This window comes from Tetrao urogallus (genome assembly GCF_951394365.1).
Source record: "Tetrao urogallus genome assembly, chromosome: Z".
In the NCBI taxonomy this organism is placed as follows: domain Eukaryota; kingdom Metazoa; phylum Chordata; class Aves; order Galliformes; family Phasianidae; genus Tetrao; species Tetrao urogallus.
Window position 1 is genome coordinate 58,371,372 of NC_136816.1, and position 144,179 is coordinate 58,515,550.

The 144,179-nt window shown below is 40.1% G+C and overlaps 4 protein-coding genes across 5 annotated transcripts; 3 read left to right on the top strand and 1 right to left on the bottom strand.

Annotated features, from left to right (window-relative positions):
• Positions 1 to 342: 342 nt before the first annotated feature.
• Positions 343 to 55,042, top strand: PLPP1 (phospholipid phosphatase 1; the record flags this gene model as incomplete). Of its 2 annotated transcripts, none has more annotated exons than XM_079548037.1 (6): positions 343 to 400; positions 13,933 to 14,087; positions 26,709 to 26,989; positions 41,407 to 41,464; positions 53,602 to 53,778; positions 54,800 to 55,042. In XM_079548037.1, 6 exons carry the CDS (start codon positions 343 to 345, stop codon positions 54,923 to 54,925), a joined length of 855 nt encoding a protein of 284 aa, XP_079404163.1. In that variant the 3' UTR covers positions 54,926 to 55,042. The 2 variants fall into 2 exon arrangements, with proteins under 2 accessions (XP_079404163.1, XP_079404164.1); XM_079548038.1 differs by lacking the exon at positions 13,933 to 14,087 and adding an exon at positions 23,141 to 23,292.
• Positions 55,043 to 55,286: 244 nt separating this feature from the next.
• On the bottom strand, positions 55,287 to 97,202 carry MTREX (Mtr4 exosome RNA helicase; the record flags this gene model as incomplete). Its single annotated transcript, XM_079548606.1, has 27 exons — positions 55,287 to 55,339; positions 55,677 to 55,781; positions 58,669 to 58,831; positions 59,238 to 59,294; positions 60,316 to 60,421; positions 61,705 to 61,868; positions 62,889 to 63,077; positions 63,409 to 63,519; positions 64,849 to 64,977; positions 68,785 to 68,853; positions 69,155 to 69,327; positions 71,163 to 71,313; positions 81,889 to 82,014; positions 83,195 to 83,296; positions 84,173 to 84,283; positions 84,927 to 85,006; positions 86,098 to 86,229; positions 86,391 to 86,493; positions 88,196 to 88,294; positions 90,472 to 90,596; positions 91,196 to 91,286; positions 91,534 to 91,708; positions 92,354 to 92,466; positions 93,352 to 93,414; positions 94,029 to 94,095; positions 96,822 to 96,953; positions 97,102 to 97,202. 27 exons carry the CDS (start codon positions 97,200 to 97,202, stop codon positions 55,287 to 55,289), a joined length of 3,090 nt encoding a protein of 1,029 aa, XP_079404732.1.
• A 150-nt stretch (positions 97,203 to 97,352) lies between these two features.
• On the top strand, positions 97,353 to 120,421 carry DHX29 (DExH-box helicase 29; the record flags this gene model as incomplete). Its single annotated transcript, XM_079548527.1, has 27 exons — positions 97,353 to 97,545; positions 99,205 to 99,284; positions 99,944 to 100,057; positions 100,584 to 100,713; positions 101,107 to 101,249; positions 101,655 to 101,780; positions 102,259 to 102,385; positions 102,659 to 102,820; positions 103,223 to 103,388; positions 104,281 to 104,404; positions 104,798 to 105,394; positions 106,115 to 106,258; positions 107,692 to 107,868; positions 108,637 to 108,777; positions 109,891 to 110,035; positions 110,544 to 110,664; positions 111,377 to 111,461; positions 112,439 to 112,527; positions 113,450 to 113,578; positions 114,405 to 114,480; positions 115,205 to 115,429; positions 116,223 to 116,359; positions 116,723 to 116,816; positions 117,498 to 117,800; positions 118,359 to 118,490; positions 119,503 to 119,599; positions 120,366 to 120,421. 27 exons carry the CDS (start codon positions 97,353 to 97,355, stop codon positions 120,419 to 120,421), a joined length of 4,113 nt encoding a protein of 1,370 aa, XP_079404653.1.
• A 10,024-nt stretch (positions 120,422 to 130,445) lies between these two features.
• Positions 130,446 to 131,515, top strand: CCNO (cyclin O; the record flags this gene model as incomplete). Its single annotated transcript, XM_079548720.1, has 3 exons — positions 130,446 to 130,694; positions 130,767 to 130,952; positions 131,030 to 131,515. The coding sequence occupies 3 exons, from the start codon at positions 130,446 to 130,448 to the stop codon at positions 131,513 to 131,515; spliced, it is 921 nt and encodes a 306-aa protein (XP_079404846.1).
• Positions 131,516 to 144,179: the final 12,664 nt, after the last annotated feature.

Consider the following 144,179-nt stretch of genomic DNA (forward strand, 5'->3'; position numbering starts at 1 on the left):
TCCGCGGGGCGGAGCGGGCGCCATCGGCGGGCAGGGCCGGCACCTCGGCTGCGTCCGCCGTGCGGGGTGTGCCGGCCGCGGGTGGGGGCCGGGCGGTGCTCCTCCGCTCCCGCCTCCCCTTCCTCCGACCTCCTCCCACCCCCCCCACCCCCCCCCGCCGCCTCCCTTAAAGCGCGGTGGGCGCCGCAGTGGAGGCAGTAGCGCAGTGCGGGCGCAGGGCGGCGGGGGGGCGGGCGCCATCGGCTCGGGCGCGGCTGAGCTTCCCTGCCCGCCTCCGCTCCGCTCCCGCCCCTCGGGCTCCGGCTGTCACCGCGTGAGGAGGAGCCGCCGCGCGCCGCCAGCATGTTTGACAGGACGCGGCTGCCCTTCGTGGCGCTGGACGTGGTCTGCGTGGTGCTGGGTAGGTCGGCGGGCGCGGGGCCCCGGGCTTGGCGTCGGGCGGGTGTGAGGGCTCTCCGTGCCCCGCGGCGCTGCCTCCCGCACGGTCCCGCGCCGGCCGCACGCACGGCGCTCCCTCCCGCGCGTCCCCGCGCCTCTCCCTCAGCCTCTGTCCGCTCCGCTCCTTCCTCCTCCTCACTTCACTGCCACCGGAACTGCGCAGGAATCTGGTCGCTGGCTGTCTCCAGCCGTCCCCGGCTCTCGTCCCGGCGGGGTCGTGTCCCAGTGGAAGCGGCAGGCTGCTAGCGCTCAGGGCTGGGTGATAGCTCAGGGGCGCTGGCAGCTCCTTCTTTTTGTTCTCCGCTCTTCGTTCCCGCACCTCGCAGGCTGGCTGGCCAGCCGGCTGCGGCGGAGCTCCCTGCGGGAAGGGAGGTGAGGAGCCTCGGGGCTGCCCGGAACGACGAGCCAGGGACAGCGCAGGGAAAACTCCTCGGACTGTTGTCTGAAGTCCACATCAGGTGCTGTGCAGCGAGGATTCGCGTTGCTTCAAGGCCTGAGTTGCGTGCTTACTCAGAGGGACGGGAGCTCTTGCTGCAGGTTGAGGTCTGAACTGCGTTGGTCCGAGCTGTCTGTGCTCACGTCGCTGAGCAGCCGGCGTGGGGCGGGGCGGGGGGCTTTGGTGCGGGGCTGTGCTCACTGTTGGACCGCAGCGCTGCCGCAGCTTCCCCGAGCTGGCCCAGAGAACGGCATCCTACTTGCTTGTCTCTGTCCGTCTGTCTCTCCTTTCCTCTTACAACCACAGCTATGACCTGTCAGTTGTACTCTTCTCTGTAATCACACGGTGCGAGCAGTGGCGTTAATTATTGATCAGCGTAGGGGGTTTGCAGTGCTGTGACTCCTGGACATTTGGGTGTTGGGAACCAGGGAAGCATCTTTGTGTCTGATAGACTGCTCTTCTTGGTGACTTGGAAGAAGCCTTCATAAGGTGGTGGTGTTTCTTTTTTTTTTCTTTTTTTTTTTTTTTTTTCTTTTTTTCTTCTTTTTTTTTTTCTTAAATTTCACTTCGTAATCAAAAGAGTTCTGCTCTTCAGTGATAAAGCTGGGCTTGCTCCTGTCGTGTTCAGCAGGGAGTGTTCAGACAGGTCTGGCTCACTAAGTGTCTTGCTCGGAGATATCTCTAGCATCAGTATAAAACATAATGAGCCGTGTTCTTGCTTGTTTAGGCTGGTGATAGGCATTAGATACAGGTTATTAATCTTCCTATTTGAAGGAACTAAATGGCATTCAATGATAAAAAAATAAAATGGTTGACAGGAGAAGTTTTTTCCTCCCTGCTTCCTTGGTAGTGGAGGTGTGCTTCAGTGTGAAGCACCTTGACATTTTCGACTTAAACATGTTGCATTAACAGGTTTCAGTTAAATTCCATTTGGAGCAAAGTAATAGAAATGAAGGGATTGGTTAAATACTAGATAAAGGACTGAGTTCTTCTCTCTTCCTCTTCTCTTTGGCTCCCGCATAACTCTGGGAGGGTCCTTAGAACATGGGGTTTAAGCCTGTGCATCTGGAAGGGGGATCTGTTTTAATTTTTCAGTATAAGAAAACTGGTTCCTTTTCATCCTACTTTGCCCTTCCCCCTACTCACCCATTTTGATATCTGATCAAATGGCCGAAGTAACTGCCTGGATAAAGTGTCTTTCGGCTAACCTGATACACAGTATCTCCACCAAAGAGACCGTAAAGCCTCCAAGAGGAAACTTCTTCAACTGTGTAGTAAACCAGCTTTAATTAAGGACAGAGCCTTGTCTGTGTGTAATAGCCTGTTCTGCTTTGCAGAGGGCTACCAGTGCTGTGCTTGTGACCCTGAGGTAACTTACCAATGAGCAGCTTGGCTTGCTTCTTCTCTTCTTGTCCCTCTGCCACCTCTGCTTGCTTTCTGTCAGTGAAGATGGGTAAGAAAAACAATAACTCTGTTGTCTTAGCAGTGCAGGACAGAAAAAACAAGGATATCACTTCAAGTAATGGTGACCTGACTCGTGAGGTCACTGTGAATGCAGATGACTGCATGTGACTTGTTCTTCCAACTGTTCCTTGCACAAGTTCAACTTTCCCAACATTTTAGAACACAAATGTTCCAGAAAGGAAGAGATTTAAAAAAACAAACAAAACAAACTACAAAACAAAAAGGAATTGCTAAGTTCAGGTCATAAAACAAGATCAGGTTAGAGTCTCCTGGTTAATGTAGTGTCAAGCCATTGGACTTAGGTTGTTTCAGGCAACCAAACTGAAACGGAGTTCAGCTCTTAACTGGTCTTAAAGAAAGCATCCTCCCTGCCCACCTTTCCGTCTGGTAAGGGAAAAGGAATTCTGGGAAGAGATCTTAAGCTATTCTTCTTATCAGAATACTCATTTTCCCCTGATAAGCATCAAACAATTACCTTAAAAAAAAAAAAAAAAAAAAAAAAAAAAAAAAAACCAACCACCATAGGCTGCAGACTTCTGCAGTGCTTGCTTTTAGAAGAAGAGCAGTGAGGAGGCTGTGCTGCAGTGCTGGCTGTGTGTGCGCTGCATGGCTGCACAGAGGTCTGCAGTAGTGCTGGGGGAAGTTCCCTTGCTCTGTGTGGTCCAGTAGACATCAGTCAGTAGCTACTCTGTTCTCTGGAAAGCACAATGGCCAGGGCAACAGAGCTTCTTTCTCCTGCATAATAAGGTTTACTGCATATCCATCCTTATTTTATTGATGGAATGACATTTCATATGGCACTGCACAGATGTGTCTAGGACTCATATTCAGTTTAAACAGTAAAGCTGTTTTACACTGATACTAAGAGTTGGGCTTTTTCTTATTTATTATATGTTCACAAGGATAAATAATAGCTTACAGGAATTAATTCTGCTTTTGGCTGATGTCTTCAACAAGGCTATTATTTGATTTTTATTAGGCTCCTTCTTAAGGTAGCTAGAAAACACCTTAAGAACAAAGTTGGGAATCATCCCAGAATGAGTGAGAGAGTATTTAATATGTTTACTTTTAGATCAAACACATTAGGTGTAAGTCAGGCTAGTATTGGAAAAAATGTAATTAACTTATAATTAATTTCTGCAGAGGTGACTAGGAAGTAAGAAAAACATTCTCTGCGAAGTTAGACTCTAGGACAATTCAGTTCAGGTCTGTTTGGTGCAATTCTTGTTCATTCTTGTTCAACTTCACTGCAAGGATCAGGTTCAACAGAACTGTTTCCCATCCTCTTCCTTGATTTTTGTCAGTGATCCTATAGCTTTTGTTAGCAAGCTGTGTACTTGTCAGTTGTGTTTGCTGCTGTAATGTAAGAATATGTAAACCTGAAATTAGGAAACATTAAAAGAAAAAGAAAAAAAAATATATATATATATATATATATATATTTTATATATATTTTATATATATATATATTATAGATAGATCTTTACTCTTCTGATCCTTCTGCAATAGGCTGAAAATAGTGCTGAGCTACTTAAGTACTTGGTGGTTTCAAGATGCCAGTGAAAGCTTACCTGCTGCCTAATTGTTCTTTTGCAGTGGGATTTTTTGCTTCTCAAATACTTAAGCTCCCTGAACTGCAAGAAGCAAATGCAAAAAGAGAAGGGATCTGTAGGCTGCTGGTGGTGGAAAAGATGAGATGGTGGCAGTCTTAATTTGGTGTCCCAAAACCACTTTTTAAGTTCATTTGAGTAAGAGAGGGGAAAGTTCTAAAAAAGAACATATGAACAAAAATAAAATACAAACTGCTTACATGGCTTTCTTTTTCTCTAAACACTGACTATTTAGATTACAGGGATGTGCTGTGATACAGGGCAATATGATAAATATCAAACATGCACATAGAGCAGGCGTGTTTGCTTTCACAGTGTGTGTTGCAGGGAAGATAGATGGCTGGACCATTTTGTGCTCCCTGTACAATGTTCTTGATTTAAGTACTGTTACTCTGTTCTGAGAGCATTTGTTGGTGGAAGCAACCTTGTGCAAGACAGCAAGGTATTGCTGTTCAGTGAAGAAAGACCTGCTTCTATGTGGGTTAGAACTTCCTGATTGATTGCCCTAGTTTCAATAAAACATCCTCCCCTCTTATGACTCACAGATACATGGGTCACCATTCTTATTTTCCACATCATGTATATGCTTAACCTTTTTTTTTTTTTTTTTTTTTTTTTCCTCATCTAGTGCATGAGTTCATAGTTAAGCCATAACAGCTTTGTGTCGAAGAGCACTTATCTTCAAATGATACTGTCCACTGAGTACCACAGGATGGTGTTCAGTAGGACTTTTTAAGTTCCTTGGAAACACATTTGTCACCTAAAACTCAGAAAGCCTTCCATCTTGCACAGGGCTTTCTTGAACATAAGACTGAGTTTTCCAGTGGAGATGATGTTCCTTGGTACTTGATATGGAGATCCTCTCTGTCTTGCTTGGAATTCTATGGAGGAGTTTTCAGTTAGAACATGACTAGTTAATGAATACTTCAAAGCCAGCAGCCAGGTTCTTGCTTTGCCAGGTGTTGCTGTTAAGTGTTATCTTGTCCTCTGGCTAACCTGTTCTCACAAGAGAAGTTCTTGCACTTGCCTAGAGCAGCACCATGTAAATCCTGATTCACCTTCCAGTGACTTCCTGTGAACCAGATCTTGAACTTCGTGCTATACTCTTCATTCTTGGCAGAGCAGAGAAAGATGCTTCTTGGCAAATGCTCAAATCTTGGTGTGTTTTATTTGAAACAGGCAGAAGGGCTCTCACAGCGTGCTAGTATAAAGATGGTGCCCTTTGTTCAAGGGAGCAGTAGAAGAGATATTTCTGTTCCTTTATTCTATAGAAAATGAAATGCTGCACTACAGCTAAACGGTGAAATATCACATCCCTCATTGCGGAAGTGATCCTACCTCATCTTATAGCTGCTCTGGTGCAAGCTTGAGCCTGTGCTGATTGAACACATTGAATTGACTCTAAAGACTTGGATCACACGAACTCATACTAATGAAAAGCACCTTTGTTTGGCATCTGCATAGTCGCAGCCCTGGTCTAAGGGGGCAAAATATCGGTTGATTGTTGATGCTTAGTAGTATGTAGGAGCACAGTCATGCTGACAAGATGCCAAAGATCAGGTAAAGCTGTGATAGCCTACTGTCTGAACCTTCCTGAAGCCATGGAACGGGGTAGCATCGGAGTAACGTGAATCTGGTAGGTTCTAGATGAGAATTCTCACTCAGCAACTTATGCCAGACAACTGAATACTGCTTCCCAAACTAGGTCAGGAGAATTTAAACAGCAAAACAGACTCACTTTGGGTGGTAGAGAAAGGGAAACATTTTGTTCAGCACTTTTTTTTTTTTTTTTTAAATTTAGAAGCTCATTGGTAAAAAATGTATTACTGTAGAAAGGTGGCTGTGAGCACTGTCAGGGGTTTGTTGGTATGGGCTTGGTTACTGCTATGTCTGCACTTGAATGGGGAATTGGCTCTTCCCTATCCTGTATGAACCTCACCCCGCCCTGCAAGAGGAAGCCTGTTCCTCTTGGGGAATAATCACATAAAACAGATCTTGTGAGGTGGCTTTGAGATCTTAGCTAGACCTCCCTGGTATAGAAGAAATGATCTTTGCTACCTGATCCTTTCCTAGGGAAGGAGAAAGCAGGAGCTGTACTGAAGCATATCTTTGACCAGTCTTTTCTCTAAGTGTAGAAGTGACTATATAACAAACTTCAGCATCTTAGTGTCTTCCTTTCTCTTTGAATAACTTGGATTTTTCTCCCTCAATCTTATGTTATGCATTCTTATCCCTTGTAACTTGGTCCTTTTGTTGCTGCTTATGGTAAGCCTGTTACTGATTGTTAGGTAGCTGAGTACTGGGATGTTAAAGAACACATATATATCTATTACTGTAGCTTCCCTACTTTCAGGTATCCAAAAGGCAGTGGATTCAGATTACATTAAGCTGATGGAGCTGTTTTGGCAGATAGTGACGTGAGAGAACTGTTCTCTATTAAATACCCCAAAATGACTTCTCAGTCAGTGTATTCCACATGTATTTACTTGGTGTTTCTTCAGGGAGCTCTGTACCGTTTTCCTGAGTCAGTGAAATCAAAGTCTTTAGTGAGTCTATACTGCAGTGCTGTTATCCTGTTAAAATATTCCAGCCCAGTGTGGTGGCTAGCGCCAGAGCTAATGAGATTCCTGGGGGATGGAAGTACAATTATTTCTGTTTGTATGCTTGCTTCCCATCACTTCCTTAATCTAAGTTTTCCAGCCATCAAGACATGGAAAATGCAACTGCTAATCATTAATGTGTGGAAACTTAGATCACAGATAAAGCAGTGGTGATTTTTCACCAGAGCTGGGAAGCTACTCCTATTCTGTTCTATTACTGTTCTATTATATGAGCACTGGAAGATTTCTCTGCACTGTGGCAGTATTAATTATTCAAGAATCAAGAACAGTATTACATGGATGGTTACAAGTTCTGGTTAAATCAATATTGTGTTGTCCTGAACCAATACAAAGCAAATGCTCTGATAGCCCAAAAGTATATAGAATGCTATTGGTTACTTTCCCTTCTTAATTCTATTTAGTTTAATACAGAGTTTATTTTCATGCTCCATGGGTATCAAGAGAACAATGGAAGAAGAAAAACAACAGGACAACAAAAAGCTCAATGCCTAGAAATATTCGTTATAAGCAGAATGGCATGCAGCACTGTGTATGTGTGAAGTACTTCACGATGACGAAGTATACAATTTTATGGGAGTACCAAGTCCCTTTTGTAGCACTGCCACTGTAGAACTGTAGTTTGTTAGAGCATGTTTAAACATTAGGATTGTAAGCCTCAGCGAGGAAAAGAGCGTTTATATTCCATATTTAATAATTTCCTGTTTTCTCAAGACTGAATGGTATTTTAGATCAGGATGTACGTGAAATCATCTGAAAGCCTCTTACTATTAGCTTCCTCAAAACAAAGATTAAAATGGAAAAATAGTTACAACTTCTGGAGTTTAAAATGCTGGTCTTAAATGACAACTGAAGTTCACATCAACTGCAACTTAAAAAAAAAAATAAATAAAATAAAAAATAAAAAAATTTAAATTCCAACCAGTCTTGCCAACAGCCAAATTTGACATTTCAGTTTCTTGTGCTATACTGTGTTCACTGTTTGTAAGCATATTACTTTAGGTAGATTGTTTGTAGAAGATCTCGATCTTAGGGAATGTGTGTGGTTTTATATCTATGAGCTTTTAAATTTTCTATACAATACAATCAGAGCCTTTAAAAGGGCACATAGTACAGTGATAAATATTTAATTTCAGCTCAGTAGGAATATTTATAGAGGGAGAACTCGTTCTCCCTTGTTCTGGCTGCAGCTCACTTCCTTTGAATACTGCAATGCACAAAGCTACTGATGTTTTCTTTTCCCACTCTTACCTTAATCTTTTTTTTTTTCCCTCCACTTTTAACAATTAATCTGTTGGTCTTTATTCTTTGTCGGGTGTCAGCTATAACAGAAACTGGCCTTTTCCTGCTGGGTGAGCTGCTGATAAATTCCATGTGGTTGTCTTTGGGCTTGCTTAGCTTGGACCTCTTCCTCCTGCCAACCAGAAGCAGAACCCAGGGCACAGCCCTTAGCTTGTGTCCTCCTACAGGATCGTTTAAGCCACTTGGTTTTCCCTGCATTGAATAGAACAGTGTAGAGATGAGGGAGTAATGTACCTTAGCTCTTCTTACTTTCGTACTTGTACTTCACTGAATGCTCACAGAGAAAACAGCTGTGGGTTTTTACACTCCCAACAGGTGCTTCTAAAAATTATTTATTTTTAGTTGATTGTGCTATCTTCTTGGAGAGTGAAATGCAGAATTAAGAGAACACAATTCACTTGTGTAAAAATGAATCACATAGACAAACGTTGTGTAATGCAGAGAAGTGAACTAATGTTAATTGTTGAGTGCAAGGGAAACTATTGATTCTGTTACTAGCTACTCAATGCTAGTTAATGACTGGGCTGGAAAACATGCTGTCCTGCTTTTAGGCTGGCGTAGCTCACAGTAAGGTTTCCTTTGCCTCACTCATGCCTCCACCACCATTGCCATTTTTCAACTAAAGCATAGGGCATGGGGAGGGAGTCACTTAGTGAAAATACTGCTAGCCAGTCCAGGCTGCTCATCTGGCTTTTCTGTGAAGCAACTTGCATATAAGAAAATAAATCAAAATGCAGTCCATCTACATTTGCAAATTTGTTTCTGATACTGTAGCAGAAATTCAAATGTTGTTTGGTCTTTACAGCGTGTTTCTATTGGTTATTTGAGCCTAGCACAGTCTCAAGTGTTAGCAGAATAATTGGTGAGTGGGTGATAAAAATATTTTTCATTCCTTGGGATAGAAGTTTAAATTAAATCTTCTGGGAAGGTTCCTGACACCTCACAAGGAGTCTACTCTCGCTTCTCATCTAGTGAATAGACCTTTTTGGATTTCTTTTGTCCATCCTTCACTTTTAGGAGTCAAAAGTCTATAAACACTTTTTTCTTAATTTTTTTTCCTCCTTTCTGTAGTAGTTTTCTGTATTCCTGCTACACTGTCCTTTAGAACTCTTGAGTGCCTTTCTCTTAACTGTTCACTGAAGAAACTTTTTCAGCACCATTGCTTCTGTGCAGAGGAAAGTTTCTTTTACAGGTATTCCAAAATTCACTCTAGTAGCATGAGGCTGACCTGTCTCAGTTTCCTTAAATCTCTCACGTATCTCCTTGCTCTAGATTGTACACTCCAAAATGAGCAGGAAAGCAAACATGTCTGTCCTGACTGAAAATAAAAGCACAAATACATGTGTAAGAGTAGAAAAAATCTCATTTTTCTTTGCTTGCAATAGTGGTTACCAACTATAGAGGTTCAGTTCAGAATGACTCCATTTACATGGGTGTGGGGTTGTATAATCTCATGTAGAAATACTGTGGTAACTTTTCTTAATGAGTAGCTGATAAATGATTTGTTTTGAAGATAGCATTTACAATGCTCTGTGGAGATTTTTTCCAATACAGCATAAATTCCTGTTTAACACTTCTTTCTCCCAGTTCAGATGTAAATTGGGGATTCCTTTTCAAAAGCCAAAGCATACCTTGTGCCAGAGCATCGCAATCAGCATGTAGAGATCCTATTTTCATATTTCTCTACAGTTGTTCTAAAAATCACGCTGACTTTATTTTAATACAGTTTCTTTTAAGTAGCGCTTTTAAGCTTGGTATAGCATGACAAAAATTTTTAGTTAATATTCAAGCTAGGATATTTTTATTTTCCATAGTTGTTTGAAGGTAACTTCAACTCTTCTGTGTCATGGAGAGCTAGAGTCCACAATTTGCAGAAGCTTTTAAGATGTCACAGATAAAATGAACATTATCTTTATCCCGTGATAAGGAGGCCATTGGGTTGATTAAAGGATGTTTACAAAAAGTATTTAATTACTTTGAACTACTTAAAACTGGGGAGGAGAGTGGATTCCAGCCACAAATGAGATTTCATGAGGCATTTAAGCTGATCTGAGACTATGGTCAACCTATTCTATTTTTCACAGTGTTGGGTATTTGTTTACATTTTCTACCTTATACCAGTTTTAAGTTCAGCACTCAGCTGGATGAGTAAGATCCATGTTAGATGGATTTTCCTTTTTTTCTTTTCCTTTTAATTTTTTTTTTTTTAGTGGGGAGGCAGGTTAATGTCAAAAGCTGTTGACATTATGATAACAGAATAGCAGGTTAGGATAACTTAGGCTACCTTGAAGCTGCTCTTAAAAACATGACCAGAAACTTCTAGAGCTTTGTGAGTGACACTCAATTCTGAACTGGATAATGCAGTATATAATGAGAACAAGAATTTGAGTCTGTCAACTATAAAACTTACAAAATAGTCTTAATCTGAGACACTTCTAAAGTGTCATCTAACCTGTGTCCATATCCTTGATTAGGAAAGGGTTCCTAAATTATGAGTAATTCACAAACACGGTATTTTCCATTTTTGAAGCTTATTTTCTCAAATATTTTCTCAAATATTGATGTTAAATATTTTGGCAGCTGTCAACTGTAGCAGAGACTATCTTATCTATAAATGCTAGGATATTTTTTGTATGTTTAGATAAAGATATCTGAACATGAGTCAGCAATGTGCCCTTGTTGCTGAGAAGGCTAATGTTGTTCTTGGCTGCATTAGGTAAAATACTGCCAGCAGGTCAAGAGAGGAGATCCTTCCCCTTGTACTTGCCATTGGTGGGGACACATTGGAGTCCCTTGTCTCCAATACCTGGACACATCAAAATGAATCCAGTAGAAGTCTGCTGAGGAGATGAAGGGTATGAAGCACCTCTTCTGCAGGGGGATGTCGAGAGAGCTGGGACTGCTCTTCTGGGAGTGGAGGAGGCTGAGACGGATCTCACTAGTGTCCATAAATACCTGAAGGAGGGTTACCAAAAAGGCAGAGCAGGCCCTTTACAGTGGTGCCCAGAGCCTGGACAAGAGGTAGTTGTCACGGACTATATTCCTACCCTGTTTCACGTGTTTTCTTCCTTATGGGCTTTTTCATCTCATTTTGTACCACCGGATGTGGATAAATAAATGCAAGATCCTTGAATGCTATTTATATTACTGTGTACTGTCTGTATGTTCCCATTGGAAGCTAGGCTTCAAGTGACTTGAACCTAGAAGATTGATTTCTATTTTCTTGTGAGTTCAGTGTAGTCCAGTGTAACTATTTTGGGTAGCTTGGCTTTGTACAATGTATACTGCCTTGTTCTTAGTAGGTCTAGCAGTAAACTTAAAGGTGTGTCTGCCCTCCAGCTCCTGCTTGGTCTTTACAAAGTCTGAGAGTCTTGCTATCTTCAGTCTCCATCCTGTGTTCTTTTCTACTCTAGTCCATGTGTTTGAGGCTTTTTAACTATTCTGTCATTGTTGAAGACTCCAAATTTCTAAGGTCCTTTTTTTGTATTCGATTTCTGGGGTTAGCATATGTTGTCAGAACTGGAGCAGTAGTTCCTTGCTGCTGTCAAAACAGCCTGTAATCTGTTGGTCACTGGCAGCTGACTAGATCAACTAGGAGAACTTTTAACGGAAAAGAGAAACCCGAGTTCTGAGCTGAAATATGGGGAGCTTCCAGAAGCAATCCTTTACTGCTGAAAGCCATGTGATAGGGTAGATACTTGGAAATTACTTCTGGCTAGGAAAAGGGGAAGAAGAGGTGCATTGTGAAGAGGGCAAGGTATGGGCATTGGTGTACAAGATTGCCTTTTAGCTTTGTAATCTTGTGTTTGATTGTGGTCATCCTTTCCTCCAGTTTGTAAAAGCTAATGGATCTGAACACATGCACATGCAGTCAGCTTCCATAAAGGCCACAGAGAAGTTTGGCATCTGTAACACTAATACTGGTCTGTTACGAACATTAATGTTATTTTCTATTGTGAAAACTTTGGGACTGTTTCTCTGAAGTGTCTCTCCCTATAAAATGAGCAGTAGTAAAAATACTGCTACTATTTTGGCATTGGTTAAATTTCTACTAAACATTATTTTCCAAAATCTGCTAATCCACTGCTGGAAAACAGCATATCATTTAGATTTCAATAACAATTTTAACAGTAGTGTAAGAAATGAGCATTGGCAGCTAGTGTTGAATGTATAACCTGTTTCTTCATGTTCTTCTACTTTTGAGTGCACGGATGAATTTTGCAGTCACTTTTGTGAAACTGTCCTCATCTGACTCCACTCGCTGTTTTTCCTCCCCATTTCACAACTCCCCAATCTTAATTTAAACCTACTTTTCTTAATTTAAACTCTAGATTATGTACCACATGTGGTTTTAATAATGTAACCAAATCACTTTATTTTAACGAAAATATGCATGGTCCTTTTATGTTGTTGAAAAAGATGTAGAAAGAAACAAAAATGTTAGAAGAAATACTTAAATGTAGAGGCACCAGAAGAATCTGGATAATTTTTATGCAGAAATTCTCACAAACTATTATTTTTCTCATTAAGTTTGTTTATGAGAAGTTTATTTAGTGGGAAAAAAAAAAACCACCTTCTACAGTTCGCTCATAATTTAATGAAAACTTGTCTCTTACTTAAATGAAAACTGAGAACAACCTTGTCAGAAACTTTTCTTCATTGGAGAGAGAAAAATAAAAAAAATAAAGTGCCCTCAAGCTTGTATCTTAGCTGGGTTACAGAGTGAGTAATTCTCTCCTGTTGCAGCTGCACTACAAAAAGCCTCTTTATATTCAAATGAAAAGTTATTTTGCTGGTAGGCTTAAAATGCTGCTTCTCACACTCTTATTTTCTTTTTGCTTGGTTAATGGCTCTCTTCCAATTCCTAAATAAATCTTTATTAATTAAAAAAAAAAAAAAAACCAACAAAAAAAAAAGAAACCAGAACTGTAAACCTTTGTACATTAGTGGCAAGAAACCTGGAATCTGTGAAGTAGGAATCCTGTGATATTTGCAAGTCCTGGAGTGTCTTCCAGCTTCTGACTGGGACACTTGGAGAATATATTTTGGCAGCTGGCAAAATGAAATAACCTATCCTAATGAACCTAAACTCAAGCACCTTGAGAGACAAGCCAAGCAAAACACAGAATCTTTTTGATTTTGTAAGCTTTTGTAAGAAGCAGGTGATGCTGGCTTAAAATAAATAAATAAATAAAAAATTTAAAAAATTGAGTTGAAAATGTCATGGACAGTACTGGGGAGGGAGGAGGGGAACCTTGAAACCATTTGATGTTGTTGTAGCAGTTTTGGTTTTTTTTTGGGGGGGGGGGGGGGGGGAATTAAAAAGTCTTAAGAGCATCAGTTAGCATTTAAAGAAAAGTGAGGATGTGATTATTTCCACACGTGACCTACTTGGTAGTATTTTGGTAACTGTTCCAGAAGATAATGCTCTTGCATATTTCGTACAGTACTGCTGTGTAAATGCAACTTTTAAAACTAAAAAATCTTATTGCCAGTCCTAAATGTCCCTATCTCCTGTTGGTGCCTCTGAAGTTCTCTTATCTTACTTGCATGAAATCTTTAACTACCCTCCTCAAAAGAAAAAAGAAACACAAAAAAAGCCCACAAAAAACACAGACTGTATGTATCTCTGTAAATACTGGCCAGATTATGTAGAACAGGGCTGGTAACTTAGATACAAGTCAATGTCATAGGTTGGTGGTGAAGGAAAGGACATAAAAGGGCGTATAGGAGGCAGCGTACCCTCAATAGCTGGCTGGTCAGGTGAGTGGCAAATACTGTTCTTAAGGATAATCTTGGTTCAGTGTGTGAGTCTAAAAGCTCTACTAAACTTCTACGTCTGGTGGGTGATATCAGAATCTTTCTGAAGTGAGCAAATATATGATAAATTTCTATAAAAAGGATTTGGTAAATATGTATGTTGCATGATCATTTACTGTGACGTGGGAAATTTGAGTTTTGCATGTTTGGTATCTTCTTCCATGCATGTTTAAAAATGTTTTTTGATTTAACCACATGTATTGTTTTTTGTTTTTGTTGTTTTTGTTTCTCCTTCCCCCAACAGCTGGCTTACCTCTTGGTGTTCTAAACTTGGCCAAAATAAAACCGTATCAGAGAGGCTTTTTCTGTAATGATGACAGCATCAAGTATCCGTTCCATGACAGTACCATCACATCCACTGTCCTCTACACAGTGGGGTTCACCCTGCCCATTTTATCTGTAAGTAGCTAATATATAGGAAGCATTGGTGATGGGAGTAAAATGAATACATTCCAAGATTAAAGCACTATGATTTTACTGAGTTGAAGCCAATAGAGAGGTTATAAAAGGAAAGTCCTGTATATATGGGAACTTATTTATAAATGGTCATATGCATGTGAAAGATGCAGTTAGCTACTGCTGTCTGCACAGAAAATCCAGTACTAATCTCTAACTGCTAGTAACTCTAATCTTATTTGCTTCAGGAACAGCAACAACAAAGAAATAGATTTGCTGCATTAGTGAGCCTAGTTCATTATCTTTGGGGAGAAAAACAGTACAGACTTCCGAAGTTCTATGAGACAAATAATCTGTCTTTTGTTCACAGTGAGTTAGTCTGAATGTTTGTGGTGATAAGATTTCCACTTCAGTGGAGTACACAGATCTGTACTTAGTGAGTGTTGCTTTCATATACTTTCACTAAATTTGTCTTAATTTGAACACCGTGGCTTGTGTTTAAAAAATGTGAGGACTCCTTAAACCCTTCAAAATGGGATACAGAAGCTGGAAAATACAGAGGCTTGCAGAAAAGAGGCTTAGTCTTTTGTCCTTTGAAGACCACATGATTTGTACAAAGAATGTTTTTAACACTGCAGTAGATTTCTTAAGAATATTTCAAGCCTGATTTTAGACAAGTTTTAGTACAGTTTTAGAGAACCAAAATCTAACTACTCAGAAGTTCAGGCTAAAGATTATTCTATCTATATTATCTAATCGGGAGAAAATTCAGGCTGCCCAGAGAGGTTGTGGGGTCTACTTCTCTGGAGACATTCAAAACCCACTTGGATGTACTCCTGTGTGACCTGATCTAGGTGTTCCTGCTCTGGCAGGGGGATTGGGCTGGGTGATCTTTTAAGGTCCCTTCCAATCCCTGACATTCTGTGAATCTGTGAAAAGTATATGTTGAACTGATTAAAGAACGGGATAGTCATTTAAAACATGTCTGAAATCTCTGTACCTTATTACTCAAACTTTAAATACCTGTTTATTAAAGTTGCAGAGAAAGTGAAATGGAAAAAAAACATAACAAAATAACAGGATGGCCCAGTTTGGAAGTGACCTCAAGCATCATGAATTTTCAACCCCCCTGCCATAGGCAAGGCCACCAATCTCCCCATTTGAAGCGGTTCTCAGCAACCTCACAGCAGCAGAACAGAATGGAAGTGCTCTGAGGCACCAACAGAATTGTCATCAGTTCCATTCAGTTCCATTTTTTGAGAAAAGCAGTCTGAATCTGTCAATTTGCTATACATTCTTTTTCATAAGCATTCATGTGTGTCTAAATTGATGTGTAGAAGTGAACTAGCAATAGCATTCCCAGGCAGTGTTGAACTTCTGAAGAGGCACTTCAATTACTTTAAATTATGCGTTGAATTGCTTGATTATTTTTCCTTTAAGCTCCGCTGTCATATTTAAAGGATTTATTTCTGTACTAGAAAGTCAGCTTTTCTCCCTTTTTTTTTCTTTTTTTTTCTTCTTCTTTTTCTTCTTATTTTCTCTCTAAAATGGGAGAGGAACTCTTGACCTTATGGCAAACGTACCTAACCATAAACTTCCAGTAATTGGTGAAGACTACTACTGCAATTTCAATTGACAACGTCTCTGAAATTATAAATTTGAATAAGACTTATCAGAACAGAATAATCTCCAATAACATTTTGCTTCTGTTGCACTTGTAGGATTCTCATAGTAAAATTTTATTACATCTGTTCAAAGAGTTGGAACATGTAACTATCATTTCCAAAATACTCCTTATAAATGAACTCCTTATAAAATATCACTTTCATAAAGTAGTGGAAGTTATAGAATAAAAGTTAATTACAGTATTTTCTGAAAAGATCTGACTTTGAAGCTGATGGGACTCTATCGAAGCAAGGGATATCTAAATTGTATTTGTATTTCATTGCTGGAACTTGGAAGGAAAAGAGAATAGGGTTGTAGGATGAATTCTGGAATTGTCTGTAGGCAGTTCTTTGACCTTTTGCAAGAGGTGAAGACTAACCTTCGTGCCCACTGAAAACTTAAGAGCTAAGGCAAACTGTTCAGACCTAAGTTTCTGTTGCTGAATTTTAGGTGGAGTCCAACTGAATGCTTTTTAATTTCAAGCTTGTCATTATCAAGTGGAAGGAGGAAATCTGACCTGGCTGGGAACAGGAGAATCAGACGTTCGGGCTGATTTCTTCTACTGGACAGTCTCATTGGAGGCTTGAGATTTGATTGCAAGGCAGCATAAGTTTTTGGAAGTCAAAGTCTTCAGCAACGACAGAGCTGATTCACAAAAGTGTATTGGAAGTAGCTCTGATTATCTATACCTAGTCAACATCTTATCCTGGCAATAAGACTTTTGTGAACGGATCTGACTTAAAAATAAATTCACACCAGTAATAGTATCTAATGCTAAGCAAGGAAAAGCTGATAAATTGCATTTCTGTGCAATCTTTGTCCTCATACTAAAATTGAACAGGACACGTTTTTTAAGTTGGACTTAACCTCAGCTCTGTCTCCTCACGAAATAGAAAGAACTTGTGGGAAGAAGTTGAGGAAAACAAGAAAAAAAAGATATCTGCATTATGGAAAGCAAATGGTTATTTGGATAGTCTGTCTTTCAGCCTCTGGCTCACCTGATCACACTTGCTGTTCTGCCTTATGCAGAGAATTACTTGTGAAGAGAGCTGGGTTTTTTACCCTTTTCTTCTGCATGAAGTTGAATGACAAAATATTGCAGTTGATCTTCATGAGCCAAGGATTAATGACATAATTCCACTTCTTGCTAGGTGCCCTCTTTAGCTATAATTTTCTTTTTAAGAAATAGAAAGTAGAGTTGTCCCATTACCTGAGGAAGTGGAAGTCTAACTTTGTCTGCAAAGAGCTGTGTGATACCTTTACCAACTCCTGCAGAATGTGAGTGATTGTATGGAGTGATTCTCTGCTGTAAAGCCTTAATCAAGTTGTCACAAAGCACATATTTCCAGGCAGGATTTCTGGTGTTGTACAGATAAACACTATGGATGACAACTTGTTTTTGCTGACAACTTGTAGTGAATCTCTAAAAATATGCAGGGGAAGTGTTTAACTTACACTCTGATTTGAATTTCCGGTGTAAGGAGACAATCTTAGTTTTTTCTATGGAATCTTTTTCACAGGAAGATTAGATCTTTTCTAGTTTGCAGCTGTACTAGTGAAGTTGACATTAGATTATAGGATTGAAGTGGTGGTGGTTTTGCTGTCTTTATTCTTTGTCTCAGCCCGCAGAGACAAATCATTTTAATTTTGTTGCCTTTCTCTGTAGAAAATCCATAGTTATCCAGTGCTTGTGCATAGATGTAGGAACCTGATCAAGACTAGGAACATGAAAAGAATAGACTTCTGCAGAGTATTTACTGGAGAGTAAAAATACAATCAGTCAGAAATTGTAACAGCTTGAGTGGAAGTCTAATCCATTAGATTGGATGACTGCATTGGGCAAGAGAAGTATGTGATGTAACTAAGAAATACTTAGTCTTATCAGCTGAAGTACTTGTATTTTTACTTACTGAATTGTCTGAAAGACTGTTTCAGAATATTCACCTTATAGTGTATACTTGTAACAGCTGTTTGTATTTGTTGTTCTTTAATTCTTGCTTTTTGATGGATTGGTATTATATTATCTGTTGCCAATGCAATTACTTGATTTACAGCCCTCGTGTTCTATTGCACTGTGCAAATTCCAACTTTTTTCATTTTTGAGATAATGAAGAATGTACTTTAGGAGTCCATCTGTCATCATGTAAGATTAGATAAATTTGCAAACTGTTTGAATGCTGTATCAGAAAAAAATTGTTGTTGGCTATCTAATTAGATTTTTCCCAAGGCACTAGCATTTCTCATGTCTGCTCTATTACAATAGTTACAACAGCCATAGGAAATAAAGTTTTTCCCCCATAGATGAGCTCTGGGAGCTTGTCATTCCAACATATGAGTAATTTAACTCTATGTGCATGACTCTGAACTTATTGTTTCACAAATCTCCTTGTGTTCCCATGTCCTTAGAGTAGTTTTTCAGATAAAAGTGGAAGACCTTGCTCTTCCACATCAAAGAATTGTCAACAAGAATTATTAATGAATTATATGCTGCATAACACTAGCTATCATGACTTGGACCTGAGATTACCCTACTGGTAACCTTTTCCCAACCTTATAATTTTTCTTAGCATACCTTTTGTCATCCTCCTTGTAGGCATTTTCCTCACAATGTTACAAGTGACTTGGAAAATAAAGTATACGTATGAGGTGCTTTTTGGTGTTATTGTATGAGAAGTATTTGACAGAGAGAGAGCCTTTAATGAGCCTTAGCAATCTCTACTTTGCACTTAAAAGATAACTCCCTATTATTATTATTTTACTTTCATGTGAAACTTTGAACCCAATTGATTTTTTTTTTTTTTTTTTTTTTTTTTTTAATGTTGCCAGAATTTTCCCTTTGAAATTGTAGCTTGTTTGAGGGGAAAAACTGATATCTGTAGAAAAAGTGTGCTTTTCCTTTCACATAGCTTGACAATGTGCAAGTACGCAAAATGAACAGAGGTGTTTCCTTCCCCCCCCACCCCCCCTTCTCCCCTGCCCCACCTTAGTGATCCACTGTTGAACCTCTTTCTCCTTGAGAAAAAAAATTTTGTGCAATTTAGGTGGATAAATCTCCTGACTAGGAAGTATAACAGCTCTAAAACCTTTAACATTTGGTCTGTGATTTTGTTTAAGAAGATCTTGATGTTAATGACAGCTATACTGTTATGAAGACAGTGTCACTTAATCTTCAGTCATTTCTAGTCCTCTGCAGGCTTCATAATTTAGAAATTGCTGCCATAAAGTGAAAGCTCATTCCTATGCTCTGGAACTGGTATCTGTGAGGGTAAAATAAGTAACATGTCTATCACAGTTGTAGGGCTAACTTTGTGCTTCTTGTACTAAGAGGCATGTCTCTTTCAGTGCTTTTATGTCACTTCCACTGCTTGTTTTGCTTGTATCTGTGAAAGCCAAACTTGTGCTGCAAAAGTACTTAAGATGTGCCTTTGAAAGGATTTCAGTTTACATACTGAGCTTGGTTTTGGGGGATTTCTTGATCTGTTCTTAAAAAATCAAACCTTGGATCTTTTAAAAATCAAACTTTGGATCATTTAAAAACAGAACAAAACCCCAAATATTGAGCTATTTTTCTTCTTGTCAGAAACAGTAGTTGCCCCTCTGATTTGAATTCTTTGCTTTCTTTCCCTTGAAACCAGCTAGCAGCGAAATGAATTGTGTGTATTTAAAAGAAGAAAGTAGATTAAATATGCTGTATGGAGCATATTCTGAGGGAGTAGCTACTGACATTGGATGGTACTTTAACCAAAAAGACCTCAAAACTAGTGTGATCGTGACTAGGAACTATCTTGGACTGAACAAATAGTAAATAACAATTGTGTGACTCTAGGTTTAATTGCATTAGACAAAAAAAATCTGATGAATCTTCTGATTGTATCTGATTGTCACCTCATTAAAAAAACTGTTCTTACAAAAATTAAAACTTAATTACTTCAAGTATTCATCGCTTCCCTAACACTGTTTAACTTTTCAAATTAATTCCAGGTAGATATCTAGAACTTTTAAGACTATCTTTAATGAAATTGTTCTGTCCTACCTAAGTTTTACTGGATGTGACTTTTGGAAATGTTGACTTTTGTGCTAAATAGGAGTGTTTGCAAACACTTACTGCTCTTCAGCTACCGAAGAGCTTCCTCAAAGCTGTCTAAAACAATTAATTCTGTAAATTCATACTTAAAACTGGTTTTTTGAGTAGTCCATTCAGAATTTGCAAGATACAAGTGTACAACAATAGTTGATGCTATGTTTTTTATCTCAGTAATAGTGCTTAGAATCCAGAAAGATCAGTGGAATTTTTTGGTCTAGAAAGAAGTTTGAGTGCTAGAGTGAAGTTCTTTAACCATGCCTTTTATTTTGCTAGATCAAGAGTCTGGTAAACTCAAGCAGTGGAAAATTAAACTGAATGATGTACCAAACTGATGAAAATGTGTCTCACTCAAGTGAGGGAAATGAAATTATGAAAGAGAAGACATTTTAACTTAATTTAGATGGTTCCTATTTGCTTAAAAAGCAAAACAACCACAAACTTTAACTTGTTCACTTAAACTTAACTATTCTGTTTACATTGACTTGATATAGGATAATGCTGCAAGGAATTGCAGACTAATTACTGCATAAACTCAGCATTGCTGAAGAGAGGGCACACGTTTCAGACACCTTTTCTTTGCAAAAAAGAATGCAGTTTCAAAACATAACAAAATAAATATAACCCAAGCTCTCTGGAAGCTTGCTGTCTTTGTGCTGATGAAAAACTGCAACAGTGAGGTTGGGGTAGCAGGAAATGAGGAGTCGCCTTGATGCTATTTTTCATAAAGCATTCTTTTAAGAAGAGTAATACATAGCTGGTGACCTGGTGCCAGTGACAGCACCTGACTAGGAGAGCAGAGACTTTAGGTTTTGATAACCATCCAGACATGGTCCTGGGCGCCCTGGTCTGGGTGTCCTTCCTGGGTAGGAGTTGGACCACATGGACCCAGAAGTCCCTCAGCCATTCTGTGACTTGTGTTTTTAGGCTGAACTCAATTTTGTGAGCAACAGCTTTCCTGCGATTGAATCTAACCTAAAAGAGTAAACCTGTAAAAATCATCAGTATGAAAATAAGCCTTTTTCTTTATATCTTTACATCTTTTTTTTTTAGATCTAAAGAAGTATCAAATCTTCGTATGTGCAGAGCAAAAGCGGAATTTTAATTCTGTCACTCTTTGTCATGTTAACAATCAGCAGGTTCACTCATGTCACACAATGTAGCTAACTACCAAACAGCTGATGATGTACCGGTATGCTGTCATAACACCAGCACAGGGGGAGTGCAGAAATGAGGGCTGTGGTGTCTTCCAAATCCATTTTGTTCTTATTAGGATGAATGGACAGCTTTTTTTTTTTTTTCCCACTGGTAGAAAGGCTGTGTTTGCACAGCACAGCTGAGCTCTCAGGGTTCTCTGCTGGCGGGTATCTGAATGGTTCAGTGTTTTGGATAGGCTTTGGCTTGGCTCAGCTCTTAACCTGTGCTTCTGTCTTTTTTCTGTTCCACTGGTGTGCCTGGATGGCTTCCAGCACTAGGTCAATCATAGTCTCTCTGGTGTGGAACTGGTAATAGCTCCTTTTCACAGTGGCAGGTTTTTTCTTCCCTGGAAGTAACAGGAAGCTCTGCATGCTATTAAATTTTACAATTGTAGCAATACAGACTACATCTGATTGTGATGTGCCCAAGTATCCCAGCTGGGTGCTACCAGGAGCTCTAAACTACTGCACTATGGCTGTGCTGTATCACACTCGTTAGGGATCACTTCAAGGAAGTTCTCATCTTGTGAGTCATTAGCTTGTTGTTTGTTCTTCTGGTTTTAAAGTGGAGCATTTATTTACAACAGTTACTTCAACATAATGTGAAGAGCAAGATCTGAAGCAAATCACTGGTGTAACTGAAGTACTCCTCATCTGTGCCTGGCCCAAGAGTCAGGCTTAGTTTGGAGGACTTTGGTGGAGATTAAAAAGGGAGAAAGGATCCTTTTCAAAATCCTAAATTTTTTTTTTTTTTTTTTTTTTTTTTAAACCTGAGCATTAACTTGGTGTGCCCCTGCTCTTCCTACCACTCAATTCTTTTACTACTTGATTGCTATGTTTTTCTTTTTTAATCCATCCTTTTTTTTTCCCCTGCATCTTTTTTCTTTTTTTAATTCTTTCTATATTTACTTTAGTTTGTAGACACTTGAGGGTGGTTGATGTGTGTATATGGAAAGGAAGAGCTGGATTGTGTCTCCTCAGAACCTCTGTCAGGGGAAATGTGACTTGAACAGCATCCTTCTGGCAGGCAGCAAAGAGGCTGGTTTTTATCCTTGTGATAAGGATGGTAGATTGGTAGATAACGAACACTTTCTCCCTGCAAATGTTCTTTAACTCTAAGCTGGTATGCATTTTGTATGTGATATTAATGAATTTTGAGCAAGTGCCCTTAAACACTTAATGTCACTAAATCAAAAAAAGACAGTTTTGTTCAATGTTCCTGGTAGCCTCCCACTTCTTTTTTATTATACAGTCACTTCTTTCAGAGGTAGTTCATGCCAATACAGGCAGTGCCTGCGGAGTCTGTGTGTGTCAAGTCTGAAGGATCAGACTTAGAAAATGTGACTCTACTTGTCTGTGGGAATTTTTGCTCTATTTTGAGCTTCTTGTGAACTTTGCTTTCAAATGACCAGTTTTAGTTAGTGTTGCAGGTCTCCTGAGCTACAAACAATTTCATCTTCATCTTGTGCTTAGGGTGAGTCAGAAACTTCTTTTGTGGAAGATAGGAATAATATCTCCAAGCCTGAGGCTGTTGGGCATGTGCAGTGACCACATTGTTCCTTGGACCTGTCCAGTGAGTGTGTGAAGTGAGGAGGCTTCTTGTATGCACAAGTAGTCAACCCTTCCCCCCTTCCTAAAAACTCCCTCTGCTTTTGCACTCCCTGAGGAGCACGCATTTTCTGCTTTTATGAAATGAGAGTTTCTGCTCTCCTAATTTCTCAACCTGGCCAGAAAAGAGGTAAAGGGACAATTGTTGCTCACTGCAATGTAAGTGAATAGTGAATAACTGTGGCAGTAGCAGCAAACTGAGTAACTCAGTGGCTGTCACTGAACTGTTTACTCACTCATGGTTTCAGACTGCTTTCGTGCTTGATGTGCTACAAATATGAAGGTGAAAGAAATCCTATCTTCCTTCCTTATGCTTGTATGTATGATTCAGCAGCCTTTCCAGGGAGCTGCAAAAACAAAAAGGCAGTCATCGGGCAAAGTGCATAACTTTCTGACTTGCTGCATGCCTCTTCCTCTTTATGCACTTCTCTTTGCATATTTGGGGGTGTAATAATCACTATAGATTTAATGTTGCTTTTGTAATGTATTTTTTTCCTTTTTGCTAGCTGGCTTGCCTTTTGCAATTCTCAGTTCAAGACGTATCCCCTTCCAGAGAGGAGTTTTCTGTAGTGATGAATCCATCCGCTATCCATACAAAGAGGACACCATTTCTTATAAGTTGTTAGCAGGAATAATTGTTCCTTTCAGTATAATTGTTGTAAGTTAAACTTTTTTTCATTGCATTTGGTTTCAGAGGGGGTGGGAAGGAGGGGGAATCTGTTAATACAGATCTCTAAAACTGTGTTCTGTAGGATTTCCCAGTTTCAAAATAATGCCCTTCAACTAGGTATTAAAGCAGTAGTAATGGTGTTCTAAAAAAGATAACTTGATAAATTTCTGCTTTTTGAAGCCAAACAAATAGAATTGGAGAACTGAAAAAGAACATGGTAGAATTATGACAGTAGTTGTCTTTTTTTTAAAGTTACTTAATTCTGTGGCTTGAGATACAGAAAATTAGTTCCTTATTGATTGAAAATAACACAGATGTGCACCAAATGACTGTCTTGAACATTCCTGTTCTGGGAACTGCTCTTTTCAGAAGACAATTTAGTGTAACATAGTAGTCAGCTTTCCTACCTGCTGCACAATCATTGGAAGTTCTTCTATATGTGGAAGTATAACATAAGTACAAACTTCTTGAATAAACTAATAATAGAAACCCTCAAAATTCTGACTTCAATCAGAACTAACCACAAACATAACCCTAGAAAAAAAGAATGAGTAGCCAGGGAATTTTTTTCCTGAAGTTGCACCTTCACACAGAATCCATTTATGTTTGAGTTAATGCCAGGGTTTACTTTTATTCTGCACCTCATTTGAATCAACTGAGTTCCTAAGGTTGTCTTCCTTTCACATTGAATCAGCAAACTGGTAATATTCCCTGTGCAACTGCTAAGTATCCATTGAAGGGGATGAGGCAGTTTAGAATCTCCCTCTTTGACTGCAACTCCTAGCTTAAATGAACTGATTCGAGCATATTTTAACTCTGCCCCTTGAGATTTAGTTGTACTCTGCCAGGTGAGCCAACGTAATAGCTTCTTATTGAGGAAAAAGTCAGGTTCCACTTACAGCACTGTCTTTTGCCACCTACAGTGTCACGTCTGAATTGTGCAAGCTACTGGAAATCCTTAATCTGGTTGAAAATAGCTTTTAGCTTTCTGCTGGGTTGAGTGAAAGGGCTCCTGGAAGTGTAAGCAAGAAGTATCAGTGCTAATGCCTGAAGTGGCATGAACATGTCATCAATTGAGAGTAAGTCTGGAGCTCAACAGTTAACCATTTCATGCCTTATATCTTGTGTGACTGCCCTCCAGGTGAGGTTTCAGCATCACGGTTCAGATATGTCAGAAAGCTTATAACTCAGCTCATTGTATCTATGTGCTGATTGTCATCAGAGTTGATCACGTTACAATTTGAGCAGAACTGAAACTTTCATGCCAGATAAGGTCTTTAGGTGTTTAACAATTTATCCAAGTATATTCTTGAAATTAAAACAGGAAAAGAAGCAGAATATTGGCTAACTGCTTCTCTGGGTTACAAATCAGAGAATACTATGGCAGTCTGACTCTTGTACAAATACTCAAGACAGGGATTTTTTTCTAGGTTCAAACATGTCAACATGTAGGTTGTGTGCTCCTGGATGGGATCTTTTTTCCGTATCTGTAGAAATGTGAGGACTGGGAACCAGAACTGGCTTGCTGTGGTTTTTTTGTTTTTTTGTTTGTTTGTTTGTTTGTTTGTTTGTTTCTTGTGAGTAGGAGGAAAGCCTATGGTTCAAGAACTTAAAAGAAATACAGCAGAAACTTTTTTTTACTCTTTGTTCAGTTAACTGGCAAGAGATCTGTGCTGGAAGATCTTGCCTTTTATGGTAGGACCACTTCTTTCACTCTGCTCATGCTGGTAGTCAGTACTCCATAAGAGCAGCCATACTTGGTCACAGCTGAGGTCCATCTAGTTTATTTCATTTCAGCAGTGGTTAAAACAGAAGTAAGAAAGAACAGAAAAATACTTTCCTATTGGCCACTTTTAGATGAGGGCCTGTCTGAGTCAGAAAAGGCTTCAATGAACTTAGTAATTTTTAATGAATGTATTTCCTTTGGTTTTTATCCAGTCTCCATGTGAGTCTGTATACATGCTTGTCTAATGAAGCCACCTTCAGAACATCTAGAGATCTTTTAGTGGTGAAATGAAAACAGTCTTGCCAGAAAATCAAGTCAGACACTTAAAAGCACGTATTAGTGTCTTATCCTCAGTGCTTTTACGTAGTCCACTGCAGATGAATACTGTGAGTCCAGTGAAGTAGCTGTAGTGATATCACTTTTTGTCATCTCAACTGAGTCTTTCTTTAAGCTTTTCAGCCTTGTTCTTTTAATAGGATTAATTGTGGCTGTAATACTTTGTTTCAGTTTACTTCATTAAGAGGTATTCTCTAGGATTTGTTTTAAGAACATACTGACTTCTGTGCTTGAAATGTAGATTTTTTTTCAGCTTTTTGTCCTTGTTTTGGTGTTTCTCTGCTTCAGTTAATGTTCCAGCAGGGTGCAGAATGCAAAAAAATTGTTAGTGTTGTACCCTTATTAACATGTCTGCCTGCTTTACATGTGCGGAGCTACTGACAGCCACTTTCCTCAGGTGTCAGTGCCTTTTTGTACAGCTTAATTCACACAGTCTCTGCCTTTCTGATATCATGGATGTGTCACTCTTGTAAGTGATAGATGGAGCTATCACTGAATCCTTAGGATTTTTGAAAGTGACTTTATACACATATATCTAAGCTATTCCTGTAGAAGAGCCTTTCTATATAAAATAGGGCTGGCTGACTCATATCCAGTCACTCTGGATAAAATAGTAATATAAGCAGTGGGACTGAAGATTTATATACCTGTTCTAAGAAAAACATGCTTTCTGCCAAAGGCAGATGTTGGAGGAAAAAATCTCCTATCAATACTTAATAAGTTCATGATGCATATACTTTGAACACACAATATGAGAAATCCTTTGAGCTTTTTCTCCCCTAAAGATAAACTTTACTTAAGGATTAGGAGGTTACTTTGTTTAAATAACTGGCCTTTCACATGTGAAAATCAAATTTAGATGCTTCAGAATGGTTTCTGGCTTCACACACAAACAAACAAAAAAAAAAAAACCCACCAAAAACCAAACCAAAACAGAAAACCATGAAAAACCTGATAAGACAGAAGAATTCTGTTTAGCAGATACTAAAGTAGTGAAAAGTCAGTGTAGGATGGAATATAAAATTGAAGAGAATACTTTTCATCAGCTTTGTGTCAAACAGTATGAATGAATTTTACCCAGTGGAAGCTTTGTTGTAATAAATATTCTGAGAATCAGCTTACCTGTACAACTTGCTTTTATAAAGTGCAACGTGATGCACAGTAGGGCAAAAATGATTTATTTTAAATAATAACGTGTTTTAAAGTTTTAGAAATGATTACTGTCAACTTCTAGGGAGCTTAAATTCTGCAACCCAGTTTTCTTTAATCTGAAATATATCAGCTTGATTATTAACAATAGTATTTTTTAAGTGATTAACTGCTGTCCTTCTTTCTCTTTCAGATTATCTTAGGAGAGACTCTCTCTGTCTTTTATAACCATTTGCACTCAAACTCATTTGTCAGAAATAACTACATAGCCACTATTTACAAAGCCATTGGAACCTTCATTTTTGGAGCAGCTGCTAGCCAGTCATTGACGGACATTGCCAAGTACTCCATAGGCAGACTGCGTCCTCACTTCCTTGCGGTGTGCCAGCCTGACTGGACACAGATCAACTGCAGTCTGGGTTACATTGAGAACTTCCCGTGCCAAGGAGACAAAGCAAAGATCAATGAAGGAAGGTGAGTCTAAGTGATCTTGTAGGCTTGGTTTTGAGACCTCTTTCATGGCTTGGTAATGTCTTGGGTATGATGAGTTCATAGTGTATGAAATCACAGGTTCTGAACTGGACATGCTGACTGGGTAGTAATATAACGTGGGAGACTGAACACAGAAAAAAATCTAAACTTTATTTACTTTTTCTTTTTCTTTTTTTTTTTTTTTAATTGATAGTGAGAAAACCACTTCCAGAGTAAAAATTTATAGTGTACTTAAACTATGCTTGCTGTGCTGTTCTGATCTCTCTTTTCATCTCCCAAGCTGGGTGGAAGCTTAGTGATTTGGATAAGCAATGCATGTTTTGTTGCAAACATCAAATGAATACTACTATTTCAAGTACAACTGGGAGCCTGCTGAATTGCAGGAGGTCTTGAGTAAAGATACACTTGAATTATATTTGTGCACATATTTATGTTATAACATGAAGATATTGCAGTGGAGTTCTGCTTGGTTGCCTACACTGATTAAGGTAGCACTGGATTTTAGTTAGTTCAAGTGAAGTTTTTACACTAGCCTGAACTTGATTATGCTAATTCTTGAATTCTGTATCTTCTTTTACTCTGAAAACGGTTGTCTTCAGCGTTGGGTAGCTTTAGCTTTCGCCCCTTGACAACTTCTGTGGTATACTTGCACTTCTATTAATACTGTTGGTTAAACTAAGCTGAGGATCACAATAAGTATACAAGTGTAAATATCATTCATATCTTGTTGAAAGCTGCATATGGAAGTTGATGTATATTACATTAAAATGTAATTTTTATTTAAATTAGAAATTCTTAAGTTGATGAGTGTGGGTATTAGTAAGTAGTGTTTTCCTACCTGCTGGTAGGAGAACCCTTTCTTCAGGCATTCTCTGGCATTTAAGTTAGTTTTGATACAGAAGCTGGTGTGCAGTACTTCAAATAATTTTAGGCTGAGTGATTTATGTAAAAATATGCTCTGAAACTTTTATGAAAGTATTGTTGTGTTCAATTCCAGCTAGTCGTGTGCAGAGCTTCTAATACTTATTCAGATGGGAGATTACAAAGAGATTACAAAGATGTGGATATATTTTTAAATGTAGTTGTACTGTGGAAAAGAATACCATACTGTATAAGTTCATTATTGGATATACTGCTTGTTTTTAGTGTTTTAGAAAAGTAGTCTATACAAGGATGAGTGTTCATGTCTCTGAATTAAGGGGTGGAGGGAAAAACAAGTTGATCTCCTGTTAGTGGTGTGAGTAATTAACATGTCAGTTCTCATAAACAGCACAAATGCATGTCTTGATATGATTGCCTTACAGATACTTTCTTTAGTATTATTAAAGATAGTAACTTGCCAAATGGCTGTTTTATCTCTCACTTGAACAAAGCAGGGCCTGGTAGAACAGGAGTAGGTGTGCTGGGTTATTAAAATGATCAGCAATTTACCCGAATTCCTGAAAGAGGAGTAGGCATAGAGGATTCAGGAAGGACACATGACTTCTCCATTCTTTGTTAGTCGTAAGGCACACTTCCCTAACTAGTCTGTGGCAGATTGTTCATGAATTTTGTTAGTGTTCGTGCACTGGAAGGAGTTAATAGAAACCATAGATACTTCCCAGCAGGAGCTGTAAATAAATATTCTGCTGTTTCTCACTTAAGTGTACTTTACTATATTTGCTGGTTTCACTTGTCCAAAATGAGCTTGTAAGCTTGAATGTCTAGTGTAGTTATGTAGGTCACAGAATCGTAGGGGTTGGAAGGGACCTTCAGACATCGAGTCCAACCCCCCTGCCAAAGCAGGTTCCCTCACAGGTCGCACAAGTAGATGTCTAGGAGGATCTTGAACATCTCCAGAGAAGGAGACTCCACCACCTCCCTGGGCAGCCTGTTCCAGTGCTCCGTCACCTCACTGTAAAGAAGTTCTTGCGCATATTTGTGCGGAACTTCCTATGCTGCCGTTTCCCCTTGTCCTGTCTCCACTCACCACTGAAAACAGTCTGACCTCGCCATTCTGCCCCCCATACCTTAGATATTTATAGACCTGGATCAGGTCCCCTCTCAGTCTTCTTTTCTCAAGGCTGACCAGACCCAGTTCACTCAGCCTTTCTTCATAGGAGAGATGCTCCAGGCCCTTCACCATCTTTGTGGCCCTCCGCTGGACTCTTTCCAAGAGATCCCTGTCTTTTTTGTACTGGGGAGCCCAGAACTGGACGCAGTACTCCAGATGAGGCCTCACCAGGGCAGAGTAGAGGGCGAGTATGTTGAACACTGGGGAAAAACTCACGATAAACTCATAATCAAGGTGCACAAACACATGAGCAAAGAAGACAGAACAAACTTAAGGTACTGAAGAGTTGTGAATAATTTTTAGTTCTTAAACAATGTATTAGCTGCTATGTACAGCTTAATTTTTTTTAATATTTCATTGAGGATTATGCTGTCACCTCTGTTTATCGTGTTACGAACTTAGTAGCACGAACAACATACTACACCTAACCTATACAAAAGGCTTTACTGAAACTGAGACTATTTGAACTTTATCCACAGAGTGTTGAGAATAAATGATGTAATATAAAGTATGCAGTGTTACTACTCATTGTCTCCTGAATAATATTGCACGGTATTGTCATGGAGACACTAATAGCCTTATGGAGGAAAGAAATGCAAATTCTGTTTCCATCTGGACATGTAATTCGGACAAGTTCTGCATAGAACTTTAAAATTAGAAAGTATACTTTAATTTTTCTGTTTGTAAAAATCGCTTCCCGAAACAATGTAGAAGTTATAAAAAAAAAAAAAATAAAGAAAGTCAGCTTGTAGAATCAAAACCTGATAAGGGTTGTGAAACATATTGGTAACATAGCATCCAACTTCTTACAATATTGGAAAGCAATGGGCTCCTAACTTTTAAAACTGATGGTTTGTTCTAACTTTCTCATAAGTTGTGCTGTTGTATGAGTGGTCATAAATCTCAAAAATGAATTAACTGGGACAAATCAATTTAACTTAATAATGCTTAAGAATCAATTCAGATATACTCCAGAACTCTGGAGAACTGGCAGGTAGGTTATGAAGGTAATGCAGTTTTGTATTTTTAATACTGTATTTTGGTGCAGCAGTTACTGTGAATGACATTTTTTGTGGTATCTCGCTTGAAACCCTACAGAAAACAAATATGCTTGCTTTCTTAAAAACTAAAGTCTTCTACCATTCATAAAATAGCTGTAAAGTTCTGTCTTTATACAGTTGTATGAATTCTTGCCATCTTTCATTCAATTTCTTCTACTGTTGAATAGAGTAGTCTCTTCAGCTCCAGCCTTGGCTGTTCTTTACAGCATGCTTGTGTGATGCATCAATTCTTATCCTTGATAGATGGTCTGTTTCTACCTCTTGTGCTTTTTTGGTCTGAACTCAGCCAGATGGTGCTTGCTGGATCAAGATCTTTTGCTATTCCTATTTGTTTTCTTGCGCAAGGGGATGGAAGATTCTTACGCTGTGATGATTTTGTCCCTGAAATCCGAGCATCACGTGGTCACTGCCTCCAGTGCTGCTTATGTGTCTGATAAGTTCAGTATATTTGCTGAATAAGATTCAGAGAAGCACCTTTCCTGCGTGGCCTGTCCAGCAACATTGCCAAAAAAGAAAAGCTGTTGAATTGTTTTTACCTGCCACATTGTCTTTTCAGTAGATCTTGAGACTTCTGGTGTTCCCTAAGAAGCCCTCCTGCATATGATGCATCTGGATTCCTATGCCCAGTATGATAAGTGGGTGCTGAGATATCTTGATTTATGTTTTGTTTATAAAATTAAATTTCTTATTAAAACTGAAAAGAATACTTAACAATTTTCCGTATTTCCTGAGCCCTTGGAAAAGCTTGATCATTGGCCTCAAAACATCGAAGCAGACTTTCTCTTTGAGATACTTTAACTTTGCTTTTCCGTTTGCGTCTCCAGCTGTACCTTATAGTGCATTGTAAAAAGAGTCAATGCATATGTCAATGCATAATGTAGTTTCTTGAACTCATTTATCTGTTAGCTTTTATTCATTTATTGACCTTTGATTAATTTGGAGGTGTCTGAGTCTCGTTTCTCAAAACTTCTGCTATTTAAATATTGTTGACTTGTTTCTGGTCTCTTACAGAAACATAGGGTATAAGGATTTTTTGTCTTGTTTGTATATTAAATCTCTTCCAAACTGGATTTCATAATTGCCAGATGTGTCCCTTTGTAATGGGATTTATTGACCATGTGGGTTGCATCTGAAAAATCTGGATTGAATTTCAAATCTGGGTGACATCTGGTTCAAGTTTTTTAGATTTTATGTATTTACACATTTTTTGTATATATAAACATATTGTCATTTGAGCTTCATTGCACAGGAGGGCATGAGAACATAATTCTAAACATTCTTTTGACAAATTAGCCCTGTCAGCAAAAATTTTAGCTGTGATTACAGCTTCAGAAGTAAGCTGCTGTATGTATTATGCATGTGCATAAATGCAATGTCTTTCGTAACCTCTGTTTCTTAGCAAATAGAAGATACTACAGGTGATCTGCAGATGGGTGCAGACAGTGATGATATTTCAACATCTACTGACTCTGCATAAAATATTTGCTATATTTTTGTTGTGTAGTGCATATTGAAAAGACCTTACTGTTAAGACTCTTGCTTTTTTTCTTAGAGTTAATACCCTTCACGGTACCCACTTAAATTCTGAGGACATTTTTCAGAGCTTTTTTTTTTTTTTTTTTTTTTTTTTTTTTTTTAAGGAAACTTCAAATTGAAACGTAATTCTTTAATTTTTCTTGAAGTCCACATTGCCTCTTAATAGGATGGTTGCATACAGAGAGAGAGAGGCAGCATTGGCATGGGTATTTATAAGACATGCTGAACACCTGCAAGTTCATTTAAACTGCAAATGCCAACCTCTAGTAGCTAAACTTGGTTGCAGTGTGCAGTGCAGTTGGTTGGTTTATTCTCTTGCTTTGACAGGTTAAACTAGTTTCCATCTGCACGCCTTCTTGCTCAGTGAGGAGTATTGCCCCCCACCTTCATGTAATCATCCTGGGTGTGTGCAAAAATGCTCTTAGTCTACTTGCTCTGGCTTCCTGTGTTTACTCCCAACTTTTCATGGATGTGGTGCTTATTACGTTTGAGATGGGCAGTGTGGATTTCTCCCAGTGTTATAAACACTGACTTCTGAATACTTTTGTCAGTGGAAAAAAAAAAATCTTAGAAGTTATATCTGAGTATGGTGGTAGGTTGGAACATAAAAGTTCAGAGTCCTGGGTTTGTAGGACTAGGAGAACCTGATGACTAGGCAAGTCCAAGAAGTTGTCCTTGCTGATTTATTTGTCTGCTCACTAAACATATACACACAACTAAAACCTTTGAACTGTAGGTGGTAGATACTAAACCATGTTGCACAAGGCAAGCTACTTTAGAGGCAGTCTGTGCAATCTGAACTGTGTTTGCCTCAAAAGCAGACCAGCAGGAATGTTTGTGTGCGAGAAACACTTTATTTGAAGGTCAGTTTACCATTGAATAGTTGAAAATCTCTAGTTTCAGTCTGTCATGTAGATCCATTAGTAGTAACTGATAGCACAGCTGTTAATGTTCATGACTATGATTGTACTGCTAATGTACAGATTTATATCAGAACTTGGAAGTTTGTGGGGGGAAAAAAACAGCTCCCTATTCCTGTTGATATATTGCTGCCTGCTCTTGGAATAAGCTGTGTAGTCTGCTATTGCAAACTCAAAGTGTAATCTTCAAAGAGGTCTTTAGGAAATTAGAGCTGACTTCTTTGACCTTTATAATTTATTTCAGTACAACTGCCAAGGTGGTGCCCTTGACTAATCATTTGCCAGGAATTTTACTTTCTCTTTGTTTAGAGCTGCCTGTTTGAGCTCTTTCACAGGTGGTGTGTGCAGATGCATGCCAGTGATTGCAGTTAAATTGCACAGAGCAGTACCCAGGAGCTAAGTACCCATGTCAGACAGCTGGCACGGGGCTAACCTGCTTTAAAGTTTAGTTGAGCTTCAAAATAAAGTTGGAAACTCTGATGTTGCTTCTTCTACCTGATGAAAACACCTTCAAAACTAAATGAGGCAATACTCACTAAAATGCAAATCAGTCATGTTTTCTCCCTGTTTCATTAGATAATTTTTGCAATTGGTTTGCTATGGATTTCTTTAAGCCTAGCCCAAAAGACTGGACACTTGCTTCTGATTAATCTGTCTTTGGTAAACAATTGTTCTTTCTGCACTCTCTTGATATTGAGGGTATTTCTAAGATGAAGCATTAGTTTGTACTAAAATAAATTCATACTGGAATACTTCATAAAAACTTTGTTTGGAAACTGAAAAGCTTTGTCAAAAATCAAACCACGCTTAATCATTCAAACATAACTAAATAGTTTACTTATCCAAATCAGATTGTATTAACATAATGAATCAGAAATGTCTCTAAAGTTTGTACAAACTTGTTAACTACATGTTTGCTAGAACTCTACTTTTATGTTGTATATTGCATTCCAATTACTTCTGTAACAGCTTTTAACATATGAGCTCTTACACAGTAGTGAAGTTTGAATGTTGAGTAGTTTTCATCAGAATCTAATCAGTAGCTTTCTCTTCTGAAAAGATGCATGCCAAAAAGTAATTAAGAAGCTTGGACACCAAAGCTGTTGAGGGGATGAATACAATGCCAGATACTTTTTCACTATTAATCAAGTGATATAGCTTGTCCGTTTTGGCATTGGTGTCATTTGAGACATAAAACAGTTAATTTGTGAAGACTTCCACTCCTATCCAAATAATCCTGAGAAATGGAACCTAAAGTCAGGGCACCCACACTTGATGCTTATGAAAAGTTTACATGGAAGGAAAAAGCTGAAATGTGGTAGTGAATTAATCTCTTTAACTTTAAAAACTTTAGAAGCTGCTCCTGGGCTACAGTGAATAATGAAGTAGGGTTGTTCTTAATCTAGATAACAAGCTGCCTCTGCAATAGAAATTAACTGGTGATAGGAGGAACTGATATGAAAGATGAGCTCGCAATAAGCAGCTGAGAAGCCATTCTGCAGTCTGGATCATGTGTCTGATCTTCCTTTTCCTTTATTCTAATGAGATCATGGCCCATCTACATGAAAAGAGCTTCTACGCTAACCAGACTTAAATGCTTAAATGTTGGTTTGAGTCTATTGATGCTTTCACTCTCACTTTTTCCTGTATTACTGATAAAGTAAACAAGTTCCTAATTTTTTTGTTTGTTTGGGTGTTTTTTTTTTTTTTTTTTTTTTAAGATGCTAACTAGAGGCATAGGAAGAAATAAAGCACTCCGATTGTGTGTTGAGTTAAACTGAGTGACACAGTCAAACCTGACAGAAGAAGACTTAGAGGTGGTTCTGCAGCGTGAGTGTGCAATGCTGTTGCAATATGCTGGTAGGTTGGTCTTGGTAATACTGTCTTCAAAACATACATGCTTGTGCATGGTAAGAATATTAGTTTTGGTAACTTGTTACTTCATGAATGGAAACTGAAGAAGAATATTTGTAAATCCAAGAGTAGTCATGACCTGCTCATTTGAAAAGAAAAAGCAGGAGACTAATCCATCTTTTTCCCCCTACTGGTTATCTCACAGTGCAGTTTACTCTTCTAGTAACTGCATGTCAATATGCACAATATGTACAAGGTGACAAATGCAGAACAACCAGGTAACTAGTTGTTGCCCAAATAGATTATCCTGCTAATGTGCAATCTGTCTGTTTAAAAATGGCAAAACAGATATTGCATGTTATCTGCCTGTTTCCATGTACTGTGGGGTAAGGGAAACCCAGTAGACTGTGTTTGCCGAGGCTTAAGAGCCTGCTCAACCTAGTAGTGAAGACGAGCATTCTGACATTCAGTGAAGTGAAACCACTGTACAATAATCCTGACATATGAAAAAGTTGACTTTCTTCCCCCACTTCTTACAGTATTTACAAAGCTTGTTTCAAAAGACTTGTGGAGAAGGGGGAGGAAAGTAATTGCAAATAGGAAAAAAAAACAATCTACAACAAAAACTTGCTTATTTCTTCCTAGAACCTCTTTTTTTTTTTTTTTTTTGTTTTTGTTGTTGTTAGAATTTTAGAATCCTTAGAATTGTAAGGGACACTTAAGTGTCACTTAAGGGCCACCTAGTCTGACTCTCCTGCGATGAAGACTGACATGCACAGCTAGATCCAGTTGCCCAGGACCTGATTCAACCTCACCTTGGAAGTCTTCAGGGACAGGGAATCCACCACATTGCTGGGCAATCTGTTCCAGTGCCTCACCACCCTCACTGTAGAAGGCTTTCTCCTTACATCTAACCTAAATCTACGCTCTTTGAGCTTGAAACTATTTCCCTTTGTTCTGTCACCACAGACCCTGCTAAAGAGTCTGTCCACTTCTTTCCTGTAGCTCCTCTTTAAATTCTGAAGGGCTGCTATCAGGTCACCTTGGAGCCTTCTCTTCTCCAGGCTAAACATCCTCTGTTCTCGCAGTCTGCTCTCACAGGAGAGGTGTTCCATTCCATGGATCATTTTTGTGGCTCATCTCTGGACACACTCCTACAGGTCATGTCTGTCCTTTCCTGTGGACTCCACAACTGGATGCAGTACTCCAGGTGAGGCTTCACCAGTGTAGAGAAGAGGGGCAGGAGCACCTCTCTTGGGTTGCTGGCCACACTTATTTTGATGAAGCTCAGGATACAGGTGATAGTTATTAAAATAAGCAGAAACTTTTGATTTGTGTAAGGTAAGAACATGATGATGTTCTCCTTTTTCTTTTTTTGAAGACAGCTATTACACATTTCTTATTCTGCAGGCTTAGTCTCTTGGCATGCTTTGTCTGCACTGGCAAAGTTTGCTTATTATCTGCCATCACTTAAAGCAGAGCTGGGTGGCTCTGCATTCCTGTCTCAGATATGATTGTAGAAGACAGTAGAAGTTTCACTTAGAAATGCCTTTGTTGGTAAAATTGCCAAAGTGAGGCAAAAGAAAGACTGGCAACTCTCGGAGACTTTTTTACTTCAGTCTGGGTTTAACCAGTGGATATGAGAAGGGAGAAAGTGGCAAAATTTGAATAATACTGTCTTGTGAAAGTGGATTTCTGTCTTCTAAGTAGGCTTGGATATTGTTAAATAGATGACTTGTCTATGCATTTAATTGATCATTCTTTTCTCTGCAGTGGAGTGCCAAGTACTTCAAGATTTATGTCCCTGCTGATGTCCTTGGAAGTTGTTTCTGCACAAGTCTGTAACTCTTCAAGAGAGTGGGTGCTGTGAGAACATGTTGATCACTGAGTGCAGAATTGATTGTTTTTAAAGCATGTGCTACTTCAGCTTGTGTGTAGGCCTATCACTTCATTAAACCAAGTCCTCAGGGCATTAAAATTCTAGGAATATTTCCCTGCCAAGTGTGCAGAGCTGTCTGACTTATTTGAAATCGATGTGCTGACCTGCAGTTCTCTTGGTCGTTTATTCCGCTTCAGATCAATGAAATGTGTAGCACAAGTGTCAGGAGAAGCTTTGAGTCAAGATGTGGAGGGTCTGAAGAACCTGAGGATAGAAATGATTTGCCAGCTAGTTTAGGGAGTGTTTGGTTTTGTGTTGGTGTGGAAGTAGATATAATATTGGGTCTCCTGTTTTTCTGTTACTGAATCATTCCATAATTCAATACTTATTTTGGGAAGATTTCCTTATTCAAATCTATACCGCTTTTATATAGCACCACAAAACATTCTTGCTGCTTAGATATGGGTCTATCCTATTTATTTATTTATTTTTTTTAATTTCTAAAGCTTCCTTTTAGTTTCTTACTATTCAATACTGTACTGTACTAGCTCTTTCCTTCTTCACTGAGGCTGTTCACTTCCCAGTCAGACTCTTGTAGAGAACAGCACTTTGCATATGTTGTGTTGTCCATGCAAACACATTATATGGAGACATGACATCAACTGGTTCATAAACTTCTGATGTTAAGTAGTTTGTTTCTTAAACAGTGTGCATTACAAACTACTATTAAGCAGAACTTGTTACCTAAAACATGCTTTTTGTAAATGAGTGTAAAATGATGTTCCTTTTACTTGTGGCATGCTATGCTGATTCCTGTACAAATGTGTAACTGCTAGAATCTCTACAGATAACACTGTAAGGGTAGCATAGGACTGTTACAAGTGTTTAAATGAAAATTAACAATTTTGTTTGGGTGCTGAATATAGGTAGTTACTCTAATTAGGAGCTATAAAATGGGATACCTACCATGACAGGTCAAAATTGAGTCTCTCATAGTTGGAGGGAGTTGGGTGGTGGTTTTGTGATGGTTTTTTTCCTAAATTGTCTCTCTTTTGCAAAAACTTTTATCATGTCTTTCTATACCCCAGGTATTTCTACATCCCAGCTATTTGTACAGATTAGGGGAAGATTTCCTTGACAGCAGCCCTGAAGAGAAGGACTAGAGGGTTCTGGTGGATGAAAAGCTGGACATGAGCCAGCAGTGTGTGCTTGAAGCCCAGAAGGCCAACTGGGGGTGGCCAGCAGGGAGAGGGAGGTGATTGTCCTCCTCTACTCAGCTCTTGTGAGGCCCCATCTGCAGAACTGCATCCAGGCCTGGGGCCCACAGTACAGGAAGGATGTGGAGCTCTTGGAGTGGGTCCAGAGCAGGGCCACTAAGATGATCAGAGGGCTGGAGCACCTCTACTACGAGGAAACGTTGAGGGAACTGGGCCTGTTTAGCTTGGAGAAGAGAAGGCTGCAGGGAGACCTCATTGTGGCCTTCCAGTACTTAAAGGGAGCGTGTGAACAGGCTGTTCACATGGGTGGATAGTGATAGGACAAGGGGGAACGGTCTTAAACTGAGACAGGGGAGGTTTAGGTTAGATATTAGGATATTATATATTAGATATTAGGAGGAATTTTTTCCCACAGAGGGTGGTGAAGCACTGGAACAGGTTGCCCAAGGAGGCTGTGGATGCCCCATCCCTGGAGGCATTCAAGGCCAGGCTGGATGTGGCTCTGGGCAGCCTGGTCTGGTGGCTGGTGACCCTGCACATAGCAGGGGGGTTGAAACTGGATGATCATTGTAATCCTTTTCACCCAGGCCATTTTATGATTTTATGCATCTGTTTACACTGTGAAAAATCTAGAAAACTTACTGCTCTGTACAGCTCTAGTAGGTAATGCAGCTGGCCTTGTACCTTGTTAGGAATATCTTATCCTCAAACTGTACCATATTTCCTTACAGAAGCCTTGGATAAAGGGGATGGCAGTTTACATATTGTGAGGTTTACTGTCTACAGAAGGTGATTCAAGAAATGCTGCTTTCAGATAATATATAAACTCGTAATACATAATATATAAACAGTATATATATATATATATATATATATATATATATAAAAAAAAAAACAATAATACATAAACTCGTGGCAAAGCTAAGCTACAGAAAAGCTAACCAGCCCTTAAGTTCTCTTATTTTAAGACCTTTTTTAGATAGCGAGCTGCACTGTACACATTAGGAACTAAGTATGCTTTAGATATCAGTTGATTTTTTTTTTTTTTTTTTTTTTTAGCTGAAATTGGTTTGATGTTACTTCTTAAGTTACTCTTCTATCTTGGTAGTAATAGTGGGAAGAGCTTTTGATTTTTCCTGATTAAATGAAGCTTTGCTCCTCATGTTCTAATTAACCAGTTGAGGTAGATACTGAGTAAAAGACAGATTGCAGATCTGGTCTTTTGACTTTGGACTTGCTGGTTTTGAAAGAATTGAAACAAAACTTTACGTTTACCAACATTATTTCATGACATGGGAACAATATCCCATGAAACCATTTGAATGCTCACGAAATCTGAGATGCAAATTCCTACTGGGATAATTTGCCCTTCATTAACCAAAGTAGAGTTTTTCAGGATTGTCTATAGGATTTTTATCTGCAAAAATTCTAATACTTTGGTCATTTTAGAACTAGTAAGTGCTGGTGTGTATATATGTATGTATATATATATATATATTAAATATATATAGTATTTATAATATTTAATTACTTTTATTTCTTAATTGTTATTTACTTGTAAAATTCCTGAGTCATGGCAGGCCAGCACTGGCAATGTGCTTCCAAGGAGGCCTGGGCTGTGAAGCAGGTTGTCTGGTACAGTAGACAGGATGTTTTGCTGGCTTTGAGATGGTATTTGTGTGCTGAGGAATGGTCATGAAACCTTTTCAAAATATTTTAACTGAAACAATGGAAAAGCATTAAGATTTTTAACAATTTTTGTTTTATTTTTAACAAGTCCAGAGACAGCAGTATTGCCAAAGAACTTTCACTGGGATTGCACAATGTACAAATTGGATCAATATTTTGTCCAAGTTGTATTTTTGGCAATACTTCATGTGCTAAACACTAAGTTTTCAGTCATGTACAGCTAATTTAATCTGTCAGATGAGAGTGCACTTAAATTTTGCAATCTTCAACCTGGAACAAGGTATTCTTAATGTTACACTGTGCTTATGTTTGTCTAGAACCACGAATGTCTGTAGGCTGCAACATATTTAACATATTGATTCAAAAAAAACAAATGTAAGAAATCTTTTCTCTCATTCAATAACCTTCTGAATTCCTTCAGCTGGCAGTGTGTTGCCCTCAGGAGATACAGGAGAAGATCTTAAGGACAACAGCAATAACCTAAATGGTGGTGGATAAAATACTGGCATAGAATCTGGGAGTTCATTGTTGGTGCTTCATTGTTGGCGCTTCAAGAGTACTTGGTTGCTGTGTCCGACAGACAGAACTTTCCAGGTTCTTGTCATTCTGGCTCTCACAGCAGAGTTCTAAACAGATCTTAACCCAGAAGAGTTAAGAAGTTCTGGAGTAGAGGAAGGTTATCCTGCAAAAATTGCAGTCTTTTTTTTTTAATTTTAAACATCTGAAGATGTTTTTATACTGAAGAATTGAAAACATCTGTGATACTTACATGTACAAAGCTCATCTTTTTGGAGTTCATTCCAGTTTCTCTGAAACAAAGCTCTTAGTAGTGCTTGAAATAGCTCAAAAATAGCTGTTTTTGAGTAGTTTGAAAGTCCAATATAGTCAAATGTAAACTAAGAGCTACAGAGAACACTTGATGTAAGTTTCTTACTCCTCTGCAGTGCATTTCTTAATGCTGTGCATGCAAACTAATCATGCAGTTTTGGAGTTTTGTGCACGAGATTGCTTTCTTACCTCCCTTGTGGTATGTCTGCGGTAAACCCGATTACCTTGCGGCACGCTGTTATTCTTTGACGGGGAGAGCAGACTGACTGAGACTTTTTACTGATCCCTGATTCAGGCCCCCAGGTGCAGTGACCAGCTGGGACACCTGCTGGAAGTGGCAGGGAGCTGCCTGGGAATCCACAAAACTTATTAACCTGTGCTAATTTGTTTGTCAGGTTTAAGTGAGGGTGTAACACAGCACCCTTAAATTACACAGAAGACTGAGTGAGACCTGCTAGATAACCTGTGAAGAGACTTCAATGTTTTCTCAACAATGTGCTCTGTGTAATGTGTAGAAGAGAGCTGAAGTATAGTTTCATTTCCCCGTTTAGGACTGGATCAGAAATCTCTTAGCATTTTGTTGTCTCTTCTTGACGAAGAAGTGGCTGGGCTTTGTTCTGTGCCCTGTCAGGCATCTGCTGTTCTGTGCTTTTTTTCTAAGCCACTTCCCTAAAGGTGAAGTTGGTGATGAAGTGGTGATGTTAGTGCCTTTCAGCCTGGGCCTTCCAGAAGCTGTTTAGAAGTCAGAGGTAGTGTTGCCTTCCCTAATGGAAATAGCCAAGTGTAAAGCTGTTTCTACAAATACAGGGTTAGGTGTCAGCTTTGGCACTTGGCTAGCTGCCTTTCTTCCCTTCAGTGGCAGACAATCATGGTCTATATGAACTCTCACATTTCAGAAGTGTGCACATCTAAATAGGAGCAGTTTATGTTGTCTCTTGATGGTGACATACAGTAACTACGCTGTTTGTGTGCATACTGTGATTATCTGACAAACACTTGATTTTTAATTGGTATATTTAGGCTTTTTGTCCTGAAAATTTTCAGAAACGTCAGAATGCTAAACAACTATTCTGCTCTAATATACGCTGTTTCTAGTTTCAGGATGTGCTTGCTTACAGGTCGAACTTGAGTTGAAGGACAGGGAGTTACTGCCTGATGCTGAGATCAACTTGATGTTGAAACAGTGGGGCTTCTGCTAATTGTCAAAACCTACTGACAGAAACAAATGATGTCTGTTATGCCTTGATAGCAATCTTGAAATGGCATGGGAATGTTTGTTTTTTTTCCTGTTAACTTCTGTAAGATAATATCACTGTGGCAAACGTGGAAAAATACTGAAATGTCTGTTGTTTTTTCTTCCAGACTATCATTTTATTCTGGCCATTCTTCGTTCTCCATGTACTGCATGCTATTCCTAGCAGTAAGTATGTTTTTTCCATGTATTTAATAGTGGGGAAAAAACAACAACAAAAAAAGTAACCCAACCCAACTCTTATTTACCTGATGCAAAACTCTACAATAAGAAATGTTTGATTTGATTAGGCTTTGCATGTTTCATTAAAGAAATAAATTAATACAAAGCCCTAGACTTAAGCTTAATCAAATATGAATGAGTCCATAAGTTCTAAACAGGAGACCAACTTTATTTTCTAATTCTTTCTACTTTTACATACCTCTCCTTTTTCCTCACCCCAACAGGAGAAGAGTTAAAGGGCATGGGAAGTGAGGGCTGCAGTTTAGCTGCAGAAATAAAAATAAGACTACAATTTTTTTGATAGTTTCCAATGTATGAGGATTTGAAGGGCTTCTTCCTTGACTGTTGATTTTCAATTTCAAGCCTAAAGCCTCATACGCTTCAGTTCAAGTTAGCTTGAGTCAAAAAACTCCTCCTAGAATAAGCTTTGTAACACTAAAAATTGGATACTTATATACAATATGCTATAATGTTTCTCATCTGCTCAGCTGTGTTTTAAAAAAACAAAAACAAAACAACCACTGTTTTTTTCCTTGTTCATTGTCACTTCTAGTCTCCGAAATCATACAGGTCTACTTGTGATGCAGTTCCAAAAAACGGAATACATGGATCAAAACCACCATTTCCATGATATGATGAAGCTATTACTGTTATGTAGCAACCTAATACTGACTTGTCCTGCTGTGTTCAATTGTCCCTTAACCTCTTCTTACATGGTTTCATGATCCCTGTGAGAATATGATGTTGCAGCCCTTCAGAAGCACAAACTTAGACCAGAGAAAATTTACGATGTATATGATAATAATGAGTCTGGTTTATAATAATCTGTACTGACTGGATGAAAGTCATTGGTCATAGATGTGAGTCTGTCTGAACTTTTATCTCTGCTACTTGTATGAATGAGTCCAGCTTGACATGTCTTGTGGGGAAGGTGGTTGTGAGCAGGACTTTTCAGCCAGTATGGACTCAGAGAAAGGTTGCTGTTTTGAAATCTTGCCTCATAATGAAAACTCCCCCTACCTGTGCTCAATCTTCCTATGCCCTAGTTATTTGCCTTAACACTGAGACAACATCTGAATAGCATGAGTGCTGTGTAATGATATTTATGCTTGGACTTCCAGGCTCTGTTTAATTTGCTAGGATTTTAGAAAAAATGCAACCTTTGTCAAAAAGAGCAAGATTTTTATTTGCTATTCTTCTTTTGAATATGCGAGTTTCTTCACATGGTTTGAATAACCCTGTCTGTAGTAGCCTGTACGTGTGCTTGGTGGTTTCTTTTCTAAATTCATGCTTGTGTGCAGAGTTGCTGAACTCATGAACTGAGATGCAATCAGCTATGGAGTTTTGTGTGCTTATCTGCATGCTTCACACTTAGCAACCTTCTGCATGGGGAAGGAGGTAGACAATATGAGTCAGATCCTTCTGTGTCCCATTTTAAAATGCTGTAAATACAGAGCTTGTATCAGTCCCTTAACCTGCAGGTGTACAGATATCCTTAACTCTCATAACAAGGCATTTGTGAAGCAGTGATGTATTGCACATAAATTCATATATCATTCAGGTGTGGCAGAAAAATGCTCAGAACAGAATTACAAATGTTAGAGAAAGGAAAGCAGTCTTGAAATTGGAAGTACACAAGAAGGAACATAATTTCAAAGTGTGCTCAAAGGCCTGCATTGGACCTGTTTGGTCACACATTCAGCCTCATGGTGGCTGCTGCTACAGTTTCGGCTCTTGGGAGATGGTGCAAGAAACTGCTGTTGTAACCCCCAGTGTTTGGATATTGTGCTCAGAAAGTGAAATATTGTCAGTCATTGAAGGAATTTATCTTCTCACATGTTTCCTACTAAACTATACCCTGAGTTCACACAGTCCAATTTTGATAAGACCTTTTTTTTTTTTTTTTTTATAGCAGTCTGACCCTGCCTGGGGGAGGAGGTGTTCTTTTTCTTTTCCTGCACCTCTGTTTCTTGTTTAACTTCTCTGGCTGAGCAGTACAAACAGTAGGAGACTTTGAGATTAGAGTTGTTTTTTCATATGAACATCTGAAGAAGGCTAACAACTTCTGTGCAGGTGTAGGTGTGTTTTTCTGCTAATTAATATGGTATCGCTGCATACCAACCTTTGCATTGACTGTGGTCTTGGTAGTTTTTTTAAAAAGCAAACCACAAAACAAAAGTATTTAAGCAGGCAGCTACTACAGGAAGATGAGGCAAATGCTTTCTCACCCTCCTCCTTGCCCACGTGGCAAGGCAGAGTGCTGCTCCTGGCTCTAAACCAGGCCTGCAGCATTTGATAACCTGTTTGTTCACTGAACTTTGATGCTGGCTTCATCTGCCTTTGCACACTTACTCCAGCTGCAGTCTGAGTCATGAGCAGGACAAAATTGTGAACATGTGGCATTACTCATAGCAGCGTTAATCATAACCAGATGCTGGTTTCCTAAGGACTAGAGGAATCTGCCTTGTGTGTACAGCAGAACGTGTTCTTTTAACTGTTCTGAATGCATGTACGCTGGCAGGTTGTGCATGAAGGAGTGGTACTGGGAGAAGTCAAATGGGAAATGATCACCGCCACAGATAGCACAGGCATTGCTACTGTAAAGTGAGGATGTGCTTAAAATATGTGGCTTAAATCAAGATAAATTGCAGAATATTAGATAAGTAATGGAATGCCTCTTCAGCTCAGTTACCTGAGACAGAATTGCTGTGTAAGAAGCAAGTTAAATGGTAGCTGCACATTCTGTTATGTACAGGAGCACCTGGTGGATTTAAAAAACTAATAAGAGGTGATATATAACTTCCAGTAATTTTAGATGCTTTGACTTCTAAACAGCTACAGTTATGTTTTCTGGAGGTTTCATTAGCATGGAAGCAGGGTTTCTGACTACATGGTCTCAATTTCCTTGCTTCAGGAATCCCAGAAGAAAATCTGATTTAAGTATCTATAGAGAATTATGCCTTGGGATTACTGATGAGCAGAAGTGCCAGCTGAAAAACATGGCAGTCTGAACAAAATGGAAAGGATAAGAGCTGGAAAGTGTAAACTTCCAAACTGAAAATACATAAATTACACCTGGGAGGAGCTAGGGAAACATGAATGAATACCACGTCCTCTGAACTGTTCAAAATGAATAGTCTGAAGTAAATCAGAACTGGGAATTTGAAGCTTTTCTCCTTAGTTTGTCCTCTGGTTTGTAGAGAGCAGAAGTGAACTTTTAACTTCAGGGATGGGAATATTTACTTGTATGTAACTTGAACGTGTATTTTTGGGAAGCTTTGCTCACCAGTATTTACAGCTACTTAATATTACCTTTCTGAATTTCCCTTTGTGAGCAGTTTGCCTCCCTTACATCTGCTAAGGTTGTCTAAGTAAAAGGAATGAATCTTTGATTCCACATCACCTGAAATACATCCATAATGGATAGCAGCCTCATTAAGCTGGTATCTGGTTAAAGCCTTCTACAGAAATCTGTAATGAGCTTAAATCTTGTTATTGTACCTGGATTTCCAGTGTGTTTATGTGCAAAATCTTCAGCTGAATTGATCTCGTGTAGCTTGCTGTGTGTGACTGCATGGCATGAAAATAGACACAAGGATGGTTCATGAGATGGCTGGAGATTCATGATCCTTGAGGTCCCTTCCAACCCTGGCCATTCTGTGATGGTGCCTATGGTTAATGAGACTTCCCACTGGGAGAGGCAATCTGTTCATCCCTTTGGAAAAGGGGAAGGATGCACTAATTCTGTTTCATAAAACACTTATCTAACATTTTTGGAAGAAAGATAATACAGAATATCTCTTTAGTATCTTTAGGAAGTGTTAAATAGCACCAAACTGGATATTATGATGCCATGTTACTGTCAAAAAACTGTGGTGTCTGGCAGACCAGTTTAAGATCTGAGTTTTTAGGCTAGACTTGTTTGCTTTTAGTCTTTTTATTTGTCATCTTATGGAATGAGTTGTAAAGTGTCAGGCCAGGAAGCAATGATGGTGAATGTGTTTTGGGATTCTTTTGGCTGAGATAGATGGATCAGCTTGAGACTGAACTGTTATCTATGGGAAGCTTTTGCTAACAGCAACTTCATGTTGAAACCATGGGGACATTGAGCAGCAGCAGCATCTGGGAACCTAGTGATTTAGTAACAGATGCTGGAGCACAAAATGTTGGCATCCCCACCCCTTGCTGCTCCTTTCCTTTCATTATTAAACAGCTGACACATTCCCCCTTGTATTAACAAAACCATCTTATCTGGATTGGAAGATAGGAGGACAAGTGTAACTGAACACCTTTCCTAGCAATTTCTCTGCTACTAAAATATCATTCCTGCCTTGAAAGTAGATACTGCTGTCCATCAACACTTCAGACTTTCATTTAAAAAAAAAAAAAAGTTGTAAATGTTCTATCTGAAATCTACCTAAGTTGTTCAATGTGTGCTCTATCTTCATTGGCCAGAATGACCCTTTTGCAACCACTGCAGTTGGCAGCAATGGGTGCAGCCCTGAGAATTGAGTTGCTGTAATGGAGTCGGACTTGGCTGCAGGTAGCCTGAGCATGTTACTGGCTGCGCCTTGCTAGGGTGAGGAATTGTGCTCAGGAACCAGCCAAGCTGCCATGCTATTCTGGGGAGAGTAATGTGGGATGGGGGGGTAAAGAATCTGTGAAAGGTAACTTGAGTTGCTCACAAGCTCTTCCACTGTTCACTGGGAAAGTAGATCTTGTGTGCTCATGGAAGCAGGAAATTATAGAAGAGAACTAGAGAGCAATTTGTATTTCAGTGACCTGGACTGGCAGCCTATGCCCTGTGCAGAGAGGCAACATGCTAGACACAAATGGAAGCTGCGCTTAGGCTGTTTTTTGGTTGGGGTGTTTTTTTTTTGTTTGTTTGGTTTTTTTTGGTTTTTTTTTTTTTTTTTGGTGGGTGTGTATATATTTATAATTCTAAATGTGAAAATCAGACGTTGCTCCTGAAATCTTGTTTATGTTGGGATTAAAGGTTGGGTGCAGCAATTCCCAAATAAGGGCCTGGTAGCCTTTACCACAGTATCTTACATACGTCTGTTTGCACGGCAGTGTTTCTTCACTTTCCCAAATAGTACTTGAACTAAGCTATGGAAGTCCCTAGTGAGTTCCTGCCCATGTGAAAGTTGAGGACTGTCTGGTCTTCAGAAACTAATAGGAGGACATGTCTTACTGAGAGTATTTTGTGTGGCTGTAGCTTTGGGCAGAAGCATGTTACTTGAAGCACAAATTAAAAAATAAAGGATAACTGGTCATGCTATGAGACTCAAGGATGGAGACGCTTGCGTTTCTCCTACTTGCATACTCTCCTAGTACTCATTCAGTACCAGTGTTTAGACTTCTCAGTAGCAGGCAAATGAAAAGAGACTTCTATAGTGCACTTGGGAGCTGTTGGTAGTGATGAGATTATTGTGAATTAGCTCCTGCAGGACGAAGATGAAAGCATTTCCTTGCAGAGTTCACCTTCTGTAGAGGCTTCTGTAATTTGGTGTTTGCTAGAGGAACAGAAGCAAATACTTTTCTCATCAGAAAAGGACAAGCGTTAGTTTTTGGAGTAAAATAGAATGTTGAAGTTTTCCCTGCTTTATGGTAAAAAGTGATGTCAGTAAACTATTTCTACAATGTACAGCTAAGCTGCAGCTGGAGGATTACTAAACAAAACAACTGAAGAATTATTACTTGTCTGGTGGAAATGTCTGTATAAAATACATTGACTGTACTTTCAGTTTGCCTTCTAAACTAGTACATGACAGGAGGTTTCTCTGTTGCATGGGAGGCAGCTCTCACAGTATCAAATAATCTCTGATGGCAGTGTGCAGCTGTCTGAGGCTAGGTGAATATGTATACTGCCTTTTTGCCCTCCTCTGGCAAACTTTGTTTCCTTTATTTATCTGTCCAATGGAGCAGCTCCCTGACCAGCACATCATGTTCAAACACCAGAGGTGGCTCAGGTGTCAGGAGGAATGCCTGGGTGGAGTGTATGAGGATAGAGTTTCAGCAGCAGCCCATGTGCATCTCCACCTGGAACTAAGTGCAAACCTATATCCTTTTCCTTCTATAAAAAGGGAAAAATATTTCTGAATTGGTGGCTTCTTTCTCCTTTGTTTTCTGACCACTCCAAAGAAAATAGAGATGCAGATAAAACAGGGATCATAAGTAGAGTATTTAATAAGTAAAGTATTTTGATTTTAGTTGGCTGTAGTTTAGGTTTCGGCATACAAAAGCTACACCTATTTATTAAATGATATCTAATGGCCTTATGGTAGGGTTAGGGTAGTATGGTTAGGTTGTGGTTGGACTCCATGATCTTTAAGGTCTTTTCCAACCTGAGTGATTCTGTGGTAAGTATTTATTTATTTAAGAAAATTAAACCTCATTAGGAAGGCATAACAGACCTTAGTCTCCAAGCTTTTTTTTTTTTTTTTTTTTCTTTCTTTTTGAAGATCCTCAACTCATGGTTTACTTAAATTGTCCTACACCTTTGTGGTTCATAAATTGGTAAGTTTTCTGTTTGGATGCAAGTATGTCTTTTAAAATTACTTCAGTTAGGCACTACATGTTAACATCAAGCTTCACAAAAATGCACACTGGATTCCTGGTTTGCTGGCAGTGCTTGGCTGGTTGATGCCTAGAGCCCTGCGTTTATAAATGGTGCTTTGGGAATGAAGGGAGCTCTTGCAGTTGTAATTAATGGTTGCAGAGTGCGAGCTCATGTGACTGCTATGCTGTTTCTCAGCACTTCTTGTGCCTGTTGGGACACTTGTGCTGAGAATTTGCAATTTTTACTCAGTCTCCTGGATTTCCTATACTGCTTGGAATTCTGGAGTTTTTGCTAACAGAGCAAAAATAAGAATAATAGGTTCTATACAAAATGGCTTTTGTACAAAGTAATCTCTAAGTTTCTTCTAATGTGCAAAAGGGTGGAATTAATCTCCATACTTTCACAGGAGTGGAAAGCTTGGAAGATGTGACAGGAGGCCTTTTTTTCTTCTGTGTTGCCTATTGCAAGCAGAACAGAGAGGTCTTGGTCTGTGGATTGCTGAGCAGGAATAGGACGGAATAGATGGCAGGTCATCCGCGTGTCTTAATGCTTTTTGTTGCTTCATAGCGTTATGAAAAAAACAACCAACAGGGTGAATGTATGGTCTCATCTCCTCCATTCTTTTGCAGGGTCATGTTGAATAACTGCTTATATTGAAAATACTCAGGTGCAAACTTTTGTCTTGTATAAGCTTGTATCAAGGTTATTGGATTCTACTCTCCCTACAGATAGGCCATGCTTAATAAGTGCTGGAGATGGAGGATGGATTGCTTCGTTGGCTGTCAGTGCATCCACAGAGCTTGCTTGTGGAAGACCTTGCCATCTGAGAACAGGAGGACTGTGTCCTGAAAGGATGTATTTGATATGTCAATAGAAACACAGTTTTTCTGTCCTTCAGTGTGCCTAGATTCTCAGCCTTTATTCTTACATTCTTATCCTCAGGTCTTCTGGAGGCCCTCCGTAATAATTGCTGAGGCTGGCTGTTTTTTCTGAAGTCTGAATGGCTGCTGGTGCCTCCCGTGCTTTCCATTCTTCCTTTCACTTCTTCCGCATTAACAACGTAAAACCCAAACATACAACCTTTGTACCCAGTCCCTTCACCCCATAAACAATAATGCTAACTACATACATGTGTGTGCAAGCTTGAAGTAGCTTGAAGTAGCTTTTATGCAACGCCAGTTCAGAGCTTGGACTGGGAAAAAATCCTTATGGTGGGGTTCTGCAGCACTGACTGCTCCTCGTGGCTCTTTGGATTTCTGGGATCAGCTGAATTGTGCTCTTTCTTGATGCTCAGGTAGACACCATAAAACTGAGGATAGACGATGACCAAAAATAGACCAAGTATGAAGTTTGTGTTGGACTACTGTGGTGTCTCCAAGTTGGGCTTATTTGATAGGAAAAACTGATCTTCTGCTCTTTTCTTTTTCTGCTGACCTTTATCTCTTTTACTTGGGCAAATTCAGAAGTGTTCTGATTCTTCCATGTCTTGGGGAGGTCTCACCAGGATAACAATTGTACTTTCTGGCTTGCTTAATTAATTTTACAATGCAATGAATATAGTAGGATTGAGGCAAAAAACAGTCGGGGGAGGAGGGGAATGGAGAAATAGGTGCATCTCCAAAGGGAAACCCATCTTCTCATTCCTTGAGACAGAGTAGGATACATTTACGGAATGTAATTAAAAAGGCCCTTTGGCATCAGGAAATTTTAAAATGCTGTTAAATTAAACAGCTTTCAAATGATGACAGAACAAATGAATAGGTGGACAAATTAAGTCTATATGGGTAATGGAGGAGGGAAAGAACACACAATGTTTTCTTCATTTTCCTTCCCTTCTTGTAGGAAGACTGGCGGTGACTTAATGAAAAAAAAAAAAAAAAAAAAGTTTTGCAGTGTGGAAAACGTATGTAACAGACTTCTGGAAAGAAAAACAGAAGATAGATATTAAATGAAAAATGTTGTATAAACATTAAAACTGAGTATTTGAAAGATTGCCTTCCCTAGTGAAATGAACGGGGTTTAGCAGAGTTAAGATTCTGTGCCTTAAGGTAGGGATGTGAGATGTTGACTGTTAGGAAATTCTCTCGTGAAGCCACATGGATTACACCCCAAACGTCTGTCTAGGAAATAGTCACTGCACTTTAAAATTAGGCAGGCAGCTATGTGTAGTGTATATTAATGCTGTCCTGGTGAAAGAGCAAATACTTGAAAATTATGCTAGAAATGTTGAGTAGCAAATAATTCTCTAGTTGCAGAGACCCTTCCATTCATGTCTGTGGCTTCTTGCAAGGAGCCACAAAGTGGCTGCGAGTTTCTCTTCATTCCTCTGTGTATTTTTAGAAATGGAGTACCAGACCATAGATTAAGAAGAAACTTGTGTTCAGGATGTGTGTGGTGTAGAGAACATATTTTCATTATACAGTAAGCATTAGCCTGTGAGAGAAACGCTGGTGATTACTTTTAATCCTATTTCAGGAATGTTTCTGAAATCTGTTTGTGCAGTTTTTAAAAAAAAAAAAAAAAAAAACCAACAAAAAACCACACCAAACCATGAGAAACTGGAGGAGGGAAGAGAAATGGATCATTGGATCATGGCTGAATAGCGCAGCTGAAAGATCAGAGAGATTGTTAGGATGGCAGAGAAGATGGACAGTGTGGTAAATAGCTGCAGCTCACAGAGGCACAGTCCTACCTGAATAGCTCTGGCTGTTGCACTCTCTTCCAGGCTCCTGAATATTTTATCAGCAACAAAGGAAGGACTGCAAGGCGCTTTACAGTCCTACTAGCAAGATGAAGCTTCCTGACATTCCTCCTGCTTCTGCTGATGAAAAAGAAAGCTTATTCATTCCCAGAGACCTGAACTGGGAGGGAGGAATGGCAGGGATTTCTTTCTGTTTCTCTTCTTTGCCTGTATTGTGGCTTAAAAGAGGACCAAAACCAGGTTCAAAAAGCCCAGAGGCATGCCGTGTATACAGGGAGGGGTTCTGTAAATGATCTGAAGTCAGTGTTAGTCAACAGGGTCAAAATAGCTCTGTTGGTGTAGTGCCAGGACAAACATGCATGATGCACATAGTGCTATATGCAGCACTCAGACACGCTTCTGGCATGAAGCTTTTTACCGGAAATGTAGTCAAGAGGTAAAAACTCCTTTCTCTTTTGACCACTTATTTTCTACTCCAGCGTTACTGACCTACTTCAGGCCAGATTTGTTGCTGCAGTCTTTCTGAGTCATGGTTGTAGTAACAGTCTGTGGGGGAGCATGACTGTCTGAGCCTACTGTAAGTAATATGCATGTGAAATTACCTGTTTAAAAATAACATGAAATCTGCCACTGCAGCAGCTGGCTTATAGAAGAAATGACTCTCAATCTAATGAGCAGTATCAGAAAATCCAATTGTAACCAGAAGAGCAGCTGTTACTCTGAAACTAAACACAGCCTCAGTCAGTCATCCTGCTTCTCTGTGGTGTGATTTCTCACCCGTAACATGCTTTGTTTTGGAGTGGTGTAAATCCATCATCCTCTAGCAGGGTTTTCAAGAGGGACTCTGGATTTTCTGTATGGCTACTGGAGTTGATGCTTAGGTTTCCATGAAGCTCCAGATCTGAATTCTGATTGAGACTGCTTTCAGTTCAGAAATGAGATTGTCATGTAGATGTCCCTTTTTGCTTGCTGCTTTGTCATGCAGGAGGAAAATCAGAGACGTGCTCTGAATACATGCTGCTTACGGGAGATTCAAACACTATTTTATTATGTCTGTGAGCTTGCCTCATTTTATTTCTTGAGAGGTAAATGCAGTTTCCGAAGTATCTGCAGTTGCATAACTCTTAATAACTGTACGTCTGCCAACTACCAGAAATGCTTACATGGGGGAAAAAAAAATAATATTACAGCAAGCTAATTCTTGCTGTCTTCAGCAGAATTCAGTGGGAAAGGGGAAAGAACATCCATTGTCGGACCCACAGCCAGCTCTTTGCAGACTACCAATGTGTTCTCCCTGGACCCACCTCTGCTGTGCTCTTCATAAATCCCAGAGTAGTGTTAACACAGGACCATTAAAACACCTTTTGTTAGAAGAACGTTGTGACAACTGACTTTTGAAGTGGCTCAACAATCTTCCCTTTATTCCTCTGTGGTAAAATTAAGATCCCCAGAAATATGCCAAGCGCTGCTACTTGAAAGAAAAAATTTTCCAGTTCAGGCTTAGCTGTAACTTCCTCAGAGTCTGATTTCATCCTGACCTTGCTATTAAAGAGAAGTAGTTATGGATAGCGTTGATCTTTCTGACAGCCCATTTATAGCTGAAAAGTCATCATGCCAAAGTCATGATGCAAGTTACTCAGAGAAACCAACCAACCATTCCCCAAATGTTTAACTTTGGAAAGTAGCACCTTTGTATCTACACTACATGCTCTTTGCTGATATTTACATTGTGAAAGCAGTGCTTCTAGAAAGTAGCCCTGGCTTTTGAAGCTGTCAGCTAAGGGATTTATCAAGAGCTTACGATGTTGTCTCAGTGCCTAAAGTCTGTGTTTTAGGTTAGTCTTTCAAAATCATAGAAGCTGTCAATTAAGGTTTGTACTAGACCTGGAGTTCCTAGATGGTAGTGAAAGATGTACTTAGCTTTAAATATAATTTCCAACTGAATTGTTCTTCTCAGAAAATACAGTAACTCTGCTCTGTGCCACTTTTTTTTTTTTTTTTTTTTTTTTTTTTTAGTGTGACAGGATCAACTTGTAGAATAAAATCTGTGATGTTTACGGGGTGGCTGTTAGAAGCTCCTCTTGCAGCTGAAATAAGAGGTCTTGTCCTAGGCAGAGCAGACAAGGAAACAAAAGCAGGGTCTTTGCTGTCTTTGGGTTGTCATAGCATGAGCCTGGGGCAACGCAACGCAAGCAGAAATACACATAAGATAGGTAGCACTAAGGGAGGAGAGAGAAAAAGAATGGGAGTTGCGTGCATCCGTTTGTATACCAGACTGGGAGCATGGCTGATATGCTGGTAGAAGAGGACTTGGAATAGATCAAGTGAAGTTAAACCAGTGACAGCTGAGGAATGTGATTGGGAATAAATCTTAAAAACTGGTCATAGATCATGCGAACTTCACGAATCTTGTGAACTTTACTCAAGGTGCTAATGTGCTTTCCAGTTGGAGTGAGATGGGGCTTCCTACTTTTGAAAGAGTATACAGTTGCCAGCTACTCTTGATAAGAAATCTACTTAACTGTAATCAATGTGGCAATTAAATTTCCATGGGGTTCTTTCTAAGCCTTAAAAGGCTGTTACTTCAGTGGAAGTACAGTAAGTTCTACATTACATCAATATAGCAGTTTGCAGTTTATGTAAAACATGAACTCCAACTATCAAACCTTTGCCATGGTATACTTTTGAGAGCGCAGCGCTGCTGGATGTTAAAATGTCTTCAACCACAGGTTTCACCTCAACGCTTTACACAAACATGAGACAACTCTGTGTAACTGCTTCTGTGTCTACAATATTTTACAATTTATTTTCTTTTCTTAGCTTTATCTGCAGGCCAGAATGAAAGGAGACTGGGCAAGACTCGTACGTCCTACCATACAGTTTGGTCTGATTGCTGCATCCATTTATGTGGGTCTGTCCCGTGTTTCTGACTACAAACATCACTGGAGCGATGTTTTAACAGGGCTCATCCAAGGCGCACTCGTAGCTATACTCATTGTAAGTAACTCCTGAACTGTGTACGAGTGTATCAAATGTTTGGGCAGAACTGCAGAGTGGTGGGCAGCCCTGTTTGGAGGAAAGACAACCAGAGGGCTGGAGCACCTCCCCTGCAAAGACAGGCTGAGCGAGCTGGGCTTGTTTGGCCTGGAGAAGAGATGGCTGTGGGGTGACCTATTGCAGCTCTCCAGGACCTAAAGGGAGCCTGCAAACAGGAGGGGATTCAATTCTCTGCAAGGGTAGATCATGACAGGACAAGGGGAAATGGTTTTAAGTTGAGGGAGGGAAGATTAGGTTGGATGTCAGGTTGTGGGTGCCCCATCCCTGGAGGTATTCAAGAGCAGGTTGGGTGGGGCCCTGGGCAGCCTGGTCTGATATTAAATGGGGAGGTTGGTGGCCCTGCCCGTGGCAGAGGGGATGGAGCTTGATGATGCCTGAGGTCCCTTCCAACCCTGGCCCTTCTGTGACTCTATGAAAGCACACCTGTCTTTCCTTTTGAACACTGCTGGAGAAGGAAAATAACTTCTTGGACTGGATGACTTCTTCAACAAGGTGCAGCAGTAATTCTGAGGATAGTGAGGCAGGCTCTGGGCCAGTGGTGAGATGGGGCTGTTTTGTCTGTTACACAAAATACAATTGCTCAAGCCTAAGAGCTTTTCAACCAACTAGGATGGAAACAGACAACTACAGTAACCCAACGTGGTATGCATGTTTAAAGGAATTCAAAAAAAGATAACAGAGGCAGAGTTGGTCCAGCAGACACAGGGGCTGTGGGTGAGATGTGTATCAGGGAGGGAGTTCTGTGAGCGAAGACTGTTTTAAACAGCTCTGGAGAAATGTGACTTAAGTGATACTTAAGAGAAAAGCAGTGCCTGTTGAACCACCTCCACCTCTCTGATGTTTAAATCTCTTTAGATTTTGCTTTTTAATATTGAGCATGGAATTTATCTTCATGTTAATGGATAAAAACGGGTAAATACTTTGTTTCAAAGAGGAGACTAACACTACTTTATTCATTCAGGTTGTGTATGTGTCTGACTTCTTCAAAGTGAGAGGATGTACATTTCAACCAAAAGAAGATTCCCATACAACCCTGCATGAGACACCAACAAATGGAAATCACTTTGGCAGCAATCATCAACCATGAAGAATGATTCACTTACTTCAACTGTCTTGGTCTCTGAAAGGAAAAGAATTTCACCAGTCTAATTATGTAATATAAGTAAATGCCTTTAAAGGACTGCTGCTGCTCTTGGATGCTCACTTTACCTGTATATAAGTAACACTAACAGTTCTGTATATCTAAACTTTACATTGCTGTTGGTTCAAGCTCTTGCTTTAAAAAAAACAATACCAAAAGATAGTAAAACTGTAAATTTTTATTATGAATGTGGTAACACTCATTACGTACACTGCTGTTTGTACATGCCTTGTTGAAATTATTGTGGTTTAAATACAATTAAAACAATGTCTTGACTCAAGATGGCATGTGAAGCTTATGAACTTTGTTACAGGTAAAGGCTTGCTGCAAACACAATATCTCTCTTGATTTTTGTAATACCTATTAAAAAAAAAAAAAAAAAAAAAAGGAAGACATTACCTACCACTACAACTGAAACAATCATTTCTGCTACAAACACCGTTACAGTCTGCAGTACCAGAGGAAGTGACTTGGGACTTAAGGCACTGTATGTTCATTTTCAGACAGACACTTAGAAAGCCTGACTTCTTATGTAGCACTGGGTTAGCATATATGGGTGTTATCGCATAGGGAGAGCAATGCTACTCCTTGCCTTGAAGTCAACAACAGAGGTTTATGTTCCCAAGCCCCAGAACAAAGAACATCAAAGCTTGCCTTATATTTTGCAGAATACTTATTCTTGAAGTGAAATACCTACCCTCTGCAAACTTATTTTCCAGCTCTGTGTTTCCAATTGCTTTTGCTGCCTGACACATTTGCCGAAGCAATTCTTCTAGCCTTCTCATACAACGAATTATGCTACCTGTATAAGAGTGACAGATCACTTTGGTGAAGTATTGGCTCAGGAGATGCAAACAAATAATTTCTAGACCATAACCTAATATCCACATGAGTTTATTGCATTTCAAAAGATTTTCTTCAAAAATTTTTAATCATTCAACCTATTTCAGCTCAAGCTGCACAAAATAGTCCCAGTACTAGTGCTTGTTTACCAGCATACAAGTAGTGTGCCCTCTGTTCCTTTCTTCTAGAGTCACCTTTTATCTAGAGTCAAATTACGGTACACAAAATAACTGTTCAAGTAATCATATCTAGGATAGGATATTTGCCCTGGACTTACTTAGTGTATCATCTAGTGAAAAAACTTTATAGACTAAGAAGCTGTCATGAACGTCAGAACAGGGATATTAGGAACAGTTATTAGGGATAATAAAAGGAGGCTTCTCTTCTAAAAAAATATCTGTGTGATGTCAGTTTCTACAGCACAATAGCTTGTGTGAGAGTCGCAGTTTGCAAAAGCCACTGCAATGACATGATGTGGAAAGACATGGAAGCCACTGGGCATCAGCACATCATGGGTACCTCCCCTGAGCACAGCCATGCTGTGTTCCTGTACGCCTCCCATAGCTGCTGCTCATCTCCATTTACTGCCCTTCCAGGAAATAGTCACCTACAGGGACCATTAATTGGGGTGTTGCAGGCTTTGCTTTTTCTTTTTTTTTTCTTTTTTTTTTTTTTTGTGGTGTAAGAAAACCCCTGCTGTTTGAGACTAAATGACTATTGTCTGTAGTTTCTTGTACAAAACAAAAGTCAATCTGGAGCTGATTAACAGGGGTACTTAGTTCACTTTAACCCATCTTCCCCGCTGCTTTAAAAAGCTTCTCTAATCTCCATTTCTTTCCAACACACACATTTCAACCTAATGACAACTCATTTTCATTAACCCATTACCACTGCTCCTAGCTGTGGCAGGCACGCTGGGGCTTGTGCTGTAGCCACCTACTTACCACACATGCAAGCATTCACACTGCTGGCAACTGCAGTTGAAGCTGAAATTTGACCATCAGTTCTGATAAAATAACAAAAGGCAATCTTTCTTTAAGGCTTCCTCTATAGCTTATGATAGCAGTACCATCAACTTGAGCTTTCTGCATAGAAAGTTCTGCAAGTGCCTGTTAGCCTGGGTGGTGGCACAACACTGAACATGAAACTTTCACCCGTGAAGCACAGAGTCTTCCCAGAAAACACTTTTAATTGGTTTGGGAGCTTATGAAAAGCCAATTTAAAAACCACAAACATGGTGTCTTCCAATAGACTCTTAACAGCTGGCCTATTTTCTGCTTCTTTACTGCAATCAGCACAGAGCAGGGAAGTTGGAATTCCCTGTAATAGCAGGATCTCTTCACTGATAATTGCATGTTACCTGGAAGGCAGAGAACCCTTTAATAATCCATCACACTACATGGTAACAATCTCAAAGTAAGGACTTTTACTTATTTACTTAATATTTATGCTTTTCACAGAATCCTAAGAGTTGGAAGGCACTTCACTGAAGGCCATCTAGTCCAACTCCCCTGCAAAGAACAGGTACACCATGGCTAGATCCGGTTGTCCAGGGCCTTATCCAGCCTGCCCTTGAAAGTCTCCAGGGATGGGGCATCCACCACATCACTAGGCAGCCTGTTGCAGTGCCTCACCACCCTCAGTGTAAAAGAGATTTTCTGTATATCTAACCTTAAATATACTCTCTGAGCTTGAAACCATTTCCCCTTGTCCTATCACCACAGACCCTGCTCAAGAGTCTGTCCCCTTCTTTCCTGTAGCTCCCCTTTAGATACTGAAAGGCTGCTATCAGGTCACCTTGCAGTCTTCTCCAGGCTGAACAGCACCAGCTCTAAGCCTGCCCCTGTAGGAGCGAGTTCCATTCCATGGATCAGTTTTGTGGCCCGCCTCTGGACATGCTCCAACAGATCCATGTCTCTCCTAACAGGTCTATGTGTCTCCATTTCATTAAAATCACTACATCAACTTGGATAATGACTGCAAACTCTCCTGTGATTGCATTTAAAGTGATAGAAGATGTATGATGTGCTTTCCATCCTTCCGGACAACGCACAGAAAACCAGCTGCAAATTAAGGTAAGACTCATGCATCCCCTGCTGTGCAAATTGAACTTCTCAAAACAGACCTGTATGAGTTAATTCTGGAGAAGGTAGCGCTATTCCAGTCAACAGAAAGCACGCCAAAATGACCTGACAGAGATGACTAACGAAGAAAATGCTGGTGCCCCAACGCACCAGCAATCGTTTTTTAAAGTAAAGTAAAGTATTTTTAAAGTAAATCGTTTTACTTTAAAAATAATGTAAAGTCCTAATTATGATTCCTGAAGAGACAGTTTCTAGCATTACCATTTTAGGAAACAAACTGGATGTAATCTCTCACCTGGGCTATGTTTTACAAACAGCCTAAACAGATGTGAATACCTCTCACTTCTATCATCACTAAGATAGCAGGAGGAACTTTCAACTTAACAAGCAAATAAATAGCTTAACTAATGAGCAGAAGTGCAAGAGCAGTACTTTTCTTCCTTAGCAGCACGCATTTGGAATATGGTGTTTTGCCCTAACAAGTCATTACTACTTTTTGCAATGGCTAGAATTTTTGAGATTCATGGAAAGATTTAAAAAACAGAGATATATCCTTTCTTAAGAGGCAGATTCTAAATCATTAGCAGTGTAACTGTAAGTTAAACTATATTGTAGAAAGTTTTTTCCCACTTTGTTTTAGCCACACGGATACCTGAATACATCGGAGTTCAAACAGTTAACGACCTACTACAAAGATATTGAGAAATAAGATGTAGACATTTTTGTGTATCTGTTATCAGCCTAAAGAACTGATCAACATACCTTCAAAGACATCAGTCATTTTGCAAATGTGAGCAAAGCTAGCTCCATTTGCCCATGTGTATACAACATCCATGAGGTTGGGTCTGAAAGAATTTAAGTAATTTTCTTCATCAATTTCCAGTTTTGCTTCTGCTGATACCCTGGCGATTCTTTTAGCACACTCCTTTAAAATAAAATATTTAAAATTTACAAGCTTAAACAGACTAAGTGCTAAACCAATAGAAATACACATCAGTAGGTAATGGACGCAAGTCAAGGTTTCCTTTCCAGCTGAGTAACAAAGTCACGCAGTATCAGAAAAAGACACTGACCACATCGTTATTTAAATCTGCCTGCACTAACAGCTTAGTGTTGTAAGCAAGCTTATACAAAGTTTCTAAAATGCACGCTTTAAATTAGCAGTAGGGATTACAGCAACTTAGATAAGTCATTACAACACACTGTAGAACCACACGCAATCTGTGCCAGCCACGTGATGATCCAAAACCACATCTTAGCGTGCACTTATTACACACATGGTTTGCTAGATCTCACTGCCCCTGCGCTCAGGCAGATCTCCAGGGCATTACCTGCATTTGTCGAAGTGGTCCTGCCAGCTGCTCTGTCAGTCTTGGCATTTCATTGGACTGAAAAAGAAGATATTAAATAACTTCATGCACTCCCATGTATTTCCTCTAAACCAAATTAGATGCAAAAGTAAAAGCTACCATGTGTGCTAACATCATCCTAAATGATTTCTGTGACTTTCCAAACTTATTGTCAAACACTCTTAATCTACTGAATTCCCCATGAACTCCTTTTCAAACCAAATAGAAAACAAATCTTTCCTGTACATGACAAGTAAAAAAAAAAAAAGTACGTGCTTTCTGAGCAGTGACAGAATTTCTTCCATAAACTGCTGCACAACTTCGAACCGCAAAAATGCTCACCATTTACTACTTGAGCTGTTACAAACTTTTTGTTAAGAATATAAAAAGGAAACACTTTTAACAAAGTAGTGGTAATTTAAGAAAATACAGCCTTACAATTGCAGCTACATTTTGTGTTCTAGCTGTTCAGACATGAACACTACTGCTAAGCAAACCACAGCACTGGATCCTAGCTTTTAATTTTCTGTTGCTTATGAGCAATGGCTTACTTTGGCATTCCTTCTACTAACAAGAATAATTTAGCAGTATTTGCTACTTTCTACCTTTTGAGTCAGCCTGAGTGCTAAGCCTCGCTAGCCACCTGCAGTGAGATTTTATATGGAAGTTTATTTTTTTTGGTGACATTGGGAAAATGCAGTAAACTTCTATATTGCTTGCAGGCAGGAAAACAAAGGTATCAGGTATTAAATGTCCATGGTCTTGCTTTTCATTTGTATCAATTCCACGTGACACTGCCATTTCCATCAACAGGCCAAGGGTACTGTCCAAATAACAAAGCACAGGCATGCCTCCATTAAAAATAACTGCACTCCAGAGCTTAAGAAACAGATACTGACAAAATCTGTGCGTGTGCTCAAAGGCACTTCGTGTTGAAACAACTTCAGACAAAAACATGCAATGGACTGTATTAGTATCACCAATTTCTGGAACTGAATTAGAAGCAGTGCTGTTGGTAGATGGGAACATCTAGAATTCATAGACTCAGGAAGGAACTCACGTTCTCTTGAAAGACAAAACAGCTTAGCAGCGCCGTTGCCTGTTCTGCAGATAAGTCATTGAAGAGCCCATTAAACATCATCTCTGTCAGGAGAAGTTCATCAGCACTAAAATGAAAACAAAGAGAAGAACACTTAGAGAGAAGACTTAACTGTCATTTTTGAACAAAGTATTGTTAACTGTTTTGTGAAGTGACTTCCCATAGCTAAAATACAAAAGCTTCTTAATTTCACTTACTGGAATGCAAAAAACTGACACATTGGCTTTTTGAGAGGGATGCCAATGAATAAGATGTTAATGTAAAGTAACTAGAAGCTCTAACTGGACTAGAGATAATGTCTCCTGATAGTTCATAACAGTTCAGGTTAACAGTTTTATCAGACAGAACATCAACAGATCAAAAATAACAAGGGAGAGACACGGATTGGCACTGTTGTTGCTCAAACAAAGAGATTCAACCAGATATTTCCAAGATACTGGGAAGAGGAAAAATTTGCTACAACTTCCTTGAAGAATAAAGATTCCACACCGAGTTCCAAAAGGAAATGCATGACACCAATACAAAATCCAAACCTACCACTTGGATAAAACATCAAATTCTTGATAAGACCACATGTCTATTTAGAATTTATCAGATGATGCATAAGATGGGAGAAATAACTTGATTTTTTTAAAACAACAAAAACTGAAACTCATCAGAAAACAGATCCTGGAAGTGAGGAGTTGATAAAATGCTGCTGCAGCTCAAATTTATCACATTTTTTAGGGCGGATGATACAGACAGTCTATAGGGCAAGAAGTAAAAACATTCATACTGACTCCTAAAAATACACTGCTCTATCAGTGTTCGAGTTACGCCCTGAAACAGAGTCCAGTTCATGAGTTTCCATGGAATCTTTACAATATCTTTCAATATACACATACCTGTTAAATGCATTACAGTAAAATGCATCGCTCCTATAGATTTGTTCCAGCTGCCCTATGGAACCAATTAAGCTGTATTCTAAACCTGTTAGTGACTCAGTAATTGCTGACACTCACTGTTACACCCATGTTTGGGTGTAACGAGTGGCTCTGTGCTAACAATCCTCTCCTGTAACATACAGTATTAAACAACAACCCATACCATTGCTTAAGCTGTGTAAGAAACTAGCCACTATTCCATCATTCTAACATCCACGTTTTACTTTTGGCATATACTGTATTTTGTTCTTCAGGTGCCATTTACTGCTCTAATTCATACATTCCCTTTATGACACACCTCTCATAGCCTAAGAAGAACCTTTCTTCCTCTGGTCCCAGAATATTAAAACATAAACATGACACGCCAGTTTCCATGAGGCCAGCTGAGCGTGCCTGCATGACGAACGCTTGGCACAGAAACAATTACCTGCTGATTTCACAGGCAACACGTCCTTTCATCTCAATGACATCGGAAGATGTGGCAAAACCCAGCCTCCTCAAAACACGCTTGCGGCATTTAAGTTCATCCATTTGTAAGACAGTTCTGGCCTTTTTCAGTTCTCGCTTTGCTGCTTTAATATCCATAGCAATCTAGGGGTGTGTCAGGAGGAGAGAATTAAATGTTGCTTTGTTAACAGATGCCACTGTCTAGAGACATTTAATATGCGTGGAAGCCTCAGAACTACAGTAAACAGTCACAGCAGTTGAAACTGACTCCAATAACTCTATTAAGAAGATGAAAGCTATAAATAAAGTCAAAAACACCAAAAAGTTGTATTGGCTCCATACACCCATAAAGAACTCCAGCATGTTTGGGAAATTCAGCTATTTATGCAGAAGGAAAAAGAATAAATTTAAAAAATTACAGAAGAGATCTTTGGTTGTGAGCTGACACTTCATCTAAGACCAGTACTACACCCCATTGCCAACTCCTTCATTGAATACATGCAGCTTCTCCAGTTTATCACATCACAGACTATCATCATCCTAATGGCAGAGTGCACAGCACAGACACCCCTGTGGAAGTCTGCCTGGTCCATTAGGTCTTAACACATACAACCTTGCGCCTTTCCTGGCAGAAATAAATTTACTCCCATGAAGAGAATCCTAGAGAATTTGCTCTTTGAAGAAGGACAGAAACAAATGAATTATTTTTATATGCAGCTACTTTCAGTTTAGCAGGGTGCAACCCTGTACAAAATAAGTATACTGCTTCCAAGCTGGGAGTCAGGAAAAAGCAGCACAGTGGTTTGCAAGGTAATCTCTCCAAGCTAGTAAGCCCCATCAGCTCACCTCAGCTCTGCACAAGCTTATTATGAATGACAAGTTTTAATTGTCTGTGGGCATGCTGTGGTGTGCCATGCCTACTGACTGAACAGAATTTTAGTGACACCTCTGTAACCTTTTAATCTCTAGTGAGTATTTCTGAAAAGCTTTCTTTTACAGACCAGTGAAGGAAATGGCACAGCCCTGCCAGATTGTTAATAAGATTCAGTATTTCTCACTTTATTTAAGATACAATTGTGCTTTGAGAAGAAAAAGAAAAGCAATTAAGCCTCTCTTCAAGTAGACACAGATATACAGGGTATAGTCTGTTGTTTTATATTTTACCTGTGCTTTTCTTTCACAAAGTTTATATATAGTTTCTAAATTAGGATCATTATGAAGAGGATGTGAATACATCCTATGCTCAAATGCTTCTACTTTCTGGATGACTTTCTTCAGTCCTTGATCTTTGATACCCATGTCATCAATAGGATCCAATAATGGCACCCCATCAGGAAATCGCTTCTGTACTTCCTTGAATGTAAACAGAATTAAAAAAGAAGACAAAATAAATTTTCTTTTAATATTGTAACAGCACAACAAAATACAATTTTAAAAATAGTCTGACACAGTTACAGGGATGTGAAAGGAGGAGGTGGAAGTTTGGTATGAGATATTCCAGTAGTTCTCAAAGACAGTCTGAAAAGGGACACAACTGATATACATTCCCAGTTTCCAATCCCTTTTAAAACTACTCCTGATGTGACTCAAAATTTAGACAGATTTATTTAAAACTAGTTGCCCTTTGTTCAAGTGTGCCCCTCTAATCGAAGCAGACAGCTTTCACAGCTCTTGAGAAACTTACCTGTATTGATTTCAGCACACTTTGCCTGTTGTCAATAGGCCTCAGGTCTTTGGGTATGTACAGTCTGACACTGCTGATGGCCGAGAGGAGATGCACCAGAACAGGAACGACCTACGAGCAGAGCGCAGTACCCAGTCACTAAAATATGTACTGTCACTTCTGCCTTGTAAAACTTCACAAAGGAAAAGGGAAACTGAGTAAACAAGGACACAGCAGTGGATAAAGGAGTACGAGGAAGCAGCAAAAATGAATAACGAGGTAAAGCACCAATAAGTCAGTCTGGCCAAATGGGAAAATTCCATATTCCATTCAGTCTGGAGAGAGGCTCAAGCAGACAAAAAATAAAATAAAAAAAATCGGTTTTCCTATTGCTCGCATTCCAGTGCAGCAAGAAGTAGATACGACTACTGAATATGTACTCTCATTCAATATTTATATTGATTAGATTGAAATGTATTTCTTAACTATATTTCACTGAAATACACAGAATAATCCAACAAACTACCCTGCATTATGAAGTCGTCATGTGTGTATTTAGCTTTTACGAGATGATAACCTCTAGACACTTTTGACACTCTTTTTTCTTGCCTTTTTTCTACTGGAATAGCTCTTATAATCCAAAATAGACAAATTACTGTTACAAATACAAGTAGAAATATTAACAGAAAATAACAAATAAGAAAATATGTATCCACTAGCATCAAAACCATGAAGATGCCATCAGTAGCTTAAAACAGAATTGTGAAAAAGAACTCTAAACAAATTGAACAATTGTATCTGATCTGTAACAGCTTGTTTTGATACAGGTTGCTAAAACTGAAAACTTTACGTAATGCAAACCTTTTCACAAAAATTTTCAATTTTATTTTTGATTGAGATAGACTTGCAAATATGAAAGAGTTTGAAAGGGGTAAAAAGAGGAAGAATAGAAATAAAAAAAAGATCTCTTCTTCAGTTTTCAGATTTGCAACTGAAGAGACTTTCAAAGAAAGAATCTGCCAAATATCACTGCTGAAACTGACTACTCAAAGACTACCTACGTTCTAACTAAATTCTCAAATTTCATATAAGAAAGGCATGCTCCAAAATCCCAAAACATCAGAAAGAAAACAGTTTGCAGACACTTCACTGCTTGAAGGTAAAACATACAGGTCATTTTACTAACTATGTTCACATAGCAGCTATGGTCTTTCCTACACTGATTCCATAAACATAAGGGGATAAGAACTAAGTTTCAAAGCAATCCTTGACATGGTAACAAACAGACTCAAGTAATTTGCTCACTGCTGAAACAGTTTCTTCTTAAGTATTACCAGCAACCCCTTAAATACAGCTCCTCTTAATGAATCAATCTCCCTTCTACAGTTTTCAAATGCTTTGGAAACAGAATCTTGTAAAGCAATTACAAGAAATTAGTTAGAATAAATACTTATAGCAAACCTGCATCTCTCCTTTCTCATCAGGTCTTGCTGGCTTTGCAGCCTCAGTGGCAGCATTTTTCAGACTCTCTTTGCTGCAGTGCAGGAGCACTTCAACTACATATAACGGGTCCAATTCACCAGAATTAGGCTGTTGAGGGCAGAGAAAACAGATCAACATCAGTTACATAAAATAACAGTGAGAAGGAAGGAAAAAGCACAATTTTATTCAGCCTATTAAAGGTATGAGAGCATACCTATTCAATACCTATTAAAGGTATGAGATGAGCAGCAGCTCATCTCTCTTTGCAGAGCATCAGTTCACAGATGCAGTACACTCGTTCTGAAAACTACTGAATCCATACTGATTTACAAGATCCATCACACAGAAAAACACACCCCCCAAAAAAATTCCTTCCTCCTAATCCATACTCTCCAATGTGATCTGTAGTGTAACAGAAGCTTTAGCTGCTTCTGCCTTTTTTTTTTTCTTCTAGATGTAACACTTTACTAGTAAGCCAGTATCTTTTGAACTGTAATGCAAATTATCTGGTAATACTGAACTTCATAGTTTTGTCTTTGGAAAGAAAAAAAGAAAGTTGTGGGGGTCTGTTTCATCCACAGGTTTGCAAGTTCAAGTTTTTCCCTGCAGTAAGGACAGAACAAAAATCTTCCAGCATAACATGCTTTATCTGCAGCAGACAAAATTGTATCTTGCAGGCCAAGAATTTATACATTCCAAATTGCACACTTGTCATTTTACATCTACTTAAAGAACACAACCGTGTGGATGCAGCCGTTAAACAGTACTGCTTGCAAAGCTGTAATCTTTATTACATACTGCTTCAAAAGGCAAAGCACATATGTCAGGTTATTTGACTGGACTGACACACAGTAAGGTTGTTCAAATGAACACTTCCTACCAGCAAATTCTTTATGACTTCTAGTAGAATAAAATTACAGGCCTAAAATCGAAGACAGGCACTGTGTTTTGAATTTATATACACAAACTTTTCCCCTTCCAATTACAGGTTTGGGGGAGAGGTCTTCATAAAACTTATATTTATTAAGTTCGATTTTAATGGGCACTGTGCTACACATGGTTTTGCTTTCAAGTGCATGCAAAGAAGGATGGAGGCATCCAGCATTTCTAAGGGACTTTCAGAAACTTACAGGAAACCATCATGATAAATAAAACAGAAAAACAGAGTTAGCCTTTTCTACAGGCTAGGTTATTTCATAATAAAAATCCATTTACTTGCTGGGGAAGAAACTTCTGTCTGAAATGTGTCCTACATTTGCAAAAAGGACTCACAGCAGCCATGCACAACACCGACAGAACACTGCTGTTCTCTGAACTGCTATTTGAAAGTAATAGATTGTGTAAAAAAAAGTCCACATAGACTGGAAGCAGTATTCAGCCACAGCCATGGAAAGCACAACACTGGCTTGGCAAAGAGACTGAAGCACTTACACACTACACAGAATGCTATGACTGGGGATGTCTAGAAAACAGGTGTTTGTAACTATACTGATGTTCACTGCACTAAACCTACTAAAAAAAGAGGAGCGGAAGAGTCACAAATATTTACTGTTAATATTGTTAATATTAATACTGTTAATGTAAGTTTAGGTATGCCAATGGATTCAGACAACGCTGACCAGACACAATGTAACCTAGACTGCTAGAAGACATTTCCTTTTCCATAACTACAATATCTTGGGTCCCAAAAACTTGAAGATGAATACCTACGTCTTTATGTGTAAGAGCAAAAATAAAACTAGGACACACTGTAAAAACTTGTTAGTAGAAAAATCCCTGTCATGCCAAGTTAGAATGCCCCCTTTCATAGAGCACTGCATGATGTGATGCATCCCAGGGACTTGCCCTTAAGCATCTATTACATCATCTGCCTGGAAACAAAACAGCACTAGACAGCACGCCTGATCTCTGAATCAGTGAACACGTCACAGGTAACAAATTCAGATTCCTGGTAAGATGAGATTTCCAGAAAATTCAGTGACTGTGACAGAGAACTCTAAATATTACCCCACATATACTCTAAACATAGTCTCCACCAATTATACTCCAAACATTACAACCATTACACATGAACATCCACAGGTAAGTACAGAAATCTAATATGCAAGAACTATATAATCTACACAAGAAACATTAAATTATGCTATCTCAAATTTCAATAACAAGAACAATTAACAGACAAAAAAATTGATGTCTACTATTAAGCAACAGAAGACAACACGGAGTATATCCAAGTGTAACAATAAAACAAGCGTTTTATTCAACATTATTTGTGAAAGCAAATCAAAGAAGTGTAATGGTTTAAAGACAGAGGAAAGTTTAAAGATATAACACAATAATCACATACGGCCAATATTCATTAAGTAAAAAATGATATTAAAGAGTAATGAGGGTATGCATCTGTATCCTAGGGCAGATGCAAAGACAGAGACATGAAAATAAGAAACTAACAGCTTCTGCAAGTGCTCATTTATTATGCATCTGCTCATAGTAACCATTTTTTCCATACTGATTTTAAATTTACATAACTTCAAGGCTATTCCATAATTTTCAGCTCCTATTGTCAATCTTTCCATACGATTCAGAAGGAAAAATTCAAGCCAGCTGCTGGAGTGACTTGATTAAACTCAACCGAAAACTAGAGCTGGAGCCAGAGCCATCATCTTCAGAAGATGCTGTAATTTCAAAGCTAATGTTCAAACCTAATGGCTTTGCACAACAGCGAGGCAGGCCAGACAGGGAAGGCAAAAAGTGCTGTAGACACAACGCTGGTAGAAATGCCTTCAGTGATACATAAGTTGGTAATTTTACATAAAAGGCTGGAGTCAGGGAAATGTACTTTACTGCTCATGTCGTTCTATGAAAAAAGCAGCCCAGAAGCACAGTTGAACAACAGCAGAAACAGCCTATTTTTCCAACTTGAAAAAAAGAAATTAGACTTCCAAAAAGGAAGATGGAAATACAAAACAAAAACTCTTCTAGCAAGTTCTGCATGCACATATTTTTCTCATTTCCCCTTTAATGAATATATATATTAGAAAAGCAGCAAAAGGTGCCACAAAATAGAGGTACCACTGGAGTCTGCTTCACGTTTACCACTGGTAATTAATGCCAAAGCTCTACTGCCAAAATTACAGCAACAAGATTACCACATAAAAATATACTTTAAACTTAGTTTTCAGTTTAGTCAGTACAGCAGCTCATCAAAACAATTCTAAAAGGGAAACCAAAATACGGTCTCTGGGGTTACGCAGAGACCAACTGTAAAAAAGGACTTTGGGAAGGAAAAAACAAATCTGGCTTCAATTTCATTACTGCATTCCGTATTTTCTTGCACATTTCCCTAAATCCATTTCTATTCTTCTGCTTTGTTTGTACTTGAACTTTCCAACCCTTAACCTACAGCAATAAATCAGGGCATAAACAATCTCACATCTCAGCTACTAGCTTAGGACTGAAGATACGATTCCTGATTTTAACATAACCTTCTACACGGTGCTGGATGTCAGCCTCCCTGTGCTCTCAACTCCCACAGCTTCTAAAAATTTTCTGAGATTAAATAACACAGCATATAGGATACCAATGCTGGGGACACCTCAGAAAGAAACTCAGTATCTTGAAATTTTGCATTTTCAAGCGTGCTTTTGAGTCAGTTATATCAGATAAATGAGAATCTCCTCCATAAATATACTGAATGTTTTAAAATGAACCTAGGATTGAGTGTTTGTCCTAACTGCCGTAATTTTTTTCCTTAGACATCCACTTTGGTAAGGCCTGAATTTTATCTAAATTTGGGGTGAAAGGGTAAAGTTTTTATCTTTGAAAACCATAAAGAAAACAGGAGATCCATCTTATTTTCAGAAAGTTAAAACAGTAAGATAGATGTTTTTCTAACAGAGAGAACACGCATTTTACCTTAACATTGGATTTCTTTGAGAAATTAACCACCACTCCCCATCCAAAGTCATCATCTTCATTTTTCACCTGAAAACATCAGAAGACATTGTAACACCACCTGCGTATAGCTACATCATAGTGAGAGTGCATTTTCTTACTTTCGTTATTTACAACAGCAGTCGTACGGACTACTATTCACCATCAAAACAGCATTTATTTTTCTTTCATTGCTGACTGTTTAACAGAGAGACACGTAACAAAAGTTAAAACCGTTAGTAGGATGCACAAAACTTTTTAAGACAGTAAACTAAAGAAGACAAACGAACACGGCAAACGCTACAGGAAGGCAGTAGCTTCCTGCAAGAGCAACAAAAAAATCTCCATTTACCTTTACCAGTCTTCCTGGCTGTAGAAAGGGCAAGCAATACTTTGGCTTGTGAATATATTCTTCAATCTCTTTACCCAGTTTTGCAAGCTGCTGTCGGATTTTATAGTATATGACCACATTTTCTTCATTGGGAATTACTATTTTGTTGTACTGTTCTTCCAATTTATTCACCTCTATAATAAAAAGTAAAATCTCATGGACATGAATAATTTCATAAATGTAGAAGTCGATGTTTCTCTTTCACAACCACAAAACCAGTATTTTCAAGACATATTTTCTGTGTGCAATAATCCGTTTTCTGAAAAACTGGAAATTTCTAAGAGTGTCCAATAAATTTTATTTATAGTAAATTAAACATAGTACTTACCATCATTTATTTGTTTATTTTTAAAACCCAAACAAACCACAGCACATTTTGTAAACAAGCCTGAAAACAGAGAAGCCTGGGCCACCAATTGTCCAGAAATCACTGACTTAGAAGGGAAAGAGAAGTCCCATAAAACCCCGCAATGATTTGTAAGAGGGGATTCACACCGCATAGCTGGGCTCTCTGACCTTTTCCTACAAAAAAATATTTGCACACAGACATCTTCTAATGACTTCCCTCATGAGAATGTGTTCTGTTTTACATGCATATTGCTCTGAATTCACTGCTTTTCTTCCTCAAGTGTTTTCACATCTAATTTAGGCAAATCAGTTCTTATTTTAAGGAACATGTTTCCTTCTCTCACACTGGAAACACAAGTCGATATAAACAAAGGACTTACTATAAAGATGGCCATCCTCTACACATTGACCTACGTGCATGATATTTGAGTACACACAAGTGACTCAAAAATCTCACTTCAGTTGAGCCTGAGACACAATTCAGGGAAGTGCTCCCTATTTTTAGCTGCCAAGCTTTTATTTTTTTAAATTAAAAAAGCTAGCAATTCACACTGGTGACATGATTTGCACCTCGACCTAAAAAAACATTTCTCTGCTTTGTATTCTAGATTGCAGCTGAAATGATTAAAAAAATTCTAAACGCCATGGTGCCTAAGCAAGAAACGTGAAAAAACACACAGAAAAAAGTTCTTCAGCTCCATTTCTTTATTTAAATAGTAATGCTGGAATGCCAGCATGAAGATTTAGGCATGCCAATTGGAACAGGCAGGTTCTCAAGAAACACATACTATGTTTGACTACTACTGCCATAAATACTGCACTTGCAAACTGTAAGAAGCTCTGCAAAGGGAATCAGGACAAAAATGAACTTGTTTATCAGTCCCACACATATACTGCACACAAGTGCACTCTGTCTCTTGATAGTCTATTAACAGTCAAACAGATGAGTTGCTCACGTATGGGTGGCAAAGGAAGCAGTTTATCTTGTCTTCTTAATTTTGAGTTAAATTTTCTCATTCCCAAATATTGGCTGAGATCTTTGGAAACTGACTTTGGCTCATGAAAACACACTATTAAAAGATCATGGCTCAAAATTTAGTCAACTAAATGGAGTGCAAATAAAGTCTCAGTCCTCTCTGAACTTTGTTTTGTGTTTCAACTTAACTTTCCCCCACACACACACTACTACTCTGAATACAGCATGCCTTAGCAACTGCAATGAGACTTAAAATTAAAATTATTTTAGCTAAATTCTACATGTCACTAAGATATAAAACTTATCCTCTCTGCCCCTCTTGCAAACTGCAGGAATTTTTGAATTATTTTCTCTCTTCCTGTCCTAGAGGTTACCAATGGGGGTAACCATTTTTGTCCAAATCTCAGGAAAACACCCTCTTTATAGACTGACAATGCAGGTCAGCATAGATCTTAAGGAGAAGAGGAAATTACTCTTCCTGAAATTGTAACAAAATAGCAAAAAGTGCACTGGCATCTGCTGATAGGGAAAACAAGAACTACATAGGTTCACACAAGGACAATGGAGTTCAATTGACCAACATTGCTGCTACAGTAGCTTTTATGCCAGGTTTCATAATTGCGAGTAACATACAAGGATACTTACTTTCTACCACTCCTGGAATAGCTCTGTAATGTTGAAACTGATAGAATGATTTCTCTAACATGTATTCGGGGTTAATTTCTTCTACTCTAAGCAAGTTCAATACCATGTTGTAGGTCAGGTGGAATGCACTGTTTAAGGGATCGGCTGAACCCTGAAAAAGATTCAAGAACATTGTCCAGCTAGTAAATAAATTAATTGCAGCATATAGGAGCACATCAAACAAATCACTATGTGATTTATACAAAGAGCTGCTTTGATGGGTAGCATAAATTGTCTTGACTATAGATTACTTCTCTCACTAAATCCTAAGCAATTTTTTTATGCCCAGCATGTAACAACATTTATATGCTTTACATACATTATATTAAACAATATACATACTGCCATGTCATAAATGAAAAGTTCAGATGAAATCTTCTGCATTTCTTGTAACCATTACATGGATTCCATTGCTTCAACTTTAAAGTAAGCCATTTAGCCACTAAAAGCAATCCATTACTTTTATATTCTGGAAAAACTTACTCGCATACCTTTTCCTAAGGAGACTTACTGATCACAATGAAGTTTGTTTGAAAATAGGTATTCTGCATCTTCTTCAATCTAAGGAAAGCCTCAGTCTAAAATTAGTTTATAGATTGTTCCATAGAGGCTGTGGACTCTCTATTTCTGGAGATGCACAAAAGCCACCTGGACATGGGCCAGGGCACCCTGCACTGGGTTTGTCTGCTTGGGGTTGGAGCAGATGAGCCCCGAGGTGCCTGCCCACCTCAGCCCTTCTGGGATTCTGTGAAGCTGCAAAGTGTGGAGGAAATCTCAAGTTTCTATAGATACCTGGAGATCAGAGAACTTCTATTGCTGATGCTAAACAACATACAACACAGCTGTCTTTTTTTAAGACCTGAAACCAGGATTACGTGCCTCTTGTCCATTATTCTAAATATATCCATCTTCCAGGAAAGAGAAAGCACCACTCCCTAAAAGCTTGATTCTCTGAAACAGAGTGCCATTTACAGAATGGCATGTACTAAAGAATGACATAGTGATTATACCAGTACCAGTTCAGGAGGGCTCAGATTATTTCCAACACCAGCATTTATGACTCTAGTAAGGTATCAATCAAAACAGCTGGATTACACTCACTAAGCCAGCTATGGCCATAGCTGTACAGTCCTTGAGGAGATCATGCAAAACGTCACTGTCACTGATCACTTTGATCGCACTGTGTACCTCATCCTTCACCCTTTGAGTTGCATTACTTTAAGATGTAATTTAACTGCATGCTAATAAGATTATCAACTATTTGGAGGAATAAAATCAGAAGCAGAAGACTCTCAGCAGTACTACCAGGAAGTGAGAAAACACTGTATTACAACATTAAACACTGTATTTACAACATATGCACAACATATTCCAAAACAGACCAGACATTCCTGCAGATTCACTTTAAAGGCTTTTCAAAATCAGTACAAGTGTGAAGAAGGAGCAATTTAAAAACAAATGTGTATGGGAACTGCTGAGTCATGGCCTGAACTTCTGATTGATCACCTGAGGTGAGCCATGAGTCTGCCAGAGGAGCAGAGGTGAAGGCAATTCACCTGCGCTGCTGGAAGGGCTGGAGCCTGGCTCCAGCTCTCCTACACCCATTTAAGAGCTGGCTACCAGTGGGGAAGGATCTCTTCTGGAGATTCCACCTTCTGGTGTTTTGTGAGTGAGCCCAGGATAGGGGTAAGCCTTCCATTTATTCTCTTTTGTTATCATAGTCTCCTTTGCCTAACTCTCTTGTTTATTTTGTAATTATAATATCTTAATAGCCATTGATTATATAAAATGAAAGAAACAGTACGCATTTCTAAGGTAATATAAAGCACACTTATTTGAAAGCTAGCATTTGAGCCAACTGCTGGTGTGGCAATTTTTATTTCAAACACATGATCAGCATTTTAGACTTTAAAAATAAGATTATACTATAAAGACAATCCTTTTTTTAGGCAAAAACTGAGAACTGTGTTTGTTCCTTCGTCTCACACATTCTTCTCAAAGTTCCAGACATTCCTGCTTTCTCAGTGCTGTTCTGTAGGCAATGCTGTATGCGAAATTAAAATTGAGAACTTTTTCTTCTTGAAAATCAAAGCTGTTATTTCTCCAACCTAAACAGAACTGTAGTAGCCTTACTGTATTTGACTGCCAGAGAATTCCATAGCATATACTACTCTCTACTGACTAACCTAGGCTATCAACAGACTCACATTTAATGGACAGCAATCATCTGGATATCCTTGCTTCAAATACCTATTAGCAACAGACGGATTATGCAACTGCAGTAGGAAAACTAACAGCAAAATTCAGTCATTTTTCCATGCTAACCACACACAAAACATGACCAGGGAACCAGATCTTGCTGGCAAATAAAGAACACAGGCATGGTCACTGAACAGGCAATTGGTGGTTATATAAAGACACTTGTCACATGCAGGGTGGAAGGGAACAAGAGGAGATGGGGAAATATGAGACGCATCAATAAGAAAACGTGGCCTTTCCTTTCCTAAACACTTATGCAGAATGAAATGTACAACCATCCTGGAGCTTGCTTGATACTAAAGGAAAAGGAAGCAAATAAGTATAAGTTACATTTTATCTGTCATGTTTTTGCTCCTCTTTGAATTCCTTTCTCTTGTAAAACTCCATGTCACCAGTTTCCTCACTACTCACTATCACTTTCTTTAAAATACTGTGAAGCATATGCATGACATTTAGCTGATCTGCTACCACAGATACCTCGGTTAATCAATTTACCCTTCTACAGACTAAGGTATGCAATCATCTGCCTCAAGTTCTTCTGGTCTGTGCAGAAATCCATTCCACAGTTTCAGAGAAAAGGTTCTATGTTAGAGAAGGGAAGAAGCAGCAAGTCATGCAAAAGTTTAACTGCTTAGAGGTGCACTGAACAGTCACTTCCAAACACATCCCGCATCTGCGAATTAAATATCGAAGAGCTACCACTTAGGTATCTCCCTTCTGCAAGCAACTCTTTCACTTCAGAGAGAACAGTCTACTGCCTCCAGTCTTCAACAGACAGTAGCAACAGATTTATTTCTGAATAAGTTTAAAAAAACAAAACAAAACAAAAAAAAACCCACAACTAAAAAAGACTAGAGTAGAGGGAACAACTCTGCAAAGATTTTTATCGCTCCAGCTAGGAACAGTCTAGATAAACAAGAACAGCTTGGATACATGAACTAAAGTTCTCAAAAATTAATAACCCATTTGGTGTTCTTGCAAACATTCCACCTCTTAATAAGTTTTAAGTCAGTTTAAAAGGAGCATTCTTTCAAGATTTGGGTTGGAACAAAACAATAGGTTTCAGCTGATCATATTAGAATGTGGGCATGAGCAATTCATTACAGAAATAATCTAGCTAATAATTAACTGAAAATTAGAGCACTACACACTGTGTCCTATTTCACTGTCAATGATTTTACAATGGAACATCTTATACAATCAAATCAAAGAGGTCGCTAGTCATACATTCCTTGCTCCTATCTATTAGAAAGATAAATCAAGTGGTGAAGATGGAGGTTAATGGATATTAGAATTGATACTCGCAGCTTTTTTTTTAATAAAAATAATACAATATTTTTTGTTTTCCTTGCTGTTAAAAATAGGAAACCTTGCCTAGCTGGAGATATGGGGCTGTCATTACTGTCTAATGGCATGTGCTGTTAAGCAAGACTTACGTTTGGTAAGGGTTGCTCTCCCTGCTCTCTTACAGTGGGAAAAAATGCTTATGTTTTCAAAACAGTTTCAATGTAGAGAGGGGAACAAATTTTGCATAGAACTTTTTGCTCTTCAACCTGTCATGGAAAACGTGCAGAGCTTTCACAGGGAACATAAGATGTTTAAGTCACAGGGATATTAAGAGCTGATGAGGATGAAAGAGGCAATTATGTATTTTTGAGCAACAAAAGAAGCAACAAAAGGACTAAAGAAAAGTTAAATGCATAGCAGGACATATTTTAGGCCACTGGGTACACTGATAATTTCATTTATCAAAGTTTCCACAAATAAGCTGAATAAATGAATTTCAAAAGAGGAAACAACAGCTTTTTTTGGTTTGTTTTTAAACCAGAAAAGAAGATCATAACAGAACAAATTGATATTTAAGACATCAATGACTCTTTTCCTTACAAGTTGGAAAGAATTACACTCAGCTGTCTGTATGAGTCATCATTAGTAACTCACAAGACAAAAAAAGACTTCATTAAATAAAGTGACAACTTGATACATTCATAAGACACAAACAGTGATACAGTAGCAGCATGCATTTTTTCCACATATCAACTGCTTAGTTATTGTATATGAATAATTAGCTCTCAGAAATACGAAACAATGCACAGTTACAGTGATTGTAGGATTACCTTCAGCAAAGTTAGTACGACTGCAAAAAATCACAGAAGACCCTCAGGAAGAGTTTTTAGCGGAAAACAGTGAACAGCTATCTTATGCACAAAATTGTTACCAATGTGGCTCACAGCTTTGCCCCCCAAAACAGTTGTACCAATGCAAGCAGAAGCCACTGCGAATGGCAGATTTCTTTTCGCAGGTTTTACTAATGAGAAACATTCTGATTTTGGTTTCGCAAAAACTCCAATTGTAATAAAAGGCTTAAAGTAAAATAAACATATCAGCTTCTCTTTCACGAAACATACCCTTATTTTCTTGCACCTACCAAATTAGCTTTGAATGATAGAACTTTCTCTCCTACCATCCCTTTGTTTTACTTCAGGCTTATAACTCAAACCTCTGAACAGAGCATAGAAAAAAAACAGAATGGAAAAAAAAATCCTACATGCTTCTACAGAGGTATCCTGACTTAACAAAGTAATATTTAAACTTTCAGGCAAATCTTTAGAGCTAAGTATTTTATACAATACAATTACTGTACATTAACTTTAAAATTTCAAATACAGATCACTCTGATACAGGATCATATGATGCCGCATTAATTTTCTGCACAGGATGAAAACACACTAGGAACAAATCCAGCAATTTAACAAATGTTCAGCATTCTACTGCGCAATGATTCTTTTGGATCCATGCTGATAACTCTATAACTGCATTTGCATAACATCTGAGAAACAAATTTTGCTGCATTCAAGCTAGATGTACTAGAAAGAAACTCAAATGTAAAACAGCAAGTAGGAGCTGTATCTGCACTCAGAAGCTAATTCAGTTACTCTTCCTGGTTTCAGATCCACTACTACAGAATTCTGTCACGTCAGTGATAGTGACAACTTACAGTTTCAGTAAAAATACACCACTTTGAAGCTTAAAGAAAATGTGGTCTCAAATACAGCAGATTTCTAAAAAAAAAAAAAATAACAAAAAAAAAACCACAAAGGAAATCTTGTCCTCATATCACACCTTAACAGCTTTAAGAATAAGAAGACAGAGAACTCCTAGCTTAAACATTCAGAATGTATTTAAATTTGCAATAGACAGTGGTAAGTTCATCATAACAACAGTAAATTTCCAAAAAATATGACAGCTGGGGACAAAATGCTTCCACAGAGGTCAAAAAAAACTTCAAGTAACTTCTGGTATGAATAAGCAGCAACCACAATTAATAAATAATAGCAGTTAGCTTAGTTCTCCTGGCTCAGGAAGAGCATCAACTGTAGTCCAACAGTGACTAGATATTTTATATGCCATATGATACACTTGATCTCCCTACATTTTGACTGTAAATGTTGGAAGAAAAGAGCAAGTAGTTCTTTCTATCTGCTAGCTTGTCTATAAAAATGTAAGGCTGTACAAGATGGTCTTTGAGTATCTGTCTCCCATCGAACAGTTGCTTCCACAATTTCACACTAAAGTCTTATTGACTCAAAGCAGATTTTAAAACTAAGGTTGGAAGTTAAATGTCTTCCTGAACTGAAGCCTGGAAAATTTCTGCAATCCAAGCTCTGGAAGAACAAAGCAGAAGTCTGCCAGTTTAAAATAAAAGTAAAAAACATATTTTTACAGTAAATTTTGACCAAGTATCCAAAACTTGTTTGTTTCATTGAGATTCTCACTTACTTCACAACTCTGAATTACAAAGAAGGAAGGTTATGCAGTGCTCAAACTATTAGTGACAATGTGTTTGTTTAGATTTTGCAATGGCTTTTCTAACAAGTGTTATGGTCAAAACCCAGCCTATTTCTCTCCCAAAGTAGACTTTGGTAAGCTTTTCAAACGCTAATGCTTTTTTTTTTTTTTCTTTCCTTTTTCCATATGAGTAAGCTTACAGTCAAATGAAAATACAATTCTACAATTAAGCTGGTATGTTAAACTGATACTTGGCAAGGGACTGAAGGCTAAGGGAATAACAGTCACACTGGAGTGTATTACCTGCTGCACTAGATACACACTCCCAAATCACAGACATTTTTCAGTTGGAAGGAACACTGAAAGTTAACCTTGTCCAATTCCCCTGCAGTGAACAGGGATACCAGACACCTCCAGATGGGGCCTCACCAGTGCAGAGTAGAGGGGCAGCATCACCTCCCTTGACCTGCTGGTCACACTACTTTTGATGCAGCCCAGGATCAGGTTGGCAGTCACGGCCGCAGGGGCGCACTGCTGGCTCATGTCCAGCTTGCCATCTACCAGTACCTACAAGCCTTTTTCAGAAGGGCTGCACTCAATCCTTTCATCCCCCAGTTTGTATTGCTGGTGAAGGTTGTCTGACCCAGGTGCAAGACCTTGCACTTGGATTTGTTGAATCCCATGAGGTTCACCTGGGTGCACTGCTCAAGCCTGTCTAGGTCCCCATCCTTCTGGATGGCATCCCATCCCTCTGGTGCACTGACTACACCCCACAGCTTGGTATTATCAGCAAACTTGCTCAATCCCACTGTCAGTGTCTTTGATCCAGATATCAGAGAGTATCAATCAGAGCGCCTAACTCCTGGGGGACACTTCTCATCACCAGCCTCCATCCAGACATGGAGCCATTGACTGCCACTCTCCAGACTTGATCCTGCAGCTAGTACTTGTTTGTATGAAAACACAGCAAGCAACAAGTAGCAGGCTCAGAGCCTTATTAGTCAATACCAGACGAGCCAAAGGAAGGAGCATAAAAGCATAGTCAAAGATTAAGTGAATTCCTTCTGTGTATGTTTTATACTCCCTGTACATTAACTAACATTTTCTTCATTTTCTGATTTTCTTTTTTGTTTCTTTCTTTTGTTACACTTTCTAAAGCTAAAATACACAAAAAACAACACTGGTGGCAAAAGCTTACTATTAATCCCTTCTGCAGACAGACAGCTTCACTTACTGCGAAAAAAGTTTTGTCAGATTGCCTGTATTCCAGAAAATTTGTTCTAACAATCAAAATGTCTTCTCAATATCTCACCACTTTCAGTCCTACATTTACTCCTGATCAGCATAAATCTACTTATTTTTATGCTAGTGTTCTTTTTCCACACAAAATAGAACTTTCTTTGTAACTGGGAGTCTGAAAGGAACTGAGCTATATGCAACGAGGAGCAGCTGACTAGAACACACGATCTAACGATGCTGCATCAATAATCATAGAACAACGATTCGGGCTCCTGCAAATCTGAGAAACTTTCCAATGCATTACTGCACTGTGGACATAAAATGGGCAGGGACTTAAAGTGAAATGTATTAAATGCTCAGAATTGCTGCCCTATCCATTTGGCTATTACAATAAAATAACCTAGGAAACAAAACGAAGTACAGGAGATCAGATGGGTTTCTCATAGCAGCATAGCAGGTGCAGTACTGTCACTCAATGAAGGCCCTGCCAAAGAGCCAGATGTGGCCTTCTGCAACTTGGCGCTGGGGCATTTCATGTTCCATACACACATGACAAGGAGAGCACAAGTCTATATTTTATCTGGTTAGACAAATGTTTTCTTTCAATTTTTCAGTCCATCTATTTTCTCCTGAGAAGTAAGTAGAAGCAAAGCAATGATAAACTCTAATTCAACTCTCTAAAACCTATACTAGCATATTTTCTTTCAGTATACAGTATACAAATGAGTATACTCATTTCCACAGTTAGCTAGAGATTTTTGACTTTTAGAGAAATAACAGATTACCACAGTTCAGGATCTCAATTAGCATGTGTTCTTACAGAGACTTGCATGGCCAAATGCTAACCAGAGAGATGCTGCTCTAGTTTCAAAGGCCATCTAGTGTCAAGAAGCAGCTTTTCATTTGTCACCTAAACTAATATACTGTAGTTGAGAATTTCTCATCCAGACTCCCTTCTCCCTCCCTCAAGAATTCTCATAAAATACTTCATTCTATGCAAACGTAAAACCATAATGTACTGTCTTCAGAAAGCTCTCCAACAGTACTGCAAGCATTTAGTTTTGTGGATTAGAGCAAGTAATCAGTTTATGAAACACGCAGCGGTCAAACAACACTAAGGATAAACAAAAAACCTAGTTACATTGCAGAAGACAAATGCATGTCACCGAGTTTAAGAAACACTTACAAATATCCTGCATAAGAACTCAATCTAGGATTTGAACTTTGGATTTTAAGCTTGAAGTACTGTACACAACATCGCAAAGAACAGCATTATAGCCAAACAGCACAGCTCTGTATTACTGGTACACACACAGAGCCCTTAATTAACTGATCACAGGCTTAAGCAGCAGATAACATTATTTCTTAGATGTTTTACTCTAGCATTCAGGAAATGTTTGGAATCAGATACACAAAAGGGTTAAAGAGCTACTATATAAATTTTGTTATGTGAGTGTCCTATCTTTCTCAATAAGGATCTTTAATCCAAATTTCTCCACATAAATCTTTAGCTTGTCCTGGAGAAAAGACAAAAAATTTGATGTGGCAGCAAAATACCATTACAAAACACAGTCATCATTTTCCCCACAGATAAACACTGGTCATCACTAAGTAAATTGTAATCTAAGTGCACTTAATGTTGAGTACAGGATGAATACTGTAGAAAACATAGTTGGCATGCATCCTTGTCCTGATTTGTATTTAAAAAAGAAAAAATATATTTATATTTAAATACTGCACTGCTCATTTCAAACTATTGCTTTTATTACCTTTTCAGCAACTGGCTGAAGAGTTACAGAAGATTCAAAAGCCATCAGTACAATTATTATAGTCCTTTCCAATCTTTTTAAAAGAAAATTTCAATTCAGTCCTTGCTTTCTGATGAAGCAGCGTGACAAATTAATGAAATGTGTAAATTTAGGTAGATCAGTGGAGAATAACCAAGACATAATACAGACATGGAAGAAGTCTGCAGCATTTTCCCCAATTTTGTTTCGTCATAATTCAAAAGAAACAAAAAAGCTTGTAGTTCCAATAATGGAAATGTTCCTTATTATTCCCTCAAAATCCAGAAAAAACAATATATATAGATGGTATCAAAATCGTAAGGAAATCATAAAATACTTATATCTTATAATATTTTCCTTGTATTTTATAATATCGTATATTGAGTTCTATAGTTTTCAAACAACCAAAATTACAAATGTAAAAAAATGAAGTATTTTCTTCTCTCATATTGCATCTCCAGATGTTTGGTTTTTCAGTGATGGAAATCCTTCTTTAAGTGTACCACAAAATGACACTCAATGATCTAGTTAAAATACATGGTCTTTAAATACTGCTGACAGGCACATATGCTTTAAGAGTGCAAACACATGCCACAAGTAAATTCTAAAGAGAAAACAAACCAAAATTAAGAAATAAATTCAAAGATTAATGCTACATGAATGAGCTGGAGTATTTTTCAAAACTTATTAGCAAACATTCATGAAAATTCTGACTTCAGAAGGCAAACACTATTTGCATGCCTCGTATGGCTGTTATGAATCAACATGTAGCACTGAGAGATCGAGACACAGAACTAACAGCAGCCAAGCACATATTTTAGCTTGCTCTTAGATTTCCCTGAACAAAATAGAGAACTACTAGCTTTTGAACTTTTTTTTTTTCCAGTACAAGACCTACAGATGCAAGCCTTTGATTAGTATTCCTGATGTTGATTTTATGATGATTTCCACAGTTTATACTAACACTAAAAATAATGATCTGCCATTTTTATGCTCCTGATCAGCATGCTGAGCCATTCCTCAAGTGCTCGATTTTTAGGCATTTGCACAATTATTGCAAGTAGTCTACGATTGTCTATAGACACAGCAGAAAATTTTGATTCATTATGGTCACTTTGGCCATAGACTTTAAATAAAAGTGAGAATGACTGCAGCTTCTCATATCCCAATTATAAAGGAAATTTGCAATTAATTATAACAACATCCATTATAGTTTGCAGAAGCCCCATAATCTAATGGTTATATTACAGAACCTCTTCTGATTCATGCATTGTGAATTTCTTCATAGCTAATTTTAGCTCACTGACAGTCAACCTTTTTTTTAGTCATCTTATGCACCCCATTTTTCTGCTTCATCTTGATTCTGACCAGTTTGTCTACTACACCGAAAAGTTCACTAACATTCTTTATTTCATCACAGAACCAGTACTTTCACTACTCTTGGGAGTTCAGCAAACCTTTAAAGGTCAGTAACACTCATCAATTGACTGGTCAGCAAAAAACAACAGTTCACTGCAGTATTAGTATCAGAACACAAGACAGAATTCTACCTGAAGATCTCTGAAAAACTAAAAACAAAACAAAAATCAATAAAAAAGTTACATTTATCCTACCTTTAAAAGTTGCTTGCCAATTGTTGGACTCATTTTTTCATCCACCATAAGAATTACTATTCCTCTGTCATCCATACCTCGGCGACCTGCACGACCTGACATTTGAATGTATTCACCTGAGGAGATCTAATATAAAAGAGAAAAATAACAAACATTAGAAAAACAGCAAGAACACAGAAAGAGCTATTTATAATTACACACACAGTACATGCTCACAATGTATAAAAACTAACAAAACGGTCACATATGACATGGAGTTTTCACCGATCAAATTCGTTAGTCATTGCACTGATGACTAAGCTGCTCAGACAAATCCATCCTTATGTATCAACAGGATAACTTGACCAGCATTTTCATGGCTACATTTAATGATACATAACTACAGCAATTTTCTTAACACTTATCACTGTTTTAATAAGCAAAAAAACAAGTTTTACTCATACCTCACACCATAGAATATTACTACACATGGTAGAGATTACTGTAATATATCTTCAACAATGGATTAAAAAAGCATGTGCTATAACATTTTAAAAGCAGCAGTTGCCCAGGTCTGATGCACAAAGACAGCTAATTATTGCATATTTTAAGTCATCCAATCAGACTGAACAAAGTGTGGAACTGAAAAGCCAAATTAAGACCAAAGAGACATGTTTATTTCAAAACACATTCTCACTTGTTCCATTTACCTGTTTTCCCAACTTTGAAAGATAAACTATAACACTTATAAAGCTTCTCTGTGATGATTTACACAACCTTAGTATTATTTACATGTGAATCAGACATCTGCTTTAAATGTTTAAAACATTCAAGTAAATTCAGTTCCAGATGTTTAAGAACCTGTTTCTTCTTTCTCACATCTCTCTTCTTCTATGGGATACCCAAAACAATGTGCTATAACAGAAAAATCAATATTCTCTCAGAAGAAAACCATCTTTTCTCTTGGGTCTATCAAAATCTAGTTATCGTTATGACACAATGCTGAGTCGGTGTATTATTCAGACTCCTCTGACATGGATGAAAAGATATTCACACTCCACGAGAAATTGCGCACAACTCTTAGACCAGTCCAATATTCAGCACAAGTTTGTGTTTGATGTTCTTTTGCTGTATCTATTTAATAATTTTATGTGTACTCTGGAGAATCTTGTCTTCAGGAAAGAGAGTAGTGAACAAATAAAAATATTTTGGAAAAAAAACCAAATCTACTACACTGAAATGGATATGTCAACAGTAAAGTTCATGTTTCTAAAAGTTTAAGTAACGTGATTGAATCACTCTCCCATAGAACCTCTTTTTCACATACCCATCGGAAATCTTTCCCATCAAATTTGGAGGCACTTGTAAACAGTACAGTCCTGGCTGGCATATTAATTCCCATAGCAAAAGTTTCTGTTGCAAACAAGGCCTAAATAAACAAACCAAAGTTAGGCAAGCAAAAACAGACTCTTAAGCAAATGCAAGTAGTTAAATATTGCAAAAACTCCAGATTGCACTTCTTACATACTGTCAACATAGGAACATAGAAGCATTCAATATTTAAAAACTGCAACAAAAACATTCTTTCTCCTTCACTTACTTCTTCTAGGAAAACAAGAGGAATAGTTACATGACACCATGTGCCAAAGTAAACACAAGTCCTGGAAATGCATTAAATATTAGAAGCACTTGTAGGATTTCAAAAATCACTCCTGCCTCTTGAACTTGCTTCTTCATAAGCATGCATCATACAATAGACAAAAATTTTGGACTTGGACTATGTATGTTTTAATACTTTAGAATAAAATAAAATTACAGATGTAATTATGTACTAACATAAGACATCTGCATCAAAGCGTAAAAGACTAAAGCATTTAACATGGGGTAAAAAGCAGCTTATTTCTTTTTTTTCCAGATAAACATGGAGGTATTTATGCAAATACACGTGTTCTTCAAGGGAAAGGAGATGCAACAAATTAAGGACACTTGTAGAGCTCAATATTAAAATCCACAAGATAGACCCCTTCCCTCTAAATGTATGTAGCTCTTTTCAGAACTGCTTACTTACTATACTGCGTTTGAAAAAAAAAAAAAAAAAACCAAAACAACACCCTAATTCTGCTAGAAGCATACCCAAAGCACAAAGCACTTTTCAGTTTGGCATTTGCAATGACCTTTTCTCTCCCCTTTTTCACTCAAGAAACAGATTCCCACTGTATACCAGTATACAGTCTGTGCTTAGTTTGTCTGGATGATCAACCGTATGCCAGAACAAGAAAAATACAAATGTGGACATAAAACATACCTTTATGAGGCCCTCTGAAAAAAGAATTTCTATGGTTTCTTTTAAGATAGGAAGCAGACCACCATGATGGATGCCTATTCCACGTTTCAGAAGAGGCAGCACATGCTCAACCTGGGAAGAAACACATTAATTAACACTAGTAAGCAAAGTGTAATGTGCTCTGCAGAAGCAAAACAACTGTATTGAAAATCTCTTGAAGTTTATAAAGTCCACCATTTCCTGATTCTAAATACAATAAAGACCCCCTCAATTTATTTTCTATTGAGAATTAGGAATGATAACAACTGCAAAGCCAACAGTCAACCTTTTCAAAACTGGAGCAGTTCTTCAATAGGGTAAGGTCAACTGTGTAGCCACACTGTAATTCACATTTGCAATCAGTATTTGTCTATATAAAGAACTTTCTGAGAGGCTCAGGAATTGATATCTGATAAAGTGCACAACGCATCTGTGGTTGAACTCTTCAGACAGTTTTATAAGCCCTTGTGTGTATTGAAAAACATACCTAAAAGAAACAACACTGAAACAAAGGGTGAGAGCTCCCTGTTCAATTTTGCCACATATGATTTGTTAGAATCCCAACAAGAAAGAATCCTGGTCACAGAGCCCTATTTCACAAAGCCAAAGAGCAATGCAAGGAACAGTAAATTTAGTGAGATCAATTTATTATTTCTGAGCCTATTATTCATAACCCATGGCCTCAAAAGTCACAGAGAACAGGTGACCAGCAGCTCCCCCAATTCAGTCTTCTCACCTGAGGAAGTTTTTTGTCTTCATCTGACAGACAGTCAATTGCATTATTGAACACTTCTTCAACCATCTTTTTTTCTTCATCTGAGAAAGCAATTTGTAATTTTATAACAAAATCTAAAAGGTTAATAAGCTATGTAAATAAAGCAATTATGACATTCTGAGATCTGTAAAACGTCACAATAGAAGTAGTGCAAAGGCAGGCAGTAAAATCTACACAAAACCACCCATATCTATCCGCATCAGACAACTAACGAATGCGGGCTGCAAAGGAAAGGCTAGGACAAACCTGGAAAATAACCCAAACCTCAGCTACTATCAACATCGAGATTTCTCAGCTTTTTGTACTGTTTATGTCATGAATCTCCACATTTCCCTCCTACCTACTAGTCCTTCACTGTCCTCTCCGCCACTAATTCTTAAGCCTTACCTACACTCCACACAAGTACCAGAAACATCAAGAATTTGCATTTAAAGGTATGATCAAAGAAAGCTCAGAAATACATATCTCTATAATGATGCAGACCTTTACATTTTCATACTGAAATGGCTGCACATTTTTTGCAATCTGAAGCAGAATGCACCATGACTGGGACAAGTGAGCAAGCAAGAACTCTGAACAGCTCACAAACATGAAACAATATTCTGATTTAAAACATCTCTCTTATAATTTTGAAACTACTCCAAAAATTTATGGGCCATGAACTGAAGCTCATTTTCCAAGCTTGGACTTAATCCACAAAAAAAAAACCAAAAAAAAACAAACTTCAGTTCAGCATTTGAGTTTTTACTTAAGTAGACGGGAGAGGAAGTAAGAAAAGTGGATTGAACAGCTGAGAGAGAACAGTGCCTTGTTATACGACCATTTTAACTTTGAGAGAATAATCAGATTTCCAAACAGAATTTTCTAGAATCTCTTGCACTATTATCACAGTGATATCTATTCTAAAGAAAACATTCAAATAGAATACAGCTGAACACTGCAATGATCACATACTACTCTGCATATGAATACATTCCTATTGAAAATAGGCTGATGCACTGGAATGGCATATAAGAAAGCAGTAAGCGTTTTTTTTATTTGTTTTTATATAAGTGAAATAGAAATATTTATCTAGAATAACACTTAAAGTAATATTACAACTTGGGATAAACTGCATTTTACTTATTGTTACCTGTATTAAAATCCAACTTTGTCATCTGAAGAGCATAGGCTTCACAATCCTTCTTACTGAAGCTGAAAATGATTACAGGCTGGAAATTCCTCTCCATGATCATCTTCACAATCTTAAATACGTTGGAAGGGCCTGCAGAGAGATTTCACGAATTTCATTTTAGCAAAAAATTTATCTTCCAGAAGATCTAAAATAGAAGCATAACTTAGGTGCAACCTTTTTTTTTCTTTTCAAACAAACGAACAAACAAACAAAAATAGCATAGTTTTGTAAGAAATCAGTTAAGAACTCACCTTTTGTTCCTCCTTTCCTGCCCTTCTGGTCTCCTTTTGCTAAGTCTCCTGCATCTCTGAGCACTTGCATTGCTGTATTAAAATTATCTTCTCTGAAATCTCCCTAGATATAGAAGACAACCTTTATAAAACAATTACTTCTTACAACAGCCTACTGAACAAATTCATAATACTTTACATACTGAGTACCATTACTATATATTTACAGGTTGAAGGACAAAATAATGCATAAAGCCAGCAAGAGACATCACTAATGGCACAGCTCAGAATTGTCAGAATTACATTTGTATCTTTGGTTTAGTGCACATTATTCTAATCATTATACCACCTACTACAATAGACATGCTGAATGACTACACTGGTTTAACACTGATGGCCAACTGAACACTATTACACTGCTTTCTCATACTCTCTTATCAAATTAATGGGGTGAGAAAATAAGATGAGAAGGACTCAAGGGTTGACATATGGACAGGGAGATCAATCACTAACTACCACAGGAGGTGAAGCAGACTCAACACAGGGAGACTGATGTACTTTTGCCTTTTATTAACAGATTAGAGCACTGAGAAACTAAAAGCAAACTAAAAACACATTCCTCACAGCCCACCAAGTATCGCAGGGGGGCAGGGATCAGCCAATAATGGTTCATTTTTTCAACTTCTTCATGGCCATTCCCTGCCCCTGCTTCACAGAGTTCCTCCCATGGGATGCCAGCCTTCCCCCCCCGATCCTGCAGACTTGCAGCTCTCCAAGTGGTGCTCCAAAATGGCTTCGTACCACCAGACACATCCTTCAGGAGCACACTGCTTTAGCATGGAGCACCATGACTGACAAATTCTCCAGACCTCCTACTCCAGAGTGGGCTCCTATCCCTGGGCAGCAGCTCGGGCCTGGAGCCTGTTGCTGCAGGGGCTCTCCATGGGCTACAGCTTCCCTCATGCCACAGCCCTGTATGGGCTACGAGCGCAGATCTGCTCTATGACAAGTCCATAGGCTCCAAATGGACAGCCTGCCGCACCATGGCCCTCTCCACGGGCTGCAGGGTGTATCTGGAGTACCTCCTGCCACCCCACGATGACCTTAGTGGCTGCAGGTTTGCTTCTCTCCCATTTTCTCACTCCCTTCTTTCAGCTACTTCCACACAGAAGTTTTTTCCTTTCTTTATTGTGTTTTTCCAGAGCACATCCAGCATTGCTCGTGGCTCAGCTTTGGCAGCAGTGGGTCCTTTTTGGATCTGCCATGAGACAGTTGTAGGGCTCTGCTCACAGATGCCACCCCTGCAGTGCTCCAGCTACCAAAACCTTGACAGGTATATCCAATACAGTAACACAAGAGCAAAACTGACTTTTTGGAATGTATTTATGAAAATACGCTGCCCAATGAAGACCTACTGTTCATGGCATAAGATACTACTGTACAAGTCATTAATGAACTTTAAACACATCACTATTTCTGAATCACCTAAACACACAGAAACACTTTGCCTCCTTAACTGAAGTCAATTTCAACATTTAAAAAAAATAAAAAAATAAAAATTAAGTGAGAAACATTAAAGGAAGTATCAGAAAACAAGGGTAAGGGTGCTTTAAACAACTCAGCAAAGCGTTACTAAGCGGAAAACATGACTCCAGATAACAAAATCTCTCTCTTCTATCTGACTCCAAAAGCCACTCAGACATCACTGTTACCCTCTTCACATTATAAACACACATATCCTTTGCATAGCCAATCAAATTTTGCAAAAGATGAAGTTCATTACTGATAAGCTAGGAAAAAAGCCTTTCAAACTGAATATTCCTTACATTTTCATCAACAACAAGACGTAGTCCATCTCCTCCTGCTGGGAATATGTAATGCTGCAGTGGAGTAGGTCGATAGTCTGTATATATCACATGGCAAGGCTACAACAAAGAACAATATACATACAAATATTTTATGTTTCTAATTATAATGCATATATATACTTGCTTAATGGAAAATCTAATGCATTACTATCAAAATATGTATTTTTAAAAGCCAGAATCTAAGACTCAAAGAAACTAACTTAAAATTTCTGTCCTGTATATGGATTTTATACTAATGATGCTACTTAAATACATGAAACCTTGCAAATCCTTTAGGACACAAGCTGACAATAAAATTTCTCTCTCACGAATCAGAAAAAGACAGGTAACGTTCTCTTCTACATTACTACACAGACTCAACGTGGCTTAACATCTTTTAAAACCAAAGAAAGAACTACTTCCATTTTGTAATATCACCTGCATTATTTCTTGCATCACCCAAAAAAATAATATTGTTGACTTTTTAAAACGTTCAAGGTTTTAACGGATGAAGAAAGCTTGTTTAGAAGAAAAAATAAACATTTCCTTTAAAACATTGAATATTGCATAAATCTACTTTAAGAAGTCAGTTCAGCAATCTGCAAAACAAAGTCAAAGGTTTGTGCCAATCTTCAGCAGACTTCTTTTATGCTAACACTCCTTTCAACACAAGCCATATGAGAATTAAATCTTTGGGTTATTTTTAAAACCAGAGCAACTTCTAGTGGATATTAACTTCCCAAATTCTAACTCACATAATCTTGTCTGCAAAACCATCTCTATAAAAAATAGAATAAAAATTACCTGAGTAGTTATGGGACAGGTTACATTTGTCACATTCCTACTTTGTCATTTTGTTTGCATGCTTACATGTTATCTCCTGTGCTTTTATGATTTACTTTTGATTTCTGCATGTCCTTTTCATGAATGCATCATACACATACTCCAAAGTAAAAACAGCACTGGCACTGCTAGTAACAAGGCTACATAATTTATACTAACTACGCTATATTGAGCAAGAAAGCAATGCTGGCCTTAAACTAATTTCCAGAATTTGCTGTGAGAATCTGAGCCAGTAACTGCCAAGGAAAACTTAAGCCAGAGATAATACCAAGGGCCCTGAATATGGGAAAAGGTGGAAAACAGAAGTCCCAGAACAGATGGACAGCTACTAGTCACAGAAAATACACAACTCTGTCAGCTAGGAAAAAAAACTGCTCTACTCATAAGGAAGTGAACAAGCAGCAGCTGCTAAGCAACGGGTGTGATAAGGAACCTGCCGACCACCTGAGATAGTAATATATTTCTATAATTATGTAGGATGTATTCCAGGGACTAAAAAACATCTACTGACTGAAAATCTTCAGTTCAGAAAGGACTACCATGATGGCACTCACTACTGAGAAACTGATGCCTGCTATCCCTGCCTGTTCAAAGGACCTGCACACTGCCTCCCTACCTTCTTCTGCCCAGTCTGACTGCTGCCAGAACCCTGCCCTGCACCCTACCTGCACCCAGTTGTTCAGCTTTATCTCTGTCTACCTAACTGTTCTAGGAACCCTGACTTTCTGAAGGCCTTTTGACATGACAGTGAGCTGTTCAGTACTGCAAGTGTGTGCTTTTTTCTGGAAATCTTCCTTCAACATTACAGATTCTCAATAAACACTTTCTGCACCCTATTTTGGACAGCAACTGAATTCACTGATCGTTCAAAGAAATCACCACATAACCAACATACAATCCTAACAGAAAAAGCAGCTAGATAATAATGAATTTACATGAATTTTGCAAGCATATCCAGGCTGTAACTGAGATCTCATAAAAACAGATGATGAACATCCTGCCTCTTACCTTGCCATCCTGCCTCTTACCCACTGACAAGTATGCACCTATTTTAATGCAAATTGAAAATAAGTTTTCTTTCCTTGAAACAGAGATGAATATGGTGTTTATTTATTGCAAACGTAAACCCTTTGAAGTCTCCTGAAAAGGTTTGACTCTGAAAATCACAGTACTGTCACAGTGTTTCACATTTCAGAGTATTCACTGAAATCAAGCTGGTGTTTAAATAACTGCTGAAAATATCCTTTAAAACAAATAGCTTTAACGTTCCTACACAGAACCAAAAGCCCATACAGATACAAAGGCTAAAAGTACATAAATGCTATAATTTATAAGCTATAACATCATGACCAAAGAGGCTCATACATCCACAAGATCACCAGGATAAAGGTATACTGCCTCAAAAAAGTGACCTGTTTGTGAAGATGGCAAATCCATTCAGCAAACTGACGAGCATTCGGAATAGTTGCAGAAAGGAACACATAATGAACATTGTCAGGGAGCAAAATAATTGTCTCTTCCCAAACCACACCACGTTCTGAAAATAATAAAAAAAGTCATATGGAAATATGTAATTAAAGCAAAGTTTTGAAGCCAAGCACACTTAATAACAAAACAAAAACTAAAAAATCAGATATCTTTGGTAGAACAAGGGGGAACAGTTATAAACTAAAAGAGGACAGACTTAGATTTGATGCTAGGGGGGGACATTTTTTTATGCAGAGGGTGGTGAGGTACTGGAACAGGTTGCCAAAAGAAGTACTGGATACTCCATCCCTTGTGGCATTCAAGCTCAGGTTGGATGGGGCCCTGGACAGCTGACCTGCTGGGGGGGCAACACTGCCTATCGCAGAGGGGTTGGAACGGGCTAAGATAAGGTCCCTTCCAACCCAAATCATTTTGATTCTATGACATAGTTACTATACAAATGTCTTCAAAGTTGCCTTTCTCTCAACAAAGAAAATGTAAATTGCTGCACAAAAGAATAATTTCACATATTCACTAAAAAACCAAATTTTGAATGATTTATGGTGCACTAAGATGACTGATGTAAGAAATAACAAAATTTTAGTTCTCCAAAGGAAACAGTCTTTGCTCTTGAAAAATAAAGACACGAAAACAAAAGGTAGAAGATACCTGAATCTCTCATGTAATGGATTTCATCAAAAATAACCCATGCAACTTCTCGCATAACCTCAGAACCCCTGTAGAGCATACTTCTCAAAATCTAGAAAAAGTGAGAAAAAATTGAGATAGAAAACTCCTGACTGAGAGTATAGAAGCATGAATTTACAGAGATTTACTTATTTTTTTTCAGTAACTAGAAGTTGAATCAAGAGGAGGGAAATCATGAATTTTATAAATTCTTTTTTTTTTTAAACCTGAGCTTCTGATAACATTAATCTAACAATATTAGACCTTATCAATCAAAAAAGGGTAAAAAAATAGACAGATTAAGAATTCATGTTGATTACCTCTGTTGTCATCACCAAACAAGAAGCTGTAGGATTAATGGTGACATCTCCAGTCATCAAACCAACATCCTGGAACTCTTCATACATCTCACGGTATTTCTGATTACTCAAAGCTTTAATTGGACTTGTAAATATCACACGCTGTTTTTCTCTCAAGGCCAAGGCAATTGCATACCTATGTTCAAACATTGTACATATTAAAAGTTGTCAGGAAGAAATTAACAACTTCTTACTTTCCTTTGATCTTCTGATTTAAAAAATAATTTAAAAAAATTCAGAACACTACTCCTACCCCTTTGGAGAGCAATCAATCACTGACAAGTTAACGAATTTATATGGAATTTGAGCACATCTCATTTTAACCAAAAATCTATTACTATTTGAACCCATATCCTAATATATTTATACATATACCTCACTATTCAGGTCAGCAAAGCAATTGTGCTGCCAGACCAAATCCTGACAAACATCCAGTTGTCAAACCCTTTCGTCTGACATACAGCAAAACACAAATAAAATAAAATTCTGACAGAAAATAAAACATACACAAACTTCTTTATTAGTTACAGATACAAGCTGGGAAACAAATCCACATTGCAGAATTTTTCCTCTCCTTACACAGAAAAATATCTCAACAAGAAGACAAACATTAAAAAAGCCACTAACCACTACAAAAGAAAAAGAAAAAAATGTGATATATTGAATTTAGTCAATTTAATTAAAAAAAAATGAAAAAAAACAAAAACAAAACAATGGCTGAATAAAACGACAGGAAAAACATCACATCATTCCCTGGTCAGATTGTCAGAAAATTACTTACTCTGCACACACCGTTTTACCAGCTGAGGTATGAGCTGACACCAATACAGACTGGTTATTATCTACACACAAAATAGCTTCTCTCTGAAAGGCATCAAGACTAAATGGGTATTCCTGGAAAAAGAAACAGAGAAAATACATATTTTTATCATAGATCATTATCTATATCTAGTTATTTTCTGATTAAGCATGCAGACTACAGGCAGAAAGAAATCATGCAGTAGACAACTGTAATTTCAATTAATCTTAAAAGTCAGGAAGAGAAACCATAATGTACCAGTGAAACTACTGTCTGATGTCACAGAATAAAAACAAATCATAACAACACTCCATACGAGCACTTCATTTTACTCTACCAAACTTAAAATGCAGACATCAATCTCATTCATTACAAACCATCTTTCTGAGCCACTATCTAGCCTTACTAGCAAAGCACAACCTTTTTCCTCATCTACTTAGCCCAAAAGATAACAGAGGTAACTTAACACATTATTGCATTTCTAGTATAGTTTGGACTTTGCCTGCCAGTCTCCAAGAAGAGTTTTACAAAATCAGTAATACATGATATTTGTCTGTGAGAGAGTGCCTCCCAGAAGTTTTCACTTGAACAAGTTCACAAATGCTTGTCTGCCAAAGCCTACCAAGACATTCACTGGATAGTTTTGCAAAGTGTGGGTGGAGAGCTGAATACTATAGTCATGAAAGTTTAGCGTTATATTCTTAGAGCTGATCATCATACTCAGGCGTGTTAATTCTAACATTAAATTCACAGTTTATCAAGCAAGAAGTCCCACTCCTTCCCTTCAAGACTGTGCTGGGACTGTTTATCTGCTTATTCCTGCAACCTTCAGCCAAAACAGGGGCATTCTGTTACTGCAAGACTCCCTCCTTCAACTGCTTTTCATGCTGATCTTGCAGAGCGCCATGCCTATGGTTTATACAAGAGGTAAGTGGACATCAGTGCTTTTAACCCCCTTTGTACAAATCTCACACACATACTTTTGCAGGTTTTCCAGTCCTTGGCTTCAGACCTGTGAACTCTTCATCTGCTGGAAGTGCAACCTATAAAATGCATTTTAAACAAAAATGTTAGACCATCCTGTGTCCACTCCAGTCACAAGTAAAGCTATGACTACCTTGGGCAAGAGATTACAAATATATTAAAACTTACCTGAATTTCTATTGTCCTGGTTCTATAGGCTCATGTTCCAGTGTGTCCTTCCTTCCTCTTACCATCTCTACGCACCTCTATCACCAACTACTTTTCTTAGTTCTGAAACTCTCTGCTGCCTGACGTGAAATGTGTCTGCTTTAGCTAGCTTGAAACATGAACTTTTCAGGCCTAGATGCAGTCAGGGCTTCTGACCACCAGAGGTTATAGGCAATTACTCAGTTCGTATTGATCTCACTCCCCTTACAAGGAAAATGTCTTTACACACGTGGAGTTCCTGTCCCTTGAGGGGACAAATGTTCAAACATTCTCTCATGTTAAATACTTAAGTTCTCTTCAGTTACTACATTACAACACGAGCAACAATTTTAAGTGTGTTATCAAATAACCTGTAATTAGTACAACAATAAACAATATTATATAAATGATATTATAATACCAATAGTAACACATGCACTTGAACAAAAAAGTCTAGACTTTCCATGTTCATTTGCATTGCACTTACCTCATGTGTGCAGCCTTCAACAGTTTCCACAGCTTGAACCTTCACATGTGGCATCAGGTCTGCCAGACTAAAAACACTTAAGTTAGGATTGTCAGAAATGTATGTGAAAACTCTGTTTTCTTTACATATGGGAAGAAGTTAAACGTCACCTCTACTTTAACTGCAACAAAACAAAACCAAAAAGATGTGCAAACTTAAACTGAATAGTACTAAGTACTACTAAGTACTAAGATTACTTGACAGTTACATTTTACTATACGATAACTACATACTTTAGCTATCACACTTTCTGATTTTTAACACCTAAAAAAATTTGTATCACAAAACATCTTTTGAATCATAGAATGGCCTGGGTTGAAAAGGACCATAACGTCATGTAGTTTCAACCCCCTGCTATGTGCAGGGTCACCAATCACCAGATCAGGCTGCTCAGAGCCACATCCAGCCTGGCCTTGAATGCCTCCAGTGATGGGGCATCCACAAACTGTTCCAGTGTGTCACCACCTTCTGGTGAAGTGTCAAAAACTTCCTCCCAATATCTAACCTAAACCTCCCCTGTCTCAGTTTAAAACCATTCCCCCTTATCCTATCACTATGAACCCTCATAAACAGCCATTCCTCCTCCTGTTTACACTCTCCCTTCAAGTACTGGATTGCCACAATGAGGTCTCCCTACAGCCTTCTGCTCTCCAAGCTAAACAAGCCCAACTCCCTCAACCTTTCCTCGTAGTAGAGGTGCTCCAGCCCTCTGATCATCTTAGTGGCCCTCCTCTGGACCTGCTCTAAGATCTCCACATCCTTCCTGTACTGGGGCCCCCTGGCCTGGATGCAGTACTGCAGATGGGGCCTCACAAGACCTGAGTAGAGGGTGACAATCACCTCCCTCTCCCTGCTGGCCACCCCTTTTTTAATGCAGCCCAGAACACAGTTGGCCTTCAGGGCTGCAAGTGCATACTGCTGGCTCATGACCAACCCCCACCAGACTCGTCTACCAGAATCCCCAAATTCTTCTCTTCAGGACTGCTGTCAAGGAGCTCTTCCCCCAGTTTTTATAAATACCTGGGATTGCCCTGACCCAACTGCAGCACCCTGAACTTGGCTTTACTGAACCTCATTAGGTTTTCATGGGCCCAATTCTACAGCCTGTCCAGGTTCCCCTGGATGGCTTCCCTTCTCTCCAGTGTATTGACTGCACTGCTCAGCTTGGTGTCATCCACAAACTTGCTGAGGGTGTACTCGATGCCATCATCTGTGTCACTGATGACCCTTTGGCTGCGTCCAGCCAGCCAATTCCTAATCCATCAAAAATACATCCATTTAAAGTCCATTCTTCAAATCCACACCTCTTCAATTTAGAGAAAAGGATGTGGTGAGGGACCATATCAAAAACCTTGCAGAAGTCCAGGTAGATGACATCCATCGCCCTTCCTCCATCCACCAAAGCTGTCACTCCATCATAGAAGGCTACCAGATCGGTCAGGCACGATCTGCCCTTGGTGAAACCATGCTGGCTGTCTCAAATCACATCTCACATGTGCCTTCTATGAGGATCTGCTCCATGATCTTCGCAGGCACAGAGGTGAGGCTTACTAGAATGTGGGTCCCTGGGTCTTCTTTCTTCCTTGGGAGTAACATTTCCCTTTTTCCAGTCACTGGGGACTTCATCAGATAGCCACGTTTTTTCAAATATGACAGAGAGTGGCTCAGCAACCACATCAGCCATCTCCCTCAGAACCCTGAGACGCATATCACCCAGCCTTGTGGACTTACATACATTCAGCTACATGAGGTCTCGGACTTGTTCCACTGTTACAGGGGGACAGAAACCACTCCCCACACCCTCACCTAGAGTTTCAGGGTCCATGGCATGGGAAGCCTGAAGACTGAGGCAAAGGACTCATTGAGTACCTCAGCTTTTCCTACGTCCTAAGCCAGCTGTCCATTACCTTTCATCAGAGGGGGAACTCTCTCCTTGTTCTGTCTCCTCCTGACTATATGCCTGTAGAACCCCTTCTTGTGTAGAACCCTCTGACATCCCTTGCCAAGTTCAGCTTAATCTGTGCCTTGGCCTTTCTAAATTCTATCTCTATGCATACGGACAACAGCCTTGTATTCCTCCCAGGCTACACAACCTTGCTTCCACTTCCTGTACATTTCTCTCTTTTGCATATCAGAAAGCAAATGGTATCCTGGGCTTCATCAGAAAAGGGTGGCCAACAAGGACAGGGAGGTGATTGTCCCTCTCTACTCTGCTCTCATGAGGCCCCACGTGGAGTACTGCATTCAGGTCTGGGGACCCCATACAAGAAAGAGAGGAAGCAGTTGGAGAGGGTCCCAGAGGAGGACCACAATGATAATCAGGGGACTGAAGCACCTCCCCTACGAAAAGAGACTGTGGGAGCTGGGCTTGTTCAGTCTGGAGAAGGAGGGGTTGCAGCTTAATGATTCTTGAGGTCCCTGCCAACCCAAGCCATTCTATGATTCTATGATTATTTCAGAGAGCTACTGTGGGTACTGTGGGCAAGCACACATTTTAGTGACTCCACAAAAGGTGAAACTGACTTAAAATGGCAACTCTGGATCTACTTTCCTTCTTTACAAGCACCTTTTGCTTACAGTGTTACTCCTCATTAGCACACCCTCACATAAACATATCAGATTCAACAGATTCGTATCTGAATTCATACTAGAGCAAAGCCTTACACACTCATCCATCACAACAGGCGTTCAGTTAATCATTTTGTCCAGCTATTGTTCCTTTACATAGCCTTTGTAAGCAAGCCGGGTACTTACTTATTATCTTCTGACGTGACATCTTCCAGTTTCGGCTTCTTTCCCGAACTCGTTCCTTCCGTGCTGTCGACCTCAGCGTCCCTTCTGGTTTTCCCCAGCCCGGCTCCCGACGGTATGTCCTCCTGCCGCTTTCTGCGAACACAGAGGGCGCAGATCGCACCGTGCTCAGGGCGCAACCCGGGAACCCGCTCAGGAAACGCCCCACGCGCGCAGCGTTTCCCCACCAAAGCTTCCCGCCGAGGCCAGCCACGCCGGGCCGGCCCAGCTCCCCCAGCCTCACCCCAGTCCTCTGGCAGCCTCAGCGACACCCGCTTTGCTTCTGGCGGCGGCCGCGTCACCCTCAAACACGCTGAAAAGCTCATCCCCAAACGTGTCCGCCATCTTGCCGCGCTCCCACAGCGCCCCGCGCGGCGCAGCCTCTCCCGCCAACCGCTCCGCAGGTGCCGCCAATGGCAGCGGGGGGGCGGACGGTATCCAGAGCCACCTCCCCGCGCGCGCTCCCGGCAGCTTCCGCTTCCGGTACGGGGCGTCATGGGCGGCCGCGGCAAGAAGCACCGAGGCGGCGGCGGCTCGGCCCACGCTGCTTCCGCCGCCGCCGCGGCCACCGCTGCCGCTAGATCGCGAGCCGCCGCCGAGGCCGGTGCCGCTGCTGCCAATGAGGCGGCGGGCAGCAGAGCGGCCCCGCGGCCGTCGCCCGCCTGCAAGGAGCCCCGCGTCAAGCAAGGTAGCGGGGCCCGGCTGCGGGAAGGAGGGGCCCGGCTGGCGGCCGTGCGCGGGCGTCGCATTCGGATCTCTTCGTACGGCGGCTCTGTCGGGGGGAGGCGGGGCAGAAAGGGGCTGGTCTGAAGTGAGTGAGCCAGGAGAGAGTGTAGTCCGGAGTCTGTCCTAGCGGAGCTGCCGGGCCTGCGCCGGGCCGTCCCGTCCCGGGGTGTTCTAGGGCGGTCTTGTGGCTGCCTTCCGCTGAGGTGGACACAGCCTCTCGGGAGGCTGCCTGCTCTGTTTGTTTTGACGTGGTGCTTTTCCCATCTGTGCACAGAGCCGAGTTAGCCTGGGTTGTGTCTTATTTTCGCGTGGTGGGACTTTTGAGGTGATATTAGCTGCAGGGCAGGCAGCTCCCCGGTTGGGCTGTGGGAACGGCAGGACAGACTGCTGGAAACGGCCCTGAGCTGGTACCTCACAGCACTGCCTGCTTCTTTTGGCGCACTGCATCTGTCAGACACGGTTCTGATGCCTGGTAGTGCCAGCAGCAGCCTGTACTGCTGTCTGTGGTAGTGGTCTGGCTGCTGGAAATCGCTGCCTGTTAACATGAAGTCTTGCAGTCTCTTCCGCTGTATTTTGGGCTTCCTGAGCCTCTCAGTACGTGCTCTGTTTTCTCAAATCTGGTTTCTGATGCCTTTCATGTCTCACATTTTCAATACCATAATTCTCTATTGTTCTCAGAAACTGAAGAGTGGTCAGATGCTGCCCAGAGAGATGTGGTTGAGTCACCATCTCTGGAGCTGTTCAAGAAGTGTTTAGGTGTTGTACTAAGGGATATGGTTTAATGGGGAAACATTGATGGCAGGTAGATGGTTGGACAGGATGATCTTGGCAGTCTGACCAGGATGATTCTATGATTCTATCTCATTTATATGCTATGGTCAAAATCAAGTTGGTTTAAGCGATAAATAAGTTAGCATAACCCTACTATTGAACAATTGGACAGAGTAGCAGTAATTACCTTGTCAGTGTCTAACTGCTGTCTGTAGCTCCAGGCCAGAGTTGACTATTGTTTTCTGAAATGCTATTCTCTGCATGCAGTCCCGACCCAGCAGCAAACTGTCCTCGTGCAACTTTGCAGGCTGTCTAGTGCTGGCATGCTATCCTGCCTTCCTAGAGGCTGGGTGGCAGCAGTACTTCCTAGAGGGCTTCACTGTCCACTGGTCTGCAGGGTGCTGGAAGCTCTGGGGTTATCTGGTTTATGTGTGGTTGCGCAGTAGCAGAAACAGCATATGCATTCTCAAAAAGAATGACATCCAACATCAAGCTGTGCTATCAGACAGAGGCCAAAAACAGATATCACCTAGGTAGAAACAGGTCAGACATTCAGTGATACTTCCAGAGGTTACTTTTACATTCTCCTACACCAATTGTAGCTGAGTAACCTAGCTAGGTACCATTTCTACCCAATATCCTCCTCAATTTCCTTCATTGCTATTCCTTGGTAGAAAGTCTTTCTGTACCATCGATCTTGTAGCCATTATACGCGTGCATGTTACAGGCATAATAGTATGATCTTTCTCTGCTTTAACCTCCCACATATTAGATCTGCTTTAAAAACACTCTTTATAAAGAGTGTTTTCTGTGCTCTGCTCATGTAATTGATGATTACTGCATTTTGCAGGTCCAAAAACTTACAGTTTTAGTTCACCAATAGATTCCAGTGCTGCTGCAGCTGCTAATCTAGATAAATCTATTCTTAAGGTGAGTATCTTCATGTAAAACAGTTTTGTTTTTTATGGTACTGTTTTACCTGAGAAATGTTTACTCATTGCTATGCAAGTAAGCAACATTTGTGTATTAGTCTTTGATGCTTGAGCTGCTTGAGGTTTTGAGTTTGCATTGAGAAATAGGATAGACTATTACGGCAGAAGAACACCTGTATTTGAGTAACAAAAGATACATTACATGCTTCATGTTTTAGGAATGCTAAGAATATTAGAATTGCTATATCTAGATTTTTGTAAGCCAAATAAGGAAGATAGACTCAAAAGATTGTCTTAATGATCAAATTATGTTATATCAGTTCTTTTATAAATGGAAAAGGAAGGTCTTGCTCATTACAGTAGGTTATTTTCTTTCTTACAATGTAACAACGGAAATAGTTTCTCCCTTGGAGATGTAAATGAGCATTTCTTGATTGGGAATGAATTGTTCTATTTCAGGTAGAAATATACAGTTAAAAAAAAGAATAATCTGTTCTTTTTCACAAGAAAGTTTTACCACATTTGTGGAAAAACAGAAGTATGTATTTGAATATGCATTTGAGTGTCTGTATTTCCATTACTCTGTCGTAAAGAGCGTTGAAATGTCATAAAAACTTGTAATATTTTGCTTCACACTGACTACTTCTCCTTATGTAGGTAATGATAAGCAGTAATTTGGAGAAAAGGATTATTGATGTAATCAATGACCATAAAAAACAAAACAATGACAAAGGAATGATCTCCAGAAGACTGACTGCTAAGAAACTACAGGTAGAGTTTAAAATGACCTTGCTTATTTAGGCTGTCTGTTTTTCATCATTTATACTCCTGTGTATAGTACAAACTAGTGTACCATGTTTTCCATTAATTTCATTAATAATTAGCCAGTGGAATCAGTTAGTATGTTTATCAGAAAAGATGTCTCTGTGCTTTCGGTAATCACAATCACTTTTCAAATAGATAGCATAGTAGACTGTAACCTCTGTTCTTTTGTTTTCTATTCTATTGGTTCTGTACCATAGCTGAAAAATTGCAGGTTTATTCTTCTAGCCAGAAAATACATACACTGTATCAGAGATAGGAAGTGGCTTTATTTCTACATGTGTGTATATTTACAATTAAAATTATTAAGTTTTTACTCAAAACAGGATTTTCTATTCCATCTTTTCGTAAGTGAATTTATCCTTTTTATGTCCATTTAATATCAGTTATTTGGGAAGTGGAGAAATAGGAGTGTGAGCCTATATTAAATTGATACTTTAAATGCTAATATTTTAAAACTCATTATTATTTGTAGGACGTTTACATGGCTTTACAAAGGTTTTCTTTTAAGACTGAACACATTGAAGATGCAATGAAAAATACACTTTTATATGGTGGTGATCTTCATTCTGCACTTGACTGGCTTTGTTTAAACCTTCCTGATGGTAAGTACGGTGGCAGAGAACTGAACACAGTTTTTAATAGAACAGTATGACCAGCTCTGATGTGGCAGTACTTGCTGGTAGCGGTCAAATAGGTTGTTCCACTAAGACCAGTAGGTGTTCTTTCCCTAGTTATACTGTTGATTGTTTTTGTGACTTTTTATAGTCACAGGTCCTTTTCTTCCTACTTGTAGAGTTCTTTGAAAGTCCAGAAAGTAAATATTGACCTACCTAAATGTTGAAGCTCAACTTCTATTTCAGGCATACTGTTTTTATTTTACATTCTTCTAGTTGGTACCCGACATAGAATCATGCTTTAAGTTACAATTTCAGTAGTTGTTTTTGACATAATTTGTGACCTGTTTTGTATTTTTTTTTTTTTAATTTATTTTGAAGATGCCTTGCCTGAAGGCTTTAGCCAGCAGTTTGAAGAGCAGCAACATAGACCTAGAGCAAAATTTTGTTCTCCAGTGTCAAAACGTGAACATCCACCTCGCTTAACAGATAAGAAAAAGAAAGAGAACAGCCCTGAAACTAAGGTAATTAATGAAATTTATTTGTATGTGGTGGTAAGGGAGCACAGAATTTTCCAAAGCGTGGAATTTGCAACAACTTCAGCACTGACATGGCAAAATTCTGAAAATAGGTTATGCTTAATAATTCTCTCATTATTTTAACTATAATGGAGCAGTCATGTGAAAGTTAACTTTTTTCCATGTAGAGTCTTTTAAATTCTACAGTTCATTGTTTGAGTTAACTAACTGCACATCATAGTTTATTTTTTCTCCTGGATTCATTCTCTTTATGACAAGAAAGACTGTCATTTGTACATGAATATAAGTCAAGTTACATGACAATCTTAAACAGAAGTTTCCTTAACACCGAGATAAATGTCAGTGCTTTTGCTTACTGTTACTACTCATAATTTTGGTTACCCTCCCTAGGAGACAAGTACAAAAGATCAGAAAGAAATGAGTGTGAAGGAGTGGATTTTGCGGTACGCTGAGCAACAGAGTGATGAAGAGAAAAATGAATCTGTGAAAGAGACAGATGAAGAGAAGTTTGACCCAGTAAGATAGAATGTTTGACCCAGTACGATAGAATGTTTCATGAGAAGTCCTGCAAAAACTTTTAAGTCTAATACATCTGCAGTTTGTGGATCTGATTATTAAAAACTGCAGGTTGAATAGCTAGTCTATTTTTAAGTTGTCTTAAAATTTTACATCATTGCAGGCAACTGAGTGGAAATATGTTGGCAGTTTTCCTAAGTTGTTTTTCTTCTTTCTTTTTTGGACTGGGCTCAGAATATTGAATGCATTTTGCTGGTAAGGAAGAATTCCTGAAACAAATCTCAGTGAGATAAAGAAAGGGTCTGTAAATCTAAGAGGCTTCAACTGTTAAATAACTGTTAAGCCATAAATGAGGAATGACTAGTTTTTAAGCTTGATACAAAGAATGATGTGTAACTTCTACTGAACTTCAAAAAAAAAAAAAAAAAAAACACCCACGTGTAATATTAAACTTGTAATTGATAATTGTTTGAAATAGAATGAAAGGTATGTACATCTGGCTGCAAAGCTTTCAGAAGCAAAAGAACAAGCAAGCGTCTCCAAGCAAGACAAAGACAAGCAAGGTCAGAAGGTGGCACAAGAGAAAATAAGAAGAATTCAACAAGGTAGCAGCAAGCAAATTAATTTTGTTTTGTGGCCTGTGAATCTGTTAGTTAAATAGGTTGATTGAATAAGATTAAATTCATTTAATCATGTTTCACACCACTGTGTGAACTACAGACTGTCCTGAACTTATTCTTTTCATGGGGATTAAGCTAGAAAAAGTCAATATCGTTTCATTAATTTGAATTTTTGGGTTCTCAATATGAATTTATGGAATTAATTAAACACAGATATATAGCGATTGATGAGAATAAGTTATATTCTCTCTTTGACAGAAATGGCAATGCTTGAAGAGCATCCTGTCTTTGATCCAGCTATAAAAACGTCAAACCAACAACAGAAGGAAAAGAAAAAGGCTCCCCCACCTCAACCTCAAGAAACCACTCTGAATTTGAGTTTGCTTGAAAAACCTGATGGTACTGCAAAGGAAGAAAAAGGTTTGAAAGTTGTACAACAGATTTACAGTATCACTTTGTTAAGGATTATGACAATTCATTGTGCAATTGTGAAGTTCTGGTGGTGGGCAAAGGCAGGTGGGCTGTCTTGCTGATCTAGCTGATCTGGTAGGCTCTGTATTTATTTTTTAATGCTTGATGGCAAACTATTTCTGGCATACTGTTAGGTCTAAAATCTTGCATTTTTTCCATTGCTGGAAGCTGGGATTTCTCTGAGGTATCAGCACCAGTATTTTCTATTTATTTTATAGACCTGTTCAACACTTTAGAAAAGTAACTGGTTCAATAAAAACATGTTTGAACCAAAATTTAACAATTCTTGATTGTAACAGATTTAAAATAAACTTTGGGAAAATTAAAACGTGTATCATTTTACTCTTGTAGCCAAAAAGAAAGAACCACTAGATATAAGAAATTTTGATTATAGTGCTCGAAGCTGGACTGGTAAATCACCAAAACAATTTTTGATTGACTGGTGCAGGAAGAATTTTCCCAAGAGCCCAAATCCTGCTTTTGAAAAGGTTCCAGTTGGAAGATACTGGAAATGTAGGTATGTATTTCCCATGATTTTTTAAATTTTCCTTTTGGTTCATTTAAATGTAGAAATGCTGGTTACTTGTGTTTTGTCAGGTTGGTCTGGATTTAAGTAGATAATAGTGTTTGTCTGAAGTGATTTTTGTCTAGCAGGAAGATATTTTTACACTGGATGGCTTTACAAAAGTAATCCTAAGGCTGGACAGTACGGCAAAAATAAAACTGATTGATCCCTTAATGGGGTTAGCTTATCAAGCTTCAAATTCTTTTTCAAAGCAAATTCTGGGAGATAATTTTGGACAACTGACTTCTAGAATTCTTGGTCAAACCAACATGTTAAATCTTTGGTTTTAGTCATTAATATTTTTTTTTGTATTCCCCTTTTGGGATTTCTTTTAAAGTGGGAGTTAGAGAGTTGAGTGGAAGCTACCATTAATCTGTAACCAAAACATTCCAATTCTCTTTGAATGTGAATCTATAATGCAGTGCTATGAAATAGAATACTATATATAGAGCAGGTAAACATGGTATTGCCAATTAGCTGTACTTCTTGGAGCAACTAAGTAAAGTAAAAATCCCATCTTCTTGCTCAAAGTAGAAGCTATGAACAGTTTGAATGTATTGTTCCTCTGAGACTGTATTAAATCTGATTGCTGTTGTGTCTGGCATGTATCCGCTAACAATCTGCTGAGATGTTAACATCTGTTTAACTATACTTTCAGTATCTAAGCTGTGTTAAGTAGTTATAGAAGTACTGATTACAAAAAGTTGTTGAGTAATAGTGAGCTGAGTTTCTATATTTTCACTTTTTTTTTTTTTTTTTTTTTTAAACAAAAAACGTTAAAATGTGTGCTGTTTATATAGCTAGGAAAGATTAAGAGAAATGCCTGTATGAATCTGTCTTTAAGGGTCAGGGTTACCAAGTCATCAGATGATGTAATGACGATGTGTCCTACAATTGTAACAGAAGACAGTATGCAAGCACAACACTTAGCTGCTACTTTGGCACTCTATCATCTAACTAAGGGACAGGTAAGACACTAGTGTTTCTGTTTTCAGCATGGAATCTGTTTGCGTTTTTACATTATAGTATCTTTAGTTAAATTCTAGAAACAGTTTATTGAAATGTTAGCCGTTATTTGCTTGAGTTATACCTTTATTTGATTTTACTGACAGTCGCATGTGCCACAGCACATAGAGAGGAAGTTAATCTGTATTGAAACTGTTCTTCCAGTGTTGTGAAGAACACAAGATTAAGACTATAAAGCACTTTTGATACCTGTGTTCCTGTTTTCATAGCCTCGTTTTTAGAAAAGGTCCTTATTTCATGTTTTACATCTTCTGATATTCAAGTTCATTTATGCATAACATCAGTGATAACTGTGAGTAGTATGCAGAGTAACTTTTTAATTTTTTCTCCCAAAGTCAGTTCATCAGTTGCTGCCTCCTACCTACCGAGATGTCTGGCTAGAGTGGAGTGATATTGAAAAGAAAAAGGAAGAAGAAAACAAAATAGAAACTAACAAGCCTCGTGATACCTTTATTGCTAAATTATTAAACAAATTAAAACAGCAGCAGCAGCTACAATGTGAAAAGCAGCCAGAAGTATCTGAAGGTCCTGAAGATTCCTGGGAGAACCTAGTTTCTGATGAGGACTTCAGCAATCCCTCCCTTGAGACCACAGACATCGATAATTTGGAACCTTCAAGGAATTTGTTCAGAAAGCTGCAAAGTTCCTCCAGATACCAAAAATTCCTGAAAGAAAGACAAGAATTGCCTGTATTTAAGCACAGACATTCAATTGTGGAAACTCTCAAAAAACATCGAGTAGTTGTTGTAGCTGGTGAAACAGGCAGTGGGAAGAGTACTCAGGTGCCCCATTTCTTGTTAGAAGACTTGTTGCTGGATGAGGGAACAAGTAAATGTAATATTGTGTGCACACAACCCCGAAGAATTTCAGCAGTGAGTTTGGCCACAAGGGTTTGTGAGGAGCTAGGCTGTGAATCTGGACCTGGAGGAAAAGTAAGAAGTATCTTTATTCCTATTTCAATTTTGATCAAATGTAGGGAGCAGGATACTTGTTACGAAGTAAAACACATAATTATTTGGTTGTGTAAGGAATAGTGAAATGTATTTTTCTTCTTTTTGCTGTGTCTGCTGTTTTTTATAGATTGTCATCTGGAGACCACTGAGTATGTATACATGATTTCTTTTTTTTTTTTTAAAAAAAAAAAAAAAGTGACTAAGAGGAACTGTTTGATGATGGGGATTGTCACATACCAGCGCAGATTGCTGTGGGAGGTCTCATATCCATCATGGATAGACAACTGTGCTGGATAAAGCTGAGCACTCAAATCTGTCTTCAAGTCTGCCTCAGTTTTGAGGTCCCTTCCAAATAAGCTATAATTTTACTTGTAGAAATGCAAGGTCCTGTGTGTTCTGTGGTAGTCTTTGTGTGAAATTCCTAGAGGGGCTCCATAAATACATTATATAAAGAAGCCTTAAAAAGAATACTGAGCATCTCTTTACTGCTCTGGAGAAATTTACTGTCTTCTAATGCGTTTTCCCTTTTGTAACAAAGACAAATGCATAAGGGAAAAACAATGTGGAAGTAATCGTGCCGATTAGATAGTAACTTGTACAGTATCAAATCTAACCGTGCTTAAAGTTAATATTGAGTGTTTGTTGCTTGTTTGCTATTTTAAATTATTGCTATTTTTTAATATATTATTTCTCTTATAGAACTCCCTGTGTGGGTATCAAATTCGTATGGAGTCAAGAACAGGAGAAGCCACCAGACTGCTGTACTGTACAACAGGTGTTTTGCTTCGGAAACTTCAAGAAGATGGTCTTCTCTCAAGTATATCTCATGTTATTGTAGATGAGGTTATTAACTCTTTTGTTCTACAGAAACTATAGTTATCCTGGGCCTAGATTTCTGACAGCTTTCTATAGAAAGCTTGTGAAAAGATTAGAAAGATTGTAAAAAGGATCTGGGGATCTACAGGCCTGTCAGCCTGACCTCAGTGCCAAGAAAGGTTATGGAATAGATCATCTGGAGTGAGACCACTGCAGCATCTGTGGTACAGCTGGGGGGTCGGGCCCAGTCAGAATGGGTTTGTGAAAGGCAGGTCCTGCCTTACCAACCTGGTCTCCCTCTATGATTAAGTGACCTGCCTGGATGGATAAGGGAACAGCTGTCGATGTAGTCTGCTTAGGCTTCAGCAATGCCTTTGACACTGTCTCACGGTGTCAGGTTCTCTTGGAGAAGCTGGCAGCCTGTGTCTTGGACAGGTATAATACTCCTTTATGGGTAAAGAACTGGCTGGCCAGGCCTAGAGAACGGTGGTGAACTGGTCACGAGTGGTGTTTGCCAGGGGTTAGTACTGGAGTTAGTACTTTAATATCTTTATTGATGACCTGGATGAGGGGACTTAGTGCACCGCCAGTAAGTAAGCAGATGACAAATCCACACTTCATTCCATCTTGGTATCTTGGGGCAGGAAAGCCCTGCAGAACGATCTGTACAGGCAGGTTCACTGGGCTGAGGTCAGTGGGAAGGAGTTCAATATGACCAAGTTTCAGCTCCTGCATTTTGCCCAAAGCCCGTAGTGCTGTCTAGGCTTGTGACCACAGTGGCTGGAAGGCTGCAGAAGAAATGGGCCTAGAGGTGCTGCTCAGCATTCAGCTAAACATGAGCCATTAGTGTGCTCAGATGGCCAAGAAGGCAAATAGTATCCTGTCTTATATCAGAGCAAGTGTCAGCAGGAGCAGGAAAGTGATTGTTTCTCTGTATACTCAGCTCTGATAAAGGCCATACCTCAAATACTGTGTTTGGTTTTGAGCCCTTCACTACAAGAAAGACATCAAGGCCTTGAAGCCTGTCTGGAGAAGGGTGATGGTTAGGGTTCTGGAGCACAAGTTGCATGAGATGCAGCTGAGTGAACTGAGGTTGTTTAGTTTGGAGACGAGGAGGCTCAGGGGAGGCTTTATCACTGTCTACAACTACCTGAAAGGAGGTTATGGTGAATTGCAGGTTAGCTTTTCCCACGTAACTAGCAACAGGACTACAGGGAATGCTTCAAATTGTGCCAGAGGAGATTTCTGTTGGACGTTAGGAAAATTTTCTTCACTGAAAGAGTGGTCAAACACTGAAATGGGCTGCTCAGGGATGTGGAGTCATTCAAAGAATATTCAGATGTTGTACTAAGGGACATGACTTAATGCAGAAATATTAGTAGATGAATGTTGGACTGGGTGATCTTGGAGGTGTTTTCGAACCTTGGTGATCCTAAGATATATTTTTTTTCTTCTTCTAGGTACATGAAAGAAGTGTCCAGTCTGATTTCTTACTAGTTATCCTGAAAGAGATCTTGCATAAGCGTTCAGACCTGCATCTGATTTTGATGAGTGCTACTGTAGACAGTGAGAAGTTTTCCAGCTATTTTTCACACTGTCCCATTTTAAGGATCTCAGGGAGAAGTTATCCTGTTGAGGTAAGTGAATGTTTCTTTGATTATAAAAGGCACTCTGTACCTATACAGTGTTTGACTAGTTAGCATGTATAGTGAATGTAACTATGTAATTTTTATAAGAAAAATAACTTAAGCGTGTATCTCAATGACTAGTAGACTTTCCTTTTTGAAAACTTAAAATTGTTTCAGTGCTTTGAATTGTAATATTATATGGTTTTAGTGTTTTTTTTCTGATCGGTAATCCATTGATTAATGGAATAACAGGAGTTAAAAGAGACAGAGATAATCTGAAGATTATCTAGTCCAACTCCCTTGTTAAAGCAAGTTCCTTAGTGTGGGTTGCACAAGAAAGCATCCAGGAAGGTTTTTAATATCTCCAGAGAAAGAGATGTAAAATCAGTTCTTGCTTGAGCAGTGACATTTTTATTTTTCTCTGTTCATTTTAGATAGCACAGAAAGGAGAGAGGTTGATTTCTCTGTACTTTCTACATATACAAGCAGATACTTCCTACATACTCCTATGCAATGACAAAGTTGTATGTTTCTCATACTTCTTATAGGCTATGATAAACTCAGTGTTGATTGTTATATGGGGTACATTGAAGTCATTGGTTCTAAATTAAGTTTTCAAAAATCATGAAAAATTAAGCCAAATTTGCCAAATCTATTACAGTATTAATACAGGAAAGGACGACCCATTCAACTTTGTATGTAAGCCTTAAAGAACAAAGAAGCTGCTGAATAGTTTTTTATATACCTTTTAATTTCTTTTGGGATTTTTCATTGAAGGTTTTCCATATTGAAGATGTAATTGAAGCAACTGGCTATGTTCTGGAGAAAGACTCAGAATATTGTCAGAAATTTTTAGAGGAAGAGGAAGAAATAATGATAAATATTACTACAAAAGGAGGAGGCACCACAAAGTATCAGGTAAAATAGGCATTTCTAGTTTCGGTTTTAGATTTTTATTTTATTATGTTCAACTACATTTGTTAAATGTAGTTGGAGTGTGTAAAACAATGTTATTTCAGCAGTTGATTCAAGACAGACACAATGGCTCTTCTGTAGTGGAAATAAAGTGTTTAGTAAATATATGTCCTTTTGTTTTTTCATCTTCCAATTCCTCTATAGCTGTCATGATTTTAATGTATTTGACGCTGAGTTCTGTTGTTTCTCTTGTGCAGACTCCCAGCTCTAGACCTGTAAGCAGCATCAGGGAAAAGCATTTGAGTTAGTTCTCCCAAAGAATTATTCTCACTAGTGAACTGAAAAAGAAATGACAAGGCCACATCCTCTCAAGATCCTCCAGCTTGGCATGCCAAATAAGATGATTTCTGTAAGACAGTAGAACTTTTTGGATCAACAGGCTGTGATTAATACTATGACCATTCTACAACAACAGTTGTACTTGCTTCTGAATTACAACTCTTTAAGGAAGGAGGTTACAAATGTCTTTTGACTTCTGGCAACTTTAGTCTGTTCGTGCCTGTCGGACAACTTGCTGTCTTGAGGCTTCTCCGGGTATACTTAGTTTGGTGTGATGACACAGGTGTACCTATTCTGAATATGCTGTTCTCTGCTAATTTTGTCCAGTGATGGCTAGACAGATCATCAAAGCAACATGTTTTAGTTGAAGTCAAAGTACTCTGAAGTGGTCCTCCATTTTTTATTATTTGTGTTGAGACTCCAGTCCATGAGAATGTGGTGGCGAGCTTCTTTCTAAAGTGCTTTAATTAACAGTAAAATAACTTGTAACAGTGAAATAACTTAGAACAGTACTACCTAATATAGAGGCCTGTTAAGTATGTATCTCTGAGATATTTATAGGCAATGTGTAGTTCGCAGAATGAACATCCTGTATACATACACTGGATATGTAGATGTCTTTGATTAAATCTAACTCTCACTGATGTCCATGTGAAGTTAGTCAATTAATTGTCACTTATCGCAATATCTACTTCAAGGGGCCCTAAAGTAAGTGACAAATTAACATTCTCCTCTTGTTTTAAAACACCAAACATGATTTTTTTTCTTCCTTTCTAGGAGTATGTCCCAGTCCAGTCTGGATCTGGTATTGATTTGGCTCCTTACTATCAAAAGTATAGCAGTCGGACCCAGCAAGCAGTCTTCTATATGAATCCTTACAAGATCAATCTTGAACTTATTTTGGAGCTGCTTGCATACTTAGGTACTTCTTAAGATGTTTATGTACTTGTGACTGCCCTTTCTACTTACTTCCCAGGTTTACTTGTATTTTTATATACATACGCTACAAGTGTGTGTGTGTGTGTGTGTGTGTGTGTGTTTTTAATATATATATATATATATATATATATTTATATTATATATATTACATATTTATATTATATATATTTAAAATATATATAAATACATATAATACATATTATATATTTATATATAAATATATAAGTATATATTATATATTGATATATTAATATATAATATTAATAAATATATAATATATATTTATATATATTATATTTATATTTATGTATATAAATATATATAAACACACACATACACTTGTAATAAGAATACTTGTATTCATTTTTATGTAAAATATCTTAAATAACAATAAAACATTCAGGCCTCAGAATTATTTCCTGTCACCAGATGAAGCTGTTTGCAAATTTTTTTTTTTGTCTTACCTGTTTGTCTTTATTGTAACTTTCCAGATAGAAGTCCCCAGTTCAAGAACACTGAAGGTGCTGTGCTGATCTTTTTACCAGGCCTTGCTCATATCCAGCAATTGTATGATCTCATTTCAACTGACAGAAGATTTAGCTTGTGTGATAGGTGATGTAGATATTCTCTACAAAATCAGCTGATTAACTTGACTAATATATTCTTCTTGATTTTTATGGCCTGCCATTCTTGAAAAGAGATGTTGATAATTGCATCTTTGAGCCTACTTTACACTACAAGTATCTTTTACTTTGCAGAAAAGAAGTGCTTAGAAATGGTACAGATGAAACTTATTTTATGGATAAATAGGGGATAGTGAAGCTATAACATATAAAGAACGTTTGCTGTCAAATTCTAAATATTCATAGATGTACTTAAGGTCTAGAAAAGAAGGAAGTATAAATCTGTGTCTGACTCTTTTTGAAGACTTCTCTTATTTGTGCTGAAAGCTACATGTTTATAGTTATGTACAAAGCTTCAGTGACAGTCCTTATCTCAAAAGCATGATGTAAAGGACTCAGACTTGTAGACACCTAATTCTGTTTTTTACTATGCTATTTGTGTAAATTTACGTGGAGTTTTACAGTAGTACTAGTACTTCTCCAGCATTATTGCTAAAGAAAAAATCTCTGTGAACTAACGGTGTTTGCAGTATTATTCTTAAAATTGTAGTAAAATACAGAAGAAGGTTTTCATGCCTAACCATACAAAGTTCTTACTCTTTCTAGTGTCCATTCTAGTTGCTTTCTTCAACTTTTCTCTCATTGTTCTGGTCTTATTGTATGGTAGTATGCATATTGATTAGTGTAATTTCTTATTTTAGGCACAGATTGATAGCTTTGCATTCTGTTCTTTCAACACAAGATCAAGCAGCTGCATTTACAATACCTCCTCTTGGCGTTAGAAAGGTATGACATAATTAAAAAGGCAAAGTAAGAAATTATTTCTTTCAGTGAACTGAAGTTATATCATACAGAACCACATGACAACCAGTTGCTCCTAGAACTTTCTCACTAGGAAGGAAGTTCTTCTGGTTTTTTTTTTTTTTTTTCAGCAGAGGTCCAGCACAGGGCCACAAAGATGCTAAAGATTGTGGAGTGTCTCCTGTATGAGGAAAGGCTGAGTACCCTGAAGAAGACTAAGAGGGGATGTGATAAATGTCAATAAATATCCAAATGGAGGTGGGAGGCAGATGGCAGTGTGTAGCAGCAGAGCAAAGAGTAGTGGCCTAGAGCTTAAACATAGGAAGTACTAACTTATGGAAGAACTTCTGTACAGTAAGGGTGATGGAACACTGGAACAGGTTGTGGAGATTGTGGAGTCGTCTTCTATGGAGATATTCAAGTCTGGCTGGATGCCTACCTGTGCGACCTATTGTAGGGAACCTGCTGCAGCAGGGCTGTTGGAGTTATCTCTTAAGGTCGCTTGCAACCCCTGCGATTCTGTGATTCTGAGCTGGTGCTGTGTAATAGATTGAAGTTAACATGCTGAGAAAACCTTGACAGAGATCAGGCAAACTCTTAAACCTAATGTTTTTTCAAAGAGCTTTTTTTTCTAGAATTTAACTACAATAATAACTTTTTATTTCAGAAATAGTGTTTTGGTTACTGCCGGGCTAGTCATATTGGCTATTTTTAGCAAGTAATAGCTGCTATATACTTGATGGATTAAAAAAAAAAAAAGTGTGTGTGAAATTCTCACAACTTTTGTTTCCTCATTAATTGTAGAAAGCTGAATAATTTTTCAGCTAGCATAGTTTTAATGCTGTGTCAGATTATCTAGGAAAATAATTCTGGGTAAGAAACTAACAGTGTTTTCAAAATACTGATTTCAAAGACGAAAACTGACTTTTCATAATTCTTTTATTTTTGCTATTCTATTTCAGATTGTCTTGGCAACTAATATAGCAGAGACAGGTATTACAATACCAGATGTTGTCTTCGTAATTGATTCTGGGAGAACAAAAGAAAACAGGTGAGGGATTTCTTTTTTTTCCATCAGTAACACAACTGATATTTCTGTTAATGTTTACAGGCTAGCATTGAGGGAGTTTTGTGGTATCCTTATTAACCTACAGATGAAAAACATAAGCTCATATAATGGTTTGCAGTTTAGGTGCAAGATTGGGATGGAGATTCGGACTTTAAAATGATATGAAGAATAGTAAGGGGAGCTTTTTATGGATAAGAATCATTATGGTTAAGTACTGGTTTAGACGTAAAGTAAATCATTTTCATACTATCCCAGGTTTTAAGGGTTAATGTTTTTCTATCTTAAATGTGTAAATCTTTATAATGTATATGTGGGAATACAAGAAAGGTTATCCAGAGCAGCAGCTGTGAAGCAAGATAAAAAGCATGAGAAGGTGAGGCTGAGAATCAAGGATATCGCTAGAAGAAGAGAAAAGCAGAAGGAACAGCTCATGGTTCTGACTGGATAAGCAACTGTAATCACAGTTACAGAGCATTTGTGGAATACTTCGTTGACATAAAGGCAGATGGGAAAGTTGTGCAGGAGGATGGGAAAGCTAAAAAATTGTGAATATATATAAGTTATGTGAGAACCCATAATAAACGATCTGGATTGTTCACATCTCAGTCCATGCCTTGTTGCCACAAGTATGAACCGATTCTAAACTGCTAGGGAGATGAAGTTGATAAACTAATGCTACATCTCTTTGCCAAATTATATATGTTTGTTCATCAGTTGTATCCAAGGTTCTGTGACATGCAGTTTCCCCCAACTATGCTTAGTTTTCAAACTGAACATCATATTCTCAAGTAAGTACTAATAAATACGGTCTCAATAGACAGTTATTTTTAGTCAATTATAGAATATACATAAAAATTTTTAATTCTGAAATCTGAAGACTGGCACTTGCTTTATAATTTTTAAGGTATCATGAAAGCAGTCAGATGAGTTCCTTGGAGGAGACTTTTGTTAGCAAAGCTAGTGCTTTGCAACGCCAAGGAAGAGCTGGGCGTGTTAGGGATGGATTCTGCTTCCGAATGTACACAAGAGACAGGTACTGTACACTTGTTTTGGTAAATCACACAAATACCACTGTCTTTGTTCTGAGAAAAACAGAAGCTTCATTGAAGTTTATTTTTATTATGCAAACTCAAAAGTCAACTGTAAAACTGCAAGTAAGTTGAACAACTTCAGTGAAGTGATAACTAGTGTCTTAATTTTAGTTTCCTTTTTTATAGTAAATCGTACTCTTTATATCTGTAATGTGTTTTCTAACTTTCTTTTTTAAAGTGAAAGTAGAAACATGGTGTTATGGAACTTAAGGAATTGTCTGCTGCCATGCACCAAGTATATACAAATGTTGCCTCCTGAGCATTGAATTTTTTTAATCTTGTCAGGCAGATCTGTAAGCTTCTGAAATGGTGTCTATGTGGATAAGAGAAAAAGACAAATTATGTGGCAGGTGATGTTAGTTTTACTGCAGTGGAATAACATATTTCCTGCTTCTCTGGAACAGAAGGGCCCTTACTTTACTGTAACTTTACCTTAACCTAAATTTCATTTGAATGCATTCTGAAATCATAAGTGAAACGTGCATTTTAACCACATACAGCTTCCATTTTGATTTGAGAGCAATGCATTGTAAGAATTTGTTTTGAAAATTAGATCTTTACTGCCTTTTCTGCATTTTCACTAAAGCTCTGCCTTCCAGGATACCATATGCCTTAATTTAATGAGCAGTCTATTCATGCGTTAAGATACATGACCTCAACACCTCCAAAAAGAATATTCTTGAAGAATGAGCATCTGAAACCTGAGGTTACAACTTGAATTCTAAAGCTAAACTGCATATCCTTGATTCTTTGTTTTTAACATTGCAGGTTTGAAAGTTTCATGGAGTATTCAGTTCCAGAAATATTACGTGTGCCTTTGGAAGAATTATGCCTTCACATTATGGTATGGTTTTAGTTCTGAAATTACTGACTTTGTTAGCTAAAAAGGGACTTGCTAAGACTGCCTTAATCTGGTTTAGTTAGCAGAGTTTTTCCCACCCTTGTGTCATGAGAAATCCAGAGCATGCTGAATGAGAGAGAATTGCATCTGATAGTACTCCATTTAACCTCTAACTGAACACAAATTCAGTTAAATATCCATTGAACTGATATCTGCTGAAATTCCATGCCCATTTCCCTCATCCTGAGTAAGTGCATGGGAAAACTAGTGCAGAAGAATGATTATTTTTCTCCCCACTCCCCCACTGTTTTATATCTGAGGATTGTATTGCCAAGCATTTGTAAGGTGCTTGTATTTAAAATGCTGGGTTGTAGCAAACAGTTTCACTTTGGTTGCAAATTAGTGCCAAGATGTTGAATTCCGTCTATGCAGATTTGTCAGTCTGATGCTTACTTCTGACCACTGATAACACTTCTCTGATCACTCTTCATACCATAACTAATCTTTCTGGACAATGAGGTTATGTAAATGTAGTGTAGGGAGGCATCTTCATTCTTACAACCAAGAAATTGGTTAAGAGAAGAAGGAACATGGATTTTTAGCTGCAAGAATTTTTTCAGTTTCCTTTGTAGCTGCTGTAGAAGTTTGTTAAATTACTGTCTTTGTTTTCACCTGGTTTTTGGTAAAGTAGACATTATTCTGAAATTTATGCCTATTTACTCTGTAGAAATGCAACCTTGGCTCTCCTGAAGACTTCCTTTCCAGAGCATTAGATCCACCACAACCACAAGTAATTGGTAATGCAATGAACTTGTTAAGGAAAATAGGTGCTTGTCAGTTAAATGAGCCCAAACTGACTCCATTGGGCCAGCACCTTGCAGCCCTTCCTGTCAATGTGAAAATTGGCAAAATGCTTATATTTGGCGCTATATTTGGCTGCTTGGATCCTGTGGTAAGTAAACAAATATAGCCATGCTTGCCTAAATTACTTGCATATTAATTATTTTTTTTTAGAAAATGTTAGCTGTTTAATCCAGTTTATTACAAAATGCTGAAAGGATTAAATATGAAGTTAAAATGTGTTATTTAAGGTGAAGAGATCTGAGTATCCTGGAGGGAGAATATAATGTTAATGTTCGTAAACTCCAGTTGCCATTCATAGGAGAGTAGTCAAACTTGGATCTGTAGTTGTTAGTTGTGATGTTGGGGGGTATGATGCTTGTAGAAGAAGCTCTTGAATATGAGCAATACCAGTCTGGATTTGCTTGCAGCTGATGTAGGCTAACAGTGTTCTGATAGAAAGTTACTGCAAATTAACTTACATGGTAATTTACGATGTGGGCACTGTGGTGTAGCTTACACTTTCAGCTAATCCTGGGTGCATGCAAATTAGAGACTGCATGAGTATGGTAGCTGCTGAAATCTGAAAATTGAAATTGATGTATAAATCAAAAGTTCTCCTGGTAACATTGTCTAATCTAAATCAGATGTTGTTCAATCTGTTGACTGTCACTATATCATACTGGATATTCCTGTCATGTGACAAGCTGTTTCATCTGAGTTTTGAGATTCAGTACTTTAGTTTTCATCAGTATATATTAGCATGTAAGTTGTCTTTTAATATTATTAAGGTAATCAGAAACTATTAAATACTAATGTAAAAGAAGATTTACAGTTATTTGTAAGGCACATCTGTAACATCACAGAACAATACTCTGAAATGTTTTATGCTTTATTGACTGCAGGCAACTTTGGCTGCTGTTATGACAGAAAAATCACCATTTACTACACCAATTGGTCGGAAAGATGAAGCAGATCTTGCAAAATCATCTATAGCACTGGCAGTCTCAGATCATATAACAATCTACAATGCTTACCTGGGGTAAGTGATGTTTTCTTGTTCTTATGACAGAACTAGTAACACAAGAAATGCGGTTCTGAAAACAGTTTTAATGAAGCACTTTCTTTTGAATGGTAGCACCTGAAGCTTTTCTCATGAGAATAACAATAGATTGTTAAACACGGAAACACAAAAGGATAATTTGCTTGTTACCATATTCTTTAAAATATGCTTGCTCGTGTACCATTGGCATACTTGTTTTTTTTATCCTAGGTTTAAAGTTGTTTGGTTTTTTTTTTTGTCTTTGTGCTGTGTTGATCTGAATATTGAGTATTATAGTGTAGATATGGAGGGAGTATTATTGTACTGTCATTTTTGGTGTAATAAGATGGATTTTTTCCTTAGGTGGAAAAAGGCTCGGCAAGAAGGAGGACATCGTGCTGAAATGACTTACTGTCGAAGAAATTTCCTAAATAGAACTTCACTTTTAACTCTGGAGGTACATGAAATAATTACATTCTGCACCTGATTCCTATGGAAACATCCTACCCTTTTTAAATGATAATGTATCACAACTTACATGGGTCACTGTGAAAGTAATGCTTCCTTTTCATTTTCATGGAAATGACAACAGATACAAAGACCCCAATAACACTATTTGATATAGCAAATTCTCAGCTACAGAACACCATTTTTCAACATACTCCATTGCTAGCTGTTCCTGTTATGTACATACCACCTGTTATGTACATACAACAGCCTGTATTCTGTGCTTGTAAAGATCTCTTACAGTGGAGATAACCCGCTGTCACCATTACTGAAATTCACCACACAGTGCCTCACTGTGCTCATATTTGCTGTCTGGACTCCATAAGTGTTCAACAAGCACTGATGAATGTCAGTGAGTGTAACTTTCCCACGTGGAAGAGTTCAGTGACACCTTTTCTTCATCTGCACTTCCATGTCAGTTTTGCAGTTACTCATGTTGGGAAAATTCATCTTTATTTCCATCAGAAAGTAAAAATTTATGAATTAAAATACTAACACTGTCTGATTCTTAGATGAGATCTGTCGCTCAGTTTGAAAGATAAAGCACAGTCTTACTTAAATAACCTCTTAAGGACAGATTTCAATATGTACCTGTTTCAAATTTAGAATTTTACTATTTTACTAATTTCAGGATGTGAAGCAAGAACTCATAAAGGTGGTCAGAGCAGCAGGGTTCACAGCACCTACAACTCAGCATCGATGGGATGGAAATGGAGCCACACAATCCCTGTCTCTCCATGAAATTGCTCTTCTTAAAGCTGTACTGACTGCAGGGCTGTATGACAATGTAGGAAAAATAATATATACAAAATCTGTGGACATCACAGAGAAGCTGGCATGCCTGGTAGAAACTGCTCAGGGTAAAGCGCAAGTGCATCCCTCCTCAGTAAATCGAGACTTACAGATATATGGATGGCTTCTTTACCAGGAGAAGGTAATGTCATGGCTCTATCAAAGAGTTAGCTAGAAAAACAGTGAATGTAGCTGATAGTGTGAAAGTGGCATTGCACCTCTAAGGTTAAATAACATACACTAATGTAAAATGTATGTGAATATCTGGTTCATCTTTAGGAGTCCTTGATAATATCTAACGTTCCCAATGTCCGTTTTTCTGGGAACAGTGAAACAAACAAAACTGACTCTTCTGTGTGAAAGTGCCCCCTTCTTGTTTCAGTTCTTTCTTCCCATTTTGGAGAAGCTCCAAAGCCAGAAGTAACATATAACATTTATCACAGCCTTAATCAGAAGAGAGACATGAAATTTAAGTTTTAAACAAAGAAGTTGTAGCACTGAACCGATTCCCTGGTCACTCAAAGTGGGTTAGATGTTATGTCTTCTGTAGTATGGAGGAGGTAAATTGCCAACAACTATTGTGTACAATAATTTGTTTTGATTGGGTTGTTAAAGAAAAAGTAAGTACTTAAGTTTGATTATGTAGATCTTAGGGATTTCTGTTTTCTTGGTTTTAATTCTCATGTTTGTTTATAAACAGGTGAGGTATGCAAAAGTGTACTTGAGAGAGACCACTCTGATATCACCCTTTCCCATTTTGCTTTTTGGTGGGGATATAGAAGTCCAGCATCGGGAGCGTCTCCTGACAGTTGATGGCTGGATCCATTTTCAGGTGTGCTGGAGTGGTGACTACTTTTTATGGTTCCATTGGCTTCTGTGTTACACAGTTAATCTTCACTCTTGAGGTCCTGCTTTTGAATACTGCTTATGTAGGTTGAAGGGAGGGAAGGAAAGGAGAGGACTTAAGAGAATTATGGGAAAATTTGTGTGTAGTGAAATCTTTACAGCTAGCAGGAGAAGGAGGTCTAATAACATGTAGCTTATTACAGATCAGTTCCCCCTCTTCAGGAATAAAGTCAGTGTTGGTAGAGAAGGTATTTGAATTAGAAACTAAACCTTGCTTCCATGGAGCAAATGTGTGCCCTTCTGTGCAGTTTTGCTAGTATGTGGGTACCTATTTATCTTTGAAACGCTACTTATTTATTTTTTTGTTGCTGAAAGAAAAAAAAAATCCAAATGGAAGACACCTGTTTGCTTGATTTGGGATGAATTTATCTTCCAAATTTAAGATTTATTTGGGAACGGAAAAACTGAATGCATTTTCTTATTATATTTTTGTAGACAAACTGAAACAAGTCATGTGCCAAAATCCTCTGCATCCTGTTAAGTGGCAAACATTAGTTACTTGATTACAACATTCAGTGCTCCTGTGGCACTGTGCTACACTCAAAGAAATCTATGAACTGCAAATGCTTTCAGCTTAAACTGGGGGGTGGGGGGGAAATTTAAAAAAAAAAAAAAAAAAAAAAAAAAAAAAAAAGGAGGCTATGGGTATCAATTAATAAATTCATTGTATGCTGGTTGTTATGTTTGATACGTACGTTCTGCTGTTCTTCAGACTGTGATGCTACGAACAACAGCTGCAAACAGATTAGAGGGCATAGTGTAAGCCTAGTTACTTCATGGATATGCTATCCATACACTTAAAACTGTGCATGTGCTGAATGTTTATAGGAATATTGTTATAAACTTCTGTGTACGTGAGGTAGTCCTTTTTAATCTGAGTTTTTGCATAGAATACTTTTGGCAGTAGTGTGAATATTTGTCTTCTCTGTTCTTTATAGGCTCCTGTAAAGATAGCAGTAATTTTCAAACAACTGAGAGTTCTCATAGAGTCTGTCTTACAGAAGAAACTTGAAAATCCTAAAATGTCACTTGAAGGTAACTTTATTATTGCATTGCTGTTACAATAATGGACCTTGTGGCAGATCTGATAAAGTGTTACTACTCTACACCTTCAACAGGATTAGTGTAACCTGAACATGATTTCATTATCTTCAGAGAAATTCAGAAGTTCAGTATAGTTCCTACATCTTATTAAGCTCATCCAAAGATGCATGGTGATTTGCACAACTGTTATTTTAAACATCTCATATCAAGATGGTGGTAGTACATGGTGAAAAATATAAAAGAAAAATTAAATGACATGTGTTGGATGAATTTTAAATGTTATGTGAGTTATCTCACAATTCAGGGTAACAGGGTGAAATTGCATTTCTGCTCCCTGAAATTAGGGATGGAGGAGCACAGCTAAAGTTTTGGAATACTAGCAGTTCAGAAGAATGCTGTAGATGGGGAGGAAGTGAGGTGCAGTATGCTAATGCATATGGAGTAGCACAGTCATTTTCTCAATTTCTTTTGTGAAATACTGAAATGACTATCACCATCAGCTCATGGCACACTTTTTTTTTTTTTTTTTTTCTTTTTACAAACTTGCTAATTGCATCCTGTGGACAGAATTTGCTAGCCTTACATTAGAGTCCACCATAATCAAAAAAAAAATCAAAAATTTTCTTCAGTTTTCTGTGATACCTAGATTTATCTTCTGATTTTCTTGGTTTTTTTTTTTGGGGGGGGGGGGGGGTTGAAATCTGTTTTTAAGCTTATTCTTTTTTGCTTACTGTTGTGTTTGTGTTTTCTTTCCTAGATGATAAGGTTTTACACATCATCAAAGAACTGATAAAAACAGAAAATAGTAACTGAAACTGGACATAAGTAAGAATCCAGAGCTTTGGTAATGCCAGGAGAAATGCACACTCCAACACTAAATGGAAGTATTTAAATGATTAGTTTGGTTAATGCCAGTTATGATGTGGGAAGACTGCATGATTTCTTCGTAGAACTTAATTTCTGTATCATCTTTAAAGATGAATGTGTACAGATTAATAAGTTTATCCTTTTATGCCAGCGCCATTTATCAGAATGTATGAATGATCATGGAATCACAGAGTGGCTTTGGTTGGAAGGGACTTTAGAGATACCTAGTTCCAACTCTCCTACTGTGGGCAGGGTTGCCACAAGTTAGATCTGACTGTCCAGAGCCCTGCTTCATCCAACTAGGAATGAGGCATTCGCAGCTTCTCTGGGCAGCCTGTTGCAGTGCCTCATCACCTTCTGAGTAAAGAATTTCCTCCTAGATTCCCTCTAATCTAAATCTCATTTTAGTGTAAAAACCATTCTCCACTGTCCTGTCATTATCAAACTGTGTTTAAAAAAGAAAAATTGATTTCCCTCCTGTTTACAACTTCCCTTTAAGTACTGGAAGGCTGCAGTGAGATCTCTGCAGACCCTTCTCTGTTTAACTCCTTCAACATTTATTTGTAGGAGGGTGCTCCATTCCCCTTATCTTCATGGCTCTCCTTTGGGTCTGCTCCAACATTTTCATGTCTTTTTGCTGCTGGGGGCTCCAGACCTGGATGCAGTACTGCAGGTGATGCCTTACAAGGGCAGAGCAGGGATAATAACCTCCCTCACCCTGAGGGCCACCCCTCTTTTAATGCAGCCCAGGATACAGTTGGCCTTGTCTGCAAGTGTACACTGCTGGCTTGCCTCAAACTTTTCAACCACCAGAACCCCTGAGTCCTTTTTTTTTCTTTTTTTTTTTTTTTTTTTTTTTCAGGGTTGATCTTGATGAGTTCTTCTCCCAGTCAGTGTACGTGTTCAGGGGAATCCCAGACTAGGTGTAGTACCTTGCATTTGTTGAACTTGCTGATTTCCTGCCCCCTTGGTTTGATTTTGTATGCTTGGGGATGGAGAGCTCTTGCACACTCAAAAAAGCATTCTTAAAAACTGCTCTCTCTCTTCCTTTCCTTTGCCCTAAGGACAGCTTAGGGACAGGGGATTCCCATGGCATCCCATCCAGTAATTCCTTAAACAGATGGAATCTTGACTCTGTTCTTTGTCAGGCTGACATTCCTCAAGATCACAAACTCAATCAGGGTGTGGTTGCTACAGCCCAGAACATCCTTCACTCTTATTTAATGATATTCTCGCATTGGTGAGCACCTAGTGGAGTAGTGCTTCTTCTCTCATTGGTTTGTCTAATACTTGGACGAGGAAGTTATTCTCTATAGCAAGAAGACTTTGTCAACATACTTTTCTTGATGAGGCAGCCTAATGTCCTTTATTCCATTCCTGAATTTTTGCCCACAACCTCAACCTGAACCTGGCTGTTTCTAACAGGCAATTTCTTGTAGTCTATCCATTTGTTAAGAGCGCATCTCCCCTCCCTTCCTTCCTTGTCTATATCTTCTAAAACTCTTGTAGCTCCTAAACTGCATTGTTCCAATTGTGCAGTTTATCCCACTGCATTTCCATGGTAGCAATCTGGTCATAGTTTTCTAGTTATGGCACAGCTTCCATCTTCTCCTGCTTGTTTCCCATTCTGCATGTTTTGGTATAGATACACTTCAGCTGGGCTACCAGTCACATTACTTTCTTAGAGAAGCCCTACTGAATTCCTTTAGGACAAATTTGAGTTTTTTCACTGCTTCTTCCTAGACTGACAATGTACTTTGGGTCCTCCCTTTTACTCAAAACTGCATTCACTTCCGCTGTTGAATCTAGTTTAAAGCTCTGTTAGCAAATCCAGCCAGCATGCTGCCCACAATATTCTTGCCCCACATGTTCAGTTGTGTCCCATCTAATATCTACATTCTCTGTCCCTTTAAGGTGTGATTGAGATCAGAGAACCCAAAGCCCTGAGTGTGACACCTTCCACACAGCCGCTCATTCACCTGGTCAGTTCACCTCCTTCCCAGTCTCCAAACAGGAGATGAATGGTGAAAGAGGGTTCTTTTATATAAAAATGTCTGTGGTCAACTCCAGTTTTCTTTGCTTCTGTTGTACTGATCATACCATTAATGATGCAGACTGTACTAGTAATTCAAAACTGGGTCTTGAATCTCAGTAGGGTAGTGCTTAGTAGATATATGCAAACAGAACACAGCTATTTCATATGTTGGTTCTGCAAGTTTTTTTTAAGCTATGAATATATAGTATTAAATCAACATGTCTTACAGATATCATCTTTTCTGTATGGCTTACAATTTTAAAAAATGCTGTAACAAGATAGTGTACCACATTCAGATGCAGGGCTTAGTCAGATGTAGTGACCACCAGCCCATCTCTCTTTCCTTTGTGTTTCTCACACTTGTTCTTAACATTCACCTGCAAGAATTCCTGCCTTTGGCCTGTCTCTGGGGGCAGTGGAATAAGTTTTGCTTTCCCACAAGCCCTCTTATCTTGTAATGATCTTTATATATAGTCTCACAAGCCCCTTTAAATGTCACAATGCTCATTATGACTGAGTTTATCTCTTCTTGATTAATAAAGTTCAGGCTGACTCTCTTCAGTGCCATATTGGAGCAGATCATTAAATGGATGAAAAAAAAATATGGCTGAAGACCACGGGTCTTCATTAGTCTGCTAGCTTGTTCCTTAATTTTTGTGCATCTGCGTGTTTAACTCCATAGAATCGTAGAATATGAAAAATTCAAACCTCATGTCTGGGAGTGTTGTCCAGACGCAATTTGAACTCGGTCAGCTTGCTGCCATGACCACTGCCCTGAGCAGCCTCCAGGACCTCATTGCCCTGTGGGAGGAGCCTTTTCCTAATCCCCAACCCGACTCTCCCCTAACAGAAATTGTTTTGTTTTTCTTGCTTTCATACTGAATAGTCCTTAACCAGATAACATAGTGAAACAGATCCTCTTACACTGTTTACAACAATGAAGTGAGAATTTCAGATCAGGATCTCAGCTATTAGAGTAAAGAAACTGTTACCTTTCACCATGCAGCAGTTGCACTCTGAGCAGGAACCCTGCACGTGCAGACAGTTGCATAGTGCAGAAGATTTATTTCATTTGAGAAGTACAGGTTCCATGCAGCAGGTTAGTGGTGTCTTCCTTTTTAAGGAGCTAATGAGGAAAGTATATGATCTTCAGAGAGACCAAGGAAAATACACAGAAATAACCTGTTAGATGATGATAGGACTGGTAGTGCTGTGCTAAAGGGAAACCATGGGATACTGATAAACTGATCTGTGAACAGTAACTTATACTCCATTCTGGAAAAAGGCAAGTCATAGTGCTTTCCTAGGGTCTCTGAGGTAAAAGTAATCAATCTGCTATCCTTTATGAATTGTGATAAGCTAATAGCGTTGCAGCTTTCCTGGAAAAGACAAGGAGTGCATTATTTTTAATTGTGAAGTCTACAACACTTACATAAGTACTTCTAATTGCTTAAGGTTTGATCTTCATGCCTCGATTTTGCACTCTTTCTTACATGCATTCTTTTCTGTAGTAAAAGTGTAGATACAAAAAAAAAACAACCTATAAATTGCATTCTTGGAAGATAAAGTTAATTTTTTATCCCAGGTAGCAAAATGTCAAGCAAGTGATTTCCTGGGTTTTGTTCTGGTTTAAATCTTTTATTTCTCTCCTTTGGAAATGTGAATTGGAGATATATTTCGGTAGTTGGACAACTGTTAAACTCCTCTTTCTTTTGGGTTTGAATTTCAAATGTCAATTGGTATCTTAAAATGACTAAATCTCAGTAAGACTGGTATTTGTCCTTGAGATTTTTCTCCTTTATTTAATCATGGTGAATATAGACTTTTAATTCCATTTATGTATGGTAATGTTGAAGCTGACAGGAATTCTTTGCGTTTCCCCAGCATGCCCTGCTTTGTCATCTCTTTCTGTTGTTAATACAGAGATTTATTGTAATAACTAAGGAATTGGTGACTGCATTTGGAGTGATCAGCAGTCTCTGCAAAACAGATGAAACAGGTCAAACTGTGGTATTGCAGATAAATATACTTATCTTAAAATTTAATGGGGATTTAAAGAAAAAAAAGATCACAGTGGCTTTCTGCATATGCAGAGTATGCTTTGTGCCTGTGCTCTTCTGAATGGATAAATTTTCTTTTTGTTCCATGTATTTAATAAATACTTTTACTACGTTGTTGTTGTTTTCCCTCAAAGCATTAGTCAGACTGTCACGGAGTTAACCAGATCAATCTGTGTATGTTTCCTTCTCTTCTGAGGACCGGGTTTCTGGAAGTCAGAACTGGAGTATTAACTCTTTAATTCCCTGTGCTTTACATGATGTTATGATGTGGATTACTGACAAAAAACAAAACTCCATGCCATTCCACATCATTATATCATGCTAAATATATATACATATATACAAACAAGCAATAATTAAAATGCATTACATATGTGGCTCTGGAATTACTGACTACACTCCCCCACCATCAATTCCCTTGTGCTACACACTGGACATCCCTGTTCTTCTCCATCACCCACCAAGTGGACCAAGGTCCCTAAGCAAAACAGTTGCAGGGAGAGGTCTGCCCTTCCCAGAGGCTGGAAGGACCCAACTGCTTTTCCCAGCATGTTCTTTACATGTACTGCAGGGACCTTATCTCCCTGCACAGTGGGTAGGGAGCTGGATTAGGCAGGACCATCACAACAGATCCTCAAGTGTTGACCAACCAGGTGGCTTCTGCCAAATGCTTCTCCCAGTGCTTGAATGTTCTGCCACCGGTTGCTTTCAGCGTGGTTTTTAACTGCCCATTGTAGCATTCAGTTTTACCAGAAGCTGGTGCGTGGTAGGGAATGCGATAAATCCATTCAATGCCATGATCTTTGGCCCAAATATTTACAAGAGAGTTTTTGAAATGAGTCCCATTGTCAGACTTAATTATTTCTGGAGTGCTGTGTCACCATAGGATTTGCCTCTCCAGCCCTAATATGGTGTTTTAGGCAGTAGCATGGTGTACTGCATTTTGCAAGCCACCAGTGGTTGCCTCCACCATAGTAAGCACATAACGCTTACCATTGCGAGATCGTGGCAAGGTGATAGAATCAACCTGCCGTGCCTCCCCATATTTATACTTTTGCCATCGCCCTTCCCCCCAGAGAGGTTTCATCCTCTTGGCTTGTTTAATTGTGGCACATGTGTCACAGTCATGGATAACCTGTGCAATAGCATCCACAGTGAAGTCCACCCCTCGGTCTCTAGCCCATTTGTATGTTGTATCTCTTCCATGATGGCCCGAGGTCTCGGGCCCACCGAGCTAGAAATAATTCACCCTTGTTCTGCCAGTCCAAGTCTATTTGAGCCACCTCAATTTTGGCAGCTCGGTCTACCTGATGGTTGTTTTGCTGTTCTTCAGTAGCCCTGCCCTTGGGCACATGAGCATCTATGTGGTGCACCTTTGCAGCCATATCCTTTATTCAGGCAGCAATATCTTTCCACAGTTCAGCAGTGCAAATAGGTTTACTCTTCTGTTGCCAGTTGATTTGTTCCAACTGCTGCAACCACCCCCATAAGGTATTTGCCACCATCCATGAGTCAGTGTAAAGATATAGCATTGGCCACCTCTCCCATTCAGCAACATCTAAGGCCAGCTGGGCAGCCTTTACCTCTGCAAATTGGCTTGATTCTCCTTTCCCTTCAGTGGCCTCTGCAACTTGTGTGGGGCTCCACACAGCAGCTTTCCATCTGCGATGCTTTCCCACAGTACAACATGATCCATCTGTGAGCAGCAAATTTCATTTTCTGGTAGTTCATTGTATAGTGGGGCTGCTTTAGCTCACAACACCTCTTCTGCAGGTGGTGTTCCAAATTTTTTACCTTCAGGCCAGTCCATGATCTAGGATTCCTGGATTCCTCTAGGATTCCAGGACGGCTGAGGTTCCCCATCCACGCTCGCTGCGTAATCAACGCAATCCACTTACTCCAAGTGGCATCAGTAGCATGATGGGTGGAGGGACCCTTTCCTTTAAACATCCAGTTCAGCACTGGCAGTCGAGGTGCCAGGAGGAGCTGTGTTTCACTGCCAATTACTTCAGAAGCAGCCCGAACCCCCTCATGCAGCTAAGATCTCCTTTTCAGTTGGAGTGTAGCACTCTGCTGACCTGTATGCTCTACTCCAAAACCCCAGGGGTCGGCCTCAGCTCATTCCTGAGGCTCTGCCACAAACTCCAAGTGGGACCTTTCTCTCCAGCAGCAGTGTAGAGGATGTTCTTTACGTTCTGTCCCATCCGTACTGGTCCCAGGGACATGAATTGGGCTATCTCCTGTTTGATTTGCTCAAATGCCTGCTGCTGGTCAGAACCCTATGCAAAATTATTATTATTCTGTGTCACCTGATAAAGGGGGCTTACAATGAAGCTATAGTTTGGAACATGCATTCTCCAAAAGCCCACTATGCCCAGAAAAGATTGTGTCCCTTTCTTGCTAGTGCATGGAGACATAGCAGTGATTTTGTCAATCACATCTGCTGGGATGTGACGAAAACCATCTTGCCATTATACTCCCAGGAACTGAATTTCCTGGGCAGGTCCTTTCACTTTGCTTCACTTAATAGTGGAACCACCATGCAGAAGAATTTGGATTATTCACTCTCCTTCCTTGAAAACTATCTCTGATGTATCTCCCTACACAATGATATCACCAATATACTCCAGGTGCTCAGAAGCACCACCCTATTCTAATGGAGTTTGGATCAACCCATGGCAAATGGTTGGGCTGTGTTTCCACCCCTGGGGCAAATGGTTCCAAGTATACTGAACGCCCCTCCAGATGAAAGCAAACTGTGGCCTGCATTCTGTGGCCAAAGGAATGGAGAAGAAGGCATTGTCAATGTCCATGGTGACATGCTGTATGGCTGCTTTTGACTACAGTTCTAACTGTTCTAACTTCTGGAATTCTAACATATCTGGCACAGCAGCACTCAGTGGGAGTGTGACCTCATTCAGGCCATGGTAATCTACCGTCAGCCTCCATTCTCCACTGGCTTTATGCACTGACCATATCATAGAATCATAGAATCACAGAATCACAGAATCACAGAATCACAGAATCATAGAATCATAGAATGGCCTGGACTGAAAAGGACCACAAAGATCATCCAGTTTCAACCCTCTGCTACGTGCAGGGTCACCAACCACCAGACCAGGCTGCCCAGAGCCACATCCAGCCTGGCCTTGGATGCCTCCAGGAATGCAGCATCCACAACCTCCTTGAGCAACCTGTTCCAGTGCTTCACCACCCCCTGTGTGAAAAACTTCCTCCTAGTATCTAACCTAAACCTCCCCTGTCTCAGTTTAAAACCATTCGCCCTTGTCCTATCCATTTTGGGAGACTGATAACATGAGCACAAACACAATCACTATCTCAGCATTCCAAAAATGCATAAAGAACCAAGAGGAGAGCCTGGAAACTGGTTTGAACATTGTGTTGTTTGTAAAATCAGCTATTTCATCTGGGATGTAATTGTCAATATTCAAATCATACAACATTGAATACGGGTACCAGGCAGGTGTCTCATCAGTGCCCTTACTTGCTTGTATATTCATACAACTCCACAACAGGAAATGATGAACTTAGTAAGAAACCAGTAAGTTCCAAAAAACATAATGGTCTTTAATCCTTCATGTTCTTCCTAAAATGAAGAACAGTTTCATAGCTGGCAGTTGCTAAAAAAGAAAACAAAAACAAAAACAAACAAACAAACAAAAAAAAACAACAACAACAAAAATCAGTACAGAGTCCGGAGCCTGGCAGACTGCCCCTACAGTCTAATCTATGAAGGTCAAAGCTAGCTACCAGCACTCTGCAAGTCTCTGACTTAAAGAAATCCTTTTTCTTTTTTTCTGCTAATGTTAAGCAGTTCAGAGTGCCTGCTTTCTCCACCAAAATCTGTCACAGAGTTATCTAGATCAATCTCTATCCAGCATGGGGCAGCAGGCCTGCAGGCCCACCGGCCCAAAAAAAGGGAAAGGGAAAAAGGGAGAGCAGGGAGATGGGAGCTGCGCCCAAGGACAGAACAGCAGCAACAATCTGAGAAGGAAAGTTGATTTTACTGAATTGCAAGATTACACAATAGAATACAATATAATTGGAATTGAGTCTAATAAGTCAAATAAAATGAGAGAGAGAGTGTCCGAAACCGAAGGCCTTACTTTGAATTGAAGGTGGAATGGCTGGGGAGCCACCCACACACTGCCAGGCAGTGAGAGAGAATCCCATCACTTGTGGGTCTTATCTTCCCCTCTGAACACAGTGATGTCCTCTTGGATATGTAGCTCTTCTCATCTGAGAACCAGGTATCTGGAAGTGAGTGCACGGAACTGGAGTATTAACTCTTTAATTTCATGAGCTTTACAGGATGTTATGATGTGGAATACTGATAATAAAAATCATAAAACTATGACACAGACACAGAACAGCTCTTGCTGGGTCCTTCTCACTGGGAGTCTCAACAAACTCATAGAACCACAGACTGCTTGGGGTGGAAGGGTTCTTAGATCTCACTCAGCCCCAAACCCCCTGCCATGGGCATGTTGCCCCCCACCAGCTCAGGCTGCCCAGTGCCCACCCAGCCTGGCCTCAAGTGCCCCCAGGGAAGGGCACCCACAGCTTCTCTGGGCAGCTGTGCCAGTGCCTAACTGCCCCCTCAGTAAAGCGTTTCCCCCAACAAGTAATCCAAATGTCTTCATTCTAAACATTTCCCCTTCATCCTATCACTATTAGACCACTTCAAAAAAGTACTTCTTAGGTTGTGCTTTATTTTAAAGGCAGCTGTACTTCATTTTAAAGATACATCTTCCCCTTTGAAGGTATTCCCCTCAAACTCAGACTGCAGAGTTCCTATCTCCTCTGCTGCTGTTGGACTGGGGGCTGCTTGAATCTCCGTTACATTTACACATCTCCATTTCTGCCAAAACTGCAGCATAGGAAGTTCCGCACAAACATGCGCAAGAACTTCTTTACAGTGAGGTGACGGAGCACTGGAACAGGCTGCCCAGGGAGGTGGTGGAGTCTCCTTCTCTGGAGATGTTCAAGACCTGCCTGGATGCCTACCTGTGTGACCTGCTGTAGGGAACCTGCTTTGGCAGGGGGGTTGGACTCGATGATCTCTGGAGGTCCCTTCCAACCCCTACGATTCTGTGATTCTGTGATTTCCTGTAGCCTTCTTGCCCACCCTTTGACCCAGGTGAGCATCTTTTCCTAACCAACGCATCACAAAAGCAAATCATATCTGATTTAAATTGCCATGTTTGGCCTCAGTTCTGCTTCTTTAAGCCAAGGGTTGCAGTATAAGAACATCCTGATATCCCTCCGTTTGTGTGGAACAGTGCTCTGCCATATGAACGGTCAGCTGATGGGAGTAGCATGGAGACTTTGCAGGAGCCCTGCAGCACTCCGAATATCTCCCGATACCTCCCCTTTTCTGTTCGTGCTGCGCTTCCTGGCAGCATCAAATGAAAATATTTCCATCGTGAGCTGTAGTTGTCAAAGCGCTCTGGGTTCTCAGTGAAAACTTTGGGACTCAGAAAGTCGTTTATTTCAGTAGCGGCAAAAAGGAGAACGCAGCAGTTTCAGGGTGCAAGGAGCGGGCTGTGGCATGAGTGGGTGTTCGGTACCTGTGTCCGGTGTTCTCCGTCCTTAGAGCGTTCGTCGGAGCCTTCGCAGCAGTGCAACCGCGGTTCCCACGCCCAACACCGCGCGGCTCTCAGCCGCATCCCGGTCGCTTGGAAGAGGTGCGAAGGTGTGAGGAGCTGCGACGGCCCGGCTCCTCCTCGACTGCGTTCTGGGTTTTGTTTTGGAGACCGATTTCCTGCCTCTGCCCGCCCCCCGCCTCCCGGCGCTCAAATACCGCGGCGCAGCGCTGCCGCTCGGACACCGCTGCTGCGCGCGGCTCGCGCCCATGGTGGCGGCGGCGGACGGGCGGCGGGGAGCCACCCCGCAGCGGCTGAAGAGCGGCCCCGGGCCAAGGCACTGCCCGGCGCTCCTGCGGCGGCGGCGGCGGCGGCGGCGGCTGGAGGAGGAGGCGACGAGCGCGGAGAGCCGCCTGGAGCTGCAGACCTTCCGCGAGTACGGGGAGAGCTGGTACCGCTCCCGCAAGGCGCTGGAGAGCCGCTTCCAGCCGCGGGAGCCGCTTGCCCGGCAGCCGCAGGTGGGGACTTCGGGGAGAGTGGGGCCCGGTCCGGCCCGGCCCGGCCCGCTCATCCCGCTTCTGTCGGCGCAGGTGACGGCGGAGGCGCGCTGCCGGCTGATCAGCTGGCTCATCCCCGTGCACCGCGAGCTGGGGTACTCCTTCGAGGCGCTCTGCCTGACCGTCAACATCATCGACCGTTTCCTCGACACCACCCCGGTGGCCGCCGACTGCTTCCAGCTGCTCGGGGCCACGGCGCTGCTCCTCGCCTGCAAGCAGGTACGGCCGAGTGAGTGCGAGCCTGTCGCCCTCGCGCCCCAGCAGTCTCTTTCCTCGCTCCGTCCTTCCCCCCACAGGTGGAGATGCAGCCCCCCAGCGTCAAGCAGCTCCTCGCCCTCTGCTGCGACGCCTTCAGCGGGGAGCAACTCTGCAACCTGGAGTGCATCGTCCTGCACAAGCTGGGTTTCAGCCTGGGCGCGCCCACCGTCTCCTTCTTCCTCGAGCATTTCACCCGGGTGCGGCTGGAGGCTCCGGGCGCTGACTCCGACGAAGCGGCGGACGCGGGGAGCCTGGCGCGGGGCGTAGCGGAAATCAGCCTGGCCGACTACACCTTCACCAAGTACCCGCCGTCGCTGCTGGCCGCGGCCAGCCTGGGGCTGGCGGACCGGCTGCTCCGGCACCGCTGCCCGCTGGACCTGCGGGTCAGCGGATACCGGCGGCGGGAGCTGCGGGACTGCATGGCTGAGCTGCGGCTGCTCGTGTCGCTCAACGCCGCGGCGCTGCCGCTCGTGCTGCCCGCGGAGGTGGTGCGGAAGTGCCTGTGGCTGAGGGACGGCGACTGACGGCGGGGCTGCGGGAGCCCCGCGCTGCGCGTAGCCTCGGGTCGAGAGGTGACCGTGTGTGGCACCGCGGGGAATATGCGCGTGGTCGCTCACTGATCAGAGATTGTTTTGTGTTTCTGCATCCAGCGTGTAAATAATACACACATACCCGGGTACCGCGTTATTTATTCGGGGGGCTGTCCGTAACGGCACCCGAGCGGGAGGAGAGCCCGAGGGAAGCGAAATAAACTCTATTCCTGTACATCACCTGCGCGTGGTTCATTGCCTGGGGCAGACGGGGGGTGGAGGAAGGTGCGCGGGCGCAGCGGGGATCACATCGACAATCAGGTCCCATTAACAATTAACCCGCCAGAGTGATCTCCTGTTTCACACCGTGTGCTGGCTCGGTGATGTTCGTGATCAGGAAGAAAAAAGCAAAACATAAGTTCGGCGCAATGTAAGAGAACGGAACGGTACAAAAGACACTACGGGACTGCTAACTTTCCTGGCCAGCCCGTGACCCCGGGCGAACTCCCAGCGAAGTGGCCGTGTGGTACCGGGAAAAAATAAAGGGGAAAAAAAAAAAAAAAAGGTAGAGTAAGTTTAAAAAATCAACAGGAGAGACGTAACACGACAGCGATCTTTCTTTATTTCGTTGCCCGTCCGCGCATAGAGGTGCGTAGGGGGGACCGCACCCACACCGCGTGCACGATGCCACTGGTCAGGTTGTCTGTCCCCGTCGTACGCCGTTCAGCGGAAAGCCCCGACACGGCGCGGAGCCACGGCGCGGAGCCCCAGCGCGCAATCCGACTCCCGCCCACCTCCCCCCGCCGGGACCCGCGGCGGCAGTCCGGACCTGGGGCGGCCATGCGGCGCTCGGGGTGGGGGCTCTGCGCGGCGGCTCCGCCCCGCCCCGACAGCCCAGCGGCACCGCGGGCGCGGGTTCCGCGGGCGCGGGCGTGGGGTTGGCGGGACGGTTCCCCGCCCCGGCAGAGGGATGGAGGCGGGCGGGCATCCCGCGGGCTGGCTCCGGCCCCGGCTCCCCGCGGCCCCACTGCGCGCCGAGCGGGGAGCGGAGCAGAGGCGTCGGCCAGGTCGGGGGCGACGCGACGGCATGGAGCAGGGCGGCCGCCGGGCTTTCGGCAGCATCTGCCCCAACCGGGCGCCGGGCCCGCCCGTCCGCGGAGCTAAAAAGCCCGCGCGGTCCAGCGGGGCGGCGGCGGGGACATCTCCGACGGGGCTGAGCCCTCGCGGACCCGAGCCCCGGCCCCGCCGCGGCCCCTCCGGCCCGGCCCCAGCTCTCTCTCACCGCCGTCTCTCGCCGCCCACGCACGCCGCTCGTGACTGGCAGGAGCTGGTAGCCCGCGGCCCCGTCCTTCCAGCCGCCATGGTCGGCCCCGCCGCCCCACCGCAGGTAACCCCGCAGGTCATCCTGCGCGGCTCCGGCAGTGCGAGAGCTTTGCGGCTGTCGGAGCCAACTCCACCTCTTCACCGGTCTTCATTCGTCCCCAGGGCCCGCGCCTGCAGGATGAGCCGGAGTTCGATTTCCAGGATCTCAGAGATGCTGTCCATGATTTTATGTCTGGCAAGTAGATGTCCATCCTCTCCTGGCCACATGTGGAGTAACGCAGTGTCTGCGTGCTGCGTTCGGTCTGCTTCTGTTTTTGCTTTCTCGGGTATTTGGACGCTTGTGACGGCCGACACGGCAGCGCGTCCCCTTGGGGGTAGAACTGAAACCCAGGTGGGGACAGTGCGCGCAGCAGGGACACGGCCGCCGGGAGGTGCTCAGAACGGGGACGGTGAGTCAGGGTCTGAACCCCCAGCCCTATGCCATCACCCTCTGGGTTTTCTCTCCAGATGCCTCCACCTGGGTGCCCCCACCGCCGGACTGCGCTGACTTCGACTTCTCCCTCGGCGAGGACGTGGCCTTCGGCACGTGTGCGGAGTGCCCGCAGCCCCCGGAATCCCTGCAGCCGTGCTGGCGGGACGCGGCCGAGAGACAAGGGCAGGCGCTTGGAGATGCTCTGGAGGAAAACAGCCAGGTAGGGCCCGGGCCGAGCCGTCATCCCGCTGGGGACGCTGGCTCGTCCCCGTGTTCCTCAGGCGCCGGAGCTGTCCCGAGCGCCCACTGTCCGCTCGTGCCCGCAGCTGCAGGAGGCTCTGGCGCAGAAGCAGGAGGAGCTGGAGACGCTACGGGAGAGCAACGTGCAGCTGAAGGAGCTGGCGAACCAGGCTCGGCAGCTGGCCACGGTGCTCGACGTGAGTGCCGCCCACCGGCAGTGCGGGGCGCAGGGCGGCCGGGCCGCACAGAGCGTGCCGGGGCGAGGCGCTGCGGGGATACGGGGCGGCGCGCTGAAGCCTCTCTCCCCTCCGGCAGAAGCTGATGCTCCCGGCGCGCCCCGGCGGCGCGGCTCTTCCTCCTCCCGCTCCTCCTCCTCCCGCCGGGAGCTGCGGGCGCGCGGAGGCGGCGGGCGTGGGCGGCATGCTGCGGGCGGTGTCGGCGCAGTGCCGCGCGGCCCTGCGCAGCCTGGCGGGCAGTCCCGCCGCCAAGCGCCCGCGGCTCCACGGCGCCTTCCGCGGGCTGCGCACCGCGCGCGCGGCCGTCCCGCTGAGCGCCGGCGACGCGGAGCTGGAAGGCGGCGGCAGTCTGCGGGTGGCCTTCGGCGAGCAGGGCGGCATCCGCACGTTGGCCTTCCCGCAGGGCAACGCGTTCACCTTGCACACCGCCGACGGAGGGTACCGCTTCCGATGGGTGCCGCGCTGAGAGCCCGCGGGGTGCCCGCCCGGCAGCGCTGCTCTCTGGGGCGAGAATGGGCAACTTTTCGGATGCCCGAGGACTTTGCGCTGCGGAGGGCCGGGAAGAGAGAGCGCTGTGCACGCGCGTGGCCGAGCAGCCGGTCGGCTGCCTGCCCTCGGGAGGTGCTGCGGCGCGGGGATTTGGGGAGAACTGCATCGGCCCGGCTGATAACTCGCCGTCAGTATGCGGGCTAATGGATGCGGAGCCACCGTATTGCGCAAATCTGCCCGGCTTGCGCAGTGGAACACAGAATCGTCGCTGGAAAACGGCTGCTGAAAACTACAGCTGTGACAAGAGCAGCGGCTGCAGACAGCGTGTGCCACAACGAGCGTGCCCTCCGGTGTATTTGGATGTGGCTGCCCTCCGCATCGTGATGTTTTAAATCCACAGTGTTTACAAATTGCAGTTTGTCATTCATGTCTGCTACTGTCCATGTGTGCTTGCACTCAGTGGCGATGATTAAACAGTGCCTAAAATTGCCTTTGGTTTGTACTTATTTAGCACTGCAGCATTTTGCATTACACTTACGTATTTTCTTTCATCAGAGCAAGTCCAGCAGCAAGCTGTGCTTCCACATGGAGCTCCTTTGCTCCCTGTGCCCAAGCAGAAAACTTCAGGGTGGAACACACTGCTGCTATTGCTCAGCGCTGTTGCCTGAAGCAAGAAGTGCCGCTGACACTCAGTCTCATGAGTGGATATGTGTCACTTGCCCCCATGGCTGGAGAGCTGAAACACCAACTGCACAAAATGACCCCCCACTCCTTTCCTGTGACACATGAATGAGTGAAGGCACCATTCTTTGCCCAGGATGGAGATTTGGTACCTGTGAAATGATTGTTTTTTCCACTTCTCTACACTTGGATGTCCCAGAATGCCATAGGCTAGCAGAAAACCAGCAGCACTGTGCTATACCACTGTGGTGACAGCCATGTTCCATGGTCTCAGTGGAACATGTCTTAGGGCAGCTGCAGCTCTGCCCTCAGTGTTGTGCATGTGGTTCCTTGGATACAGTAGAGATCCGAGCGCCTGAGACCCTCAGTGTCTGTGGTCCTTCAGTGCCTATGGACCTCCAGCATCCATGTCCCCCAGTACTGCAATCATTCAGCAGCTGTGGCCCTGCTCTCTGGCAGTGACATTGCAGCAGGGCTGGGGTTGGGATGCTGAGGGCTTGTCCCTGGGACAAGTACAGAGTCATTCAGTTCTTAGAGAAAGACTTTTATTACTGTGGCAGAAATACTGTGTGAGAGGGCAGGAGAGAAAACCTGTGCTGAGCTGCACTCAGAGCGTAAACTGATAACACAAAGTAGCTTGTACAGATATTACCTCTGTATGCAGACATAGATATATGCAGAATATATATATAGATACATATATAGATGTAGTTCATAATTCTCATAGACATTCCTAGTGACATGTAAGAAATGCAGAATTCTGGAGGTTGCAACAACAAAATGATCACTCTATGACTGTTGCTAGCACTGTTTTTACTGCTGCTTTGTCTTTTCAGAGCTAAAGGTAAATGCTCATTCACTTAATCTTGCAGTTAACTACACTACACTACACTTGATCTTAGCCAAAAGGCTGAGAAGCAATAAAGAGGTAAAGGGTGATAAGAGGTAAGGGGTTTGGGAGCACCTCAGGTTCTGTTCTCCTCTATCATTCCAGTTATAGGGAATAATGAGGCACTAAATATAATGGGCCAATGGATTAATACCTGGCTCAGAGCCTGGTGTGCCTGGCAGGGATTTGGGTTTTTTGACCTCTGCTCTGTTTGCACAAGACGAGGCTGGCTGGCAACCGATAGGAGTAACTTCTCCCACCGGTGGGAAGGGGTCTTAAGATGCGAGTTGGAAAGGTTCATTCATAGACCTTTAAACTAGGTACGAAAGGGGATGGGGGTGTAACCGGGGTCACTGGAATGGAGCCTGTATGTCACGTCCAGTGCTTGTAGGAGAGGGATATGCTAGTAAGATTCCACAATCTTGTGTCTTGGTGAAGGAAGAGGACAACTCAGCCTTTTGTAGGAGAACACGAGGGTTGACGTGAGGTTTGTGGCTATGGAAATACCTGAGTATGGTCATGAAGGTATTAGGGCTACTGCCACTCAAAAGGAGGCCCAGTTCAGGTGCCCCACTAATGCACACAGCATGGGTAATAAACAGGAGGAGCTGGCGCCCATTGTGCGGTCAGAAAGCTATGATACAGCTGCCATCATGGAAATGTGGTGGAATGACTCGCACAGCTGGAGTGCTGTGATGGATGGCTACCGACTTTTCAGAAGAGACAGGCAAGGCAGGAAGGTGGTGGTGTAGCCCTTTATGTTAAGAAAGAATGTGAATGTATGGAAATTAATGATGGTGATGATAGGGCTGAGATCTTATGGGTCAGAATAAAAGTGAAGACCAATAAGACTGATATTACTGTGGGAGTCTGCTACCAGGATGAAGAGGCGGACAAGATGCTTTATAAACAGTTGGGTGAGGTCTCAAGGTCACTCCCGCTTGTTCTTGTGGGGAACTTCAACTTCCCAGGCATCTGCTGTATTTATAATATAGCAGATAGGGAACAGTCCTGGAGGTTCCTAGAGTGTGTGGGAGATAAATTCCTGACACAGCTAGTGAGGGAGACAACGAGGGGAAGCAAAATCCTGGGCCTGCTGTTTGTTAACAGAGAAGATCTCTTGGGGGATATAAAGGTTGGAGGCTGTCTGGGCAAAGTGATCACAAGATGCTAGATTTCTAGATCCTTGTTGAACCATGGAGGGGAGTCAGCAGAACTGCTACCTTGGACTTCTGGAGGGCAGACTTTAACTTTCGAGGACCATGGTTGAGAGGATCACTTGGGAGCTATTTTTGAAGAGCATGGGTGCCCAGGAAGGCTGGGAATACTTTAAGGAAGTTATTTTAAAGGTGCAGGAGCTGACCTTCCCCAGGTCACGGAAGACGAGTCAACGGGGAAGGAGGCCAGACTGGCTGAACAGAGACCTTTGGCTGGAACTCAAGAGCAAAAGAAAAGTTTACTGTCTTTGGAAGAGTGGGCAAACTATGTATGATGATTACAGGTATGTAGTGAAGCTGTGCAGGAAGAAAATTAGAAAAGCCTAAGCCCAGCTAGAACTGAAATTGGCCACTAAGGTAAACAATAAATACTTTTGTAAACACATCAACAGCAAGAGGAGGGCTAGGGAGAATCTCCATCCCTTGTTGGATGCCAAGGGCAACTTGGTGACCAAGGATCAGGATAAGGCTGAGGTGCTTAATGCCTTCATTGCTTCGGTCTTTAATAGTAAGACTTGTTACTCCCTGGGAACAAAGCCCTTTTTGCTGGTAGAAAGGGATGGGGAACAGAAAGGCCCTGCTTTATCTCTGATGAGGTGGTTTTGGACCTGCTCTGAAGGCTGGATGCTCACAAGTCCATGGGGCCGGATGGAGGCAGTGTTGATCTGCCCGAGGGGAGAAGGGCACTACAGAGGGACCTGGATAGGCTGGATTGATGGGCCAAGGTTAACTGTACGTATTTCAACGGGGCCAAGTGCTGGATTCTGCATTTTGGTCACAACAACCCCAGGCAACCCTACAGGCCTGGGGAAGAGTGGCTGGAAAGCTGCCTGATGGAAAGGGACCTTGGTGTATTGATGGACAGTTGGCTGAGTATGAGCCAGCAGTGTGCCCGGGTGGCCAAGAAGGCCCATGGCATCCTGGCTGGTATCAGGAATGGTGAGGTGAGCAGGACTAGGGAAGTCATCCTGCCCCTGTACTCGGCGCTGGTGAGGTCTCACCTCGAGTACTGTGTTCAGTTTTGGGCACCTCAGTACGCTGTACACAGTACACAGTGTACACAGTACACAGGACACTGAGGTGCTGGAGCAAGGCCGAAGAAGGGCAACAAGGCTTGTGAAGGGCTTGGAGAACACGGCCTACGAGGGGAGATCGAAGAAACTGGGGCTGTTTAGTCTGGGGAAAAGGAGGCTGAGGGGAGACCTTATTGCTCCCTTCCAGTACCTGAAAGGTGACTGCAGTGAGAGCAGGGGTGGTCTCTTCTCACTGGTGACAGGTGATGGGACGAGGGGAAATGGCCTCAAGTTGTGGCACGGGAGGTTTAGGCTGGATATTGGGAAAACTTCTTTACAGGAAGGATTGTTAAGCACTGGAATAGGCTTCCCAGGGATGTGGTTGAATCACCATCCCTGGATGTTTAAAAACCATTTGGATGTGGTGCTCAGGAACATGATTGTGGGGGGTTGTTAGAGTTAGGGCAGTATGGTTAGGTCCATGGTTGTACTCAATGATCTTTAAGGTCTTGTCCAACCTGAGTGATTCTATGATTAACATGCTCAAACGTTTCTTGTGATTGCTTTCACTCATAGTGCTCTGTCCCGGTATGATGATCCAAAAGTAACATAGAATGGCCACATATGTTGTTTGTTGTTTTTGTTTTCATTCATTTTGTTTTCATTAACTGGACTGTTAATTGGCTAATGAGACTGAATCACTTCCCACTGCCACTCTGAGGAGCATCGTCAGACACAGACGCCTTTGGCATGTAACACCACAGGGTTATAATGATAAACCATAAACACAGTTACATTGCTATAGACTTACCCTTTAAACTCCCCCTTAAAATGTAAAGGTGCTATTTTAAAGTATCCACTCACTGCCATGCATGAACCCCATTAATAGGTGCCAAGCGTCTGACACGGTAAAATGCAACTGCAGGACTGCTTTCCTCAGCTCTGACATGGAAGGACTGCTGAGCTCTGTATCTTCTAGCAGGCATGGGATAAAAAGGGGTGGAGCTTGGACCCTCTACATGCTCCCACTGTAGAGCCATTCCACCAGGTCCTGAGAAAGGTATGTCTCCTCCACCAACAGCACAGCTTTGCACATGCTGGGAAACCCCACAACTCAGTAGATCTGCCTCTGTGCTCTGTGTGGGGCAAGCTGTGTGCCCCAAAGCATGGGGCAAAGCTATTTAAGCTTCTGGTCTTCTGTTGAATGTAAGTCCAGAATTACATATAAGCCTTGTGCTGGGACTTAGAAAAAAAGGTTGAGCGTATGATTATGTAATCAGAAAGATGCTAGCCTAAATAGGTTGTTTATCGTTTTAAGTGCCCAGAAGTGGAAGAGTTATTACAATTTACACTTCTTTGTGTAGCAAGTGCAATGAAATATTGTAGCCATTGCATGTCTGATTCCTTAGGGTTGGATGTTTCCCAAACAATTCACCTCTGAATCTTGGTGACTTTGGGATCTTTCTCTTTTTTTCCCTTCCCTCCCTCCCTCTGTTCGTTCCTCCCTCCCTCCCTTTCTCTCTTTCTTTCTCTCTTTCTCCCCTCCCCTCCCCCCCCTCCCTTCCCCTCTCCTTCCCTTTTCCTTCCCTTTCCTTCCCCTCCCCCTCCCTCTCCCTCCCCTCCCGTTCCTTTCCCTTCCTTTCCTTGCCTTGCCTTTTCTTCTTTCAGCCAGTAAATCTTCTACAGCATTTATCTGCACAGAATTTCCATTCAACGTCGGGCTTTTCCTGATTTAGAAAGCTTTTTTTTTTCCACCCAAGCTATTGTTTCTCTGTCTGCAATCATTGTTCCTCTCAAAATTCATTTTCCATGCAACAAGGAAACTTCCAGCCTGCTGGTGGAAGATCCACAAGGACAAAACAATCGATGGAAGGAAAGTGTACAACAGATTTAGGTGTTAAGAGGAAAAGAGCATGTATTCTTTGTGCAAACAGTCTGGAAAAAAATGGAGGACTCCATTTTGTCTCTTCTCAACAAGAAAGATGGTAGTGATCATTTTAGAGAGCTCCTCCATTGTGGTGGTGATGGGTGCCTGTGCAGTGCTTTAGGCAGAAAGACGAGGCTTTACTTACCCACATTAATTTAGGTGAACACAGCACCTGATGGTAAGTTTTAACCCGGTTTATCAAGTCACCAGCTTAAAAATGCATGAAACGGTTCCTGTTGGTCAGAACTCATATAACTTCAAATTAAACTAAATGGAAAAAAAAGATTGACAGTATATTTACACGTTATCATCTTCCTCCCTTTTCCAAGTCTGCTTGTCTGCTGGCCTTCTACTGTGTTGATAGTTCAAAAGTGCCCAGAGTCCCAAAACCAGAACTTGTTGTGCTGCATGCTCTGTAAACTTACAGTCTCTGCCCGAAGATAATTTTTGAAAGTTGTGTTGATAGTTCAAAAGTGCTCAGAACACCAAAACCAGAACTTGTTGTGCTGCATGCTCTGTAACCTTAGTCTCTGCCATAAGATGTTTTTTGAAAGTGTCTATCCTTCTTGCTTGTTTCTCCTTCTGGTAGAAGACGCAGAATTTCATGGCCAAACATCCCAAATATGTAAAAAAGAAAGGCAACATATTTTAACAGAGCTAACTATATTAAATATCTTTTTTTTTTTCATATTGAATTCTTTATTTTTTTAATCTTTTTTCTTCTTTTTTTTTTTTTTCTTTATAGAACTGTAACATGGAGCATAGAACATAGAACACAGAACATAGAATATGGCAAAACATCAGTGCAAGGAGCACTGACCCTGACCAACCTCTCACAGAAGAAGAATTAGAGACATGGATATTTAGAAAGGATTTTCCTGATTTCCCAAAAAGTAGATGAGCAAGTTGTCATTTTCTACACAAATTCTGTAACTCACTTTATCACACTTCTGGCATCCTATGCTAAGTATGAATATTTTGAAAAAAAACCCAACAATGTCTCTCAACTTGGAAACCCCCAAGTTCCTGTTCAATCTCTGAAAGTTCTCTACTATTCTTCCTGGGCTGTTCATATTTCCACAGCCCTTTCAAAGAAATAAAGGAGACTGTTGGCCTGCTCTGTGGTTTTTGAGTCAGGCTTATGCAGCATAGGAAGGCATGAACTTCATAGACACACTTTCAGTTATGCTCATGAAAAAACTTTCTTTGAGCTGGAAGCAATCATAGCGGGCTTTTTTCACTTGTCATTTTGCATATATCCAATTGCTAGTACAGAAGGGGAGATTTGGATGCAAAAATGAGAAACTCAGTGCCTGTGGAATCATGTTCTTCTAGATCACTGGGAAAGGTTTTCTGTGTAGGATTCTTCTTCTGAGTCTTAAGCAGCACAGAGAAAGGGTCAGTGAACAAAATACATATTAGGGGCATCAGATGCTTTTGAAAACTGCCCCATAAGATAACCAGTCACTTTGCTTAAATAAAACACTTCGAAGCACATTCTATTGCAAAGCAAACATACTTGTTTAATCAAAGGGGAAGGGGAATCACAGATAAGAAGGTTTCCAAACACATTTAGATTTCAAATATGTCCTTGGGCATTTTGCATTCTTTTAAAATAGATCAACCTCTTACAGTGGGTTGCTTGTGTGAAAGGTGTTACTGATGCAATTTCAGATATATTTATTGATAAATGTTTTCTGTCATTTTATTCTTGTTTTATCTGATAGCTCCCAACACAGCTCAATTTATGCATACATTAGTACTGTGCTCCTCTCTTTTCGTATGTTATGCAGTTATTTCTCCGGTGACATTCACACAGCAATTCCTTTACCTCACTGGGTCTTTGAGTGGACTCAGGAATACAGCATTGCAGAACTGAAGGAAAAACATTCCTCTGAGACAAGCTGTAATGGACTCATATCTGCAGTGAGGGGACAGCATTTCAAACATTGTGGGTAGACAGACGTGACTGTATTTGTACACTGACCATTTCAGAATGGTTTCAGAAACTCAGAAGGATGAAAGAGCTGAAATATATGAACATCTACAATGAAGTCAGCATCTTGATAGTGAGTTACATTATCTGTGATAGTAGCTACTGACATGATCCAAAGACTGTAGTACTCAAATGAAAAGACGAATAGCTTAAAATACAGTCCAACTCAATTCCCCTAATACTGTTTTCTTGAACTGAAATTAGAGATGGTCTCCATGGTATGCAGATGCCACAGAATTTCAGGAACAATTTTGTAAACAAATTCAAATTGATTTTGGATGGAGAACTGCTTCAATTAAATTGACTGACCTTTGTGGAACTGTTTTCTTCACAGTCCAGTTGTACTTCACAGACAATTTTGAGTTCACGTTTCAATCTGATGAATTTTCAGACAGTTCTTCAGAGAGTACAGCTGCCCAGCACTGAATGGAAGCTCTCCACTCCTTTTCACAGTGGTGGTACTATAGACCTCAATGAAGCTGAAGTTGTATCCTAAACTGTAAGTACCTTTTCAAAACAAAGCTCCCATGTGGTAATTCTTTTTTTGTTTTTATCGGTGTATCATGATGATGAGAATAACGTGCATTTTTTCCTCAATGCTTTCCTCAATAAGCATCCTGCACTAGGAAATGCCTAGTAGTAATAATATAAACTGTTAAGCATATACACAGTTATGCTTCCCAAGTACTGTAACGGAACTACATTCCACATCTTACTGGAAGTCACTGAGTACATGTGAATAAACAAGTGGTAAACACAGAATCACAGAATGTCAGGGACTGGAAGGGACCTCAAAAGATCATCCCATCCCATCCAATCCCATCCAATCCCATCCAATCCCATCCAATCCAATCCAATCCAATCCAATCCAATCCAATCCAATCCAATCCAATCCAATCCAATCCAATCCCTCTGCTGGAGCAAGGACACCTAGATTAGGTCACACAGGATAATGTGCAGGTGGGTTCTGAATTTTTTTTTTTTTTTTTTTTTACCAATACCAAGTACTGTGCTACCAATAGAAATGGCTAGAAACGCTTTGGAAAGAAATGGATACTCGTGGCATTTTGGCAGTTGGTTAATCCAGAATCTCTGGATTCCAGGTTGAAATATTATTTAGGCACATATCTGGCAGCTGGCAAGAAACCTAGATGTTCTGTTGTTGGGATGGAATTCAGCCAAGCTAAAAAAACTGCAAGCACAGGATTCTGTTCTGTGAGCCTTAACTAAGACAGTCTTTGCAGCAGTGTCTCACCCAACTGAATTCTTAATGTTACAGAAAAAAAACAAAAGGAGTATACACTGAAGGGAGAAACTTTGCAGAAAGGCCTGAAAAGGTATCACCTAGAAGGATAGCTCTTCATCTGCCAGATGAACTGAGAAAAGGGGTGATTACTATAATGTAATGCTGATGAAATTGATTTGTATTGTTTTAGGAAATGAATTGTATTGTTTCAGGAAAGCTAAAAGCCACATTAAAACCAGCAATCCTGGAACTCAAGAGTATTCTGCATTAAAGGCCAAACACTTTACTAAAATGCAGCCCTCCAAGCATTATCACTTGATAAATGGTGAATCATGAGAACAGCTTTTCTATATCGTGAGAACAGCATCTCACATAACTTGAACAGATATAAGCTGAAGGACAGAGCCTTGCATAAATGTAAGCTCAAGAAGAGAGCGCAGAGGAGGCTGCAGAGCTTGTTGTCAAATGAAGATAAGAAAGTAGAATAGATGTCCCGCTGTTGAAGATAAAATGGCAAAACAGATGCCTCGGCTCAATGTAACATCAGTGAGAACCAGTTTGGTCTACTCCCCTTAAAAGGTTGGAAATTTACAGCAAGCATGACCTCGTCCTTCATCCCATGACCACCAGAGATGTTATTGCTGCCCATGTCCTTGGAATGAAATGCATATATATTCATTCACTATACCCTTAAATATGTAGTGACTGCTTCTCTTGCTGTAGATGCCTGGTGGGAGCAATCCCCCATGCACCTAGCACTGTAATAAAGGGAATACCTGCTTGACAAAACTCGTTAGTGTGCCAGTTTCTTTGTCAGCTTTCTTAGCTTCAGTGATTTCTTTTTTTTTTCCCTTTTTTATTATTTTATCTTCTGTTTTCAGAACAATTAAAAATCTTGTACACATCTTGCCACAGACTGACAGCTAACA